At 46.4% G+C, this 144179-nt stretch overlaps 1 protein-coding gene across 7 annotated transcripts; it reads left to right on the top strand.

Moving 5' to 3' along the window:
- The first annotated feature begins 85252 nt into the window (after positions 1 to 85252).
- Positions 85253 to 130652, top strand: LOC144607005 (AN1-type zinc finger protein 5-like). 7 transcript variants are annotated; one of them, XR_013549044.1, is made up of 7 exons: positions 85253 to 85347; positions 121119 to 121401; positions 122381 to 122501; positions 123066 to 123166; positions 123872 to 123985; positions 129928 to 130403; positions 130539 to 130643. XR_013549044.1 is itself a non-coding variant. In XM_078423535.1 (6 exons), the coding sequence occupies exons 2-6, from the start codon at positions 121155 to 121157 to the stop codon at positions 130074 to 130076; spliced, it is 633 nt and encodes a 210-aa protein (XP_078279661.1). In that variant the 5' UTR covers positions 85253 to 85347; positions 121119 to 121154; the 3' UTR covers positions 130077 to 130652. The 7 variants fall into 7 exon arrangements, 5 of the variants coding, with proteins under 5 accessions (XP_078279661.1, XP_078279660.1, XP_078279659.1 ...); XR_013549043.1 differs by having other exon boundaries at positions 129928 to 130445; positions 130539 to 130636; XM_078423535.1 differs by having other exon boundaries at positions 121119 to 121305; positions 122384 to 122501; positions 129928 to 130652.
- The last annotated feature ends 13527 nt before the right edge of the window (positions 130653 to 144179 follow it).

Here is a 144179-nt window from a genome sequence, read left to right as displayed (position 1 = left end):
AGAATGAGTTGCATTAATAGAGTAGAGAGACACAAGGAGCTGGAGTAACTCAGTGGGTCAGGCAGCATCTCTGGAGGAAAAGTATAGGTGACGTTTTGTGTTGGGACTCTTCCTCAGGTCAGTGGCTTGGATGTAAATGGGAAGGGATTGGACAAGGGGGAATAGGATAGAATCGAAGTATGGGGAGATGGGTTCTGTAGAAGGCAGGTTGAAACAATCAGTGTGTCAGGACAGGCATAAATCACTGGAACAACTCAACGGATCAGACAGAATCTCTGGAGAAAAGGAACAGGTGACGTTTCGGGTTGGGACCCGTCACCAGGCTAATTTCTGAATGAATCTGAAGAAGGGTTCCAACCCGAGATGTCACCTGATTCTCCAGAGATGCTGCCGGACTCGTTGAGTTGCTCAAGCGCTTTGTGTCTATCTTGTATAAACCAGCAGCTGCAGTTCCTTCCGACTACAGGTGTGGGCAAGTTGGGCCGAAGGGCCTGTTTCCACACTGTATCACTCTATGACTCTGTGACATAATTTGGTCTGCCAGGGCAATTTATTGTGTCGATTTGTGGGAGGAGGTAGAAATGGGCCGTGCGGGGCCAAGGAACAATGAGGTCGGAGGCTGTGGAGGAGAGATTGCCTGAGGTGATGAAATCAGAGATTGTCTGGGAGATATTGGCCTGGTGCTCATCTGTGGGGATCATTGCCAAGGGGTAGGTATGAGAACATTCTGAAGAGGCGTCCCGACCCAAAACGTCACCTATCCTTATCCTCCAGAGGTGCTGCCTGACCCATGGTGTTACTCCAGCACTTTGTGTCTATCTTTTGTATAAACCAGCATCTGCAGTTAGAGTCATAGAATCATAAAGCATGAAAACAGGCCCTTCGGCCCTACTGGCCCACACCAACCAACATGTCCCATCCACAATAATCCCATCAGCCTGCATATGGCCCATATTCATCTCAACCTAACCTATCCATGTACCTGCCTAAATGTTTCTTAAATGTTGCAATAGTACCTGCCTCAACCAGGCAGCTCGTTCCATTAACATACCACCCTTTGTGTATAAAACATACCCCTCGAGTTCCTATTAAATCTTCCCCCCCTCAATTTAAACCCATGTCCTCTGGTCCTTGATTCCCCTTCTCTGTGCTTTTACCTGACCTATTCCTCTCATGATTTTGTACATCTCTGTAAGATCATGTACACTTCTACAAGATCAAAAGAAGGGTCTTGACCTGAAACGCCACCTATTCCTTTTAGAAACTTAGAAATTTAGAAAATAGGTGCAGGAGGCCATTTGGCCCTTCGACCCAGCACTGCCATTCATTGTGATCGTAGCTGATCATCCACAATCAGTAACCTGTGCCTGCCTCCTCCCCATATCCCTTGATTCCACTAGCCCCTAGAGCTCCATCTAACTCTCTTTTAAATTCATCCAGTGAATTGGCCTCCACTGCCTTCTGTAGCAGAGAATTCCACAAATTTAAAACTCTCTGGGTGAAAATGTTTCTTCTCTCCTCAGTTTCTCCAGTGATTCTGCCTGACCCGTTGAGTTACTCCAGCATTTCATGAGCCACTTCTATGAGATCAGAGGTTCTTTGTTTCTGCATTAATACAGTGCCTTCCATATCCCTTTCGAGTTGCCCTGGGCTCGATCCCACCTGCGAGGTACTTTTCAAGCTTAGTCCTTGCTGCTACCTGGGAAACACAGCACACAATTTTGACTTCAACTTTGGTGTTAAGATTAATATTGGACGAGGCACGGCGGGCTAATTGATCGGCATGACCAAGTGCAGACTGCGATCATTTCGCCAAACACCTTCGCTCTGTCCGCCTTGGCCTACACAATCTCCCGTTTGCCAAACACTTTAATTCTCCTTCCCATTCCCACACTGACTTTTCTGCCCTTGGCCTCCTCCACTGTCAGAGTGAGGCCACACACAAATTGGAGGAACGGCACCTCATACTTCACTTGGGCAACTTGCAACCCAGTGGCATGAATATTAATTTGTCTACCTTCAAGTAACCCTTGACCCCCTCTCTCTCCGTCCCTCCCTTCCCTAGTCGGCGTACCAGTTTCACTATCGTCCCGCTGCATTTCATTGTTGGTATCCCCTGTTATCACCTTCTCCACAGCCAACAATGGACCATTGTGGGCTCCATCTTTCCTTGATCTTCGTTACTGCCTTTGATTTGTCCGTCTGCATACCTTTCATTCATTTGTTCTATGTATCTTGTCAAACCTCTCCTTTCCCTCTTCCCTGAATCTTAGCCTGAAGAACGGTCACAAACCAAAACCTCACCTATTCCTTTTCTCCAGAGGTGCTGAATTACTTCAGCTTTCCGTGTCGATCACAAGGGTTAATTCCCTGGCTCCTCTTCAAAATGATGCCATGAGGTCTCGATTCCCATCTGAGAGAATCCTTGGGCCTTTGATTAAACGCACCATGGACTCGGTAGCCCACTGTCAGAACCACGATCTTCAGCTTTTGTTCCAAATTGTCGACAGTGGGGTTTGAACCTGTGAACTTCAGACTCAGGGTGAACATTTAACCACAAGCACAAGCAAGGTGCAAATGCACTTGGGAGTGCTGCTGCAGGATTCCCAAAATAGTTGATTTGCAAGTCGAATCAGTAGTAAGGAAGGCAAACACAATGCGAGCATTTATTTCGAGAGGACTAGAATACAAAAACAGGGATGTAATCCTGAGGCTTTATAAGGCACTGGTCAGACGGCGTTTGGAGTACTGAGAGCAATATTAATGTTCATAAGTGATAGGAGCAGAATTAGGGCATTCGGCCCATCAAGTCTACTTTGCCACTCAATCAGGGCTGATCTATCTCTCCTTCCTAACTCAGTACTCCTGTTTTCTCTCCATAACCCCTGACACCCGTACTAATCAAGAATCTATCTATCTCTGCTGTAAAAATATCCATTGACTTGGCCTCCACAGCCTTCTGTGGCAATGAATTCCACAGATTCACCACCCTCTGACTAATGAAATCCTGAGGGAGGATATGCTGGCGTTGGAGAGGGTCCAGAGGAGGTTTACGAGAATTATCCCAGGAATTATTACCTTAACAGATGATGTACACTGGGCCTGTACTTGCTGGAGTTTAGAAGGATGAGGGGGGACCTCATTGAAACTTACCGAACTGTGAAAGACCTGGATAGAGTGGATGTGGAGAGGATGTTTCCACTAGTTGGAGAGTCCAGGATCAGAGGCCATAGCCTCAGAATAAAAGGACGTACCTACGGAAGGAGATGAGGAGGAATTTCTTTAGTCAGAGGCTGGTGAATCTGTGGAATTCATTGCCACAGAAGGATGTGGAGACCTAGTCAGTGGATATTTTTAAGGCAGGGATTGATAGATTCTTGATTTCAGGAGTTATGGGGAGAAGGTAGAGAGGGAAAGGAATATCAGCCATGATTGAATGGCGGAGTTACCATAATGGGCCAAATGGCCTACTTCTGCTCCTGTAACTTGTGAGCGTATGAATTTATGAACCGCAGTGAGATTTGTTTTGTTTAAACTTCTGTTTGCCATGAGATTGCGGCTTTCAAGTAAATGCTCCTCACTATTTTTTAACATATCTCAGATAGTGGAGCAGAAACCAACACTCCAGATAACACAATCTATCACAGAACAAGCATTCTGTCACCTGCAAAAGTCACTTGGGTGCCTTGATCGCTCTCATGGAGCTGGTAACAAAGCTGTGTGAAGTGTGCTGATTCTTTGGCCTAGATTTCTGATCAATGTTATTCTAACAGTGGCAGCAGCCCATTTATTTTAACATCGTGGGAGTACCAATCATCACCAGGTTCCCTCTCCAGTAAAGCACTCTTCTAGCGTGAACACCCACCACCGTTTGATTTACCATGTACCTGTCCAAAAGTTTCTTAAACAGTGCTGCACCCTAACCCCAGAGGATTCTGGTATTGGTTTAACATTGACATGGTGGTGCAGGGGAAGAGTTGCCACCTCACAGCGCCAGATACCCAGGTCCGCCCTGACTACGGGTACTGTCTGTACAGAGTTTGTACGTTCTCTCCGCAACCCACGTGGGTTTTCTCCAGGTGCTCCGGTTTCCTCTCACACTCCAAAGACGTACAGGTTTGTAGGTTAATTGGCTTTCGGTAAAAAAATGTATTGTCCCTGGTGTTTGTAGGGTAGCGTTAGTTTGCTAGGATCGCTGGCCAACATGGACTCGGTTTCCTCACTGTACCTTTAAACTAAATTACTGAGATAGAGTGAAAAGCTTTGTTTCGCATGTTATCCAGGGAAACCATACGATACATGAATATATCAGGTGATGCAGAAGAGACAATAAATAGAGTGGAAAACATAATGTTACAGCAACAGAGAAATTGCAGAGGAAAGAAGATGACTGGGGTGCAATGAGGTAGATTGGAAGAAGCTGTTCTTGAATCTGATGGTAATTGCTTGCAAGCTTTTGTCTCTTCTGGCCAACGGAAGGAGAATGACAAAGGTGTGAGTGGATCTTGATTATGTGGAATGGTCTCGTTGGGCTGAATGGCCTGCTCTTATATTGTGAAAGAATGTGACAAAAAACATGTGAAATAAGAAAAAATAATTATCCTCCCCATGGGTATGAGTGAAGAGAAATTCCTCTTTGTTTTAAGGAAAAAAACCAATCTTTTTGTTGACCTGCAGGCTCCAGCTCTCCCACATCCATCTTGTGACAAGGAGGAGCCATCTCATGCTACGAGAGTGCTTGGCTTAATTGCTGAGCGCATCTAAGGAGTGGTTCCCTTTGACAACCAAGGCAAAGGGCCTCACACCAATGTAATTCAGGGCACCATTTGTGTTAAAGGCTTCTGTCAAGCCTATGTGAGACCATTGAGGTTTATCACAGTAGTGCTTCCATCTCATCGTGTCAGAGACCCGGGTTTGATCCTGACCTCCGCTGCTGTCTGTGTGGAGTTTGCACGTTTCCCCCTGTGACCGTGTGGGTTTCCTCTGGGTGCTTCTGTTTCCTCCCACATCCTCAAAAACACGCGGGTCTCTAGGTTAATTGGCCTCTGTAATTGGCCCCAAAAGTGCAGGGAGTGGATGAGAAAGTGGGATAACATAGAACTACTGTGAACAGGTAATCGATGGTCAGCATGGATTCAGTGGGCCGAAGGGCCTGTTCCATGCTGTAACTTTCAATCAATAAACATATGTCGATAGAAAGTGGGTCGTGATAAAGAGGCCATTATTGTATTCATTGAGTTACAGGTACAGACATTGGTCCCTACTCACCCCGGCCACTCCCTCTTCTCCCATCAGGCAAGAGGTACAGAAGTGAGAAAACGTACACCTCCAGATTCAGGGACAGTTTCCTCCCATCTGTTATCTGGCAACTAAACCATCCTATCAACAACTGGAGAACAGTCCTGAGCTACGACTTACCTCATTGGAGACCCTTGGACTATGTTTAATCAGACTATACTGGACTGTATCTTACACTGAAGGTTATTCCCTTTATCATGTATCAGTACACCGTGGATTGCTCGATTGTAGTGAAGCGTCAAGATTGTTTTATTGTTCTATGTCCCAGACAGCGGTAGAGTTGCTGCCTTACAGCAAATGCAGCGCCGGAGACCCGGGTTCGATCCTGACTACGGGCGCCGTCTGTACGGAGTTTGTACGTTCTCCCCGTGACCTGCGTGGGTTTCCTCCGAGATCTTCGGTTTCCTCCCACACTCCAAAAACGTACTGGTTTGTAGGTTAATTGGCTGGGTAAATGTAAACATTGTCCCTAGTGGGTATAGGATAGTGCTAATGTGCGGGGATCGCTGGGTGGCACGGACCCGGTGGGCCAAAAGGGCCTGTTTCCGCGCTGTATCTCTAAACTAAACATACACTTAAAAACACACAAACAATAATAACACAAAAAGCAAAACCAATGCTCCAAGTCCAAGTCCATGTTGTTCAGAGCTTATTTGGAGGTTGTGGTGTTTAATAGCCTGATGGTTGTAGGGAAGAAGCTGTTCCTGAACCTGGACGTTACAGTTCTCAGGCTCCTGCATCTTCTTCCCGATGGCAGGGGTGAGACGAGTGTGTGGCCAGGGTGGTGCGTGTCTCTGATGATGCCGGCTGCCATTTTGAGGCAGCGACTGCTGGAAATCCCTTCGATGCTCTAAATCCTTGAACGATACATGCAATCACGTACAGTCTTTCTGCTGACTGGTTAGCATGCAACAAAAGCTTTTCACTGTACCTTGGCACACGTGATAATAAACTAAACTAAACTAAACCTGTATCTATACACCAATTACGGAGAACTTGGACTTTTTGAACGCTCCTCACATTATTTCAATGCTTGGAAATCCACTGATGTCTTCCGTAGAAAGACAGCTCGTGTGCTCTGTGAACCATCTCTGCAGGTCCTTATGCTCAATCACCTCATCAGCCACTGTATTATGATGGAAGCTTTTTATGGAGCTTTTATACAATGTTTAATTGTAAGGGGCAAGCACTTGATCAGAGGGTAAAGTCTGGCGTGCAGACACAGAATGCTGGAGTAACTCAGAGGGTCAGGCAGCATCTCTGGAAAAAGGAATAGGTGATGTTTTTGGTCGAGCCGAGGGAGAGGCAAGACTGAGGGCACTTAGCAGTTCAAGTACAAGCAGTTCAGTCTGAAGAAGGGTCTCGATCTGAAACGTCACACATTCTCTCCTGAGATGCGGCCTGACCCGCTGAGTTACTCCAGCATTTTGTGTAAAAAAAAAGTTCAAGTACATTAGTGAAACCAAATAGCTCCCCATTCGATGACTTTATAATTTTTAGTTCAGCGAGACAGCACGGAAACAGGCCCTTTGGCCCACAGAATCCACACCGACCAGCGATCCCCGCACATTAACTCTATCCAACACACACACTAGGGACAATTTATATTTATACCAAGCCAATCAATCTACATACCTGTACGTCTTTGGAGTGTGGGAGGAAACCGGAGATCTCGGAGAAAATCCACGTGGTGACGGGGAGAACGTACAAACTCCGCACAGACAGCACCCGTAGTTGGGATCGAACCCACGTCTCTGGCGCTGAAAGAGCTGTTAGCCATCAACTCTACTGCTGCGCCACCGTGAAGAATACCGATTAAGCATTTAACTACTCAAATATTTTCCCCGCTCAATTATCTGATGTGAGGAACAGCCCTGACAAAGACGAGAACAAATAAGTTTACGAGAGTTTATTCACAAAATGCTGGAGTAACTCAGCAGGTCAGGCAGCATCTCGGGAGAGAAGGAATGGGTGATGTTTCGGGTCGAGACCCTTCTTCAGACTGCTAAGTTTACGAGAGGGCGCCTTGTGCAATGGAGGTAACATTTCAGATGGGCGATCTTATAGAAGTGTACAAAATCATGAGGACTAGATCGGATAGTGGCACAGAGTCTCCTGCCCAGAGTAGGGGAATTGAGAAGCAGAGGACATACGTTTGTGAGGGGGGGGGGGGAAAGATTTAATAGGAGCCTAAGAGGTAACTTTTTCACACAGAGTGGTGGGTGTGTGGAACGAGCTGCCGGAGGAGGTAGTTGAAGCAGGGACTATCGCAACGCTTACGAAATATTTAGACAGGTACATGGATAGGACAGTCTCAGAGGGATATGAGCCAAATGCATATAGGTGGAACTAGTGTAGGTGGGACAAGTTTGCCATTGTGGACAAGTTGGGTCGAAGGGCCTGGTTCCACACTGTTTGACTCTATGACTCTATTTACGAAGTTGCCCCTGTACCTCAAGTAGACAAGATAGTATTTACTGACACCAAAAGCAAACATAACCTTATGCCTTGCGAACCCAAGTGCTGGAGGGACTCAGGGTTTTGAGTAGCATCTCCAGATGGAATGGACAGACGACGTGTCAGGTTGGGAATCCTCCATTGGTCCAGGGATGGATACTGACCTATATCATTGTCTGCCCATTCCCTCGACAGATGCTGCTTAACCTGCTCAGTTCCTCCAGTACTTTGTGTTTTGCTCAAGTTCCCAGCATCTGCAGTCTCTCATGGCTCCATAAACGTATCCCTTCACCGTGTGATAAATAATATTGCTGGGGCATAGCGTTAGAGTTGCTGCCTTACAGCGCCAGAGACCCGGGTTTGATCCTGACTACATGTGCTGTATCTCTATACATTCTCCCTGTGACCCTGTGGGTTTCCTCCCACACTCCAAAGATATGCAGATCTGTAGGTTAATTGTCTTATGGAAATTGTCCCTCGTGTATAGGATAGGATTAGTGTCTGGGGTGATCACTGGTCAGCATGGATGCGGCTGGCTGAAGGGCCTGCTTGTGTGCTGTATCTCTACACTAAGAAGCCTCTGGCAGCACCTTGGTCATGTTGCTGGGCACACGATGTACGACAACAGGAACACTACGAGATGCTGACTCACTGCCATGTATCCAGGAAACTCATGTGATGTGCTCATTCTCCACCATTCCACTGTTTACTTTCGTTTAGAGATACTGTGTCAAAACAGGCCCTTTGGCAAACCAAGTACGTGCCGACCAGCGAACTCCGCATATTAACACTATCCTACACACGCTAGGGACAATTTACAATTTTACCAAGCCAATTAACATACAAAGCTGCACGTCTTTGGAATGTGGGAAAAATCCAGAGCTCCCGGGTAAAACCCACACTGGTCACGGGGAGAACATACAAACTCAGTACAGACAGAACCCATAGTCAGGATCGAACCTGGGCCTCTGGTGCTGTAAGGCAGCAACTCTACCGCTGTGCCACCGTGTCACCCAATGTTGCTATCCTGAGACATTGCGTGATATTCCCATACGTTTGTACTGTAACTGCGGTGCTTATCTAAGATGTATCTAAGTGCTCATATATAATCATACATGTACTGAACTGTATACATAAATGAATTTCGCTGTATCTAGAATCATAGAGTCTTACAGCGTGGAAGCAGGCCTTTCGGCCTAACTTGCCCACACCGACCAACATGTCCCATCTACACTAGTCCCACCTGCCTGCGTTTGGCCCATATCCCTCTAAACCTGTCCTATCAGTCTAAATATTTCTTATATGTTGCGATAGTGCCAGCCTCAACTACCTCCTGAGGCAGCTCACTCCATACACTCACCACCCTTTGTGTGAAAAAGTTACCACTCAGGTTCCCATTAAATCTATTCCCCTTCACCTTAAACCTATGCCCTCTGATTTTTGATTTCCCTACTCTGGGCAAGAGACTGTGTGCATCTACCCAATCTATTCCTCTCATGATTGTGTACACCTCTACAAGATCACCCCTCGTCCTAGCCTGCTCATCCTCTCCCTATAGTTCAGGCCCTCGAATCCTAGCAACTTCCTCGTGAATCTTCTCTGTGCCCTTTCCAGCTTGACAATACCTTCCCTATAACGTGGTGCCCAAAACTGAACACAATACTCGAAATGCAGCCTCACTAACGTCTTATGCAACTGTACCATGGCCTCCCAACTTCTATACTCAATGTGTAGGAAGGAAATGCAGATGCTGATTTACCACAAAGATAGACACAAAATACTGGATTAACTCAGCAGGCCAGGCAGCATCTCTGCAGAGAAGGAATGGGTGATATTTCGGGTCGAGACCCTTCTTCAGGCTGAGTGCCAGGGGAGAGGGCGACTAGAGACATGGAAGAGTAAGGTGTTCATTGTTAGTTGAGGGGAAGGTGACAAGGAGGCATACAATCAGTAACATTAATCAGGAGGACAGTGAAACTAGTCGGAGACCTAGGGTGGGGGAGGGGCGGAGAGAGAGAGAGAAAGCAAGGATTACTTGAAGTTAAGAGAAATCAAGATTCATACCTCTGGGTTTCAAGCTCACTGCTCTGACTGATGAAGGCCAATGTTGCAAAGGCCTTTTTGACCACCCTACCTACCTGTGATGCCCCTTTCAACAAACTATGCACCTGAACTCCTACAACACTCCCCATCTGCTCTACAACACTCCCCATAGCCCGAGCATAACAAGTGACAATAAGGTACCGTTGAACTAGATATGAAGGGAATGATGTGATGTGGGTTTAGTGTGGGCAAGTGTTGCTAAGATTGAGGATGGGACAGAACCTCGCTGAATGGCAGAACAGGTACAAGGAGCAAGTAACCTCCAGCCATGTCTGATTTTCACATTCACACGTTCATCAGGGAACAGGCAAATTATTCCCCTGAGCATTTTCTTTTTGGATAATTAATCGGAATAGTGACAAACAAGAGTGCAAAAACTAGTCCATCCAGGACACGCTATGAGCACGGGAAGACATCTAAATCCATCCGCAAACATTTTCTGCAAAGAGATTTTGGATTTCTGGCTGAAAATGCTTTGAACATGTTTCTTTTCTGTTAACTGTTGAGGTTCTAGGGTTTACATTAAAATATTAACAAAACAAGGTCCAATTTTTTTTTTTGTGCCATGATGCCTTTAGTTTGAATATCTTGAGTGCATCATTTTACATCTTTTTGGGAGTGAAACATGGAATAGTACAGCACAGGAACAGACCCTTTGGCCCACAATGTCTGTGCTGAACATGATGCCAAGATCATCTCTGATCTGCATCCACATAATCCATATTCCCCCATTGCCTGAATGTCCATGTGCCCATCCAAAAGCCTCTTGTGCCACTAATGTATCTGCCTCAACCACCAACCCTGGCAGCATGGTCCAGGTACTCGCCACCCTCTCTGTAAAAGCGTTGCCCTGCACATCTCCGAGAAAGCATCTGTCGACGTTGGTGAGAATTATTGGGGACATGCCGAACCTCCGAAGCCTTCTAAGGAAGTAGAGGCGATGGTGTGCTTTCTTGGCCATTGCTTCGCCATGGCTGGTGTAGGACAAGTTGCTGGTGATATTTTCTCTTTAGGAACTTGAAGCTTTCAACCAACTCTACTTTGGCGGCGTCAATGTACGTTGTACCTTACCGTACCGGACCGGACCGCATGTGTACCGCTTCACTTCCTGAAGTCAGTCACCATCACATCAAGTCAAATCAACTCACGTTCACTATTATCTGCACAGCACGGTGAGACACAGGTACAATGAAAATCTTGCTTACAGCAGGATCACAGAGACATAGACTCCGACAACACACAATAACAGAAATTATACACAAGTTGTGCTTAAATCAGATCATTTATACAAGGCGTAACATCAATTTAAATAGGAATGCTCTTTTCCATCCTGCTTATATCAAAGACTCAAAGGACTAGCTTTAAGGTGAGAGGGGCAACGTTTAAAGGAGATGTGTGGGGCACGTTTTATATAAGGGGTGGTGGAGGCAGATACCATGATGGCATTAAAGAGGCTTTCAGATAGGTGGATGGCTATCCTACCTACAACCAAGCTGTCCTGAGCTACTATCTACCTGATTAGAGACCCTTGGACTATCTTTGATCAGACTTTACTGGACTTTACCTTGCACTAAACATTATTCACATTATTCATTTTATCACGTAACTGTACACTGTGGATAGCTTGATTGTAATCATGTATTGTCTTTCTGCTGTTTGGTTAGCACGCAACAATGGTTTTTCACTGCACCTCGGTGCATGTGACAATAAACTAAATTCAAACTCAAACTCTGGTGAAAATGGATAGGTGATGTTTTGTATCAGGATTCTTCTTCACACTAAAGGGTCACCTATCCATTTTCTCCAGGGATGCTGTCTGGCCTGCTGAGTTACTCCATGCAGGAGTGGAGGGATATGGATCACATGTAGGCACATACGTGTTGGTCTTAGCATAGTCAGTGTGGCCCAAAGTTCCCGTGCAGTACTGCTGTATGTTCTATAGTCCATGTTATACCTGTTTGGGGAGAAGGAACTGCAGATGCTGGTTTAAAACAAAGATAGACACAAAAAGCTGGAGTAACTCAGCGGGACAGGCAGCATCTCTGGAAAGAAGGAATGGGTGATGTTTCAGGTCTAAAGAAGAGTCTCGACCCGAAACATCACCCATTCCTTCTCTCCAGGGATGCTGCCTGTCCCACTGAGTTATACCTGTCTGCATATGTGGCATAAATTGATCAAAATGACATTATTCTGAATGCTGAACAAGGGTATTTTCTGAGCACAACGTGGCGGCGCCTAACGGCAGCGGCTGACTAGCAGTCTGTCCGTCTTTTTTTTGTTGAGTGTCGGTGTTGGGATGATTTTTATATATATTTTTTTTGGTTGTGTATGTGTGGGAGGGGGTGGTGGTGTGTGGGGGGTGGGTGTGGGTGGGTGGGTGTGGGGAACTTTTCTCTTCCTCACGGCGCGGGGTGCGGCTCGGCTGCGGGGCCTAACATCCCCCGGTGCGGCTCGGCCGCTGGACTTTACATCCCGGTGCGGCTCGGCCGCTGGACTTTACATCCCGGTGCGGCTTGGCCGCTGGACTTTACATCCCGGTGCGGCTCGGCCGCTGGACTTTACATCCCGGTGCGGCTTGGCCGCTGGACTTTACATCCCGGTGCGGCTTGGCCGCTGGACTTACATCGCCCGGTGCAGCTCGGCTGCGGGGCTTAACACCGCCCGGTGCAACTCGGCTGCGGAACTTTACATCGCCCGGTGCAGCTCGGCTGCGGGGCTTAACACCGCCCGGTGCAGCTCGGCTGCGGGGCTTAACACCGCCCGGTGCAACTCGGCTGCGGGACTTAACACCGCCCGGTGCGGCTCGGCTGCGGGACTTTTCACCGCTGGTGCGGCTCGGCTGCGGGACTTAACACCGCCCGGTGCGGCTCGGCTGCGGGACTTTTCACCGCTGGTGCGGCTCGGCTGCGGGACTTAGCTGCGCAAGGCTTGGTCGCGGGCCTTTCATCGCCCGGTTCGGCCGCGAGACGTTTCAGCGCCCGGTGCGGGGACTGTGCGGGTCGGTCGGGGACGAGCTGTCTGTCCGTGGGCGTGGGGAAGAGAGGGGAAGTTTTGTTGCCTCCATCACAGTGAGGGGGTGTTTGGAGTCACTGTGATGGACGTTTGTGTTGGGGCTATGTGTCTTGTGTTCTTTTTTTTTTTCTATGACTGCTATGTAGTTTCGTTCGGTACTTCGGTACCGAACGACAAATAAAGCTCTGTTATACTGTTATATGCAGTGCATTCAGCAAGTATTCAGACCCCTTCACATTTTGTTACGTTACAACCTTATTTTAAAATGGATTAAATTCTTTTTTTTATCATCAATCTACAATCAATACCCCATAATAAAAAAGCAAAAACAGGTATTTAGAAAGTAATTTTTTTTTTAAACGGAAATATCACATTTACATAAGTATTCAGACCCTTTACTCAGTAGTTTGTTGAGGCACCTTTGGCAGCGATTACAGCCTCAAGTCTTCTTGGGTATGACGCTACAAGCTTGGCACACCTGTATTTGGGTAATTTCTCCCATTCTTCTCTGCAGATCCTCTCAAGCTCTGTCAGGTTGGATGGGGAGCATCGATGCACAGCTATTTTCAGGTCCCTCCAGAGATGTTCGATTGGGTTCAAGTCCAGGCTCTGGCTGGGCCACTCAAGGACATTCACAAACTTCTCACAAAGCCACTCCTGCATTGTCTTGGCTGTGTGCTTGGGGTCATTGTCCTGTTGGAAGGTGAACCTCCGCCCCAGTCTGAGGTCCAGAACTCTCTGGAGCAGGTTTTCATCAAGGATCTCTCTGTACTTTGCTCCATTCATCTTTCCCTCGATCCTGACTGGTCTCCCAGTTCCTGCCGCTGAAAAACATCCCCACAGCATGATGCTGCCACCACCATGCTTCACCGTAGGTATGGTATTGGCCAGGTGATGAGCGGTGCCGCTTGGCATTCAGGCCAAAGAGTTCAATCTTGGTTTCATCAGACCAGAGAATCTTGTTTCTCATGGCCTGAGAATCCTTTAGGTGCCTTTTGGCAAACTCCAAGCGGGCTGTCATGTGCCTTTTATTCAGGAGTGGCTTCCGTCTGGCCACTCTACCATAAAGGCCTGACTGGTGGAATGCTGCAGATATAGTTGTCCTTCTGGAAGGTTCTCCCATCTTCACAGAGGAACTCTGGAGCTCTGTCAGAGTGACCATCGGGTTCTTGGTCACCTCCCTGACCAAGGCCCTTCTCCCCCGATTGCTCAGTTTGGCCGGGCGGCCAGCTCTATGAAGAGTCCTGGTGGTTCCAAAGTTCTTCATTTAAGAATGACGGAGGCCACTGTGCTCTTCGGGACCTGCAAAGCTGCAGAAATTGTTTTATACCCTTCCCCAGATCTGTGTCTCGACACAATCCTGCCTCAGAGGTCTACGGACAATTCCTTCATGGCTTGGTTTTTGCTCCGTCATGCACTGTCAACTGTGGGACCTTATATAGATAGGTGTGGGCCTTTCCAAATCATGTCCAATCAATTTAATTTACCACTGGTGGACCAATCAAGTTGTAGAAACATCTCAAGGATAATCAATGGAAACAGGGTGAACCTAAGCTCAATTTTGAGTGTCAGAGCAAAGGGTCTGAATACTTATGTAAATGTGATATTTCAGTTATTTCTTTTTAATTACTTTACAAAAAATTCTAAACACCTGTTTTTGCTTTTTTATAATGGGGTATTGTGTGTAGATTGATGATTAAAAAAAAAGAATTTAATCAATTTTTAAATAAGGCTCTAACGTAAAAAAATGTGGAAAAAGTGAAGGGGTGTAAATACTTTCTGAATGCACTGTACTGGAGAAAACTTGGCAGAGTAAAGGAGATGTGCTGAAGGGCCTGTTCTTGTGATGTACTGTTCTATGTTCTATGTTTAACCCAACTTTGATCACAGCACCAACCTTAATCCCACCCAGCAGATGAAAAGGAACAGCTTTTCCTTTTGGCGAATGTTAGATCTCTTTAGGTGAGTCCTTTATGAGGATGTTGTCAGAATTATCATCTCAAAGCAGTTTGCTTAAAATTGCAGAGCAATTCTTGCCTGCCAGTTCCCTGTTTATTGTAAAGGAATGTACTCAGCTGCTCAGTAACCTCTTTACAGGATGTTGCCAGGACTAGAGGGTCTGAGATATAGGTAGAGGTTGAGTAGGCTGGGACTCTATTCCTTGGAGCACAGGAGGATGAGGGGTGATCTTATAGACGTGTATAAAATCATGAGAGGAATAGATTGGGTAGATGCACAGAGTCTCTTCCCCAGAGTAGGGGAATAGAGGACCAGAGGACAAGGGTTTAAGGTGAAGGTGAAAAGATTTTATAGGAATCTGAGGGGTAACCTTTTCACACCAAGGGTGCCAGAGGAGGTAGATGAGGCAGGGACTATCCCAACGTTTAAGAAATAGTTAGACAACTACATGGATAGGACAAGTTTGGAGGGATAGGGACCAAGCACCGGCAGGTAGGACTAATGTAGCTGGGACATGTTGGCCGGTACGGGCAAGTTGGGTGGAAGGGCCTGTTTCCATGCTGTATCACTCTATGACTCTAAGACTCAGCAAGCTCTGCCTTTAGAAGTGGATTTAATGCTGAATTACATGCCTGTTTTTAACACCCCGTCAGCAGTTGGTTTTGTCTAGTTTCGTTCAGGTTAGTTTAGAGATACAGTGCGGAAATAGGCCCTTCGGCCCACCGAGTCCATGACGACCAGCGATTTTCATTCACTATCTAGGGGCAATATATATATTTTTACCAAAGCCAAGTTAAACTACAAACCTGTGCGTCTTTGGAGTTTGGGAGGAAACTGGAGCACCTGGAGAAAACCCACGCAAGTCATGGGGAGAACGTACATATTTGTGTGCAGTTTTGGTCTCCAAATCTGAGGAAGGACATTCTTGCTATTGAGGGAGTGCAGCGTTGGTTCATCAGGTTAATTCCCAGGATGGCGGGACCGACATATGATGAAAGAATGGGTCGACTGGGCTTGTATCCACTGGAATTTAGAAGGATGAGAAGGAATCTTACAAAAACATATAAAATTCTGAAGAGATTGGACAGGCTAGATGAAGGAAAAATGTTCCCGATGTTGGGGGGTCCAGAACCAGGGAATTTACAAATAAGGAATAGGCCATTTAGGACTGAGATGAGGAAAAACCTTTTCACCCAGAGAGTTGTGAATTTGTGAAATTCTCTGCCACAGAAGGCCAATTGACTGGATGTATTCAAGAGAGAGTTAGATGTAGCTCTTAAGGCTAACGGAATCAATGGATATGGGGAGAAAGCAGGAACGGGGTACTGATTTTGGATGATTAGACATGATCATATTGAATGGCGGTGCTGGCTCGAAGGGCTGAATGGCCTACTCCTGCACCTATTTTTCTGTTTCTTTGTTTCTATACCAGTATACTCCAGCATCTGCAGTTCCTGTTTACACATAGATATCTTGTGAGCCTGTTTGAAGCTGCCTTGCTATTCTAACAAGTCATGCCTTCCATTGTTTATTTTAAAAGTGATTGTAACAGCTGTTGACAGCTCCTGTAAAGGTGCCACTGTCTGACAGTTCTCAGCATCGCACAGCACAGCATCATTAGTGACATGTATTATTCTCAGAAGGATATCACAGCTCTTTGCAACATAATCTGCAGAAGGATTACACCAATGTGGCCAAGCAAAGGGAATGTAGCTCTCTGCTTTCAACTGTTCTCTGGGATTAATCTCTGCTGAGATTTTCAACATTAAATGCATGCAAAGCAAAGCCGCCAGCAGACACTGCAAACATTAATCCACAAAACTGCCGTCAGCCAGAGACTGGGCACTGGGCCTCCAATTGTATTTATTAGTCATCGTCATAGAGCCATAGAGTGTGGAAACAGACCCTTTGGCCCAACGTGCCAACACCAGCCAACATGCTCCACCTACACTAGTCCCACCTGCCAGCGTTAGGCCCGTATCCCTCTAGACCTGTCCTCTCTGTGTCTTAAATGTTGTGATGCTCCCTGCCTCAACTACTTCCACCTACCTCCAGCTCATTCCATACACCCACCCACCTTTATGTGAAAAAGTTACCCCTCAGGTTCCTATTAAATCTTTCCTCCCTCACTTTAAACCTATATCCTCTGGTATCAATTCCCGTACTCTGGGCAAGAGACTGTGCATCTAATATCTCAATCCCATTTCGAACATTTTCACCCTCAATGGTTCAATGGTGCTTTACAATACAATACAATACAATATATCTTTATTGTCATTGTACAAGGGTACAACGAGATTGGGAATGCGCCTCCCATACGATGCAATAAACTAATGAGCTTGTTTATTTGTCACGTATGCAACTGCACAGTGAAATTCCTTTTGCATATAATACACACTAGACCAAGTGGACCCGTTGGGCCCAAACCTCTCCTGCATTGGTGCAGCACCCTCTCCTCTCCCGAGCTACTATCTACCACATGGGACTATCTTTAATCAGACTCTACTGGGCTTTATCTTCCACTAAACATTATTCCCTTTATCGTATATCTGTGCACTGCGGAAGGTTTGATTTTAATCATGTATTGTCTTTCTGCTGACGGGTTAGGCCGCAACAAAAGCTTCTCACTGTACCGCGGTACACGTGACAATAAAATAAACTATTTAACAACAGCTGGAGGGTAATATTGTTTGAACTTGGGCGGATCAATGGTTTTACATTTACTTTATCCCTCTCTAAGCAAAACCTCTTCAAAGAATCAATGAACTGCAATTTCTGCATCCTCTATATTGTTCCCTTATATTTTGTAAAGATACAGCATGGAAACAGGCCCTTCGGCCCACCACGATTACCATCGCTCACCCGTTCACACCGGTTCTATGTTATCTCATGTTCACATCCACTTCCTACACACTCAGGGCAATTTACAGACCACAATTAACCTACAAACCCACAGGTTGTTGGGATGTGGGAGGAAACTAGAGGACATTGAAGAAACCCACATGATCACATGGAGAATGTGCAATCTCCACACAGACAGCACCCGAGGTTAGGATCAAACCTGGGTCTGTGTGTTAAGATGCTACCTTCTGCCCAAAAAAAGGTTAATGGGATATTATAGGGTCATGCAGCATGGAAACAGGCCATTCGGCCCAACTTGCCCATGCTGACCAAGATACCCCATCTACATTAGCCCCACCTTTGGCCCATAGCCCCCTAAAACTTTCCAATCCATGTACCTGTCCAAATGTCCCGGTTGCACAGACCTATCCACGCCCTGGGATCATCTGCCTTACCAGTGAAGCCTCTCATATTAAAAACATGCAATCCAATCCAACAGTTTTTCCTCACTCCTGCCTAATCTGTCCACTGAAGTTTCTTCCATCACCTTCCATACCGACTTCTAGCCTCTCGCCTGCCTCAGTCAGTCTTGTGTTGGGTGTCACTCCCATCCCCCCGCCAATCCAGTTCCAACCCACCCCGTGTAGCATGAGCAAACCTGCCAGGCAGGATATACGTTCCCCTCCAGCTGGGTTGCTGGGACTCTTGGTCAGGTCACCACTGACCCAGAGGATACCCCAATGGACCAAAAATCAGAATCGCTGCTCCTGCACCAACTCCTCAGCCACGCATTTACCTGTCCTATCTTCGTGTTCCTACCGTCACTAGTATGTGGCATTGGGAATAATCCGGAGATCACTACCATGAAGGTCCTGCTTTTTAACCTTTTGCCTAACTCCCCATAATCATTTTTCAGGACCTCGTGGCTTTTTCTATCTATGTCATTTGTGCCGAAGTGTACAACGACTTCTGGCTGCTCCCCCCACCCCCCCCCCCCCCCCCCCCCCCAACATGTCCCCCCAACCTTTATACCCAATACACTGACTGATGAAGCCTAATGTGCCAAAAGCCTTCTTGACTCATGAGGAACTACCCTTTCTATACTTCTCATGATCTTATACACCTCTACAAGATCACCGTTTAATTTTTCTATTCTTTCTATTTCTATATTTCTCATGATGGACACAAAATGCTGGAGTAACTCAGTGGGACAGGCAGCATCTCTGGAGAGAAGGAATGGTCGACGTTTCGGGACCCTTCTTCTCGACCCGAAATGTCACCATTCCTTCGCTCCAGAGATGCTGCCTGTCCCGCTGAGTTACTCCAGCATTCTGTGTCTATCTTCGATTTAAACCAGCATCTGCAGTTCCTTCCTGCTCTATATTTCTCATGTTTTCTATTGACATAGAAAGATGTCATTTGGCCTGTTAAATCTCAGGGCATATTCATCAACCCCCATTCCCCATTTATTTTCACTGTAACCTATGCTCTCATGCCTGGCCATCTGTTCCCCTACCAATTCTACTACAACCCACCTATAAACAGGGAACAATTGATTAGTAACGAACCCCACAACATTTCGTTGGCTGTGGGAGACATTTGGGGCACCCGGAATAATCCATGCGTTCACAGGGTAAAAGTGCAACTTGTGTGCATACTGTACCAGAGATGAGAAGCACACCTTGGACACTGGAGCTCCATAACAGCGGCACTACCCGCTGCTCCATCGCGCCACCATGCAATGCACAATGAGGCAAGGTTTGCTTGAATTCGTGAAGAGGTCAGTGGTCAGGTCAATTGTGCCAAGATGCTGTTTAGTTTAGTTTAGTTTAGTTTAGTTTAGTTTAGTTTAGTTTAGTTTAGTTTAGTTTAGTTCCGAGATACAGCACAGAAACAGGCCCTTCGGCCCACCGAGTCCACACTGACCAGCGATCCCCGCACATTAACGCCATCCTACCTTAGGGATGATTTTTACGTTTATACCAAGCCAATTAACCTACAGACCAGTGCTTCTTTGGAGACCAAAGTATTTGGTGGAAACCAAAGTACTTGGAGAAGACCCACGCAAGTCATGGGGAGAACGTACAAACTCCGTACAGACAAGCCACCTTATCCAGGATCGAACCTGTCGCTGTAAGCACTGTAAGGCAGCAACTCTGCCACTGTGCCGCCCCTTTAAGGTGTCGGTTTATTATTGTCACGTATACAGTGAAAAGCTTTGGCCTGACTTGCTCAGATACTCCAGCACTTTGCGTCCATCTTCGGTATAAACCAGCATCTGCAGTTCCTTTCAACAGTGAAAAGCTTTATTTTGCATGTTGTTCGATCAAATCAGTTACATACAGGTATTGCATTTTGTAAAGTCTAACATGGGCAGGAGCTACACACTGAATGGTGGGGCTCTGGGGAGTGTTGTAGAGCAGAGGGATCTAAGAGTGCAGGCACATAGTTCCCTGAAGGTGGTATCACAGGTAGATGGAGTGGTCAAAAAGGCTTTTGGTACTGAGTCATGTCATGTTCCAGTTATGTAAGTCGTTGGTGAGACCACATTTAGAGTATTGTGTTCATTTCTGGGCACCATGTTATTGGAAAGATATTGTTAAGTTGGAGAGAGTGCAGACTCGATGAATCTACGACTCAAGTACAAGTACAAAAGGCTGGATGAGCTCCTGCAGAAAACTCAGGTAGGTCACGGGGAGAACGTGCAAACTCCGTACAGACAGCACCTGGAGTCAGGATCAAACCGGGCTCTCTGGCACTGTAAGGCAGCACCTCTACCACTGTACCACCGTGCCACCCTTTGTTCTTTCCTGAATTCCGTACTTGAAGTTCAAACCTCCTTTTGACTCATTCACGATGATAAATTGTAACTTCCTCAGCTCATCACTGTCTCCCCAACTCCCTGGCCTCTACCTTTGTAGACGCTGTGCTCTGGAGCTTCACACTGTCTGCAGCTTCATCCAATAATAATAAGTCATACACATCTGATTTTTTCAATGTCATTACAAAGCACTAGAGAGAGAAAAAAGTCCAAAAAAAGTACACTTTGTTTCAGCTGAAAGTTGCCTTTTGCTTTCACAAGTTTGCTCGACCTTCTGCAAACAGTTCCCAGCATTCACCCACTTCCAGCTCATCCCCACCACCAGCGCTCAATGCTTCTTTTGCAACTTCCATGGGTTCCTTAGACCTCGGAGCAGAATTAGGCCATTCGGCCCATCGAGTCTGCTCCGCCATTCAATCATGGCCAATCTGTTCTAGCCTCTTGAGTAGAAAAGGAGCTGCAGATGCTGGTTTAAACCGAAGATAGACACAAAATGCTGGAGTAACTCAGTGGGACAGGCAGCATCTCTGGAGAGTGCCTGTTCTACCCTCTTCCCCTCACCCCATTCTCCTGCCTTCTCCTCGTAACCTTTGACACCCTTAACTCTGTTTACAGAAAGGGCGGCATAGTGGTGCAGCAGTAGAGTTGCTGTCTTACAGCGCCAGTATCACTCATTCATTCATTCATTCATTTATTCATTCATTTATTCAGAGACCCAGGTTCAATCCTAACTGCGGTTGCTGTAAGCATGAAGCACTGACTGTGGCTGTGTGGGTTTTCTCCAGGTTCAGTGTCACATTGTCCCTTGTGTGGAGGATACTCTTAGTGTATGGGGTGAAGGTTGGTTGAGAACTGGATAATTCAACAGGTCAGGCAGCATCTCTAGGGAACATGGATCGGTGATGTTTTGGGTCAAGACAGTCCCGTCTTTGAGATGAGGAAAAACTTTTTCAGTCAGAGAGTTGTGAATCTGTGGAATTCTCTGCCTCAGAAGGCAGTGGAGGCCAAGTCTCTGAATGCATTCAAGAGAGAGGTGGATAGAGCTCTTAAGGATAGCGGAGTCAGGGGGTATGGAGAGAAAGCAGGAACGGGGTACTGATTGAGAATGATCAGCCATGATCACATTGAATGGTAGTGCTGGCTCGAAGGGCCGAATGGCCTCCTCCTGCACCTATTGTCTATTGTCCCGAAACATCACCATCACCATGTTCTCCAGAAATGCTGCCTGACCCACATAGGTCAGGTGCTCCAGCACTTTGTGTCCTTCGTGATAGTTGTTTTTATTGAACTGGATAAAGATTTTCAGAACCAACTATTTTCATTTCAACTTTTAAATTTGGTATGAAGCACGGGATTAAAGTGGCACAATTGGTAGAGCAGTTGCCTCACAGCACCAGAGACCCCGGTTCAATCCTGACCACGGGTGCTGTCTGTGTGGCGTTTGCACGATCTCCCTGTAACCACGTGGCTTTCCTCCGGGTGCTCCGGTTTTCTGCCACATCCGAATGTGCGTATGTGCGTATTTATAGGTTATTTGGCCCTCTGTAAACTGCCCCGTAGTGTGTAGGGAGTGGAGGAGAAAGTGAGATAACATAGAGCTAGTGGTAATGGGTGATCGATGGTCGGCGTGGGCTTGATGTGTCAAAGGGCCTGATTCAAGGCTGTGTCCATTAAAGAAAATATCAAAAGTCACTGTGAAAGCTGACGGTCATTTTCATTGAAGGATAATAAGCTTTGTTTAAGGCAGGAAGCAGAAGATGTAACTTATACAAGGGAATGTTTCAGTGACTTCATTAAATAGAGTCACAGAGTGAAACGGTGTGGAAACAGGCCCTTCGGCCCAACTTGCCCACACCGGCCAACATGTCCCAGCTACACGAGTCCCACCTGCCTGCGCTGGGTCCATATCCTATCCATAATAAAATTAGATTTGGTAGAATTTACTTTTTAAAAACATTACTTTGTGGCGGTACCCGGGGATTAGACCACTCCCTGGATCACCCCCCACGGCACGGGTTGGACAGGGCTGGGGGACGGACTGGTGCTAAGGGGTTTGCCTGAAGGGGCTAGTTAGAGACTCGTGCGTTAGACTCAAGAGAGAGTGGATGTTCTGTTGCTGGATTAAATTACGGTTAATACTTACCTGACGTCTTGCCTTATTCTGACCGTGTCCACACCCACTACAACTTATCCATAAGTTCTAGGATCAGAATAAGGCCATTCGGCCCTTCGTCTACTCTGCCACTCAATCATGGCTGATCTATGTTTCCCTCTCAACCCCATTCTCCTGCCTTCTCCCCATAACCCCTGACACCCGCACTAATCAAGAATCTGTCAATCTCCACCTTAAAAATATCCATTGACTTGGCCTCCACAGCCATCCGTGTCAATGAGTTCCACAGAGTCACCACCCTCTAACTAAAGAAATACGTGCTCATCTCCTTTTTAAAGGTACGTCCTTTTATTCTGAGGTTACGGCCTCTGGACGTAGACTATTCCTCTAGTAGAAACATCCTCTCCACGTCCAATCTATGCAGGCCTTTCATTATTCGGTAAATTTCAATGAGGTCCCTCCTCATCCTTCTAAACTCCAGCGAGTACAGGCCCAGTGCCGTCAAGCCCTCATTTTGTGGATTATTCTCACTCCTGTTCAGACTGACCCCCTCCTCTGGCCCCTCCCCAATGCCAGCACATCCTTCCTCAGATACGGGGCCCAGCACTGCTCACAATACTCCAAAAACAGTCTGGCCAGTGCTTTATAAAGCCTCAGCGTTTAAGAGCCCTGTAGAGCATGCAAACAGGCCCTTCGGCCCACCGAGTCCATGCTGACAAGAACCACACGTTCACACTAGCTGTATGTAACCCCACTAGTCCTCCCTCAACCACTCCCTACACGTGAGAGGCAATTTACAGAGGACAATTAACACTACAAACCCCCACGTCTTTTGGGTGTGGAAGGAAACCGGAGCTCCCAGAGAAAACGCACATGGTCACAGGGAGAACATGCAAACTCCACACAGACAGCACCCGAGGTCTGGATCGAGCCTGAGTCTCTGGCGCTGTGAGGCAGCAGCTGTACCAGATGCGTAACTCTGCTCCACTAATCAGGTAATCAGAAAAGAAAACTCACCCTATGGTGAATAAAATAAAAATAAGTTCCAAGTGAACGTTGCCATTTACCATAAAATTAAGTTTGACAGTTACATTGCTTATAAAATGGCCGTTGGGAAATTCAGTTGTTGGAAAATACCTACCTTGGATATAAAGTACACTTAGCTTTCACCTGATAGATCCTAGATCAATAACGAAGCAAAAACATCCAGTCAAGTTTAGACTGTAGGAATAGTCTGAAGAAGGGTCTCGACCCGAAACGTCACCCATTCCTTCTCTCCAGAGATGCTGCCTGACCCGCTGAGTTACTCCAGCATTTTGTGTCTACCTTGCATTCTCTTGCTGTTCTGCTTGCACAACAGGTCAGGCAGCATTGCATTGTCAGCAGGGGTAGACTCTGATGATCGGGTCATAGTTGGTTTTAGTTTTAGTTTAGAGATGCATCATGGAAACAGGTTATTTAGTCCACCGAGTCCACACCGACCATCGATCACCCGTTTACAGCAGTTTGACGTTATCCCACATTCCCATCCACTCCCTACACACTAGGGGCAGTTTTCCAGAGACTAATTAACCTACAAACCCGCACACATCTTTCGGATGTGGGAGGAAACCGGAGCACCCGGAGAAAACCCATGCGTTCACATGGAGAACGTGCAAACTCCGTGCAGACAGCGCCTGACGTCAGGATTGAACCAGGATCTCCAGCGCTGTGAGGCAGCAGCTCTACCCGCTGCACCACTGTGCTGTCCGTTCTGTCACTGTATCACTTCGACCTGAAAGGTTAACACTGCAACGCTCCAATGAGCTGTTGATGATACTTTCTGCATATTTGCACCATTTATTTCAGATTTCCAACATCTGCCGACCTTTATCCCATTAACAATGTTTTAGGATTTCAGCTGCTCCCATCAAAGTTTAGTAAAATACAAAGAAGAGAGAAATACAGCACCAACGGTTATTTTGAGAGGCCTCGAATACAAAAGAACAGGGCTCTTGAATGCTGAGCTACTGCCTTACCGGCCCAGAGACCGGGTTCCATCCTGACCGCGGGTGCTGTCTGTACGGAGTTTGTACGTTCTCCCTGTGACCTGCCTGGGTTTTCTCTGAGATCTTCAGTTTCCTCCCACCCTCCAAAGATGTATAGGTTATTTGGCTTGGTATAAACGTAAATTGTCCCTAGTGTGTGTAGGATAGTGTTAGTGTGCGGGGATCGCTGGTGCTGTATCTCTAAACTAAAGTGAAAGTGAACTGATATCGAGACCCACTTGGCTCTGTGTTCTAGGTGTCTGCCATGCTGTTCTGGCAAGAGTTAGTGCCTTCAGCTGGGGGGGGGGGGGGGGGGGGAGGGGGGTGGAACTCCAGTAACATTAAAGATAAAAGGAATCTGAAAATCACAAGAAGTCGGGTTGTCAGAAAGCCTTTGAAAGCATCTAACATCATCAAAATTCCAGCTGAGTGTGCCATACTTGCTACTTTTTGCATCTCTGTCTTCTTCAATACTTTGTGATGACTTTCAGGCAGGGCATCTTTGCAGTTCATTATTATGGATATGAGAGGTATATATGATGTGAAGCTTCAGGGCACGATATCTACCAAAATAGAGACAGGGGACTTTGGGATGTAGCAGTGAACTACAGAAGTTATCATTTATCATTGTGAGTAAGTCAAAAGGAAAAGCTTGCTTCTTTGAACCCTTGTAAATACCAATGGACTAACAGAAAGCGACCTCCCATTGCGGGCGAGGGTCTGGCAGGGGGGTTTCATTGGAACGCCTTGCAGGGTCAAATCATTGCACGAGACAGCAAAGGGAAAATCTGAAAACGCGGGCAGTTGATTCATCCCTGTTCAAACCAGAATTGTTGCACATTTTGTGCAGCTTCAAAGAAATGTTATTCCATCTCCGCCGTCAATATAAATGACAGGGTTATGCACAATTAATGAACTCGGGAGTCTGGTGACAGTTTTTATACGGGCTGTATCAGATCATCTCACTGGCAACGCGTTGATTTGTAGACACAAGGAACTGCAGGTGCTGGTTTACACAAGAAGACGCTAGAGTGCTGGGGCAGCTCAGCGGGTCGGGCGGCAGCTCAGGAGAACGTGCACAGGCAATGTTTCGGGTCGGGATTCTTCTTCAGACTGATTGTAGGTGGGGGGGTGGGGAGAGAAAGCAAGCTGGAGAAGAGGAGGTCACGATGGCCTGTGTTCACCTATTGCCTGCCAGACTTTGGCCTGCCCCTCCTCTCTTCCAGCTTTCTTCCCCCCGCTCCCCACAATCAATCTGAAGAAGGGTCTTGAGCCGACATGTTGCCTTTCCACGTTCTCCAGAGCTGCTGTCTGACCTGCCTAGTTACTCCAGCACTCTGTACCTTCTCCAGATGGTTGGTATTGTTATTGTCATAGAGCCCTGATGTCATACAGCGTGGAAACAGGCCCTTCGGCCCAACTTGTCCACACTGGCCAACATGCCCCATCTACACTCGCCCCACCTGCCTGCATTTGGCCCATACCCCCTAAACCTATCCTATCCATGTACTTGTCCAAACGTTTTTTAAACGTTGCAATAAAAACTACCTCCTCCGGCAGCTCGTTCCACCTTTTGTGTCAAAAGGTTGTCCCTCAGGTTCCTATTAAATCTTTTCCCCCTCACCTCACCTCACCTGAACTCCCACCTACTTTAGTTGAGTTTACAGATACAGCATGGAAACTCGTTCAACTGAGTCCACGTCAACCAGCGATCCCCGCACACTAATATTATCCTACACACTAGGGACCATTTACAATTTTACCGAAGCCAATTAACCTCTCAACCTGTATGTCTTTGGAATGTGTGAGGAAACCGGAGCACCCGGAGAAAACCCATGCAGGTCACGGGAAGAACATACAAACTCCGTACAGACAAGCCCCTGTAGTCAGGATGGAACCTGGGTCTCTGGTGCTGTAAGGCAGCAACTCTACCGCTGCGCCATCATGACGCCCATTTCGGGTCAATCTGCGGTATAAACCAGCATCTGCAGTTCCCTCCGACACACTCTCTACCTTGTTGTAGTTTCCACCTGAGACACCAGGCAGCTCTCAGCAATCTTCCCCCATGTCCGCAGTTTGCACAAATTAAGTGACAAACTCCCCTCAAAAATCTCACTTTGGCCAGAAGCCCGTGACTGAGTTTTCTCCTGTCAGCCAAACCCAGGAGCTACAACAGAAAAGAAATATCACCAACTGAGACATCTGTCTGCATTTATCAGTTCATTATTGAAATGCTTACGTGGGTAATGGGTAGATTTTACTGTAATTGGCCATAACACTAAAGAATAAGGGGTAGGCCATTTAGAACGGAGATGAGGAAAAACTTTTTCACTCAAAGAGTTGTGAATCTGTGGAATTCTCTGCCTCAGAAGGCAGTGGAGGCCGATTCTCTGGATGCTTTCAAGAGAGAGCTAGATAGAGCTCTTAATGATAGTGGAGTCAGGGGGTATGGGGAGAGGGCAGGAACGGGGTACTGATTGTGAATGATCAGCCATGATCACATTGAATGGCGATGCTGGCTCGAAGGGCCGAATGGCCTACTCCTGCACCTATTGTCTATTGTCTATTCATGTCTATTGTCTAAATAGCAATGACATAAACTACCATAAAGATAGGACTTCAGCTTCTTATCTCGATGATTGCTGGTAAGGGTTATAACTGCCCTGTGTCTATCAAAGCACAGTATCCGTAGCAGTCTGAGTTTTGGGTCAATTGGTTAAATGTTGCTGGGTCGAGATTTTATTTATTTGGAGGCAAATTAAAACCGTATTTTCGATGTGACGAGCAGAGGCGAAGAGATGTGTCGAAGAAAACCGGGCAAATGTTTTTGCTAAGCGTTTCAGTTTTGAAAGTGCGGTGGGCAAAGAAGAACCAGTGTGATGGTGTGTGTGAGCGATGTCAGGTAGCAGGTGGAATAGATCCGTGGCAGCACTTCTGGAGAGTGAGGAATGGAGTGTTTGGGGTGATGAATGATCCCAATGTAATATAATAATGACATAATAGTCCCTGCCTGGTAGGAATCGGCAAAGTGAATGCGAGACTGTTGATAATAGACATTGTCTCTCTATCTGTCATGAAATCAGGGTAATGGTATTCAGGGTGACATTTGTCATATCTGAGTTCCTCTGACTGAAACCACGATAGATCTTCTGCCAAGTTACACTTTCTGCTTAAACTCAACAAATCCATTGCTTCCTTTTCATTCTTTCTTTTCTTTTTTTTCTCTGCATTTGATGTTGCTAATTCAGAAAGTTGAGCTCAGTTTAATTTAGTTTAGTTTAGAGATACAGTGTGGAGAGCAGGCCTTTCGGCCCATCGAGTCCGTGCTGGGCAGCGATCACTCCGTACACCAGCACTATCCTATACACACACTAGGGACAGTTTTTACCAAAGCCAATTAACATACAATCCTGCACGTCTTTGGAGTGTGGGAGGAAACCGGAGCGCCCGGAGAAAAACCACGCAGGTCACGGGGAGAACGTACAAACTCCGTACAGACAGTATCCAAGGTCAGGATCGAACCCAGGTCTCTGGCGTTGTAAGGCAGCAACTCTACTGCTGCGCCACCGTGCCGCCCCGTGTGAAGTGTGAAGCAGGGAAATAATAAACCTCGCTAATATGATCCTTTTCCAACTCGTTGAGTGTGGCAGTACGATGCATGTCTCTGTGACTTTTGCGTTTCATCTACCATACCCCCTGCAGGCCCCAGAAACAGCCATTATTGCGAGCTGTTACAACTCCCTGTCACATGCAATAAACTCAAGCTGAGTAACAAGCTGTTAGCATCCCCCGCTTCCACCACCAGCATTGTCAGCTGGATGTGAAGACCAAATCCATTCCCTGCTTTTATCTGTTGAGGGCTTTTAAGCCACCTTAGAAACACAAAACCACACCGCGAGCTCTCAGTCTCTTCAAGCAAGCTGCAAAACATGACATTAGTTTCATAGTTTAGTTTCATTTAGAGATACAGTGGGCAAACAGGCCCTTCGGCCCACCTAGTCCATGTTGACTGGCGATCACCCCACACACTAACACTATCCGACACACACTGGGGCCCATTTATAATTTTACTGAAGCCAATTAGCCGACAAACCTGTGCGTCTTTGGATTGTGGGAGGAAACCGGGGCACCTGTTGAAACCGCATGCAGGTCACAGAGAGAACGTACAAACTCCGTGCAGACAACACCCGCAGTCAGAATTGAACCCGGATGTCTGGCGCTACGAGGCCGCAACTCTACCGCTGCGTCACCCATGTCGAATTACAGAATCCAATCGTCATTCCACAATATAATTGGAATTGCATTGTCTGTGCTATCAAAGATCAGCCACTGTTCAATTACCCCTGTAGTGTGTGTAAGGAGTGGATGAGAAAGTGAATGAATGAATAATTGAATGAATGAATGAATGAATGAATGAATGAATGAATGAATGAATGAATGAATGAATGAATGGATGAATGAATGAATGAATGGATGAATGAATGGATGAATGAATGAATGAATGAAGGTCACAGTGATATACTTTGTTTTGTGTACCCAAGGTATGCAAAGAGTCATCACATAAAGGGCGCTGACAAAGTTACAAGCATTCCATTTTAACCTATAACAAGTGTGAATGGTGATCGTTGGTCAGTGTGGACCCAGTGGGCTGAATGGCCTGTTTTCATACTGTATCTCTAAACTAAACTAAACTAAACTAAACATCGATGCAAAATGCTGGAGTAATTCAGCAGCCCAGGCTCTGGAGAAAGGGAATAGATAACGTTTCGGATCAGGTCCCTTCTTCAGACTCATTGCAGAGTGAGGGAACTAGAAGCAAGAAAAGAGCAACTATTTGAAATATGTGTTGCCTCTCAGAGCTATTATAAATAAGACAACGATAAACAGGCGGCACAGTGGCGCAGCGGTAGAGTTGCTGCCTTACAGCGAATGCAGCGCCGGAGACTCAGGTTCGATCCCGACTACGGGCGCCATCTGTACAGAGTTTGTACGTTCTCCCCGTGACCTGCGTGGGTTTTCTCCGAGATCTTTGGTTTCCTCCCACACTCCAAAAGACGTACAGGTATGTAGGTTAATTGACTGGGTAAATGTAAAAATTGTCCCTAGTGTGTGTAGGATAGTGTTAATGTACGGGGATCGCTGGGCGGCGTGGACTCGGTGGGCCGAAGGGCCTGTTTCCGCGCTGTATCTCTAAATCTAAATCTAAAATCTAAAATCTAAATATCATTGATCTGTTTAGTTTAGTTTGGAGATGCTGCAGAAGATGGTCCACCGAGACCAGCAATCATCCCGTACATTAACACTATTCTACACACACTGGGGACAATTGACATTTATACCCAGCCAATTATCCTATAAACCTGTACGTCTTTGGAGTGTGGGAGGAAGCCGAAAATCTCGGAGAAAACCCACGCAGGGCACGGGGAGAACGTACAAACTCCGTACAGACAGCGCCCGTAGTCGGGATCGAACCCAGGACTCCGGCGCTGTATTCACTGTAAGGCAGCAACTCTACCGCTGCGCCACCGTGCCGCCTGATTACGTGGGAGGAAAAAGATCATCTCAGAGAAAACTCACGAAGTCACGGAAAGAACGTACAGACTTCACATAGACAGCACCCGTAGTCGGGATCGAACCCAGGTCTCTGGTGCTGTAAGGCAGCAACTCTACTGCTGTGCCACCGTGCTTAACTGCATTAAGTAAGCACTCACATCACCACCTATTCTGCACGGTTGTGGAAAGCTCTGGGCAGCATTCTTCCAAACTGTGATTCTTCCAAATGCGATTTTCACAACATCTTGCAATTTTTTATGCTACTTCCTCCTAAATCCAAATAATTGACTTCAATTGTAAATAAGACCAGTCCCAACTCAAATCCTTGTGAAAAATCACATTTTATCATATCATATCATCATCATATATATACAGCGCGGAAACAGGCCTTTTCGGCCCACCGAGTCCGCGCCGCCCAGCGATCACCCTGTACACTAGCACTATCCTACACAGTAGGGACAATTTACCGAAGCCAATTAACCTACAGACGTGTACTTTGTTTGAGTGTGGGAGGAAACCAGAGCACCCAGAGAAACCCACGTGGTCACAGGGAGAAGGTACAAACTCTGTACACCCATGGTCAGGATCGAACCTGGGTTTCTGGTGCTGGAAGGCAGCGGCTGTCGGCCTGCGCCACCGTGCTGCCCTTTATTCATCATTCATTTTTATCTCCGTGACTGCATGTGCACCGTGGAGTTGTGTTGGCGTCTTATCGAAGGCAAGATCTACAGTTGTAAAGGGACCCGACCCGAAACGTCACCTATCCTTTTCCTCCAGAGAAAGTCCCAGCCTGCCCCACCTCACCCTGTAGCTCAGTCCCTCGAGTCTTGGCAATATCATCGTAAGTCTCTGCATTTTTTTAGTTTAGTTTAGTTCAGAGATACAGTGCAGAAACAGGCCCTTCAGCCCACTGAGTCCGTGCCAACCAGTGATCCCCGTACACTAGCACTATTCAACACACACTAGGCACAATTTACTATTTTTACCAAAACCAATTAACCTACAAAACCTGTACGTCTTTGGAATGTGGGAGGAAACCAGAGCACTCGGTGAAAACTCACTCGGTCACGGTGAGAACGTGCAAACTCCGCACAGACAGCACGCATGGTCGGGATGGAACCTGGGTCTCTGGCGCTGTAAGGCAGCAACTCTACCGCTGTGCCACTGCGCCACACTCTTGAGCATTGCAGCCAATGTTTGTCCTCTCACAAAGAGTCAATAAATAAAGTATGATTTGTAGATTTTGATTTTTTATGGGCAGCAGAAAAGCAAAAGCAGCTGATTTCTCTTTCACTTTTTGCTCTTCACCATCATACTGCAAAACCCATCCCTATTCTGAGCAACTGCCTGCTGCTGACCCTAATATGTCACAAGCACATTCCGGTTTTGGAAACTTCATTTCCTACGGATTTCACAGGAAATCCCATTTCCAACGTGGCCTAGAACAACAGCGAGTAAAATAACAGCACGAGGCCTTCTGCTGGTAGATCATACCTCACTCAGCCCAATATAGCTGGCGGTGGTCAAAGATGATTCTTTCTTCTGAAGAAGAGTCCCGACCTGAATCGTCACCTACCCATTAAAGGAAAAGACACAAAGTGCTGGAGTAAATCAGGGGATCAGGCAGCATCTCTGGAGGACATGGATAGGTGTGGTTTCGACCCGAAATGTATTCAGTTACTCCACTGAGTTACTCCAGCACTTTGTGTCATTTTTTTAAAAACCAGCATCTGCAATTCCTTGTTTCTATATCACATATCAATGTTCTCCAGAAATGCTGCCTGACCTGCTGAGTTACTCCAACACTTTGCGTCCTTTATTGTAAGCCAGCATCTGCAGTTCCTTGCTCCTATGTCACCTATCCAAGTTCTCCTGAGATGATGCCTGATCCGTTGAGTTACGACAGCACTTTGTGTCCTTGTTTGTACACCGGCATCTGCAGTTCCTGTCTCTATGTCACTTATCCATGCTCTCCAGAGCTGATGCCTGATCCGTTGAGTTAATCCAGCACTTTATGTCCTTTTTTGTACACCAGCATCTGCAGCTCCTTGTTTCTACATCACCCATCCATGTTCTCCAGAGCTGCCGTCTGATCCGCTGAGTTACTCCAGCACTTTGTGTACTTTTTTTGTAACCAGCATCTGCACTTCCTTGTGCCTCTATGATTCCTCCTTCTCTGCCTGGTTTGATATTCCATTATGAATCCCTGAACCTCACGCATTGTAGCACGCTGATTAGTTTTGTTTAGTTTAGTTTAGAGATACAGCGCGGAAACATGCCCTTCGGCCCACCGAGTCCGCACCAACTAGCGATCCCCGCACATTAACACAAGCCTACACACACTAGGGACAATTTACACTTATACCAAGTATACAAACCCAAGCCAATTAACCTGTAAACCTGTACGTCTTTGGAGTGTGGGAGGAAACTGAAGATCATGGAGAAAACCCACGCAGTCACTGGGAGAATGTACAAACTCTGTACAGACAGCACCCGTAGTCGAGATCGAACCCAGGGTCTCTGGCATCGTAAGCGCTGTAAGGCAGCAACCACTGCTGAGCCACCTGAGCGCAGGGCTAATCCAACATCTCTATGATAATGATAACCCATGAGCTGTCTACGGGGCAACATGTCTGTTGTGGAGTAAGTGGTTCCATTTCTTGCTTCGAGAGCAGAAGCTCTTTCCTGTTTTGAGTGACGCGTTCTGACTACGGCACCTGCCAATGATTAATTGTCAGCCATAAAATGTGTCCTTGGTAATTTCCCACGATAGTACGTCCAAGTTCATAAATTCACTTTGTAAGGAATCAAAGCTGTCAATCTATTAACTAACAGCAATCAATTCCAGTGAATGAAAATCGAAAGTGGCAGATGTTGGCAATCTGGAATAAAATCACCAACTTCTGCAAATGCTTAGTGGCTCTCTGTGGAAAGAAAAACCAAAGAAACAATTGAAATGTTGGTTCGGTTTCTCCCTCCACGGATGTTGCCTGACCATTGAGTGTTTCCAACTTTGTCAGTATTTGTTCCTGTGCTAATATGCAACTGAACCATCTTATTGCAACTGAGCTGTACGATCACCAACTAGAGAGCAGCAACCATCTACCTCGTTGGAGACCCTCAGACTATCTTTCATCGGACTGGAGGCCTGTGACTAGTGGTGTACCCATTGCTGTTTGTGGTTTGCAAGAATGATTTGGATGAGAGTTTACAAGGCATGATTAGTAAGTTAACAGATGACACTAAAGTGGTTGGTATCATAAGCTGGAAAGGTTACAGAGAAGATTTACGAGTATGTTGCCAGGACTAGAGGGTCTGAGCCAGAGGGAGAGGTTGAGCAGGCTGCGACTCTATTCCTTGGAGCGCAGGAGGATGAGGGGTGATCTTAGAGAGTTGCATAAGATCATGAGAGGAATAGATCGGGTAGATGCACGGAGTTTCTTGCCCAGAGTTGGTGAATTGAGGACCAGAGGACATAGGTTTAAGGTGAAGGGGAAAAGATTTAATAGGAGTCTGAAGGGTAACTTTTTCACACACAGGGTGGTGAATGTATGGAACAAGCTGCCAGAGGAGGTAGTTGAGGCAGAGACTATCCCAACATTTAAGAAACAGTTAGACAGGCACATGGATAGGACAGGTTTGGAGGGATATGGACCAAATGCGGGCAGGTGGGACTAGTGTAGCTAGGACATGTTGGCCGGTGTGGGCAAGTTGGGCCGAAGGGCCTGTTTCCACACTGTGTCACTCTATGACTATAAGAATGGCTAATGAAGTTCAATGAAGATAAGTGTGAGGTGGGGCAGGGCATTCACAGTGAATGGCAGGGCCTTGTGGAATGTTGTGCAGCAGTGGGTTCTCGGGAGTACAAGTACACAGTATAAAATACTGTAAATTTTTGAATTCTCCCTGGTGTGTAGGATAGTGCCAGTATACGGGGAGATTGCTGGTTGGCACAGACTCGGTGGGCTGAGGAGCCTTGGAGTCCAAAGTCGAGAGTGTAAAGAATGGAAATGCAATGGCCGCAATGAAACAGAATGAGAGGTTTGTTTAAGACTGATAACAGCGGGGAAGAAACTAATTTTGAAACTGGTGGTACACGCTTTCAAGCTTATGTATCTTCTGCACGGGGTGTGAGTTGCCCTTGATTATGGTGGCTGCTTTCTTGAGTATATTTTCTAGTTTAGTTTAGTTTAGAGATACAGCGTGGAAACAGGCACTTTTGGCCCACTGGGTCCGCGCCGACCTGTGATCCCTGCACATTAACACTATCACATACCCACTAGGGACAATTTTTTACATTTACCAAGCCAATTAACCTACATACCTGTACGTCTTTGGAGTGTGGGAGGGAAACGGAAAATCTCGGGAAAAACCCCCCGCAGGTCACGGGGAGAATGTACAAACTCTATACAGACAGCACCCATAGTCGGGATCGAATCCGGGTCTCTGGCGCTGCATTCGCTGTAAGGCAGCAATTTACAGAAGCCAATTAACCTACAAACCTGCACGTCTTTGGAATGTGGCAGGAAACCAGAGCACCCGGAGAAAACCCACGCAGTCACAGAAAGAAGGTGCAAACTCCATATAGTCTGCACCCGCAGTCAGGATCTAACCTGGGTCTCTGACGCAGTGAGGCAACAACTCTACGCTATGCCACCGTGCCACACTGCCTTGGTCATCTCATCAATGAGGTTGGACTATCTCCGACATCTCCCTCCCGTTTCTGGACCTCACCATCTCCATCACAGGAGACAGACTAGTGACGGACATTTACTATAAACCCACTGACTCGCACAGCTATCTGGACTACACTTCTTCCCACCCGGTCCCCTGCAAAAAGTCTATCCCCTACTCCCAATTCCTCTGTCTACTCCGCATCTGCGCCCGGGATGAGGTGCTTCACACTAGGGCTTCCGAGATGTCCTCATTCTTCAGAAAACGGGGCTTCCCCTCTTCCATTATAGATGAGGCTCTCACTAGGGTCTCTTCTACATCCTGCAGCTCCGCTCTTGCTCCCCCTCCCCCCACTCGCAACAAGGACAGAATCCCCCTCGTTCTCACCTTCCACCCCACCAGCCAGCAGATCCAACAAATCATCCGCCAACATTTCCGTCACCTACAACGGGACCCCACCACTGGCCATATCTTCCCATCCCCTCCCCTCTCTGCGTTCCGCAGAGACCGTTCCCTCCGTAACTCCCTGGTCCACTCGTCCATTCCTACCCAAACCACCCCAACCCCGGGCACTTTCCCCTGCAACCGCACGAGATGCAAAACCTGTCCATTTACCTCCCCCCTCAACTCCATCCAAGGACCCAAACAGTCTTTCCAGGTGAGACAGAGGTTCACCTGCACCTCCTCCAACCTCATCTATTGTATCTGCTGCACCAGATGTCAACTTATTTACATCGGCGAAACCAAGCGCAGGCTCGGCGATCGCTTCGCTCAACACCTGCGCTCGGTCCGCGTTGGCCAAACTGGTCTCCCGGTGGCCGAGCACTTCAACTCCCCCTCACATTCCCAGTCTGACCTTTCTGTAATGGGCCTCCTCCAGTGCCATAGTGAGGCCCACCGGAAATTAGAGGAACAGCACCTCATATTTCGCCTGGGCAGTTTGCAGCCCAGTGGTATGAACATCGACTTCTCCAACTTTAGATAGTTCCTCTGTCCCTCCCTTTCCCTCCTCCTTCCCAGATCTCCCTCTATCTTCCTGTCTCCACCTATATCCTTCCTTTGTCCCGCCCCTCTGACATCAGTCTGAAGAAGGGTCTCGGCCCGAAACGTCACCCATTCCTTCTCTCCTGAGATGCTGCCTGACCTGCTGAGTTACTCTAGCATTTGGTGAATAAATACTGAGGAAATTGAAGCTCTCCACCATCTCCATTTCAGCAAACTGGGGTGTGGACCCCACCACACTGGGGTGTGGACCCCACCACACTGGGGTGTAGACCCCACCACACTGGGGTGTGGACCCCACCACACTGGGGTGTGGACCCCACCACACTGGGGTGTGGACCCCACCACACTGGGGTGTGGACCCCACCACACTGGGGTGTGGACCCCACCACACTGGGGTGTGGACCCCACCACACTGGGGTGTAGACCCCACCACACTGGGGTGTGGACCCCACCACACTGGGGTGTAGAGCCCACCACACTGGGGTGTAGACCCCACCACACTGGGGTGTAGAGCCCACCACACTGGGGTGTGGACCCCACCACACTGGGGTGTAGACCCCACCACACTGGGGTGTGGACCCCACCACACTGGGGTGTGGACCCCACCACACTGGGGTGTGGACCCCACCACACTTCCCAAAGTCTTCACCAGCTCCTTCATTTTGTTGACATCGAGGGTCATTACTTCTTGTCCGATGCATAAATGTTGTTGAATCTGAGGCAGACCCAATGACTTAGCAAAGAATGATTTATTTTCATTGTTATTCAAACCCAGTTTTGCATACAGCTGCTTTATATTAATGCTGAAGATCGACACAAAATGCTGGAGTAACTCAGCGGGTCAGGCAGCATCTCTGGAGAGAAGGAATCGGTGACATTTCGGGTCGAGACCCTACTTCAGACCCGAAACATCACCCATTCCTTCTCTCCAGAGAAGCCACCTGTCCCGCTGAGTTACTCCAGCATTTTGTGTCGATCTTTGGTTTAAACCAGCATCTGCAGGTCCTTCCTGCACATTATATTTATGCTGCCCTGATTTATACCGAGCTGATTAGACCTAAAGCAAAACCAGGATTTTGAGTCCGAGCCGATCTCTACTCACGTTGTCACCTTTGACCACAATATGAGAACTATCGGTCATTCCTGTGCAGAGGTGTATAAGTTCATGAGCGGAATAGTCAGGGCAAACACAGAGTCTTTTGTGTAGGAAGTAGCTGCAGATGCTGGTTTACACAGAACAAAGACAGAAAATACTGGAGTGACCCAGAGGATCAGGCAGCATCTCTAGAGAAAAGGAATGGGAGACTTTTCAGGTCGAATCCTCTTCTCAGACTGAGGGTCAGGGGAGAGGGAAACTAGAGGTCTGAAAAGGTTCAGAATAAATCAGAGCCAGCACCGACCACCAAGGACAGGTGGAGCCCACAATGATCCATTGTTGGCTGTGGAAGAGGTGATAATGATGGGATATACGGATGCGACCAGTGAAACCAGCAGGACAACTAGGGTGGGGGGTGGGGGGGACAACTAGGGTGGGGGGGACAACTAGGGTGGGGGGAGGGTGGGGGGGGACAACTAGGGTTTTCGGGGGGGGACAAATAGGGTGGGGGGGACAACTAGGGTGGGGGAGGGTGTGGGGGACAACTAGGGTGGGGGGGGCAACTAGGGTGGGGGGAGGGTGGGGGGACAACTAGGGTGGGGGGGACAACTAGGGTGGAGGGGACAACTAGGATGGGGGGCTGGGGGGACAACTAGGGTGGGGGGACAACTAGGATGGGGGGCTGGGGGGAGAACTAGGGTGGGGGGGACAACTAGGGTGAGGGGGACAACTAGGGTGGGGGGGACAACTAGGGTGGGGGGGACAACTAGGGTGGGGGGGGACAACTAGGATGGGGGGGACAACTAGGGTGGGGGGGACAACTAGGATGGGGGGGCTGGGGGGACAACTAGGGTGGGGGGACAACTAGGATGGGGGGCAGGGGGGACAACTAGGGTGGGGGGGACAACTAGGGTGGGGGGCTGGGGGGACAACTAGGGTGGGGGGACAACTAGGATGGGGGGCTGGGGGGACAACTAGGGTGGGGGGGACAACTAGGATGGGGAGGACAACTATGGTGGGGGGGACAACTAGGGTGGGGGGGTGGGGGGGATGGACGGGGAGAGAGGGAATGCAGGAGCTACTTGAAATTAGAGAAATCACTTATTCATACCTCTGGGTTTTGTAAGCTGCCCAGTGAAATATGAGGCGCTGTTCCTTCAACCTCTATTCTCACGCGCAGAATGGCGCAGCGGTAGATTTGCTGCCTCACAGCGCCAAAGGCCAAGGGTTCGATCCTGACTACAGGTGCTGTCTGCACGGAGTTTGTACGTTCTCCCTGTGACTGCGTGGGTTTTCCCATTCCAAAGACGTACAGGTTTGTAGGTTAATCGTGTTCGGTAAAAATTGCAAATTGTCCCTAGTGTGTGCAGGATAGTACTGGTGTGCGGGGATCGCTGGTCGGCGCGGACTCGGTGGGCAGAAGGGTCTTGTTCCCCTGCTGTATCTCTAAACTAAACTAAACTAAACTAAACTAAACTAAACTCTCCTGTGATTGCTTAGGGGAAAACACTTTCAGGATACGGGACACATTTCATCAGCTGCACATTTTGCAAGCAGCTCTATCTAACCGGTAGATGAGGTGCTGATGAATGAGTAAAGGTGAATGACGCCCTTGTGATATTCTTGTTACTGGGATTTTCCCCAATTTCCTGATCGTTTTTTTTCGAGGTCAGCTTGTGCCGTGAGCACCCCCCACACCCCCCCCCCCGCCCCCCCCCCGCCCCCCCCCCCCCCCCCGTCCAGCGCTTCGAGAGAGGGTGAACCATTTTCAGGCATTTCTGCTGCAAGCTGCTCTCACGGCTGTTTGGGAAGAGGTAGCTGAACTGGTGTATGCAGATTCTCCAACAGACAGTCATCCTCCCAGGAGAGAAGGGAATGTGGCACTCCGACAAAGTTTGCCAAGATTAATGAGCCTTGTAGTTATTCCCTAGCAATATTATTCAATGCCATTCCCGTAACACTCACCCGATTATTCTCTCTACAGCTGCAAACTTCTATGTGGCATGGAGAGGGTAGACAGTCAAGACCTTTTCCTCAGGATGGAAATATTATATAATAGAGGACAGAGTTTTAAGGAGAAGGGGGTAAAGGTTAAAGGCGATGTGCAGGGCAAATCTTTACACAGAGGGTTCAATTCAATGGTTGAGTGGTTTTTAGTTCAGTTTAGTTTACACCGATGAGCCAAAACATTCTGACCACCTGCCTAATATGCTGCTGGTCCTCCATGGCATGGACTCTACAAGACCCCTGAAGGTGTCCTGTGGTATTTGGCACCAAAACATTAGCAGCATATCCTTCGACCCACCGAGTCCGTGCCGACCAGCGATCCCCATACACTCACACTATAACACACACTAGGGCCAATTTACATTTCTTACTGAAGCCAAATTAACCTACAAACCTGTACGTCTTTGGAATATGGGAGGAAACTGGAGCACCTGGAGAAACCCCACACAGTCACAGGAAGAATGTACCAACTCAGCACAGACAGCACCCGTAGACAGGATCGGACCCAGGTCTCTGACGCTATAAGGCAGCAACTCTACCGCTGCGCCACTGTGGGTCTCTTATTATCACATGTACATACGTACAGTGAAATTCTTTTTTTTATATAAACAGTTACTATAACAATACTATACATTATTCACAATCATATTAAGCACAGTAAAGTATTGCCACACCTAAGCACAATCTCTGATAGTACAAGGAGCATAGAAATAGTCCACTGAGACCGCGAGCAAGAGTCGCCAGGTTTTGGTGCCATTTTCAGAGTCCAGTCCAGTCCACGCACTTGATCTCCTGGATGTAGAGGGTTTGTAGCCATGTCAACAACCAGACTCCTGAAGGGAATGGGAGTCCGAGGACTGGCCTTCCGGCAAGCCGTCAGGTCCCTGTCAGAGGCTGCCGAGCGAAGCAGCAACTGGCTGTGGCTGAAGAGGAAAGACTCCAACTGGGCTGCAAAATGACCAGCAACAGTGGTAAAAACGGAGGGGAGCGCACCTGGGACGCCAGGTATCGCTGTTGAGCCCTCTGGAGGTGTCGTGGGCCTATCAACGAAACACCAAGGAAGGAGGGTGCCCACCTGATGACCCCAGTGAAGTCTTTACCCCTACCCCCACTCAAGAGATTAAGAAGGTGCCGATTACAGTAAGGATTGTAATACCAAGTCCTATAAACACAACAGGACTGTCAGAATCCCATGTTTTTTCAGAAGACGGTGAGTGGGATTATCAGAGACTTTCCATTGCCACCTTCCAAGTTAATTTCTTGAGACTTTAGACCAGAGATACAGCATGGAAACAGGCCCTTTGGCCCACTGACCAGCGCCGACCAGCACCGACCAGCACCGACCAGCGCCGACCAGCACCGACCAGCGCCGACCAACGCCGACCAGCGGCGACCATCGCCGACCAGCGCCGACCAGCGGCGACCAGCGCCGACCAGCGCCGACCAGCGCCGACCAGCGCCGACCAGCACCGACCAGCGCCGACCAGCACCGACCAGCGCCGACCAACGCCGACCAGCGGCGACCAGCGCCGACCAGCGGCGACCAGCGCCGACCAGCGCCGACCAGCGCCGACCAGCGCCGACCAGCGGCGACCAGCACCGACCAGCACCGACCAGCACCGACCAGCGCCGACCAGCGCCGACCAGCGCCGACCAGCGCCGACCAGCGCCGACCAGCGCCGACCAACGCCGACCAACGCCGACCAGCGCCGACCAGCACCGACCAACGCCGACCAACGCCGACTAACGCCGACCAGCACCGACCAGCGCCGACCAGCGCCGACCAGCGCCGACCAGCGCCGACCAGCGCCGACCAGCGCCGACCAACGCCGACCAGCGCCGACCAGCACCGACCAACGCCGACCAACGCCGACCAACGCCGACCAGCACCGACCAGCGCCGACCAGCGCCGACCAACGCCGACCAACGCCGACCAGCACCGACCAGCACCGACCAGCGGCGACCAGCGCCGACCAACGCCGACCAGCGCCGACCAGCGCCGACCAGCGCCGACCAACGCCGACCAACGCCGACCAGCGCCGACCAGCGCCGACCAGCACCGACCAGCGCCGACCAGCGCCGACCAACGCCGACCAACGCCGACCAGCGCCGACCAGCGCCGACCAACACCGACCAGCGCCGACCAGCGGCGACCAGCGCCGACCAACGCCGACCAGCGGCGACCAACGCCGACCAACGCCGACCAGCGGCGACCAGCGCCGACCAGCGCCGACCAACGCCGACCAGCGCCGACCAGCGCCGACCAGCGCCGACCAGCGCCGACCAGCGCCGACCAGCGCCGACCAGCGCCGACCAGCGCCGACCAACGCCGACCAGCGCCGACCAGCGCCGACCAGCGGCGACCAGCGCCGACCAGCACCGACCAGCGCCGACCAGCGGCGACCAGCACCGACCAGCGCCGACCAGCACCGACCAGCGCCGACCAGCACCGACCAGCGCCGACCAGCGCCGACCAGCGCCGACCAACGCCGACCAGCGCCGACCAGCGCCGACCAGCGGCGACCAGCACCGACCAGCGCCGACCAGCACCGACCAGCGCCGACCAGCACCGACCAGCGGCGACCAGCGCCGACCAACGCCGACCAGCGCCGACCAGCACCGACCAGCGCCGACCAGCACCGACCAGCGGCGACCAGCGCCGACCAGCGCCGACCAACGCCGACCAGCGGCGACCAGCGCCGACCAGCGCCGACCAGCGCCGACCAGCGGCGACCAGCGCCGACCAACGCCGACCAGCGCCGACCAGCGCCGACCAGCGCCGACCAGCGCCGACCAGCGCCGACCAGCGCCGACCAACGCCGACCAGCGCCGACCAGCGCCGACCAGCGGCGACCAGCGCCGACCAGCACCGACCAGCGCCGACCAGCGGCGACCAGCACCGACCAGCGCCGACCAGCACCGACCAGCGCCGACCAGCACCGACCAGCGCCGACCAGCGCCGACCAGCGCCGACCAACGCCGACCAGCGCCGACCAGCGCCGACCAGCGGCGACCAGCACCGACCAGCGCCGACCAGCACCGACCAGCGCCGACCAGCACCGACCAGCGGCGACCAGCGCCGACCAACGCCGACCAGCGCCGACCAGCACCGACCAGCGCCGACCAGCACCGACCAGCGGCGACCAGCGCCGACCAGCGCCGACCAACGCCGACCAGCGGCGACCAGCGCCGACCAGCGCCGACCAGCGCCGACCAGCGGCGACCAGCGCCGACCAACGCCGACCAGCGCCGACCAGCGCCGACCAGCACCGACCAGCGGCGACCAGCACTACCATAAACACTAGAGACAATTTATAATTTTACCAAAGCCAATTAACCTACAAACCTACACGTCTTCCTCTGGGAGGAAACCCAAATGCCCAGAGAAAACCCACGCGGTCACAGCGAGAATGTGCAAGACTGTACAGACTGCACTGGTAGTGAGGATGGAACCCGGGTCTCTGGCGCTGAAAGGCAGCAACTCTACCGCTGCGCCACAATGCCACCTTCTAAAAAACATGATGGGTATACTTACTAAACACTCACCAATTGATCCACCACTTTAAGGTACACAATTAAAAGGTCAAATACATGGATAGGAAAGATTTAGAGGGATGTGGACCAAACGCAGGCAAATGGGACTAGCATAGATGAGGTACCTTGGTCGGCATGGGTGGGTTGGGCTGAAGGGCCTGTTTCCGTGCTGTATGACTGTGACCCTATGACACATGGTTTTCACAGTTCCTGGGTATAAGGCTAGAAACATAGAAACATAGAAAATAGGTGCAGGAGGAGGACATTTGCTCCTTCGAGTCAGCACCGCCATTCATTGTGATCATGGCTAATCATCCACAATCAGTAACCTGTGCCTGCCTTCTCCCCATACCCCTTGATTCCACTAACCACTAGAGCTCTATCAAACTCTCTTTTAAATTCATCCAGTGAATTGGCCTCCACTGCCCTCTGTGGCAAAGAATTCCACAAATTCACAACTCTCTGGGTGAAAAAGTTTTTTCTCACCTCAGTTTTAAATGGCCTCCCCTTTATTCTTAGGCTGTGGCCCCTGGCTCTGGACTCCCCCAACATTGGGAACATTTTTCTTGCATCTAGCTTGTCCAGTCCTTTCATAATTGTACATGTTTCTATAAGATCCCCTCTCGTCCTTCTAAATTCCAGTGAATACAAGCCCAGAAGCTCCATCATCTTTGCCAGTGGCTTCAGGTCAGAGTTAATTGCCAACCCATTCAACCCAGGAACACTCTCTCACACTGCAGGTGTGCAAACCTGTAGTGATTCCAGCATCTTCATTGGTAAGGCACACACAACATTCGGATTCAGTGGATAGACACTAAAAAGCTGGAGTAACAGAAGGTCAGACGGCATCTATGGAGAAAAGGAATAGGTGATGTTTCGGGTTGAGACCCTTCTTCAGACTGAGAGTCAGGGGAAAGGGAACCAGGAGATATAGATGGTGATATAGAGAGATATAGAACAAGTGAATGAAAGATGTGCAAAAATGTAACGATGATAAAGGAAACAGGACATTGTTAGCTGTGGTTGAGGTGAAAATGAGTTACAGACAATGAAACTCACCAATGAAACTCACACAGTGAAACTTGTACAAGTACAGGGTGGGGGTGGGATGGAGAGAGAGGAAAAGCAAGGGTTATTTGAAGTTAGAGAAATCAATAGTCATATACCGCTGGGTTGTAAGCTGCCCAAGCAAAATATGAGGTGCTGTTCCTCCAATTTGCGTGGGGCTTCACTCTGACAGTGAAGGAGGCCCAGGACAGAAAGATCAATGTGGGAATGGGGATGGGAAGGGGAGTTAAAGTGTTTGGCAACCGGGAGATCAGGTGACTCTGATCCCCTGACTCTCAGTCCGAAGAAGGGTCTCGAACCAAAACGTCACCTAATCCTTTTTTCTAGAGATGCGGTCTGACCCGCTGGGTTATTCCAGTTTTTTGTGTCTATCTTCGGTTTGGTCCAGCATCTGCAGATCCTTCCTATGCATTCGGCGTCAGTGCAGTGTTTATAAGAAGTATAGGGTGTCAGGTCCAGTGAGCTGGTCCTGAGGAAGGGGGCAGGCATGTGGAAAACTGTTTGTTGGGGTCGAGGGGTTTGGTGTGGAAGGGGAGTCCACTTAAAAAGTCTCCTCTAAGAACTGTTTGTCAAACTGTTCAACATCCCCTACACACAAAGACCATAAGACATAGGAGTAGAAATAGGCCATTCAGCCCATCACATTTATTCCACCATTCGATCCTGGCTGGTCTATTCTTCACTCTCACTCCCATTCTCTTGTCTTCTCCCTGGAATCTTTGACATCCTTTACTCATCAAGAATCTGTCAATCTCTGCTTTTAAAAAATACCCAATGACTTGGCCTGCAGATTCACCACACTCTGACTCACAAAATTTCTCTTCCTCTCCATTTTAAAGGTACAAGCTTTTATTCTGAGGCTACGCCTTCTGGTCCTGGAAATACCCTTTCCACATCCACTCCATACAAGCATTGTAATATTTGGTAGGTTTCAATCAGTTTCCCCCCACATCCTTGTGATGATCTTTGACACACTCACTAATCATGAACTTATCAATCTCCACTTTAAAAATACCCAATGCCTTGGCCTCTGCAGCGACTGCGACAATGAATTCCACAGATTCACTACCATCTGGCTAAAGAAGTTGTCCCTCCCCTCCCGAACAATGGAGATGCCAACAAACGCAGCCATGTGTACTAGATCACCTGTTAAAGGTCTTACTGTGAACTGAATCCAGAAAGAATTGGAGAAAAGCTATTAATACGCACTCATTAATTACCTCACCGATCCTTCCTTCATCCTCGTGTCTCCTCCATATTTCATGATCTCAACTGATTTAGGTCAAGGTATTAATTAAAATACGAAATTAAGTAACGATTTAAAGATATGGGCAATTGGTAGAGCTGATGCCTCACAATGCCAGAGACCTGGGTTCGACCCTGATCTCAGGTACTGTCTGCATGGCATTGTATTATGGCGAGTCCGAAACTTGCTAGTTGTAGACGAAGTTTATTGCAGCCGCAATACACGAATACAGAGTCAAAACAACAAGTTACAGGACAACCAATATAAACTTACTGTCTTCCTTGAAGACTTCGCCGAACTGCCTAAATCGGGCGCCAAACGCGCACCTGACATCGCTGGCCAATCAGCGATGTCGTTTCCTGGACCAATCCCCATGGTCGCGTTCCCACGTGACCTCGCTGGCCAATCCGAGGGTTCGACGACCTGGACCATTCTCTATGGTCGCTACATGACCCCCCCCAGAACCCGAGGTGCGGAACCTAGCAGGGAGCCGGATTTCGCGACCATAACGAGTACGGAGAGGGACAGCCTGAACCACAGGAGCCGGAGGTTCCGGACTTGGTGGAACAGCCGGAACGGGAGGTTCTGGAGGAACTACCGGAACGGGGGGTCCTGGAGGAACTACCGGAACGGGGGGTCCTGGAGGAACTGCCGAAACGGGGGGTCCTAGGGGAACTGCCGAAACTGGGGGTCCCGGAGGAACTGTCGGAATGGGGGTTTGTGGACTGGGCGGAACTAACGGAGGTCGGCCTCTTCTAGGGGTTTGACCGACCAGGACTGGTTGATCCGGGTCCAAATGGGCAGGTTTGAGCCGGGACACCGAGACGAGTTCACTCTTGCCGCCCATGTCTAAGGTGAAAGTAGCCGTTCCCTTACGTAAAACCCGAAACGGCCCTTGATAGACCCTCTGCAACGGGGCGCGATGGGCATCTTTACGCAAAAAAACAAACTCACAGTCCTTCAGGGAAGACGGTTCATGTACCATGGGACACCCATGACGTGAAGTCGGCACTGGAGCCAGGGAGCCCACCCGTTCCCGGAGAGCTGCTAACGCTGATGGGACTGTAGGGAGCAGGGCTGAAGTGTCCGGAAACAGATCTCCAGGTACTCGAAGGGTCGAGCCATATACCAGCTCTGCGGACGACGCACCGAGATCTGGCTTAGGAGCTGTCCGGATGCCCAACAGAACCCAAGGGAGTTGGTCTACCCAGTCTGGGCCTTCAAGCCTTGCACAGAGGGACGCCTTAAGTTGGCGGTGGAACCTTTCTACGAGTCCATTTGCCTGGGGGTGATATGCAGTTGTGGGTTGTAATTTGGACCCGTACAGTTCCGCCAGCGTGGCCCAGAGGGACGAAGTGAACTGTGGTCCTCTGTCAGTTGTAATAACTGCCGGGACCCCGAAACGAGCTACCCAATGAAGGGCCAAAGTCCTAGCACAAGACGCTGACGAGATATCAAACAATGGGAAAGCCTCTGGCCACCGGGTGAACCGATCCACCACCGTGAGGAGGTGGGTGTAGCCCCGGGAGGAAGGCAAAGGCCCGACCAAATCCACGTGGATGTGGAAAAAACGAAAAGCCGGGACTTCGAAATCCTGTACGGGGGGCTGGACGTGGCGCTGGACCTTAGCGGTCTGACAGGGCACGCAGGAACGTGCCCACCCCGCTACCTGTTTCCGCAGGCCATGCCAGACAAACCTCGCTGCCACCAAGGCAGAGGTGGAGCGGATGGACGGGTGCGCCAGCCCATGAATGGCATCGAAAACCCGGCGCTGAAGGGAGGGCGGTACTACCGGCCTGGGGCGAGGAAGAGAAACATCGCACCAGACTTTCGTGCCCTCCGACCCACAAGCTACCTGGGCCAACTTCAATCCCGAAGTGGTGGACTGGTACGTCGAAACGGTATCCGCCAGGAGCTGTGCCTCCGCGAGCTCCTGGGGATCCACTTCGCAGTCCACCGCCGAAATAGGGGGAAAAGCAGGTCTAGACAGGGCGTCAGCAACGGCATTCAGCTTACCCGCGATATGACGGACATCTGTGGTAAATTCTGAGATAGCAGTCAGGTGCCGCTGCTGGCGGGCCGACCATGGGTCAGACAATTTCAAAAAAGCAAATGTTAATGGCTTGTGGTCCGTAAATGCCACAAATGGGCGGCCCTCGAGGAAATACCTGAAATGACGGACAGCTAAATGGAGAGCTAGAAGCTCTCGGTCAAATGCGCTATATTTCAGCTCGGCCGAATTTAGTTGCCGGCTGAAAAACGCTAAAGGCTGCCAACGGCCACCAACCTGTTGCTCCAGAACCCCGCCCACCGCCACGTCAGAGGCGTCAACCGTCAGGGCCGTGGGGGCGGAGGGGCTCGGATGGACCAACATGGTGGCGTCTGCCAAGGCTGCCTTAGCTGCCGTAAAAGCCGACTCTGCGGTCGGGGACCACAACAACTCTACCGGATTACCTGCAAGGCATTGGAAAAGTGGGCGCAGGATTCGCGCCGCTGCCGGAACGAATCTATGGTAGAAATTAACCATGCCTACGAACTCCTGCAGCCCTTTTACTGTGGTGGGCCTGGGGAAAGCCCGGATAGCCTCCACCTTCTCTGGCAAAGGGACAGCGCCGGCAGGGGTAATTCTGTGTCCTAGAAAATCGAGAGCAGGCAGGCCGAATTGACATTTGGAGGGTTGAATAATGAGCCCGTGGTCTTGGAGCCGCTGGAACACGGTCCGCAAATGGGCCTGGTGTTCTTGCACTGAGGGGCTGGCTACCAGGATGTCGTCTAAATAAATAAACACAAAGGGTAAACCCCTGCCCACGCGGTCCATCAGTCGCTGGAAAGCCTGTGCCGCGTTCTTTAAACCGAAAGGCATACGCAACCATTCAAACAACCCGAACGGAGTAATAGTTGCAGTTTTTTGTATGTCCTCCTGTCGCACCGGAATCTGATGGTATCCTCGCACCAAATCGATTTTGGAAAACACCACCGCTCCTTCCAGTCCAGATGAAAAGTCCTGTAGGTGCGGTATGGGGTAGCGATCAGCCGTGGTGACAGCATTGAGACGCCGATAATCGCCACATGGCCTCCACCCCCCAGATGCCTTGGAGACCATGTGTAACGGCGAGGCCCACGGGCTGTCAGACTGACGAACATTTCCATTTCCTCCATTTTCCTGAACTCCACCCGTGCCACCACCAGTTTGTCTGGCGGTAGTCTCCTGGCCCGAGCGAAAACGGGAGGGCCTTCGGTGCGGATGTGATGGACCACACCGTGCTTAGCTGAAGGTGCGTCAAAACGTTGGACGAGCAGCTCTGGGAACTCTGCCAGAATCGCAGCATACGAGTCGGGGGCCGCGACGACGGCCTGGACAGTAGGGCTGGGCGAGGAGGCGATTGCCGGAGCGACGTGCTCGTCTTCAGCAGCGGGTCGGAGGTCGTTACCGCGGACATCAGGAACCAGTGAAAAAGCCCAGAGAAAATCTGCGCCCAGGATCGCTTGTTTGACGTCGGCTATGATGAATGGCCATTCGTACGTGCGGAGGCCTAACGCAAGGGACATCTTCCGTGTGCCGAAAGTGCGAATTGGGCTGCCATTAACCGCGATGAGGGTGGGACCTGTCTTACCCGATCTGGTTTCGAGGTCGGTCGGCGGCACTATGCTGACGATGGCTCCGGTGTCTACCAAAAATTCTGTGTCCGTGAATCGATCATGGACATAGAGGCGCCGGTTCTGGCCAATCGTAACTGCCCCTATGTACGATCGGCCGAGGCATTTCCCGCGAAGGTACAAGGCAAACGACAGTTGCGGGATTCGTTACCCCATCGTAGGTGATAATAGCACCAGCCGCGCTTGTGCGGATCTTTTTGGCGGGCTTTCGGAGAATTGGCGGGAGACGTGGCGCCATCTTGCCGTCGCTGTGGCGTGGTCACCGATGTCGAGACTTTGTTGATGGAATCACTTGCCTTGTTTTTTCCCGCTATGAGCGCGTCCGCTTTCGCTGCATATGCTTCAGGGTCCTTAAAAGAACAATCCGTAAGCAGCAGTCGGACATCCTCGGGAAGTTTCTCGCGGAATGCCTGTTCAAACATCGGGCAATCCGTATGCTCACCGGCTAGCACCATCATTTCGGCCATGCGGACGGAAGGCAGTTGGTCTCCAAGCTCCGGTAGGTGCAGAAGTTTTGCCGCACCACCATGCTTATTTAACCCGAAGGTTCGCAGTAATGCCTTCTTCATGGTTTCATATTTGTCTTCCGCAGGTGAATTTATGATAAACCGCATCATGCGCTTGGTTGTGTCCGGCGATAGAGCGCTGACGAGGTAGAAGTACTTCGTGGAATCGTCCGACACCTTCTTTATGTGGAATTGAGCCTCGGCGTGGATAAACCAAGCTTGCGGTGCGTACGTCCAAAATAACGGAAGATGAACGCCTGCCGCGCTTGACTCCGGTGTGCCCTGCTCGGTCATCGTCAACGAGGCGTCGGGTTCCTGCTCAGTTGGTGATCGTCCAGATCACGTTCGGGGTCACTAATATGGCGAGTCCGAAACTTGCTAGTTGTAGACGAAGTTTATTGCAGCCGCAATACACGAATACAGAATCAAAACAACAAGTTACAGGACAACCAATATAAACTTACTGTCTTCCTTGAAGACTTCGCCGAACTGCCTAAATCGGGCGCCAAACGCGCACCTGACATCGCTGGCCAATCAGCGATGTCGTTTCCTGGACCAATCCCCATGGTCGCGTTCCCACGTGACCTCGCTGGCCAATCCGAGGGTTCGACGACCTGGACCATTCTCTATGGTCGCTACAGTATCTTGTTTATAAGTCAAACTTTCTAGGAGCAGAATTAGGCCATTTGGCCCATCAAATCTACTCTGCCATTCCATCGAGGCAGATCTATCTTTCCCTCTCAATCTTATCCTCTTCCCACAGTGTGGGATTCCTCCGGTTCTATCCTGGCCTCGGGTGCTGTCCATGTGGAGCTTGCACGTTCTCTCTGAGACTGCGTGGGTTTCCTCCAGGTGCTCCGGCTTCCTCCCACATCCCAAAGACGCCCTCTGTAAATGCCCCTGATGCGCAGGGAGTGGATGCGAAAGTGGGATAACATAGAACCAGCGTCAATGGGTGGTGGATAGATGGTGTGGACTCAATGGGCCGAAGGGCCTGTGTCCATGCAGCACCTCTCAATTAAAGGTACAACTCACACGACCAATACTACGCAAGGCAAAGGAAATAAAAGGTGTGTAGGAAAGGAAATAAAATGTGTGTCAGCTAATCGAATGGTAAGCACCTCTTGTTATTGTACTCCCTCTGAGGTCCAGCCTAATAGATCAAGAAAAGCAAACTCTGAAAACTAAAATGACATTTACAGATTTCCATCTGTAGCCAACATTGCTTATGTTCTTCCTCAATGAGTAACGCTGTGCTGGGAGGGAAGTGATAAATATCCTTGGGAGGATGGTTTTAAGGCAAAAAGACACTTCGGGTTCACGAAAGAGCAGCACAAGCTGCCAGAATATTGTAACAAATGAAAAAATTATCATAATAGCTTCAGGTAAAGACCTAGAAAGAAGCTATTAAACTAAAAATAGACTGTGAAGAGTTAGATGAATGAATGAATCATCTTAAGTATTCCAGAGTTCTCTGTTTTAATCTATACTTTAATTCCAATTAGAAAAGCTTAACAGATTATTTCCCCTTCATTTCCAGGATGTGAACATGATTGGTATTGTCCTCATTCAATGTCTGGAGCAGGGCCTTCGGCCCAACATACCCACACCGAACAACATGTCCCATCTTTACTCGTCCCACCTGCCTGCGTTTGGCCCACATCCCTCTGAACCTGTCCTACCCATTTACCTGTCTAAATGTTTCTAAAACGTTGCGATAGTTTACAAGTTACAGCAGTAGAATTTAGGCCATTCGGCCCATCGAGTCCACTCTGCCATAGTCCCAGTCTCAACTGCCTCCTCCAGCAGCTCGTTCTATACACCCACCACCCTTTGCATGAAAAGGTTACTCCTCCGTTTTCTGTTAAATCTTTCCCCCCCTCAAACTTAAACCTTTGTCCTATCCATGTTCTCCAGAGATGCTGCCTGACCTGCTGAGTTACTCCAGCACTTTGTGCCATTCCGTGTCTATGCCTACTTGTAAAGATGCTGAGGGCAGCGGTCCACATTATTATTGAGTAGAGAGCTGCAGAATAGTCGGTCAATACTCATGAGGAACATGAGTTCCTGCGGGTGGTGGCATCCGCTGCCTTTATCTTTCTGGTGGGAGAGCTTTTAGGCTCAGGAAGTGTCACCAGAGAAATCTTGTGAAAAGCACACGCCCCAATCATAGAGAGGGAGTGGTCAGTTACTGTCAGTCAGTGGGTAGAGCACTAACGGTGGTAACTCCTTTGTCTAAGTCACTAAACACTCACCATTTCATCAACCACTTTAACAGACATCCCGGACTATCTTTAATTGGACTCTACTGGACTTGATCTTGTATTAAACATTATTCCCTTTATCCTGTATCTGTCCACTGTGTAATCATGTACAGGTCCATCACTGATTTTCCAGTAACTGGTGGTCCGGCACCTCCTTTAATCCGGACAACGTTACGAGAGCACACCTCAAATCCCCCCCCCCCCCTCAACTCCCTGGAGGACCCCCCGGAAATGTGGCGTCTAGACCGGGTGAGGCTGCCGATCTCAACCTCATCGGGACTTCCACGCCAATCAGCGGGTCGAATTTGCCCCCTGTGGCCAGGGCTGTGGAACTCCGGCCCAGTCTGAGCTGGCAGATCCGTTCCCATAGTCAACATCCAAGGCCGTCTTTGTGGGCCGGTGGCTTGGCTCCCCCACGTCCATGATCTCGTCCCGCAAGACTGATAATACGGCAAGCCTCTGGAACCTTGGGTGCCAGAAATCAGTGGTGAACCTGTGCAGGCCTGTTTCCTGTATCATTGTCACGTTTTTGCATATCTTTCATTCATTGTTCTTTATCTCTCCACATCACCGTCTATATCTCACATTTTCCTTATCCCTAACCAGTCTGAAGAAGGGTCTCCACCCGAAACGTCACCCACTCCTTCTCTCCAGAGATGCTGCCTGTCCCGCTGAGTTACTCCAGCACTTTGAGTCTATCTTAAGTCTTTCCGCTGGTTGGACAGCAAACCACAATAAAGCTGTTCACAGTACCACGTTACATGTGATAATATACTAAACTAAACTAAACTAAGCATTTAAAGGACACTTGGACAATTACATGGACAGGAAAGGTTTAGAGGGATGTGGGCCAAACGCAGGCAGGTGGACTATCTTGCTTGGCATGGAGAATTGGGCTGAAGGGCCTGTTTCCATGCTGTATGACTCTATACCTATACTGTGCTGGTCAAAGGATAAAGTGCTATTCCTCAAATATAGTCTGAAGAAGGGTCTCGACCCAAAACGTCACCCATTCCTTCTCTCCCGAGATGCTGCCTGACCTGCTGAGTTACTCCAGCATTTTGTGAATAATTCCTCAAATATATATTGTTTCCATTGTGGGATTGATTGCAAGACACTGAGGACAGAAAGGACAAAGTGGGATAAATGTCAACATGTTCTCCAGGTGAGGAAAGACAGAGAAACAAGGAACAGCAGATGCTGGTTTACACAAACGGACACAAAAAGCTAGAGTAACTCAATGGGTCAGGCAGCATCTCTGGAGCATGAATAGGTAATGTTTTAGGTCGGGACCCTTCTTCAGACTGATTGTGGGGACGGTGGGGACGGGGGGATAAAAGCTGACTCTCTTCCCATCTCTACAATCAGTACAGACCCCCTCCTGAAATGCCACCTACCCGTGTTCTCCAGAGATGTTGCCTGACCCGCTGTGTTCCTCAGCGACTTTTGAACTATCTTTAACGGACTTCATCAGACTTTATCTTGCACTAGATGTTTTGCCTCTTATCCTATATCTATACGCTGTGGACTGCTTGAATGTAATTACGTATAGACTTTATGTGGATGGCACGCAACAACAAAGCTTTTCACTGTACCTCGGTACACGTGCAATAATAAGCTAAACTAAACTAAAATAAACTAAACTACGGTGGACACAAAATGCTGGAGTAACTCAGCGGGTCAGGCAGCATCTCAGGAGAGAAGGAATGGATGACGTTTCAGATGGAGACCCTTCTTCAGACTGAAGAAGGGTCTCGATCCGAAACATTACCCATTCCTTCTCTCCTGAGATGCTGCCTGACCTGCTGAGTTACTCCAGCATTTTGTGTCCACCTTCGATTTAAACCAGAATCTGCAGGGTTTTTTTCCTAAACTAAACTAAACTAAATTTAAAAAAACATAACTTATCCACGCTGGGAAACCATCTTATTTTTCAGAGAGCCAGAGGAAACAGTGAGAGCAGAAAATATGACGTGGTCCAGAATTTTTTTGATTGAATTGCTGGGAGAATAATTGATGTCAAACCAATTACTATTGCCCCACAAATTATGAGTTTAAGATATTGGTGTTGGTTGATAATTATCAACATTTATAATTTCACAAAATACGTACAGTCATTTACCTACCAGTTTAGACACATTCCAGAGGACCTATAGATCAGAATGGTACATTTTTCTTCCATCACCTTCAAGTTTAACACATGCAGATCCTGCAATTTTTTCAATGCTATTTATTACAGAACCCCTAAGATTAAAACTTTCATGACAATATCAGTTTTGAGTCTTTTACCGAGAATAGGGGAATCAAGAACCAGAGGACATGGGTTTAAGGTGAGAGGGGCAAGAATTAATAGGGCGGCACGGTAGCGCAGCGGTAGAGTTGCTGCCTTACAGCGAATGCAGCGCCGGAGACTCAGGTTCGATCCTGACTACGGGCGCCGTCTGTACGGAGTTTGTACGTTCTCCCCATGACCTGCGTGGGTTTTCTCCGAGATCTTCGGTTTCCTCCCACACTCCAAAGACGTACAGGTTTGTAGGTTAATTGACTGGGTAAATGTAAAAAAAAAATGTCCCTAGTGTGTATAGGGTAGTGTTAACGTGCGGGGATCGCTGGGCGGCGCGGACCCGGTGGGCCGAAGGGCCTGTTTCCGCGCTGTATCTCTAAATCTAAAATCTAAAAAAAAACTCAAGGGCAACTTGTTCACTCAGATGTTGATGGGTGTACAGAATGAGTGGCCAGAGGAGGTAGTACATTTAAAAGACACTAAGACAGGTACATGATAGACAAGGTTTAGAAGGCTATGGGCCAAATGCGGGCAGGTGGTATACGGGGCACCTTAATTCAGTTTGGAGATACAGCGCGGAAACAGACCCTTCAGCACACCACATCCGTGCCGACCAGCGATCCCCATACTCTAACACTATACTACACACCAGGGGCAATTAAAAAAATGTACTGAAGAAAATTATCCTACAAACCTCTTTGAAGAGTGGGAGGAAACCGGAGCACCCAGAGTAAACCCACATGGCCACGGGGAGAACGTACAAACTCCATACAGACAGCACCCATAGTCAGGATTGAACCTGGGTCTCTGGCGCTGTGAGGCAGCAACTCTACCGCTGCGCCACCATGACTTGGTTGGCAAGGATGAGTTGGGCTAAAGGGCCTGCATCTGTGCTTTTTGACTTTATGGCTCTATGACTCTATCTATGACTCTGTGACTCTATGACTATGTCTCTAAGGCTCTGTGACACTATGACCCTATGGCTCTATGACTCTGTGACTGTGACTCTATGACTCTGTGACTCTATGACTCTAAGTCCTACTTTATGTTTCTACTGCAGCAAACGGATTAGTTTTAGCCATTTCTGCAAGCTCCAAACTGCTGAAAAGGAGGGAAGTCTTCTTACAGGCGGTACAAAGATCAAGTCAACAGCATCTCCAGGTGGTTAGACTGAGAACAGCACTGCCGGGTAATGTGAAGTATGTTGATGTTAGGGAATGTAAGAAAATAACTGCAGATGCTGGTACAAATCGAAGGTATTTATTTCACAAAATGCTGGAGTAACTCAGCAGGTCAGGCAGCATCTCAGGAGAGAAGGAATGGGCGATGTTTCTGGTCGAGACCCTTCTTCAGACTGATGTCAGGGGGGCGGGACAAAGGAAGGATATAGGTGGAGACAGGAAGATAGAGGGAGATCTGGGAAGGAGGAGGGGAAGAGAGGGACAGAGGAACTATCTAAAGTTGGAGCAGTCAATGTTCATACCGCTGGGCTGCAAGCTGCCCAAGCAAAATATGAGGTGTTGTTCCTCCAATTTCCGGTGGGCATCACTATGGCACTGGAGGAGGCCCATGACAGAAAGGTCAGACTGGGAGTGGGAGGGGGAGTTGAAGTGCTCAGCCACCGGGAGATCAGGTTGGTTAAGGCGGACTGAGCGAAGGTGTTGAGCGAAGCAATCGCCAAGCCTGCGTTTGGTTTCGCCGATGTAAAGAAGTTGACATCTAGAGCAGCGGATGCAATAGATGAGGTTGGAGGAGGTGCAGGTGAACCTTTGTCTCACCTGGAAAGACTGTTTGGGTCCTTGGACAGGTGTTGCATCTCCTGCGGTTGCAGGGGAAAGTGCCCGGGGATGGGGTGGTTTGGGTAGGAAGGGACGAGTGGACCAGGGAGTTACGGAGGGAACGATCTCTGCGGAACGCAGAGAGGGGAGGGGATGGGAAGATGTGGCCAGTGGTGGGGTCCCGTTGTAGGTGACGGAAATGTTGGAGGATGATTTGTTGGATCCGCTGGCTGGTGGGGTGGAAGGTGAGAACGAGGGGGATTCTGTCCTTGTTACGAGTGGGGGGAGGGGGAGCAAGGAGGGAGCTGCGGGATGTAGAAGAGGCCCTAGTGAGAGCCTCATCTATAATGGGAGATGTTAGGGAAGATTGGATGCAAAATGAATCCACTTAAAGCAGGGCTTAAAATGTTATTCAGGGGCAGCACAGAGGCGCAGCGGGTAAGTTGCTGCTTTACAGCGCCAGAGACCCGGGTACTGCCTGCATGAAGTTTGTACATTCTACCTGTGACTGCCTGGGTTTTCTCCGGGTGTCCCGGTTTCCTCCCACACTCCAAAGATGTACAGGTTTGTAGGTTAATTGACTTCTGTAAAATTATAAATTGTCCCCAGTGTGCAGGATAGTGCTAGTGTAAGGGATGATCGCTGGTCGGCACGGACTCAGTGGGACGAAGGGCCTGTATCTCTGAAGTCTAAAGTCTAAAAGTAGTTCTGCTATAATGCAATGGTTGTGTTCCAATCAAATCTCGTGTTATAAAAAATTGCAATAAAAAATAATCCAACAATGTCTCTGGGGAATAGGGGTTTGGGGTGAGAAAGTTTCAGACTCACAATAAGAAAGTTATTTTTCCTGCAGGATTTTCATAAGTAAAGATGAGGGGCATAGATAGGGTAGACAGACAGAACCTTTTTCCCAGGGTGGAGATGTCCAACATTAGAGGGCATGGCTATAAAGCAAAGATACTAGAGGAACAAGATGAACCACTCCGTTGAAATCGCCTATACTGAAGTGTAGTACGCAAAGGAGCCATTTTAGTAGGTAAAACCCGCCGATCGCTATGTCTCTCGCAGTGTAATCAATATTGTGGGGAACAGTATATGTGATTATACCATTAAAATGCAGAATATATCTCATCTATCAATTCACAGATTGTTGTTATTTTTCTTTTTAAATGTTTCTGCAAGTTTCTGTCTACTAAAATGGCGCCTTGACATATTACGGTTTTTGTGTCGAGTGGTCTATCTTGTTCCTCTCGTGTCTTTGCTATAAAGTGAGAGGGGGGGGAATGTTTAATGGAATATGCAGGGCAAGAGAGTGATGCGGGCCTGGAATGTGTTGCCAGGGGTGGTGGTGGTGGAGGCAGATATATGGCACTGGGAATATTTTTTTCACTCTTACTGTAGGCTTTTAGATCGGCAACTTCGATTGGAACTGTAGGGATAGAGGGATGTGGATCATGTACAGGCAGATGAGATCATTTTATCTTGGCAACATGTTCGGCACAAACATTGCGGGCCGAAGGGCCCGTTCTTGTTGCTGTACTGGGTTCTATATGGGTATATTCCATATTCTATGTTCGATGTTCTAAAGGTTTTATCAATAGCAATGTTTATTTTTTAACTGCAAACTAAAATTACTGAAGGCTGTATGTTGCATTGCCCAACAGTCAATGGAAATGATTGCTTATCAAATTAAATGGCCATTGGTAACTAAAGTCACAACCTTTTCCTTAAGCGAGAACTGATTAGGGAAAGTTACCTGGAATAAAGTTTTTTTTTTAACCTATACTGTTTAAACCCAAGACAGCTTTGTCTCTGCTTGTTAATTTCCAAACTAACTTTTAAATGGTTCTCTAATTTGCGACAGGAAATTGTGTTCTAACCAATTTGGCACCTGCAATGCAAATAGTTCCCTAATTCCCATGGTGGAAATGTCCAACACTAGAGGGCGCAGCTCCATGGTGAGAGGGGGGAGAGTTTAATGGAGATGTTAGGGGAAGTTCTTTACACACAGGTTTGTGGGAACCTGGAAGATATTGCCAGGGGTGGTGGTGGAGGCAGATACAATAGTCCCTTCACCAGTCAGAGTATTGAGTTCAGAAGTTGGGAGGTCATGCTGCAGTTATATAAGACGTCGGTGAGGACACATTTAGTATTTAGCTTTGGGCACAATGTTATAGGAAAGATGGTGTAAGACTGGAAAGGGTGCAGAGAAGATTTACGAGGATTTGCCAGAACTCGAGGGCCTGAGCTATAGGGAGAGGTTGAGCAGGCTAGGATTCCTTGGAATGCAGGTGGAGGATGGGTGATCCTACAGAGGTGGACAAAATCATGAAAGGAATAGATCGGGTAAACGCACAGAATCTCTTGCCCAGAGTAGAGGAATGGAGAGTCAGAGGCCATAGCTTCAAAGTGAGGGGGGAAAGAATTAATAGGAACATGCAGGGTAACATTTTTACACAAAGAGTGGTGGGTACTTGGATGGGATTGGTTTAGAGTGATATGGGCCAAACACTGGCTGGTGGGACTAAGGGACATGTTGGTCGGTGTGGACAGGTTGGGCCGATGGGACCTGTTTCCACGCTGTATGACTCTATGACTATGGTGTTCAAAGAGGCTTTTAGCTAGGCACATGGAAATGCAGGGAATGGAGGGACTTGGATCGTACACACAGATGTGATGTTTAACTTTTCATCGTTCGGTAGAAACATTGTGGGCCGAAGGGCCTATGCCTGTCCTTGTTCTATATTCTATGTGCTATTTTCTATGTTCCGTGTTTTATCACCACCATTACATGTGTTATGGAACGTACATTATGGCAGAACTATCTGTTTTTGTTTGGAATCTAGACAAATGTTCAGAGGTCTTATGGTGGACGCAAAATGCTGGAGTAACTCAGCGGGACAGGCAGCATCTCCGGTGAGAAGGAATGGGTGACGTTTTGGGTCGAGACCCTTCTTCAGACCCTTATTCAGGGGTCCTATGCTCAATTCTCAACGAGCATGTACCATACTGAGGAAGATGTGAGTGAACGGCCTTCTGCAGCAGTCTCTCGGGCTTCTTCCACTCATTCAGAGTTCAGAGGAGGCTGATGAGGCCAATGTGGGAGCTCCAGACTCAAAACAGATGGGGGCATAGAAACATAGAAACATAGAAAATAGGTGCAGGAGGAGGTCATTTGGCCCTTCGAGCCGGCACCGCCATTCATTGTGATCATGGCAGATCATCTACATGGCATCTGGTGTCTGGTGGGGTGGGTGGTGTGGGGTGGGATGCGGTGGGTGGGTGCTAAGAACTGGGAGTATACTCCATCTGCCTTTGTCACTGGGCTTCCATGTGCCCTGATAAAGACACTCCAGGTTCTCATTGCCATCCTGGATGCTCCTTCTCCATTTTAATAGTTCGGCACGGTGGCGCAGCGGTAGAGTTGCTGACTTACAGTGTCAGGGATCCGGGTTTGATCCTGACTACAGGTGCTATCTGTATCGAATTTGTACATTCTCCCCATGGCCTGCACGGGCTTTCTCTGGGATCTTTGGTTTCCTCCCACACCCCAAAGACGTACAGATTTGTAGGCTAATTGGCCTGGTAAAAATTGTAAATTGTAAATTGTCCTTAGTGTGTGTAGGATAGTGTTAGTGTGCAGGGAGTGCTGGTTGGCATGGACTCGGTGGGCCGAAAAGCAGTATCTCTCAACTAAACTAATAGGTCACAAGCCAGGGACTTCCATGAGGCAATAAGGATGATCCATTTGTTTTATAAAGAAGTTTTGAGAACATCCTTCAATTGATGTCATGGAATCATCCTCTGTCATGGAGTCATAGGGTCATATTGCATGGCCCTTCGGCTCTACTTGCCCACGCCAACCAAGATGCCCCATCTACACTACCTCCACCTGCCTGCGTTTGGCCCGTATCCTTTCCTATCCATGCACCTGTCCAAATGTCTCTTAAATGTTGTGATAGTCCCTGCCAGCTCGTTTCATACACCCACCACCCATTGTGAGGAAAAGTTGCCCCTCAGGTTGCTATTAAACATTTCCCCTCTCACATTAAACCTGTGTCGTCTGATCCTTGATTCACCTACTCTGGTCAAGAATAATTAAGTGATTAAGTCCTTATGTAACTTCGTGCTCTGACAGGTTGTGTGCCTATTTCCTGAGTGGAAGGCAAGCATCTGATTAATCTAGCCGCCCTTTGGAACCAGGTAATTGACATATAATTTCGGGAGGGTGATTGATCCTCCCTGACCCGAGGCTGGAGAACCAAATGTAAAAATACGTCACTGGGATGCCATTTAGGATGCTAATATCCAGTGTTGAAAGATGACTGGCTCTTCCTTGCTGCCTTGCAAGATGGTGCCATGGGAAAAGGTGTGTGTTCGTGCGTGGGACTGACAGCTAAAGAGTCGATGCACAGTTGAAACCAAGGGCAACTAATCACACTCTTCAATGTCATGTTTACGCCAGGGATCTCCAAACTATGGCCCGCGGGCCACATCCGGCCCGCCGCAAGCTCTTAGACAGTGGTGACTAGAGGCAGAAGCTGCCGGCAAAGGTTCACCGGAGAGCGGATCGCCGCCGGGACAAGGCGAGAGATCGCAGCGCCCCCTCGCAAACAACAAATCCAAGAAACGTCCCTACTCGCCGCCACCGCCGCTCACCCCGGAGAGAGAGGGGGGGGGGAGGAGAGAGGGGAGAGAGAAGGGGGGGAGAGAGAAGGGGGGAGAGAGAGGGGGGAGAGAGAGTCGGGGTAGAGGGAGCAGCGGGTGAGAGCGGGAGCGCGGGGAGGGGGAGGGTGTCAGAGGGTCTGGTGGAGGAGCGCCGCCACTTGTGGGGACCGCTCCCTCCCTCTCGCTCTCCCTCTCCTCTCTATCCCAGAGCCAGCGAGATCTGTGCCGCTCCTCCACTCTCTTCCCCGGCTCCGTCTCCCTCTAACGCAGCGAAATAAGAAAAAAACATGAGTGAAACTTCCCTCCTCGCTGCCGCCGCCACTCACCCCAGGGATGTGGGGCTTCTGAACAACAAATACACTTGTGTTTGTTCTTATTTCGCTGCGATAGAGGAAGACGGGGCCGGGGAAGAGAGTGGAGCAGTGCAGATCTCGCTGGTGCTGGGAGAGAGAGGAGGGGAGAGGGAGGGAGAGAGAGGGAGAGGGAGGGAGCAGTCCCCGCAAGTGGCGGCGCTCCTTCACCAGACCCTCTGACACCCTTCCCCTCCCCGCCCGCTCTCACCCGCTGCTCCCTCTACCCCGACTCTCTCCTCCCCACTCTCTCTCCCCTCCCCCCATCTCTACCTCTCTCTCTACCTCTACCTCTCTACCTCTACCTCTACCTCTACCTCTACCTCTACCTCTACCTCTCTCTCTCTCTCTCTCTCTCTACCTCTCTCTACCTCTCTCTACCTCTCTCTACCTCTCACTCTACCTCTCTCTCTCTCTCTCTCTCTCTCTCTACCTCTCTCTACCTCTCTCTCTACCTCTCTCTCTCTACCTCTCTCTACCTCTCTCTCTCTCTCTCTCTACCTCTCTCTACCTCTCTCTCTACCTCTCTCTCTCTACCTCTCTCTACCTCTCTACCTCTCTCTCTACCTCTCTCTCTACCTCTCTCTCTCTCTCTCTCTCTCTCTCTCTCTCTCTAAACAAAAACCTACTTTGATGGCTTCATTAGAGGTACTGTAAAGATAAAGATATGGATTCCAATATCAAAACTTTTTTCTTTAGTTTCAGAAGGATTGTATTGATAACAAAAATTACTGAAAGTAGAACATTTATATTTTGATCCTAAGACTAATAATTTGCAAGAACTTTGCAAGAGGAGGTTTAGGGAGGCAGAGGAAGTAGTTGAGGCAGATACTATAACAATATTTAAATGACATTTGGACATGGACATGAATAGGAAAGGTTTTGAGGGATATGAGCCAAACATGGACAGGTAGGACTGTCTTGATCAGCGTGGGCAAGTTGCCTGAAGGTCCTGTTTCTATGCTGTATGATTGTATAACACTATAACTTACTGTAAACAAACTTTCTGACAAACCGGTCCAACTAGTATCATTAGTAAAGTGCAGAATACTTGTTAAAAACAAAGTCCATGTAAAATGGTTCTCATAAGTTCATAGGTCATAAGAGCAGAATTTGGCCATTCGGCCCATCATCTACTCCGCCATTCAATCATGGCTGATCTATCTTTCCCTCTCAACCCCATTCTCCTGCCTTTTCCCCATAACCCTTGACTCCCGTACTAATCAAGTATTTGTCAATCTCCGCCTTAAGAAATACCCAATGACGGCCTCCACAGCCATCTGCGGCAGTGAATTCCACAGATTCACCACCCTCTCACTAAAGAAATTCCTCCTATTCTCTTTCCTAAAGGTACGTCCTTTTATTTTGAGGCTGTGGCCTCTGATCCTGGACTCTCCCACTAGTGGAAACATCCTCTCCACATCCGCTCTATCCAGGCCTTTCACTATTTGGTAAGTTTCGATGAGGTCCCCCCTTATCTTTCGAAACTCCAGCGAGTAGAGGCCCAGTGTCGTCAAATGCTCATCGTACGTTAACCCAGTCATTCTAGTTAACCTCCTGTACACCCTCTCCAATGCCAGCACATCCTTCCTCAGATACGGGGCCTAAAACTGCACACAAGACTCCAAATGCAGTCCGACCAGTGCCTTATAAAGCCTCAGCATTACATTCCTGGTTTGATATTCTAGTGTTCTCAAAATAAATGCTACTATTAATATGGGAAACGATAGCTATGACTGCTTATCATTGACCCTCTTATGTTTAAAGCTATGAGATCTTTGGAGATATGGAGCATAATCTACTCTACCCAGGCCTTTCGCTATTCAGTCAGTTTCAATGAGGCCCCCCCTCGTCCTTCTAAACTCCACCGAGTGCAGGCCCAGTATCGTCAAATACTCATCATAATTTAACTCAATCATTCTCGTAAACCTCCTCTGGACCCTCTCCAACGCCAGTACATCCTTCCTCAGATACGGGGCCTAAAGCTGCTCACAATACTCCATCCCCGGTTCTGTCGCAACAGAGTTAAAACATTTAATGTGGGGAAGTGTGAGATCATGCACACACGATGGGAAGAAGAATCAACAAACAGATTACAGACTAACTGGAGAGAGACCAAGTCAATTAGCCTACAAATCTCTACAACTTTGGAATGTGGGAGGAAACCGGAGCTCCCAGGGAAAACCCACGCGTGTCACGGGGACAGCGTACAAACTCCATACAGACTTATTTGTACTTTCAGCACCTGTAATCGGGTGGCATGGTGGCGCAGCGGTAGAGTTGCTGCCTTATAGTGAATGCAGCACCAGAGACCCGGGTTTGATCCCGACCACGCTTGCTGTCTGTACGGAGTTTGTATGTTCTCCCCGTGACCTGCGTGGGTTTTCTCCGAGATCTTCGGTTTCCTCCCACACTCTAAAGACGTACAGGTTTGTAGGTTAATTGGCTTGCTAAATGTAAAAATTGTCTCTAGTGTGTGCAGGATAGTGTTAACGTGCGGGGATCGCTGGTCGGTGCGGACCCGGTGGGCCGAAGGGGCCTGTTTCCGAGCTGTATCTCTAAACTAAACTATCTCTAAACTAGTCAGGATTGAACCCGGGTCTCTGGCTCTGTAAGGTAATACCGCTGTGCCACCGTTCCGCCCTAGATATCATGTCTCTCCCTTTAAAAAGGCAATAGGCAACACAGAATCTTATAATCATAACAGCTTTGAACAGTGGAATATATTTGAAACATGCTTTGCATAACCTGGCCTATGATTAATACCTGTTCATCCATAAAGTCAAACACTGAGATTTTTCCAATTAAGAATATTGTGAAACAAAGAAGTAAGCAAAAAAAGACACAAAGTGCTGGAGTAACTCAGCGGGTCAGTCAGCACCTCTGGAGAACATGAATAGGTGACATTTTGGGTCGGGACCCTTCTTCAGACTTAATGTATCCATAGCTTATCCATGTTCTCCAGAGTTGCTACCTGACCTGCTGAGTTATTCCAGCACTTGGTGTCTTTTCTTTTGTAAGCCAACATCTGCAGTTCTTTGTTTCTACAATTAAGACAAAATGTTAGAATGCCAGGCACAAGTCACAGGCAGCTGGGCAGTAGGGTGCTGTGGCAGTAGAGTTGCTGCCCTACAGCGCCAGAGACCCTGGTTTGATCCTGACTACAGCTGCTGTCTGTACATTCTCCCCGTGACCTGTGTGGGTTTTCTCCGGGAGCTCTGGTTTCTTCCCACACACCCGCACAGGTGTGTAGACTAATTGGCACGGTAAAATTGTAAATTGTCCCGAGTGTGTATAGGATAGTGTTATTGTACGTGAATCGCTGGTCGGTGCGGACTCGGTGGGCTGAAGGGCCTGTTTCCGCGCTGTATCTCTAAACTAAACTAAACTGAACAAGAGTCATCAGATACAGGCAATCACACAGACCCATCAATAATCTCTCAGGTGTACAAGCACGTTCTCTTTGTATATTGTTACAATTCGTTTTGAAATAATGACAGAAAGAGCCCTCTGCTGGTTAGTTTAGCGTCTAGTGTACTTTGCCTGGTGATCATATACATGGTTTATAATGACACCATGAGAGATGTTCCCTGAATTTATTGCACAAATCGTGATATTCTAGATTGTACTTAAAGAATAGATGGTCACATTAACTCTGTGCACTCAATTTGGCTCATGTATCTTTGGAGTAAGGTGAAGAGATCAAATTTCAAGAAAAACAGTAAGGAAGTACTTGGTGAAATGAAACTAGTTACAGGTATAACTAACTCTGAGGGAAGCTAGCATTCAGTGCAAATGTTAATACAGTAAGCCTTCTTATTTATGGACCTCTTTATAACAGATTTTGGCTGTAGCGGACAGATGTACCGAACTTGGCCGCCGGGCCAGGCTGCCGAACCCCCCCGCCCCCCCCCCCCCCCCCCCCCCCAGCTGCTTCCAGACCACTGCCGGGATTACTGTGTGAGACCTTGGAGCTTGAGTTGAATTTAGTTTATTGTCACGTGTACCGAAGTACAGCATTAAGCTTTTGCTATTCTTGCTATTGAGGGCGTGCAGTATTGGTTTACTAGGTTAATTCCCAGAATGGCAGGACTGTCGTATGTTGAAAGGCTGGAGCGACTAGGCTTGTATACACTGGAATTTAGAAGGATGAGAGGAGATCTTATTGAAACATATAAGATTATTAAGGGGTTGGACACGTTAGAGGCAGGAAACATGTTCCCAATGTTGGGGGAGTCCAGAACAAGGGGCCACAGTTTAAGAGTAAGGGGTAGGCCATTTAGAACTGAGATGAGGAAAAACTTTTTCAGTCAGAGGGTTGTGAATCTGTGGAATTCTCTGCCTCAGAAGGCAGTGGAGGCCAATTCTCTGAATGCATTCAAGAGAGAGCTGGATAGAGCTCTTAAGGATAGCGGAGGCAGGGGGTATGGGGAGAAGGCAGGAACGGGGTACTGATTGAGAATGATCAGCCATGATCACATTGAATGGCGGTGCTGGCTCGAAGGGCCGAATGGTCTCCTCCTGCACCTATTGTCTATTTGCTGTGTGCTAACCAGTCAGCGGAAAGACTATACATGATTACAATCAAGCCATCCACAGTGTACAGATAAGCGATAAAGGAAATTACGTGAATAACTTTTAGTTAAAGATAAAGTCAGTAAAGTTTGACCAAAGATAGTCCGAGGGTCTCCAATGAGGCAGATAGTAGTTCAGGACCGCTCTCTGGTTGTGGTAGGATGGTTCAGTTGCCTGAAAACAGCTGGGAAGAAAATGTCCCTGAATCTGGAGGTGTGCATTTTCACACTTCTGTACCTTTTGCCTGATGGGAGAGGGGAGAAGAAGGAGTGGCCTGGGTGCAACGCATCCTTGATTATACTGCTGGCCTTGCCAAGGCAGCAGGAGCTATAAATGGAAGGGAGGTTGGTTTGTGTGATGGTCTGGGTTACGTCAATTCTCTGCAATTATTTGCCGTCTTGGATGGAGCTGTTCCCAAACCATTCTGTGATGCATCCTGATAAAATGCCTTCTACGGTTTCTGGCCAGTGGACGGTGTGTTCAGTGGAGTTCCGCGGGGATTCTGCGCTGGGATCTCTTTTATTTGTATTAAATATAAATGATTTGGACGGGAAAGTAGAAACAAAGAACTGCAGATTCTGCTTTACAAAAAGAGACACGAAGTGCTGGAGAAACTCAGCAGGTCACGCATCATCTCTGGAGAACCAGTCTGAGGAAGGGTCCCAACCCAAAACATCGCCTATCCCTGCTTGCGACTGCGGATATCTAGACCAAACCATCCCACACATGGTGAATGACTGCTTACTGAGGCTTTTCCCTGGTGGCATCAAGGCCATCCACCCAGCAACTGATGCTGCCCTGGCCTGGATGTCTACCCTTGATCTACAGCTTTAGGCTGTGCACGCCGTATGCAAGAAGAAGAAGAAGGCTATCCATGTTCTCCAGAGATGCTGCCTGACCTGCAGAGTTACTCCAGCACTCTGTGAAACGTCACCTAGCCATGTTCTCCACAGATGCTGCCTGGCCTGCTGAGTTACTCCAGCACTGTGTGAAACGTCACCTATCCATGTTCTCCACAGATGCTGCTTGACCCGCTGAGTTACTCTGGCACTTTGCACCTTCTTTTGGACGTAAATATAGATGGGTCATAGAGAATGGAAACAGGCCCTTTGGCCCAGCTCATCCATGATCATCAAGGTGCCCCATCTAAGATAGTTCCATTTGCCTGCATTTATCCCAATTCCCTCTAAATCTTTCCTGTCAATGTACCTGTCCAAGTGTCTTTTAAATGGTTAGTAAATTTGAAGGCAACACCACCAAATTTGCAGGCACACCACAATCGGTGAAGTTGCGGTCAGTGAGGAAGGTTGTCAAAGTATACAGTGGGATATACATCAGCGACAGAAATGGGTGAAGTAATGGCAGATGGAATTTAATCTGAGCAAGTGTGAGGCCATAAGGTCATAAGTGAAAGGAATAGAATTAGGCCATTCGGCCCATCAAGTCTACTCTGCCATTCAATCATGGCTGATCTATCTCAACCTCCTAACCCCATTCTCCTGCCTTCTCCTGATAACCTCTGACACCAGTTCTAATCAAAAATCCATGTATCTCTGCCTTAAAAATATTCACTGACTTTGCCTCCACAGCCTTCTGTGGCAAAGAATTCCAAGGAAGTCAGACCAAGGCAGGACCTTCACAGTGAATGGCAGGGCCCTGAGGAGTGTTGTAGAGCAGAGGGAAATAGGAATGCAGGTACATAGTTCATTGAAACTGGCATCACAGGTAGATATTCTGCTCAAGAAGGCTTTTGATGCACGGCCCTTCATCAGTTAGGGTATTGAGTGTAGAAGTTGGGATGTTATGTTACAGTTGTACAAGACTTTGGAGAGTTGCTGCCAGAGACACGGGTTCGATCCCGACTACGGCGATCGTTTCACTGACACCTTCGCTCAGTCCATCTTAATCAACCTGATTTCCCGGTGGCTCAGCACTTCAACTCCCCCTCCCAATCTGACCTTTCTGTCATGGGCCTCCTCCATTGACAGAGTTAGGCCCAGCGAAAATTGGAGGAACAGCACCTCATATTTCGCTTGGGAAGTTTGCACCCCAGCGGTATGAACATTGACTTCTCTAACTTCAGATAGTCCCTGCTTTCCCTCTCTATCCCCTCTCCTTCCCCACTTCTCCCACCAGTCTTCCTGTCTCTGACTACATCCTATCTTTGTCCCTCCCTGACATCAGTCTGAAGAAGGATCTCGACCCAAAACGTCACCCATTCCTTCTCTCCAGAGATGCTACCTGACCCACTGATTTACTCCAGCATTTTGTGTCTACCTTCGATTTAAACCAGCATCTGCAGTTTTCTTTCCTAAACTAAAAATGAGATTACCACCAGGGGGCACCATACGATGGCTGCCTCGCTGACGGGCTGTCTCTTCTTTTTCCTTCTTTGTGTTTTTAGTTTATTGTAAAATGTTTGTTTTAGTTGATCTTTAGTTTTGTGTTATGTGGGGGGAGGTGGGGGGGGAAACTTTTTTAATCTCTTTCCTCGATGGAGACATGACTTTTTCTGTGCCGTTATCTCCGTCTGCACTGCGGCCTAACATCGTGGAGCTGGCGGCCTCTTGCTGGGGCCTTGGGAGCTCCAACCGCGGAGCCTGCAGACTTAACATCGTGAGCTGACGGTCCCTTTGCCAGGGATCGACCTCGGAGCTCCAACCGCGGAGCCTGCGGACTTTATCAACACAGAGCTCACGGTCCCTGGTTAGCGACCGACTTCGAGAGCTCCAAGCCGCAGGAGCTGCGACCGCCCCGATGGCGGGAGCTTCGGTCACCCTGACACGGGAGCTTCAATCGCCGGCTGCGGGAGCTTCAATCTCCCCAACTACAGATGGTTCGACTCCCCCGACCGCGGGAGAAAAGGAGGAAAGAAGATAAGACTTTATTGCCTTCCGTCACAGTGGGGAATGGGGAGGAGCTGCTGTTTATGTCCATTTTTTAATGTAGCTGCGCGTTTTGTTGCTTTTTTGGTATGACTATGGCAAACCAAATTCCTTGTATGTTGCAAAACGTACTTGGCTAATAAATTACGATTATGATTATGAGATTGTAAGCATTCACACTATTATTATTCATTGAATCTAATAATTGTTTTGAACGCAAAATATTTTAAAATGATAGATGAAGGTGCCGTGGTGCATCTGGTAGAGCTGTTGCCTCAGTGTCAGAGGCCCGAGATTAATCCTGATCTCGGGTGCTGTCTGTGTGGCGTTGCCGATTCTCCCTCTGTCAGCTACTCCGGTTTCCTCCCACATCCCAAGGACGTGCAGGTTTGTAGGTTAATTGGCCTCCGTAAATTGCCCCTAGTGTGTAAGGAGTGGATGAGAAAGCAGGATAATATAGAACTGCTACAAATGGGTGGTGGATAGTTGGCACAGACTCAGTGGGCCTGCTTCCATGCTGTATCTCTCAACTAAACTCCACAGTCAGACGCAAAGTGCTGGAATAACTCAGCGAGTCAAGCAGCATCTCTGGAGAAAAAAGATGGGTAATCTTTTATAGGCAACTCTTTCTCCAGAGATGCTCCCTGACCCGCTGAGTTACTCCAGCAATTTGTGTCACTCTTCGGTGTATTCCAGCATCTGCAGTTCCTTTCTCCACAGTGAGACCCTGGGTTTACACACGCCACATGAGGTTCTCCTGTCCACATATGCACCAAACGTGGACACACCACTCACTAGGGAATCACTGCTCACTGACTCACTGAACACCATCCCCACCAGCAATCATCCTGCCTCATTAGAGCCTGTGGCTTCTAGCCCATGTGACACAGCCCTGGGTTTACTAAACATAGAAACACAGATAGAAACATAGAAAATAGGTGCAGGAGGAGGCCATTTGGCCTTTCGAGCCAGCACCGCCATTCATTGTGATCATGGCTGATCATCCACAATCAGTAACCTGTGCCTGCCTTCTCCCCATATCCCTTGATTCCTCTAGCCCCTAGAGCTCTATCTAACTCTCTTTTAAATTCATCCAATGATTTGGCCTCCACTGCCTTCTGTGGCAGAGAATTCCACAAATTCACAACTCTCTGGGTGAAAACGTTTCTTTTCACCTGAGTTTTAAATGGCCTCCCCTTTGTTCTAAGACTGTGACCCCTGGTCTGGACTCCCCCAACATTGGGAACATTTTTCCTGCATCTAGCTTGTCGAGTCCTTTTATGATTTTATACGTCTCTATAAGATCCCCTCTCATGTTTCTAAACTCCAGTGAATACAAGCCTAGTCTTTCCAATCTTTCCTCATATGACAGTCCCTCCATCCCAGGGGTTAACCTCATGAACCTACGCAGCACTGCCTCAATAGCAAGGATGTTCTTCCTCAAATTAGGAGACCAAAGCTGCACACAATACTCCAGATGTGGTCTCACCAGGGCCCTGTACAACTGCAGAAGGACTTCTTTACTCCTGTACTCAAATCTTCTCGTTATGAAAGCCAACATGCCATTAGCTTTCTTCACTGCCTGCTGTACCTGCATGTTTACTGGTTTTCCCTCACATGCTCTGTTACCAGCCTGACACGTGAAGAATAGTCCTTAAGGCCCATCAGTGGTGGTACCAAACTTCAGTGCAACCTGTAATTGGAGCACCATGCATCAAAACACCAATGAATGTCTCGGTTCTAGCTTGTTGGAATACTGGAATAATACTGGAATAATGCTGTGTTTCGTTTATTTTAGTTTAGAGATGCAGCATGGAAACAGGCCCTTTGGCCCACCGGGACCCCGCCGACCAGCGATCACCCCGTACACCAACACTATCCTACGCCCTACCGGGCAATTTACAGAAGCCAATTAACCTACAAACCTTCACGTCTTTGCAATGTGGGAGGAAACCGGAGCACCCAGAGAAAATCCATGTGTTTACAGGGAGAACATGTAAACTCCGTACAGACAGCACCCATAGTCAGGATTGAACCTGGATCTCTAGTACTGTAAGGCAACAACCCTATCGCTGTGCCACTGTGCCGCCCTTTAAATTGGAGGGTTACATTTATAATCACCTGAATGAGTTGTGCTTGCGGTAATGTATTATGACAACAGGATAATTATGGGTAATATGTTTCCAAATACACAGGACAAGATGTTAGAAATCCAAAGTGCCAAATGTCAACTTGCTCCCGGTGGTGATGGGAGGCTTATGCTCCTCCGATGTTGAGAAAGGCTAGGCAGACACATCATTGGGGTTATCAAGTGTGCACCTACTTTCATCGACGTTTCGCTGATTGGACCCACGACGTCTCCAGTAGGCTCAGCAGTGCATTCTGGCGTTCCAGAACCACCCCCCTCTGCATCTGCCTAGCCGGCTTATTTGGGAGACCAGATGGGGTCTTTCCTCTTCAGCCAGAGCCACTGGCTACTCCGCTCTGCCACCTGTGATGTTTCCTTGATAGCCTGGCGTAGGGCTTGTCCGCTGATCCCCAGGTCCTTCATCAGTCTTACGGTAGATGTTGCCACAAATCCTCGACATCCAACTTCTACCGGGCAGATCTTTGCTCTCCAGCCCCGCTGTTCTGCCTCCGCTGGAAGCTCTGTGTAGCGCAGTTTCTTTCTTTCGAAGGCTTCCTGCACAGCATCCTCCCAAGGGACTGTGAGCTCCACAAAATACACCATGCGCTGAGAGTTGGACCAGAGGACAAGATCAGGCCTCAAGTTGGTGATGGCTATCTCTCATGGAACTGTAAGCCATTGGTCCACATCCACCAGCATCTGCCAATCCCAGGCTGCCTCCAGCTGTCCAAACCTTGTCCTTGGTGGAATTTTCCGTTGCTTTTGTTCCCCCTCCCGAACAAAGGCAATTGGCATAACTGGGTTGGTTGTTCTGGGCGGCAGGGCATTGTTGGTTGTTCTCCTGCTTTCCAGAGTCGCTGCCAGGCATGTGAGCACTTGATTATGTCTCCAGGTGTACCGTCCTTGGGAGAGGCTTACTTTACACCCAGTGAGGATGTGCTTAAGCGTGGCTGGTGTTGAACACAGGGGGCGTGATGGATCTTGGCCCAGCCATTGGTTGAGATGTTTTGGGCTAGGAAGGACATCATAGGTTGCCCGAATGAGGAAACTTATCCTGCTCGCCTCCATCTCCCACATGTCCTTCCAGCTGATCTTCCGCTTTTCCACACTCTCCCATCTCATCCACTGGCCCTGTTTAGCTTGCGACACAGCCTTGGCACACCTACTCGACTCCTCCTGTCGGCGGACTTCGGCCGTGACCAAATTCCGGCGCTCCAGTGAGGATGCCTTGTTCCAGCAATGTCGCTTTCCGCCAAGCCCCAAGCCACTTCTTCCATGTTGGACTTGCCCAATCATGTCGCCTTGGTGGAGAGCAGATTTTGCCTGCTGTGTCGCATTCTTAGCCGTCCATTTCTTTCCTGTTGCCAGGGTTGGGGCAGCAGCTCGGATGACAGTGTCCCTCGATTCTGCCAGGGTCATCTCTAGTCTGACTTTAGTGCACTTGAACTCCTCTGTGAGGCTAGAGAGAGGCAGCTGAAGTACCCCCTGATCATACAAGCCTACGTTGCTCAGGCATCGAGGAACACCTACCCACTTTCTCACAAAAGAGCTGATTGTTCTTTCCATCTTCTCGACTCTTGTGAGGGTGATGTCATACATGGTTAGTGGCCACATAAGGCGAGGTAGTAACCCAAACTGCAGGCACCAGATTTTCAGCTTTCCAGGCAACATGGATCGGTCAATGTTCGCTAGACCTTTGATGATTTCTTGCCAAAGCTCGTTTGCCCGATCAGTGTCCTTCAGTTTAGAGTCATACCATCTCCCCAGACTTTTATTTGGCTTCTCTGACACAGTTGGGATTGGTTCTTGATCAATGAAAAACGTTTGATCTGTCAGTTTGCCTTTGATTATAGAAATGCTTCTTGATTTGGATGGCTTAAATTTCATTCTAACCCCAGTGATGTTCTCTTGAAGCTTCCCTACAAGGCGTCTGGTGCAAGGTGCTGTTGTTGTTATGATTGTCATGTCATCCATGTAGGCCCTCATAGGTGGTAGACGGACTCCAGACTTCAGCCGCTCGCTTCCCACCACCCACTTCGAGACCCTTATGATGACCTCCATAGCCATTGTAAAAATCAATGGGGAGATGGTACATCCTGCCATTATGCCAATCTCCATGCAGTGCCATGTGGTGGTAAAGTCTGGCGTGGTGAAACAGAGCTCCAGATCTTGAAAATAAGCCTTGACAAGGCTTGCGATAGTCTCTGGTATCCTGAAGAAAGCAAAGGATGCCCAGAGGAAACTGTGAGGGACAGTTCCGAACGCATTGGCAAGGTCAAGGAAAATGACATGCAGATCTCTCTTCTGTTTTCTTGCAGTCTGGATTTGGTGCCAAATCATGCTGGTATGTTCGAGACATCCAGAGAACCCTGGGATGCCTGCTTTTTGGACTGTTGTATCCACAAGGTTATTTCTCTCTAAATAGCTGGTCATCCTCTGAGCAACGATGCTGAAGAAGATTTTACCCTCTATATTGAGGAGACTGATAGGGCGGAATTGGCTGATATCTGTGGATTCCTTCTCTTTCGGAATCAGGACTCCACCTGCCCTGCGCCATGCTTTGGGTATAATTCTCTTCTCCCAAGCCACTCTCATTAGCCTCCACAGGAAGCGAAGAACATCAGGAGCACTCTTGTAGAGTCGATACGGAACCCCATTTGGCCCTGCAGCTGAAGATGCTCTTACCCGTTTTACTGTCTGTTCCACCTCCTTCCACTTTGGAGGACTAATGTCCATCTGGTGCTCTGGTTGTTCAATTGGTGGAATGACTGATGGAATAGCTGTCTTCAGGTGTCTCTTGTCATCCGCATGTATTCTTTTCAGATACTCGTCCAGCTCCTGCATTGATGGTTTCAGGTTTCCTCCCTTTTCTTTGATGAAAAGTGATTTTACGAACTTATAGGGGTCCTTGAAGAAGCGTGATCTCGTTCGTTCTTTCTTTTTTCGTGATTTTCGTGATGCTCGTCTCAGGGTTGCTAAACGGCTTTTGATGTTTCCCTGGAGAATGTTGATGCCCTCCTTCTCACTATCAGAAGCCTTCCTCCACTGCTTCTTGAGCTGCCTTCTCTCCCGGATTAGGCATTCCATCTCCTTTTGCCGTCTGGACTTGCTTTCCAAAGCGGGTGCCCTTTCCTTTTCCTCCCTTACTCCATATCGCTCTGTTCCATAGCCATAGATAATGTCCCCCATCTTGTCAAGCTTTCTTTCGACTGTTCCCCTTACACCCTGTAGGATACTGGTCAGGTCTGCATTTATGGTCTTCCATTCTTTCTTCTCCGAGGCTCCAGGCCATTTCACGTGGGGTTTTCTTCCGCTGATCTTTTTCTCCATTGCTGGATGGGCTCCATATTTTCCTCTGCCTGCATAACTGTGCTTGAGTTTCCTTCATCAGGGGGGCTGATGTCCTGCGGACTTTGGTGAGACTCCAGTCGCTGGACTTCATTCGACTGACTTGATTGACTTCTCAGGAAGTACTTATCAATGCGAGGTCCCTGTTTTCCCTCCCTCAGCTTCTTTCCTTGATGTATTTTCAAGCCCTTTGAAGATGTTATTTTCATCCAGCCGCAGGAGCAGACCTGAAGCCTCTTCTCGGATGCTGATTGTGCGCATGGTTCTTGTTGAGTGCATGTATTGCTCATGGTCTTTTCCATTCCTAGATCTATGGCCTTATTATCCATCAATGAGTCTTCTTCCGCCCCCACTCTCGCAGACTCTAGGGGTATTCTTTCTTTAATTCTGTTCGTAGCCATAAGCGGGTGAATCCAAAATACTGAATAGTATTGGATCCTGCTGACATGGGGAGCTAGCCCATGCCTGCCCCAGGTGGGGTCTATTTCCTCCTGTCAGCTGTCTTTCCAGCAGTCACAAGGTCTTTCCCTTGTTGTCAGCCATTCTATTCACGGCGGTCACTGGATGATTCCAGGGTAAATGTTTCCAAATACACAGGACAAGATGTTAGAAATCCAAAGTGCCAAATGTCAACTTGCTCCCGGTGGTGATGGGAGGCTTATGCTCCTCCGATGTCGAGAAAGGCTAGGCAGACACGTCATTGGGGTTATCAAGTGGGCACCTACTTTCATCGACGTTTCGCTGATTGGACCCACGACGTCTCCAGTAGGCTCAGCAGTGCATTCTGGCGTCCCAGAACCACCCCCCTCTGCATCTGCCTAGCTGGCTTATTTGGGAGACCAGATGGGGTCTTTCCTCTTCAGCCAGAGCCACTGGCTACTACGCTCTGCCACCTGTGATGTTTCCTTGATAGCCTGGCGTAGGGCTTGTCCGCTGATCCCCAGGATGACTGAACATTTTAAATTGAGTGCCAAACAAAAATCTTACATTTTAACAAGTCCACCAATGCAGTTGGCACTTAACTGTTTCATAAGGTCATAAGTTGTAGGAGCAAAATTAGGTTATTCAGCCCATCAAGTCTACTCTGTCATTCAATCGTGGCTGATCTATCTTTCCCTCTCAACCCCATTCTCCTGCCTTCTCCCCATAACCCCTGACTCCCTTATGAATCAAGAATCTGCCAATCTGCACCTTAAAAATACCCCCAATGATTTGTCCTCCACAGCCTCACATCAGTGCATAATAAATGCTGGAATTGCCAGCAATGTACACATCCCATGGATCAATTGTAGTTAGTGTAGTTAACACTGATTCAGCATCAGACAACAGTTGTAACAAGTTTTTTTTTTAAACACGTTTTTCCCTGAGGGAATATTTGAACTGGCACTGTAGTCAATACTGGAATAAACAGTATTGAAATAGTCTTATTTTGATGGTAAGTGCAATATATTATTATCACATTTTAAATATTACTAGACCAAGTGGACCCGTTGGGCCCAAACCTCTCCTGCACTGGTGCAGCACCCTCTCCTCCCCCGCTCCCCTCCCCTCCCCCCACACCCCCTCCCCTCCCCTCCCTCCACCCCTCCCCCACACTCCATACCCCTCAACCCCCCTTATCCTCCCTACACCCCTCTCCCTCCCTCCCTAGGAGATAGATTTAAACTTTAAAATGTGAATAACTTTAAAAATATAACACCGATTTCAATGAAACTTATTCCATTAGCACCAAAGGGACAACGGTGAGTAAGGTGGGCCTAAAGTTGTTGCGCTATACGGCTGTAGTTCAGGAACAAACAAACAAATGAGAGTTTTAGTATATAGATAACATTTCCATAGCAATATATAATACTCTATTGCAGCCTATTTTTCTATTTCTGGGTGTACGAATTACTGGAGACTAACTTCTCCAATGATGGAAATAGGATGTGACTTTATTTGGGGCAACCTCAGCCAAAAATAAACACTAATGGACTCTTGAGAGAAAGCCTGCAGCGGCCTGGCTGGTTTTGTCAGTCTCACGGACTGGCTGCCAAATACTTGTAGACACTGGCATTACAGAGGTGGTCGGATCAATAACCTCCTCCTTCAAGAAGTCTCATCAAATCTCATAACCCATCGATTGCAACTCTAGTCTCACTCCCTGATCGGGGCACCTGACAATGTGTGAGTGTCACCTGTCACTCAATGCCAATGACCAGACTTCCCATTACGTTCATTCTGTTACTACCCTCCAAGATTACATTGAGATAGAACTGCTGACATTTGAGACCAAGTCAACTTCATGAAGGGCATTGAGAAGGGGAAAGATAGGCGAACAGGTTTTTTTACATGCTCCTTTGCTTATCCTTGGGTTATGAAAATAACTAAATATTGCAGTTGGTATTTGGATTACTACACACCCAGCAGTATGAATATTGATTTCTCTAATTTCAAATAACCCTTCCATTCCCTCTCTCTCCGTTCCTGCCACGCCCCAGCAATCCTATGAGCTTCACTGTTGTCCTGCTTAATGTTGCTGTTTGTATTTATCCATTGTCACCTTCCCCACAGCCAACAATGGACCATTGTGGTCTCTACCTTTCCTTGGTCGTTGTTGCTGGCTTTGATTTGGTCTTTTCTTATCTTTCATTCGTTTGTTCTTTGGACCTTTTCATATCTTTCGCTTTCCTCTTCCCTGATGCTCAGTCTGAAGAAGGGTCTTGACCCAAAACGTCACCTATTCTTTTTCTCCAGAGATGCTGCACAACCTGTTGATTTACTCCAGCATTTTGTGTTTATCTTCAGTCTACAAAACATGATGTGCATGATGAGATTAAGCTGGCACATATTTGCTGGGTTAGAGAGAATATCTGGATTCCAACGAATACTCTCTTGAACCTCTACAGGTGTATTGATAGAGTGTGTATTAACTGGTTGCATCACAGCCTGGTCGGGCAACTCGAACGCCCAGGAACGAAGAAGGCTGCAAAAAGTGGTGAATACTGCCCAATCCATCACGGGTACATATCTGCCCACCATCAAAGGGATCTACAGGAGTCGCTGCCTCAAAAAGGCAGCCAGCATTATCAGAGACCCACACCACCCTGGCCACACTCTCATTTCACTCCTACCATCGGGAAGTAGGTAGAGTCTGAAATTGTAATGCCCAGATTCAGAACTGGCTTCTTCGCTACAACCATCAGGTTATTAAACATTACAACTTCCTAATAAACTCTGAACTACATAGATTTGGGGGCATTCTTCATGTTTTTAAATATATATATGTGTGTGTGTGTGTGCATGTGTGTATAAAACTATTTTATTACTTATTATGGTGCTTACTGAGCACTATGTTCACATATCTGTTGTGCTGCTGTAAGTAAGAATTTAATTGTTCCGTTTCAGAACATATGACAGTAAAGCATGTGATTCTTGACAGGTAGATACAACAATGTTTTGGAAGAGATACAGGAGTGTCTTTTAATTATGCACAAGAATATGTAGGGAATTGAGTGTTGGGGGTGGGATATGGATCATGTGCAGGCAGATGGGATTTGTTTAGTTTGGCATCATGGTCAGCAAAGACATAGAGGGCTACATTCTATGTTCAATGAATGTTTTGTTTTACGGGAACGATGTCTTTTGGTGGTCCTGCTGAAGATCTGAAACTTGTCAGAAAATAAATTCAACCACAGATCCATAGAATCTGGATCAAATTCTGAGGAATTTGAATCTGAAGCATCTCTGAAGAAGTTTGAAGAAAGATCCTGACCCTAAAATGTCGCCTATCCATGTTCCCCAGAACTGTTGCTTGACCCGCTGAGTTACTCCACCTCTCAGCCAAGCTTTTTTTGTAAACCAGCCTGTGGGAGTCATTTAAAGGCCAGTGGATCAAAATTCAGGACCAACATTGTCCCTTGAGGAACAAACGCAAGGATGGGCAAGGTTCTGGAAACTTAGATGACGAGAGATCCTGTAAATTTCTCATTAAAAACAAGGAACCATATGTAAGGTTTAAGAAGCTGAAATTCTGACTTTTATACTCAATGCCCCGACTAATATAATTGGTGTTGCCACTTTCAGGGAGCTGTGGATTTGATCTCAAGATTCCTCTGTACATCAATTCTGTTGATGGTCATGCCATTAACTATATACTTTCCCCTTATATTCGACCTCCCAAAGTGGAACACCTCAGACTTACATAGAGTAGATAGCAGATTTTTGTTTTCACAGGGTAGAAATGTTTAATAATAAAAAGCATTGCAATTAGGGTTGGACAATTAAATGCGGGATCTGTGAGGTCCTCATGGAGAAATGGGAAAAAAATGACAGAAGGGGATTTATGAGGCATGTTTGTTACACAGAGAGCCAGGAACATGCAGTCAGGGGAGGTGATGGAAGGAAATATCCTGGGGAACCTCCACATCCTCCTTGTAATGGGGTGACCAGAACTACACACAATTCTCCAAATGGGGCCCAACCACAACATTTGAGGCATTGAGACAGGCATGTGGTCTGGCAAGACATTGAAGGATATAGACCATGTGCAGGCGGATGTGCATTTTAAACATTGGCATCATTGTTGGCACAGACATTGTGGACCGAACGGCCTGTTCCCATGAAAGCGTTCCCATGAAAGCACGCCTCTACTTAGGTTTAGGAAACGTGGCATGTCTCCAGCAACCCTCACTAACTTCTACAGATGTGTCGTAGAAAGCATCTTATCGGATGCATCATAGCCTGGTTTGGGAACAGCGCCACCCAAGACCGCAAGAAATTCCAGAGAGTTGTGGACGTAGCCCAGACCATCACATAAACCTGCCTCTCTTCCAGTGACTCCATCTACACTTTGTGGCAAGGTCGCCACCATAATCAAGGACCAGTCTCACACCAGTCACTTCTTCTTCTTCCCTATTCTATCAGGCAGGGGATACAGAAGTTTGAAAACACATACCTCTAGATTCAGGCACAGTTTCTTCCCAGGCAACTGAACGGTCCTCTCATCAGCTGGAGTGGGGTCCTGACCTCCCATCTACCTGATTGGAGACCTTTGAACTTTCTATAGTTGGACTTTATGTAATATACCTTTGGACTAAATGTTGTACCCTTTATCCCTGCACTGTGGACGGCCTGATTGTATTCATGTATAGACTTTTCTTTTCTGGATAGCACGCAAACAAAAGCTTTTCACTGTATCTTGATACACGTGACAAAAGTAGTTCATTTTGTTTATTATCAACATGTGTAACAGGGTAAAGCTTTTTTTGCTTTAATAAACTAAAATAAAGTAATAAACCACACCAGAGACCCGAGTTCTATCCTGACTACAGGTGCTGTCTGTGCGGAGTTTGTACTCAGTGACTGAGTGGGTTTTCTCCGGGTGTTTTCTCCGGGTGGTTTCCTCCCATATTCCAAAGATGAACAGGTTTGTAGGTTAATTTGCATGTTAATTGGCATTAGTAAAAAAAATTGTAAATTGTCCTTAGTGTGTAGGATAGCGCATACCAGCATGGACTCGGTGGGCCAAAGGGACTGTTTCCACACTGTATCTCTAAGGTAAAGTCATAGAGTCGTACAGCGTGGAAAAAGGCCCTTCGGTCCAACTCCACCAACCAACATGTCCCATCTACACTAGTCCTACTTGCCTGCATTTCGCCCATTTCCCTCTAAACCTATCTTATCCATGTACCTGTCTAAATGTTTTATTAAACGTTGCGATAGTCCCAGCCTCAACTACCTCCCCTGGCAGCTCGTTCCATACACTCACCATGTGAAGAAGTTATCCCTCAGGATCCTATTAAATCTTTCTCCTCTCACCTTAAACGGCACGGTGGCGCAGCGGTAGAGTTGCTGCCTTACAGCAAATGCAAGAGACTCAGGTTCGATCCTGACTAAGGGTGCTGTACTGTACGGAGTTTGTACGTTTTCCCCGTGACCTGCGTGGGTTTTCTCCGAGATCTTCGGTTTCCTCCCACACTCCAAAGACGTACAGGTTTGTAGGTTAATTGGCTGGGCAAATGTAAAAATTGTCCCTAGTGGGTGTAGGATAGCGTTAATGTGCGGGGATCTGGTGGGCCGAAGGGCCTGTTTCTGCGCTGTATCTCTAAATCTAAACAAAAAATCTAAACCAATGTCCTCTGGTTCTCAATTCCCCTACTCTGTGCAAGACACTCTGTGCTGTTTACCTGATCTATTTCACTCATATTTTGTACACCTCTTTCAGATGACCCCTTATCCCCCTCCTAAGAAATAGAGTTCTAGCCTGCTCAACATCTCCCGGCAGATCAGTCCCAAACACCCCTCCCTCCTCCCCCCCACCTCCTCCCCCCACACACACACACCATGTGCTGCCAACATCCTCATAAATCTTCTCTGCACCCTTTCCATCTTGCCACCCTTCCCATGACATGGTCCCCAGAACTGAACATAATCCTCTAAATGTGGCCTCACCAACATCTTATATAACTGAAACATGACCTCCCAACTACTCAATAGAAGATAGACACAAAATAACTTAACTGGTTAGACAGCATTTCTGGAGAAAAGGACTAGGTGACTTTTCAGGTCAAGATTCTTCATCAGACTGAGCATCAGTCAGTCTGATGAAGGGTCTCGATCTGAAACGTCATTGGGCGGCACGGTAGCGCAGCGGTAGAGTTGCTGCTTTACAGCGAATGCAGCGAATGCAACGCCGGAGACTCAGGTTCGATCCTGACTACGGGTGCTGCACTGTAAGGAGTTTGTACGTTCTCCCCGTGACCTGCGTGGGTTTTCTCCGAGATCTTCGGTTTCCTCCCACACTCCAAAGACGTACAGGTATGTAGGTTAATTGGCTGGGTAAATGTAAAAATTGTCCCTAGTGTAGGATAGTGTTAATGTACGGGGATCGCTGGGCGGCACGGACTTGGAGGGCCGAAAAGGCCTGTTTCCGGCTGTATATATATATGATATGATATGATATGATATGCTGCCTGACCCGCTGAGTTACTCCAGCATTTTGTACCTATCTTCAGTGTAAACCACCGTCTGCAGTTCCTTCCTACACATTCTATACTCACTACTCTGACTGATGGCAGGCTAATAAAACTAAAAGAGGCATATAAATTGGCCAGAGGAAGGAGCAAACCGGAGGACTGAGAGAAATTTAGAATTCAACAGAGTACAAAGGGGTTAATAAAGAGGGGGGAAATGGAGCATGAAAGAAAGCTTATGGGGAATATAAAAACTGACTGTAAAAGCTTCTATCGATATGTGAAGAGGTAAAGATTAGTGAAGACAAATGTAGGTCTCTTACAGTCAGAAAAAGGTAAATTTATAATGAAAAACAAGGAAATGGCTGACCAGTTAAACAAGTACTTTGGTTCTGTCTTCAGTAAGTAAGACACAAACAATCTCCCAGAAATACCAGGGGGCCAAAGATCTAGTGGGAGGGAGGAACTGAAGGGAATCCACATTAGTCAGGAAAGGGTGTTAGGTAAACTGTTGGGACTGCAGGCAGATAAATCCCCAGAGCCTGATGGTCTGCATCCCAGAGTACTCAAGGAGGTGGCCCTAGAAATCGTGGATGCATTGGTGATCATTTTCCAATGTTCTATAGACTCTGGATCAGTTCCTGTGGACTGGTGGATAGATAATGTAACCCCACTTTTTAGGAAAGGAAGGAGAGAGAAAACAGGGAATTATAGACCAGTTAGCCTGACCGGTAGTGGGGAAGATGCTTGAGTATTAAAGATGTAATAGCAGCGCATTTGGAAAGCAATGACAGGATCGGTCAAAGTCAGCATGGATTTATGAAGGGGAAATCATGCTTGACTAATCTTCTGGAATTTTTTTGAGGATGTAACAAGTAGAATGGATAAGGGAGAGCCAGTGGATGTGGTGTATCTGTACTTTCAAAAAGGCTTAGAGAAGGTCCCGCACAAGAGATTAATGTGCAAAATTAGAGCACATGGTATTGGGGGTAGGGTATTGACATGGGTAGAGAACTGGTTGGCAAACAGGAAGCAAGGAGTAGGAAATAGGGGTCCTTTTCAGAATAGCAGGCAGTGACTAGTGGGGTGCCGCAAGGCTTAGTGCTGGGACCCCAGTTATTTACAATATATATTGATGATTTAGACGAAGGAATTTCCAGGGCTTATATTCACTGGAATTTAGAAGGATGAGAGGGGATCTTATAGAAACATATAACATTCTTAAGGGATTGGACAGGTTAGATGCAGGAAAAATGTTTCCGATGTTAGGGGAGTCCAGAATCAGGGGTCATAGTTTAAGAATAAGGTGTAGGCCATTTAGGACTGAGATGAGGAAAAACCTTTTCACCCAGAGAGTTGTAAATCAGTGGAATTCTCTGCCACAGAAGGCAGTGGAGGCCAATTCACTGGATGTTTTCAAGAGATAGTTAGATATAGCTCTTAGGGATCAAGGGATATGGGGAGAAAGCAGGATCGGGTTACTGATTTTGGATGATCAACCATGATCATATTGAATGGTGGTGCTGGCTTGAAGGGCCAAATGGCCTACTCTTGCACCTATTTTCTATATTTCTAAAACTAAACTAAACTAGTCATGTGTTTTATTGTCATATGTCCAATATCTATATACTAAAACTCTCGTTTGTTTGTTCCTAAACTACAGCCAAAACAGTACACGATAGCGCAACAATATTAGGCCCACCTTACTCACTGTCGTCCCTTTTGTGCTAATGGAAGAAGTTTCATTGAAATCGGTGTTATATTTTTAAAGTTATTTACATTTTTAAGTTTAAATCTATCTCCTAGGGAGGGAGAGGGGTGGAGGGAGGGGGAGAGGATAAGGGGGGTTGAGTGCGGAGGGGGAGAGGGGGAGGGGAAGAGGGGGAGGAGAGAGGAGGGGGGAGTGGGAGATGGGGGGGGGGGGGGGAAGAGGGAGAGGGATGGAGAGGGGGGGGGGGGAGGGGGGAGGAGTTGCTGCACCAATGCAGGAGAGGTTTGGGCCCAACGGGTTCTCTTGGTCTAGTAGAACAATGAAATTCTTACTTGCAGCTGCACAACAGAGTATGTATACTTAGTACACAGTAAATAATGTAATAAACGAGAAAAAAAAGTTCAGTGTGTTCATGCTCACATATATACAGATATATATCCACACACTTAAAACAATAACAATGCAATAATAACAATAATAGTCCATGTAGTTCAGAGCTTATTTGAGGTTGCAGTGTTTAATAGCCAAATGGCTAATAATTCAACTAAATGTTTGGTTTGATAACTAGCATCTGCAGTTCCGTCTCACATATTACATACTCAATACTTTGACTGATGTAAGGTTAATAAACTAAGTTTAACTTTAAGAAGAAAAAATGTTAAATTTAAAACAATGTAAATAAAATGAAACTAAAATGAAATGTTTGGTTTGTTAACCAGCATCTGCAGTTCCTTTTTACATACTCTACACTCAATACTCTGACTGAAGTAAGGTTAATAAACTAAACTTAAATAAAATTTTAGATTAAGCCTGAAGAAGTCACCCATTCCTTCTCTCCAGAGATGCTGCATGACCAGCATTTTGGGTATATATTCGGTTGAAACCAGCATCTGCAGTTCCTTCCTAAACTAAATGTGTGTTTTGTTAAACATCATCTGCAGTTTCTTCTTATATTCTTTGGCAGATAATAAACTAAACTAAATGTAAATAATGAACTAAACTACATCCGCTGTGTTCCTCCAACATTTTGTGTCTATCTTTGGTTCAAACCAGTATTTGCAGTTCCTTCCAATACAACTGAACTAAATGTTTAAGAAGGAACAGCAGATGCTGGTTTAATCTGAAGGGACACAAAAAGCGGGAGTAACTCAGCGGGACAGGCAGCATCTGTGGAGAGAAGGAATGGATGGCATTGCGGGTCGAGACCCTTCTTCAGACTGGTTAGGAATAAGGGAAATGAGAGATATAGACGGTGATGTGGAGAGATAAAGAACACTGAATGAAAGATATGCAAAAAAGTAACGACGATCAAGGAAACAGGCCATTGTTTGTAGGGTGAAAATGAGAAGCTAGTGCGACTTGGGTGGGGGAGGGATAGAGAGGGAATGCCGGGGCTACCTGAAGTGAGAGAAATCAATATTCATACCACTGGGCTGTAAGCTTCCCAAGCGAAATATGAGATGTTTTTCCTCCAATTTACATTTAACCTCACTCTGACAATGGAAGAAACCGAGGACAAAGGTAGGAATGGGAAGGAGAATTAAAGTGTTCAGGAACTGGGAGATCAGGTAGGTTCAGGCGGGCTGAGCGAAGGTGTTCCGCGAAACGATCGCCCAGTCTGCGTTTGGTCTTGCCGATGTATAAGAGTCCACATCTTGAACAACGGATGTTTCAAGAGTCTATTCATAGACTATAGCTCCGCCTTCAACACGGTCATCCCCACCAAGCTCATCACCAAACTCCACCAGCTAGGCCTCAGCTCGTCATTATGTGACTGGATCCTGGACTTCCTGCTGGAACGACCGCAGGCAGTGAGAATGGGCCCGCACCTCTCCTCCACTATCACCCTGAGTACCGGCACACCACAGGGCTGTGTTCTGAGCCCCATGCTCTACTCCCTCTTCACACACGACTGTGTTCCTGCATTCGACACCAACACCATTGTCAAGTTTGCAGACGACACAACGGTGATCGGGCTTATCACCAACGGGGATGAAACAAACTATAGAGCGGAGGTGCAGAACCTGGCGGACTGGTGCTCGGATAACAACCTGTCCCTAAATACCAAGACCAAGGAGCTGATCATCAACTTCCGTAGGTCACATAACGGGGAATATGCCCCGATCTCTATCAACGGGGACAGTGTGGAGAGAGTGTCCAGCTTCAAGTTTCTGGGCACTCACATTTCGGAGGACCTAACATGGTCCAATAACACTGCTGCGCTGGTCAAGAAGGCACAACAAACTGTTCTACTTAAGAACACTGAAAAAGTCTGGTCTACCCCAACAGCTGCTGACGACCTTCTACCGCTGCACCATAGAGAGCATCCTAACGCATGGCATCCCTGTGTGGTACCTCAGCTGCACGGAGGCACAAAGGAAAGCTCTACAGCGGGTAGTCCATAGAGCTCAGAGGGCCATCGGAACACAGCTACCAGACTTGGAGGGCATCTACAACACACGACGCCTCAGAAAAGCCACCAGCATCCACAAAGACTCTTCACACCCCTGCAACAGTCTGTTCGAACTCCTTCCATCGGGCAGACGATACAAGGCCTTCTACGCCCGCACCTCCAGACTCAGGAACAGCTTCATCCCCAGGGCCATAGCTGCTATGAACCGGTCCTGCTGAGCCGGATGGCCACAACGCATAGATCAACTTGCACTTTACCCTGTCTAAAAAACTGTTACAATTGTTTCGTTTCGTTGGTTTGCTGTTAATTACTTAAATTATTGCATCGTATGGGAGGCGCATTCCCAATCTCGTTGTACCCCTGGGTACAATGACAATAAAGATATATTGTATTGTATTGTATTGGTGTGTAAACCGGCATACACAGTTCCTTCCTACACAACTAAACTAAATGTTTGGTGTGTAAACCAGCATCTGCAATGGTTGTTTCAACCAAAGATAATAGAGCGGAGCAAGATAGACCACTCCGTCGAAATCACCTACACTGAAGTGTAGTATGCAAAGGAGCCATTTTAGTAGGCAAAACCCGCCGTTCGCTGTCTCTCACAGTGTAATCAGCATTTTGGGGGAACGGTATGTGTGATGATACCATTAAAATGCAGAATATATCTCATCTATCAATTCACAGATTTTTGTTATTTTTCTTTTTATATGTTTCTGTAAGATTCTGCCTACTAAAATGGCGCCATGAGACGCTAGGGTTTTTGGGTCCAGTGGTCTATCTTGCTCTGCTATCTTTGGTGACGTAGGGAGGGTGACGTCACCGCCTCAGCTGGGCGGGTAATGTCACAGACGAGGGCGTCTGGTTGCGTGACGTCAGGCTGACGGACATCCTTTGTGGGGGGAGGGTGGGTGGGCGCGGAGAACGATCAGTGTCAGCGGCCGACAGACCGACCGACCGACCGACGGACGGAGACGCGGAGCAGCCGCGGCAGCGCCGGGCCTCGACTACAGGTGATGGCGGGCGGCCGCCCCTTCCTCTCTCCCTGTGTGCGCTGCCCGAGGCGTGAATGAAGGGGGAGGGAGGGAGACATTGTGGCCGGTTGATTGGGGGGGGGGGCGTCGCCATGGCTGCTGCCCACGTCACGGCAGAGGCGGCTCGGCACACCGGCTTCTGAGGCCCGCTGAGCACGGACGCCTCCTTCCTTCCTTCCCTCTCTCCCCGCACGGCGGCCCCGCGGCTGGCTGACGGTCACCCCCGGCTACGGGTTCCCAACGCCGCTGCTGTTTAACGGGATCAGCTCAGACCAGTTAGTACTGGCTGGCATGCGGAAGTCCCGCCCACAAACGCCTCGCTGATTGGTCCCCCGCGCCACACTTCCTCCCGCCGCGCCGCTGCTGATTGGCCGGCGGCGCCGCCACTCAAGGCCCTGTCGGTGCCGGGGGCTGAGCGACATTTTCTGGACATTCCGGTTAATGGTCTTTTTCCTTGTTCTTTGTTCCTATTAGGGTTTAAAGTTGTATTGTTTGCCGTGCATCTGTTTATTAACGAGGTCAATTCAACCTCTTTCTCCCCCCCCATTAATGTCAGCTCAAAGCGTCAAAGATAGAGATTGTTGGTGTACTGATGCATTTGCATTTGTTAAAACACGATGACTATTTTTGAACCATTGTGGCAATTGTTCAGTTATGAAAACACCAATTAATTAGCAATTGGGGGGGAAAAAAAGCTCTGATGTTTTGCAAAGTAGCTTGTAAAATTTCATTGTTGGGGTAGAAGATTTATGTCCTTGTAGTTTTTAATCTTTGCTACTTAGTGTAGTACTTTGCCGATGTGTTTTTGGCCATTACTAAAGAGATTGTACATGCTACAGTGACTTGTTCCATTGTATCACCTTTCTTGGCAGCAAATTGATGGGTTTACATTCCATGAGTTTAGTTACTGACACTAAAAACTACGTTTTCAGGGTTGGAGCAGCGTATGAAAAAAGTTTATGTAGAATTGCTTAACTTATGTAGCCACTGAGGTTTAACATACCACCCAGTCCTTTTCCTCTTTATTTCTTGGTACTCTTTCACAATTGTTTCTGCCCCCATCCCTTTGTAAATTAAAATATATAAGTTGTTATCTTACATAAATACATAGAAAATAGGTGTAGGAGTAGGCCTTTCGGCCCTTTGAGCCAGTACCGCCATTCAATGTGATCATGGCTGATCATCTGCAATCTGTACCCTGTTCCTGCCTTCTCTCATATCCCTTGATTCCGCTAGCCCTAAAGGTTCTATCTAACTATTTTGAATGCATCTAGTGAATCGACCTTCGGTGCCTTCTGAGGCAGAGAACTCCACAAATTCACAACTCTGGGTGAAAAAGTTTTTCCTCATCTCAGTTCTAAATGTCAAGTCAAGTCAAGTTTATTTGTCACATACACGATGTGTAGTGAAATGAAAGTGGCAATGCCTGCGGATTGTGCACAAAAAAGAATTACAGTTACAGCATATAAATAAAGTTAATAAGTTACTATAGTGTAGACAAAAATGTAGTCTCTGGAGTTATAAAAGTTGACAGTCCTGATGGCCTGTGGGAAGAAACTCCGTCTCATCCTCTCCGTTTTCACAGCGTGACAGCGGAGGCGTTTGCCTGATCGTAGCATCTGGAACAGTCCGTTACTGGGGTGGCAGGGGTCCCTCATGATCTTGCTTGCTCTGGATCTGCACCTCCTGATGTATAGGTCCTGCAGGGGGACGAGTGTAGTTCCCATGGTGCGTTCTGCCGAACGCACTACTCTCTGCAGGGCCATCCTGTCCTGGGCAGAGCTGTTCCCAAACCAGACTGTAATGTTGCCGGACAGGATGCTCTCTACAGCCCCAGAATAGAAGCAATGAAGGATCCTCAGAGACACTCTGAATTTCCTCAGTTGTCTAAGGTGGTAAAGGCGCTGCTTTGCCTTACCCACCAGTGCGGCAATGTGCGTTGCCCATGTCAGATCCTCTGTGATGCGGACTCCCAAGTATTTAAAACTGCTCACCCTATCCGCAGTAGACCCATTTATCTCCAGTGGCGTGTACGTCCTTGGATGTTTAGCCCTTCTGAAGTCCACAATCAGCTCCTTCGTTTTAGTGACATTCAAAAGGAGGCTATTGTCCTGACACCAGAGTGCCAGATCAGCCACCTCCTCCCGGTAGGCCTTCTCATCGTTGTTGGAGATCCGGCCCACCACCACAGTGTCATCAGCAAACTTGATGATGGAGTTTGAGCTGCACCTGGCCCCACAGTCGTGTGTACAGGCAGTACAGTAGGGGGCTAAGGACGCAACCCTGGGGGGATCTTATGTTCAGGGTGAGGGAGCTAGATGTGTGTTCCCCCATCCTGACCACTTGGGGCCTGGCGGTGAGAAAGTCCAGGACCCAGGCACACAGAGGGGTGCTAAGCCCCAGTTCCAGCAGCTTCTCAACCAGTCTGCTGGGGACTATTGTGTTGAATGCTGAACTAAAGTCAATGAACAGCATCCTCACATAGCCCCCCTGGCTGTCCAGATGAGAGAGAGCGGTGTGCAGAACCTGGGAGACCGTGGACCTGCATCATCCGTGGACCTGTTCGGACGGTATGCGAACTGGAGTGGGTCCATGTTGCGAGGAAGGAAGGCGCAGATGTGCTTCTTGACTAGCCTCTCGAAGCATTTCATGACAACCGAGGTGAGCGCCACCGGTCGGTAGTCATTTAAACACGCTGAAGAGGCATTCTTTGGCATGATGGATCTTTTGAAGCATGCAGGGACCACGGACTTGGCCAAGGAAGGTTGAATATTGTGGTGAGCACTGGAGCAAGCTGAGTAGCACAAGACTTTAGCACTCGCCCAGATATACCATCTGGGCCTCCAGCTTTCCTCATGTTCACATGCGTCAGAGCCCACCTCACCTCATGCTCGGACACCTAGAATGTGTGCACACCCCCGGCGGTGGATCCTCCTCCAGCCTCGCAAGCCAGCGCCCCCTCGGTGCTGTTTTTAGACGGCGAGCTGGTGGTGTTACCCGTCTCAAACCGTGCATAAAAAGAGTTCAGGTCGTCAGCTCAAGAGGAGCCGGCACTTCCGGTTGAGGGGGTGCTGGACCGGTAGCTAGTTATAGTCCGTAGCCCCTGCCAAAGGCGCCTGGTGTCCTGCTGCTCCATCTTGTCCCGGTATCTCCTTTTTGCGTCCTTCACCGCCCTTCGCAGTCGGTAGGACTCTCCCTTGTAGTCGTCCATGTTGCCGGATGCCAGGCCAGAGTTGTAAGCAGCGGTGCGAGCATTCAAGGCCACGCGAATAGACCTGTCCACCCAGGGTTTTTGGTTAGGGAAGATACCGACCCTTACCGTGGGGATGATGGTATCGGCTATTGTGGCAATGAAGTCCGTAACCGCTTCCGCAAACTCATTTACGTCTCTGGAACTTGCTTGGAACATATTCCAGTCGACATCGCCCAGTGCATCTTGCAGCATGGCCTCTGAATGGTCAGCCCACCGCTTTACGTCCCTTGTCACTGGCCTACCCCTTATTCTTAAACTGTGGCCTCTGGTTCTGGACTCAGGAACATCCCAACATCAGGAACATGTTTCCTGCATCTAGTGTGTCCCTTCGTAATTTTATATGGTTTTATAAGATCCCCTCTCGACCGTCTAAATTCCAGTGAATACAAGCCCAGTCGTTCCATTCTTTCATCCTATGACTCTCCCGCCATCCTGGGAATTAACCTGGTGAACCTACGTTGCACTCCCTCAATAGCAAGAATGTCCTTCCTCAAACTAAGAGACCAAAACTCCACACAATACTCCAGCTGCCCCATACAACTGCAGTAAGACTTCCTTGCCCTTGTACTCAAATTCTCTGCCATTTCCTTGTTCCCCATAATAGATTTACCTGTTTCTGTCTTCAAGGGACCCACATTTGTCTTAACTAATCTTTTCCTTTTCACATACCTAAAGAAGCTTTTACTATCCTCCTTTATATTCTTGGCTAGCTTACCTTCATACTTCGTCTTTTCTCCCCGTATTGCCTTTTTAGTTACCTTCTGTTGTTCTTTAAAGGTTTCCCACTCTTCTGGCATTCTGCTCATCTTTGCTATGTTATACGTCTTCTCTTTTAGTTTTATACTGTCCTTGACTTTTGTCAGCCACGGTTGCCTCTTACACCCCTTGGAATCTTTCCTTCTCTTTGGAATGAAATGATCCTGCATCTTCTGGATTATTCCCAGAAATTCCTGCCATTGCTGTTCCACTGTCATCCCTGCTAGGGTCCCTTTCCAGTTAACTTTGGCCAGCTCCTCCCTCATGCCTCCATAGTCCCCTTTGTTCAACTGCAATGCTGACACCTGATTTTACCTTCTCCCTCTCAAATTGCAGATTAAAACATCATATTATGGTCACTACCTCCTAATTACTTTACCTTGAGTTCCCTTATCAAATCCGGTTCATTACACAACACTAAATCCAGAATTGCCTTCTCTGGTTGGCTGCAGTCCAAGCTGCTCCAAGAATCCATCTTGGAGGCACTCCACAAACTTCCTTTCTTGGGGTCCAGTGCCAACCTGATTTTCCCAGTCTGCCTGCATATTGAAATCTCCCATAACCTTTGTTACATGCCAATTTTAACTCCTGATGCAACTTGCACCCTCCATCCAGGCTACTGTTTGAGGGCCTGTAGATAACACCCATTAGGGTCTTTTTGCCCTTCCAATTTCTCCGTTCTATCCACAATGACTACATCTTCTAATTCTATGTCACCCCTCGCAAATGACTGAATTTAATTCCTTTCCAACAATCTTAACTTTCAATCTTGACTTTTTGTTGTTAATTTGATTGAAGGTTTTTGTTTAAATGTGCTCCAGATAATTTGCTTCTCAACATATCAATTTTTTTCGTTTAATTGCTTCATAATAATTTGTAGGCTCACAGGATTACTTTGGATATTGGTTGCAGACCAAGGCCATGCAGCCCAATGGATCTATTCTTGCATTGATGCCCAACATTAGCAACAGGTCCCTTCCTCCCAATGAAAATGTTTCCTAGCCTTCATTGTTGTGCATCAGTTACATTCCAAACAATTGTAACATCTACCTGTAGTTTATTATTGTCACACCTCACGGTACAGTGAAAGGCTTTTGTTTGCTTGCTATCCATTCAAAGAAAACACTATACATGATAACAATTAAGCCATCCACGCAGATAAAGGGTATAACATTTAGTGCAAGAGTGGCGGAGTGGTAGAGTTACTGCCTACAGCGCCAGAGACCAGGTATTGATCCTGAGTATGCCTGCTGCCTGTCTGTAGTTTGTAGGTTCTCCCCGTGACCTGCGTGGGTTTTCTCTGGTTTCCTCCCACACCAAAGATGTACCGGTTTGTAGGTTAATTGGCTTGGTACAAATGTAAATTGTCCTTTGTGTGTCGGATAGTGTTAGTGTGCGGGGGTCGCAAGTCGGTGCAGATTGGGTGGGCCGAAGGGCCAATTTTTGTGCTGTAACTAAACTAAACCTTTTTAAAAAGCCTCATTAAAGATGATTCAAAGATCCCCAGTAAGGTGGATGGGAGGTCAGGACTGCACTCCTGATGTCTACTTGGTTTTTGTTAACAGCAAAAGGAACCTGTCGCATTGTTTCTGAATAACTTTTGTATATTAACTTTAAATTATTACTACACATTGTAATTATTACTTCTGCCACTGCTAACATTAGTATATATTCTCATTGTCAGACTGTTTCTGTGCTGAATGTGGGGATGGAAAAGAGAGCTCCTATCAAACAAAATCTTGGCAAATTATATTTGCGCTATTCCATGGGTGCAGTGTCGCAATAGCAGGCATTAAAATCTGAGGCGGAACTTAAAAACTACCTGCATGTAGGCTTGCCAATTGGATAACTAAATAGCAGTTATAAACAACAATACTCGAGATTTTTCTTTTTTTAAGGTACTTCAAAATGAATGGTCTTTGCAGCAATTGGCTAACAATGACCAGGCAGGATCTATTCAGTTTTTATTGCTGCCTCACTGAATGTAGTGTCCCTATGGGAGAGGTATCTGAGTTTTATGGTGGGAAACACCAAGTGACCATGTTACACTTTCTGATTATTGGCTTTTCAAAACCTGGATGCTTCTAAATTTTCCATGCTTTATGTACTTGAGGTTTTGAATCTTTCAACGGTTGATCTTTAGGTGGTGGGAATTTCCTTTCAAATTATTTCATTCTGACCCTAGTAATTTTTAGTTGAATATTCTGCATCTGGAAACTCTTTGACTTTCAAACTTTACTTGGTACAGTTTTTTCATTAGGTTTTGCTTTTGGCGATTGTTTTTTTTAATGCGTGCAAAGCTGAAGTTAATGGTAATGTAGGGAGTATTTTAACAAAAGGGGTAGATATAATGTGGATAGGTGGTCTGAGGGGACAGTTTCTGATGTATAATTTGGCTGTTAATGAATTCCCTCATTATCACTACACAAACTACACAAACTACTGGATTAGAATGATTCTTATTTGTAATAATCCTTAGCTGCTAGTGGGATACAATGTGACAATAATTCCATATGCAAAATTGTGCATGTTTGATGGCTTGATTGCAGAGGTATCCCTGAATGCTTGCGACATCAAATGGGGACCAGGCTTGTCACAATCATCATAAGTGATAGGAGCAGAATTAGGCCATTCGGCCCTTCATGTCCATTCCGCAATTCAATCATACTGATCTATCTCTCCCTTCTAACCCCATTCTCCTGCCCCATAACCCCTGACACCTGTACAAATCAAGAATCTATCTATCTCTGCCTTTAAAATATCCATTGACAGCCTCCACAGCCTTCTGTGGCAAAGAATTCCACAAATTTACCACCCTCTGACTAAAGAAATTCCTCCTCGTCTCTGGTCCTAGACTCTCCTGCTAGTGGAAGCATCCTCTCCGCATCCACTCTATCCATGTCTTTCACTATTCGGTAAGTTTCAATGAGATTCCCTTCATCTTTCTAAACTCCAATAAGTACAAGCCCAGTAGTGCTGTCAAAACGCTCATCATATGTTAAACCCACTCATTCCTGGGATCATTCTTGTAAACTTCCTCTGGACTCTCTCCAGAGCCAGCACGTCAGATATGGTACGAAAAATTGCTCACAATACTCCAAATGCTGCCTCAAAGTGCCTCAGCATTACAACCTTGTTTTTGTGTTCTAAACCTCTTGAAATAAATGTTAGTATTGCGTTTGCCTTCCTTACTACCGATTCAACTTACAAATCAACATTTTTTGGGAAAAGTTAATTTGGGTGGCAATGAACTTTAATGTTGAAGATTTATGGGTTTAAAATGAAGGTTTAGCAGTGTGGTAATGAACTTTCCATAATGTTGTGCCGAGAATGAAGGGGACGGGGTGGGGTAGCTGGCAGGAGGGCACTGAGAATGAAGGGGAGGGGCCGTGGATGGCTGCCGAGATCATAGTGGGGGGGGGCAGCAGAGTCCGTCTGGTGCCACGTACGGCGATTGGCCTGGTTCGCCACCCCAAGCAGAAGCTAAGTCTGTTCGATGCACTTTATGTAACTTTGTCGGTGCTAGGAACGTGCCGACTCATGTGTACTGTCTCGGTGAGGTCTGCTTTATGATTTTACTGGGTTGAATGCAACACAAAGCATTTCACTGTACCCAGGTATATGTGACAATAAAGTATCACTTTAAACTGCACCTCCTCCAACCTCATCTATTGCATCCGCTGCTCTAGATGTCAACTTATTTACATCGGCGAAACCAAGCGCAGGCTCGGCCATCGCTTCGCTGAACACCTACGCTCGGTCTGCATTGACCAAACTGATCTCCCGTTGGCCGAGCACTTCAACTCCCCCTCCCAGTCCCAGTCTGACCTTTCATAAAGTGCATCGAACAGACTTAGCTTCTGCTTGGGGTGGCGAACCAGGCCAATCGCCGTACGTGGCACCAGACGGACTCTGCTGCCCCCCCCCCCCCCCACTATGATCTTGGCAGCCATCCACGGCATAGTGAGGCCCACCGGAAATTGGAGGAACAGCACGTCATATTTTGCCTGGGCAGTTTGCAGCCCAGTGGTATGAACATCGACTTCTCCAACTTTAGATCGTTCCTCTGTCCCCCTCTTCCCCTCCTCCTTCCCAGATCTCCCTCTATCTTCCTGTCTCCACCTATATCCTTCCTTTGTCCCGCCCTCCTGACATCAGTCTGAAGAAGGGTCTCGACCCGAAACGTCACCCATTCCTTCTCTCCTGAGATGCTGCCTGACCTGCTGAGTTACTCCAGCATTTTGTGAATAAATACCTTTGATTTGTACCAGCATCTGCAGTTATTTTCTTATATTATATAAAGTATCACTGAATCATTGAAAGTGTTGGCGATGCTCACCAGGTCAGACGTCATCTGTGGAAAGAATGAGGGTTAAAATTTTCAGATTGAAGACCTCTTCTTGGAACTCAAAAATGAGAAACCAGCTTTAAATTGCAGATGTTAAGGTGAATAGATGAATTGGACAGGGAACATCTCTGAGGGTAAAACCAGTGTTGCCACTACAGTAGCCTATTGTATAGGTTGAGGTTTATTATTGTCACGTGCGCAAAGCCTGCCTCTATATCCCGCAGCTCCGCTCTTGCTCCCCCTCCCCCCATTTGTAACAAGGATAGAGTCCCCCTTGTCCTCACCTTCCACCCCATCAGCCAGCGTATACAACAAATTATCCTCCAACATTTCCGTCACCTCCAATGGGATCCCACTACTGGCCACATCTTCCCATCTCCTCCCCTTCCTGCTTACCGCAGAGACCGTTCCCTCTGATACACCCTGGTCCACTTGTCCCTTCCTACCCCAACCACCGCCTCCCCAGGTACTTTCCCCTGCGACTGCAGGAGATACAACACCTGTCCCTTTACCTCCCCCCTCGACTCCATCCAAGGACCCAAACAGTCTTTCCAGGGAGGCAGAGGTTCACCTGCACCTCCTCCAACCTTATCTATTGTATCCGCTGTTCCAGATGTCAACTTCTCTATATCGGCGAGACCAAACGCAGGCTCGGCGATCGATTCGCTCAACACCTTCGCCCAGTCCACCTTAACCAACCTGATCTCCCGGTGGCTCAGCACTTCAACTCCCCCTCCAACTCCCAGTGTGACCTTTCTGACATGGGCCTCCTCCAGTGTCATAGTGAGGCCCACCGCAAATTGGAGGAACAGCACCTCATATATCGCTTGGGCAGCTTGCAGCCCAGTGGTATGAACATTGACTTCTCTAACGTTAGATAGTTCCTCTGTCCCTCTCTTCCCCTCCCCCTTCCCAGTTCTCCCTCTGTCTTCCTGTCTCCATCTACATCCTTTCTCTGTCCCACCCCCCCCCGACATCAGTCTGAAGAAGAGTCTCAACCCGAAACGTCACCCATTCCTTCTCTCCTGAGATGCTGCCTGACCCGCTGAGTTACTCCAGCTTTTTGTGATACCTTCAATTTGTACCAGCATCTGAAGTTATTTTCCTAGATAATACAATCAAGCCGAACTCAAGTGTGCAGAATATAGTTCTCTGCATTGTAGGCAACAGTTCCATAGACAAAATGCATTGACCGCAATGGGGTAAAAGGTGCTGTACTTACAGGTGGAAAAGGGGTTTCAACCAAAGATGGACACAAAAAGCTGGAGTAACTCAGCAGGACTCCATAAGAAATGAAATTCGTAAAGTGAAAACAGTTTGTAGTTATAGCGGAGACTGAGACACATGAGAGCAGGTTGAAATAACAAAGGCAACGAAAGCTGTGGGAGCGCGTATGTTTGACGTGCACAACTGATCCGCCCCGCATGAAGTCGCATTTTGCCCATTCCGGCCCAGGACCTAAAATGAGTTTGACACCACTGCTCTCGAGATTCAGTGTGGTAACAGGCCCATCATCAGCCCACTGGTTCCGTGCTAACCAGCAATCCCATTCATTAGCATCATCCTACACATTAGGGATAATTTACAATCTTTTAGTCAAAGTCAATTAACCTACAAACCTGTACGTATTTGGAGTGTGGGAGTAAACCGACGGGGAGAATGTACAAACCCTGTACAGACAGCACCCATAGTCAGGATTGAACCCTCGTCTCTGGCGATGGAAAACAGCACCTCTACCTCTACCGCGTGCTGTCTTTTGAGTTGAATTTGGTCAAGGTTGAGTTGAGCATCATTATATTAGTACCCAAGCCCACAGACAGGAATGCGTTGGAGAATTAAAGTGACAGGCAAATGCCAGCGCAGATTAGCTCCTGTGGACTGAAGTCAGCTCCATAATATAGCCTCCCAATCTGTCATTGGTTTCGAAACACAAGGACCAAATGCAGAATAATGGAATGGAAGAAGTGCAATTGAATCTCATAATTGCACAATAGTGTAAATGTTTAATGCCAAGCGTGTGGGGAAAACTGTATCTGGGCCTCACCACCTTGTACATCTTAGAGAAATACTGCTGCCATTGCACCTTCCTGAAAGAAGTGTAACAGATGAATTACAGCCTCCTTTTGCTGACGGTAGCATTGAACAAAAGAGGCTGTGTTGAATAGGCAAATTTGAGTGGGATTCCTTTGCCACAAATTAGCTGGAGATTTTGTAAACCCATGTGTGCACACCCAAACACCTCCCTCAGTTTCATAGAACTTTTCTTATGTGCCTTTTTATGTTTTGGATTAGTATCACTAGCTAACTGCGATTACGGCATTTGCTTAGGTATAATTTTCAAGCCGTTTGCGCAGATGTATACTGTATGGGAGAACCAAACTCTGCTTGATCCAAATGCCACAGTGGCGCAGCCCTAGAGGGGTCTTGCAGCGTCAGAGACCCAGGTGTGATCCTGACTACGAGTGCTGTCTGTACAGAGTTTGTACGTTCTCCCTATGACTAGGTTTTCTCCAGGTGCTCCAGTTTCCTCCCACACTCAAGTCGTACAGGTTTGCAGGTTCATTGGCTGCAGTAAAATTGTAAATTGTCCCTAGTGTGTGGGATAGTGTATAGGGTGATCGCTGGTCGGCTAAGACTTGGTGTGTCGAAGGTCCTGTTTCTGCGATGTATCTCTGAAGTCTAACGTAAAAGTCTAAAACCTACATGCAGTTGCTGTAAATTTCCACATGACAGCATTCCAGAGTTGTGGTGTTTCATGGTATTAAGCAGTGCTGTGAAATAAATGTAATATTGGGTCATTAGTATATTCCCAGCCCTCACCGTGCCTAACCAACAGATATGAGTAAATAACATTGGATCTATAGATGACAACACCTTAACTCAACAAATACTGCTGTTTCTAATTGCAACTTGATGTCTGTTTTAATGACTATTTGGTGTTTTAAAAAAAACTTTTCTCAGCCTTTTGTAGCATGTTTTATTCAAGAAATGATAGGGTTCACAGTGCAGCTATTTCCCAAGAATAATCTTTAACTGGCAAGAGTGTATATCAACAGATTTGAAAGAAATTGCAACAATGGGGATGAGAATGGTATAAATCCAAACCAGTTATTCTAATAGACCAGAATATTAGGTAAAAATAACACCACATTTAAAAAAATAATTTTGGCTTTTATCCCTGTTAGTTCTATGAACAAATGGATATTAGTTTTTATTTTATCTTGATGTCCTTGGAGGAACATTTGGCATTGACTATGTAGAACACCTTTATTAAAGGTGTTCTGCATAGTCAATGCCAAATGTTCCTCCTTTAAGGGCGGCACGGTAGAGTTGCTGCTTTACAGCGAATGCAGCGCCGGAGACTCAGGTTCGATCCTGACTACGGGTGCTGCACTGTAAGGAGTTTGTACGTTCTCCCCGTGACCTGCGTGGGTTTTCTCCGAGATCTTCGGTTTCTTCCCACACTCCAAAGACGTACAGGTATGTAGGTTAATTGGCTGGGTAAATGTAAAAATTGTCCCTAGTGGGTGTAGGATAGTGTTAATGTACGGGGATCACTGGGCGGCACGGACTTGGTGGGCCGAATGGCCTGTTTCCGGCTGTATATATATGATATAATAAAGGTGTTCTGAAACTTATATTTACATTTTATGAAAAATCAGCTAATTTTTCAGTTTGGGAGTTGGTATGTTAAAGTTATTTGGAGTGGTACATCCATGCCAACAGAATTTAAAGCTGTCAATAACTCATTTCTAGAACGTTTGAGAAAGGCATTTTTAACCAATGAAGTTAGATTCATTTCTCCATTCTTGTTTCATCCTTTAATGTTTTTGTTTTCCTATCAGTCATTAGAATTTGGATAAATATTGTGGCTATTGTGTATAGACCATTGTCTATTTGTCTTTGTTTTTATATACTGAACTATTCATGGCTTTTACAGAGTAATAAGTTTGCATATCTGTTGTGCTGCTATGCAAGTAAGAAATTCATTGTTCCGTTTTGAGACATATGACAATAAAACACTCTTGATTTGACTCTTGAAAATGACCCTTGTAAATAATGATTTTACTCCCTCTTTGTTTCATTCAATGCTGACTCCTAACTTTGATAACTTTGTTGTTTCCTATCTGTGCATTAGTAGAAATGTGACAGTTCATGGACTCGAGTCTGGTTCTGGACTCGGCCAATGCTCCCACAAAGGAACAGTCAGTTCTTTAGACAATTATTTTCTTTGCCAGAGATTCATCCAGCAGCCACAATACTAACTGGGGATCAATATAATTTTAAATATAAACTGTCTATCCAGTTAGGTCTGGAGTAAAAGACTGAGAAGCGGGGACAGAAACAAACACGTTTTATTTTGCAATGAACCCTTGAACATGCATTATGTCATCCTTAGTCATGGTGCATTAGACTGAGCATGATCCAGTCATTCCACTTGTCCCCTTTCAGTGTGAATGCTGCTACACCTCTGACCATATGTGTGCAGATCCAAAAACTAATGTCATCCAAAGTATTATGCAAATTTGCACTAAATTATTTCCAATAAAGCTAGAACATAAATTGTTCTCGTGACTTATCTTTGATCGGACTTTACTGGCTTTATCTTGCACTAAATGCTATTCCCTTATGTATCTGTACACTGTGAATAGCTCAATGTATTGACTTTCCGCTGACTGGGTAGCTCGTAACAAAAGCTTTGCACTGTACCTCTGTACACGTGACAAGGCGGAGGGACAGGTCTTAACATTGAGCACACGGGAAGTACAATGCGCTCTGCGAAGGGTCAACCCACGCAAGGCTGCAGGCCCGGATGGAGTTCAATGAAGAGTACTTAGGGACTGTGCTGAACAGTTGGCTGAGGTATTCACCAGGATCTTTAACCTGTCACTATCTCTGGATACGGTACCCAAGTGCCTGAAATTGGCTACCATAGTGCCGGTGCCGAAAAAAGCAAAGATCTCCAACCTGAACGACTACCGTCCGGTTGCCCTAACGCCGATAGTCATGACGTGCTTTGAAAGGCTGGTCCTCTCACACATCAAATCCAGCATCCCTGACTCACTGGACTCGCATCAATTTGCATACAGGGCAAATAGATCCACAGAGGACGCCATCTCTCTGGCTCTTCACACTGTCCTGACTCACCTGGAGAGACAGGACACGTACGTGAGGATGCTATTCATTGACTATAGCTCTGCCTTCAACACGGTCATCCCGACCAAGCTCATCACCAAACTCCACCTGCTGGACCTCAGCTTGTCGTTATGCGACTGGATCCTGGACTTCTTGATGGAGCGACCGCAGGCAGTGAGAATGGGCCTGCACCTGCCCTCCACTATCACCCTGAGTACCGGCACACCACAGGGCTGTGTTTTGAGCCTCATGCTCTACTCCCTAATCACACACGACTGTGTTCCTGCATTCGACATCAACACCATTGTCAAGTTTGCAGACGACACAACGATGATCGGGCTGATCACCAACGGTGATGAAACAAACTATGGAGCGGAGGTGCAGAACCTGGTGGACTGGTGCTCAGATAACAACCTGTCCCTAAACACCTCCAAGACCAAGGAGCTGATCATCAACTTCCGTAGGTCACATAACGGGGAATACGCTCCGATCTTTATCAATGGGGACAGTGTGGAGAGAGTGTCCAGCTTCAAGTTTCTGGGCACTCACATTTCGGAGGACCTAACATGGTCCACTAACACTGCTGCGTTGGTCAAGAAGGCACAGCAACGACTGTTCTACCTGAGAACGCTGAAAAGGTCTGGTCTGCCCCAACAGCTGCTGACGACCTTCTACCGCTGCACCATAGAGAGCATCCCTGTGTGGTATCTCAGCTGCACGGAGGCAGAGAGGAGAGCTTTTCAGCGGGTAGTCCATAGAGCTCAGAGGACCATCGGAACACAGCTACCAGCCTTGGAGGGCATCTACAACATACGATGCCTCAGAAAAGCCACCAGCATTCACAAAGACTCCTCACACCCCTGCAATAGTCTGTTCGAACTTCTACCATCAGGCAGACGCTACAAGGCCTTCTACGCCCGCACCTCCAGACTCGGGAACATCTTCATCCCCAGGGCCATAGCTGCTATGAACCGGTCCTGCTGAGCCGGATGGTCACATCGCACAGTGAACCGGCACAGACCTACTTGCACTTTATTCTGTTTTAAAACTGTTTCTAATTTTGTTTCATTGGGTTATCTAAATTTATACTGATTAGCTAATTAATTTATTGCATCGTTTGGAAGGCGCATTCCCAATCTCGTTGTACCCCTGTACAATGACAATATTGTATTGTATTGTGTTGTATAAACTAACCTGAAAATTACTTTAGTGCTGGACTGCAAGACTTTCTGAACTATTGATTATTATTCTTCGTAAGATGCTAACACACTATCAGTTTGTTTTTAGATCAAGCATTGTAATTTTCTGGCGACTCACTGAAGTTACAGGAAGCATGGGGGGAAAAGGACTCTGATGGGTTTCAAGAAAGCATGGAGGAGAAACCAAGTCCTCTAGTGAGCCAGATGCCAAACCATTAGTATTTCTGAATGGTTTCATAATTTTTGGAATTTTATTTTTGTTTTCACCAAGTTTATAGAGTCATAGAGTTGTGCAGCGTGGAAACAGGCCCTTCATCACAACATGCCCACGCTGACCAATATGCCCCATCTACACTGGTCCAACCTGCCTGCATTTGCCCTATATCTCTCTAAACCTATCCTATCCATGTACCTGCACAAATGCTTTTTAATTGTTATGATAATACCTGCCTCAATTACTTCTCCAGCAGCACATCCCATCTACCTACCACCCTTTGTGTAAAAATAAAAGTTGCCTCTTATGTGTCTATTACATCTCCCCCCCCCTCCCCCGACCTTAAAATTATGTCCTCTTGTTCTTGATTTCCCTACTCTGAGTAAAAGACTGTGGGCATTTGCCCTATTTATTCCTCTCATGATCTTATACACTGATCTTGTATATTGTTTCGTTTGAATTGTTTATTTTAATACATCACTGATTAAACTCACAAAATAACTTTTTGATCATCATGTAAAATGCTTTTAATAAGACTGGATAGATTTTCTTTCTTGGAAAAAGATAGTAAGATTATTTGTAAACCTGACTTGTGATTTCTCTTCTTCAGCCTGTATGACGTGCAGTTTAATGGGAACCAAACTATGAATGCTAGCAGAATTTAAACTTATCTTTGTAATAACCCTAAACAATGGGCTGAGTTGAGCTTGATTTATCTGCTTGTGTGTGTTTAATTTAACCTGGGATTCCTGATCCTGGATGTGTAGGAAGGAACTGCAGATGCTGGATTAAACCAAAGGCACAAAAAGCTGGAGTAACTCAGCAGGGAAGGCAGCATCTCTGGAGAGAAGGTGACGCCTTGGGTAGAGACCTTCTTCAGACTTCTACGGGAAGAAGGGTCTCAACCTGAAATGTCACCATTCCCTCTCTCCAGAGATGCTGCCTGTCCCACTGAGTTACTCCTGCATTTTGTGTCTATTCCTGATCCTGGACCTTGGCTGTTCAGCATACACACATGTGTTACTGATCTTGGAACCTTCATTGTGTATGAAAGGGTGGAGCTTTGGCTAAGAAGTGTGCTTCTATCCTTTCCAATGTTTTTTTTTTATAGATTAAAATATTAGAATAAGAAAATAATGTGTTACAATAAGTAGAGAAAAAAATGAAGGTTTCATTTCCAAATTCCAATTGAGAAATCAAGGATCAAATGTGTTTAATTGCTCTATGCATCAGCGAAGGAACAATGAAATTCTTGCTGCAGGTTAGCAGGCCCATTTACCCAATAACACAAGTAATAAATGTATAATAATAGTACAATAAATAATCAATCATACTAGGTAACCAAACCTAAATACGTACAGCAACCAAAACAACATCTATGGTAAATCTGAGGTACGGCTGTGGTTAGTGTGGTGATCGTTCGGGAAGAACGTATTCTTGAACCTGGAGGTCATGGTTTTTGGGCGGCTGTACCTTTTTCCTGAGAGGTAGTAGCGAGATGAGAGCGTGACAAGGATGGTGTTGGTCAAGAGTGTTTTATTGCCATGTGTCCCAAGATAGAACAATGAAATTCTTACTTGCTGCAGCACAACAGAATATGTAAACATAGTACACTGCAAACAATATGATAAACGAGAGAGAAAAACTAAGTTCAGTGTGTATATATACACATACCCACAAGTCCCCACACACACACACACACACACACACACACACACGCACACATACACACACACACACACACACACACACACACACACATATACACATACATATACATACACATTTCGGATCGAGATCCTTCTTCAGACTCTTCTATTTATACACACATATATATATATATGTACACACATTCTCAAAAAACAACCAATAGTAGTATAATAATAATAGTCTATTGAAGTTCAGAGCTTATTTGAGGTTGTGGTGTTTAATAACCTGATGGCTGTAGGGAAGAAGCTGTTCCTGGACCTTACAGTTTTCAGGCTCCTGTACCTTCTTCCCGATGGCAGGGGTGAAATGAGTGTGTGGCCAGGATGGTGTGGGTCTCTGATGATGCCTTTTTGAGGCAGCGACTCTGAAAAATCCCTTCGATGGCGGGGAGTTCAGAGCCGATGATGGACTGGACAGTGTTCACAACTTTTTGCAGTCTTTTCCGCTCATGGGCTTTCAAGTTGCCAAACCAGGCCATGATGTTCTGTACGGTACATCTGTAAAGGTTCAAGAGAATTGACATACCGAATCTCCAGAAATCTTTTCAGGAAGTAGCGGCGTTGATGTCAAGTCAAGTCAATTTTATTTGTATAGCACATTTAAAAACAACCCACGTTGACCAAAAGTACTGTACATCAGTTCAGGTACTAAGAACGAACATACAATGGCACACAAACATAACAGCACATACATAAACAATTCACAGCACCCCCTCAGAGGGCCTCAAACGCTAGGGAGTAGAAATAGGTTTTGAGCCTGGACTTAAAGGAGTCAATGGAGGGGGCAGTTCTGATGGGGAGAGGGATGCTGTTCCACAGTCTAGGAGCTGCAACCGCAAAAGCGCGGTCACCCCTGAGCTTAAGCCTAGACTTAAGGATAGTGAGTAGCCCCAAGTCGGCCGACCTGAGGGACCTGGAGATAGAGTGGTGGTTAGAAGATTTTTGATATGGGGGGGGGGGGGGGCAAGCCCATTTAGGGCTTTGTATGTGAATAGGAGGAGCTTGAAGTTGATTATGTACTGTACTGGGAGCCAGTGGAGAGAGGCCAGAATCGGGGTGATGTGGTCCCTTTTACAGGTGCCCGTCAGGAGTCTCGCTGCGGCGTTTTGGACCAATTGCAGGCGGGACAGGGATGATTGGCTGATCCCAGTGTATAGGGAGTTGCAGTAGTCTAGGCGGGAGGAAATGAATGCATGGATGATTTTTTCAATGTCGTCAAATTGGAGGAATGGTTTGCTTTTAGCTATGGTACGAAGCTGGAAGAAGCTGGCTTTTACCACAGCGTTGACTTGCTTGTCAAACATTAATGCAGAGTTAAATATCACGCCAAGGTTTTTGACATGCGGTTTGACTAGGGAGGATAGGCTTCCGATGTGCTTTATTTATAATTGCATCAGTGTGCTGGTTCCAGGATAGATCTTCAGAAATATGCACGCCCAGGAATTTGAAGTTTTTGACACTCTCCACCATCCCGTTGATATAAACAGGATTATGGGTCCTCCTCTTTCCTTTTCCAAGGTCCATAATCAATTCATTGGTTTTACAGATATTGAGAGGCAGGTTGTTGTGCTGTCGATCTCACTTCTGTACTCTGACTCATCACCATCTGTAATCCATCCAATAATGGTGGTGTCGTCGGCGAACTTGAAGATGAGTTCTCACTGTGTCCGGCTACACCGTCATGAGTATAGAGTGAGTAGAGCAGGGGGCTGAGCACGCAGCCTTGAGGTGCTCCTGTACTGATTGTTAATGAAGAAGTAGTCTTACTGCCAATTCGAACAGTGTGGTCTGTGGATGAGGTCGAGGATCCAATTGCAGAGGGATGTGCAGAGACCCAGTTCCGTGAGCTTGGGAACCAGCTTGGAGGGGATGATCATATTGAACCCAAGCTGTAGTCTATAAACAACAGCCTGACGCAAGTGTTTTTATTGTCTAAGTGGTCCAGTGCGGAGCGGAGAGCCAGTGAGATTGCATCCTCCGTTGACCTGTTGTGACACCACCGGCTGGTGCCAGCAATGGCTGCCTCGCCAACAGTCTGTCCTTTCCTTCTTTGTGTTTTAATTGTATGTGTTAAATGAATGTTTTTAGTGTTCTTTAACTTGTTTCTTGTGGGAGGGGGTTGGGGGAAACTTTTTCTAATCTCTTACCTCGACGGAGATGCTATTTTTTTCCGTACCGTATCTCCGTCTGCACTGGAGCCTAACATCGAGGAATTTGCGTCCTTTGCTGGAGACTGATTTTGAGAGCGCCACTGCGGTCACCTGTGGACTTACCATCGTGGAGCTTGCGATCCCTTTGCCAGGGGTCGACCTCGGAGCTCCAACCGTGGGTGCTTGCGGACTTAACATCACGGAGCCCGCGGTCAGAAACCGACTTTGGGAACTCCAGGCCGCGGGGGTTTCGGCCGGCCCGGCGCAGGGGTTTCGGCCGGCCCGGCGCGAGGGGTTTCGGCTGCCGGCTGCAGGAGCTTCGATCGCCCCGATGGATTATTCGACTGCCCCGACCGTGGGAGAATGAAGAGGAGGAAGATTGGCCTTTTTTGCCTTCCATTACAGTGAGGAATGTAGGGAATCTGCTGTGGTGGATGTTTCTGTTAACTTTTATGTAGTTGTGTGTCTCGTGGCCTTTTTTTTCGTATGGCTGTATGGTAATTCGCACATCACTGGTAATTCCCACTTTAATTGGTACATGTGACAATAAAAGACCTTCGAAACATGTCCCAGCTACACTAGCCCCACCTGCCTGCGCTTGGTCCATATCCCTCCAAACGTATCTTATCCATGTACCTGTCTAACTTCGAAACCTTTGACGGTAGGCAAACTGTAATGAGTCGAGGTTCTTGTTAAGGTAGGAGCAGATATGCACCATAATCAACCTCTCAAAGCACTTCATCACCACGGACGTTCTTGCCACTGGTCGATAGTCATTGAGGCTCGTCACCTTACTCTTCTTGGGCACTGGTATTATTGATGCCCTCTTAAAGCAGGTGGGAACTTCAGATCTCAATAATGAGAGGTTGAAGATGTCCACATAAACTCCAGCCAGTTGGTCTGCACAGGTTTTAAGAACTCGACCGGATATGCCATCAGGTCTAGGCACTTTCTGAGGGTTCACCCCCCCTGAAGGATCTTCTGACGTAGGCCTCTGTGACTGTAATACCATCAGGACGTATGGGGGTCGGGAAGTGTTCTCCCTATCAGAACGCATTGAGCTCGCCAGGGAGTGATGCTTCGCTGTAGCTTGAGTTGCCTCCTGATTTTGCCTTGTTGGAGGTGATGGCATTCAAGCCCTGCCACAGTTGCCGAACATCCGCCCCATCCTCCAGCTTTGAGCGGAAGTCCCTTTTGGCCTTTTTGATGGCCTTGTCAAGGTCTTCAGAATAATACAGATCTCCTGGTTCATCCAAGGCTTCTGGTTAGGAAACACTAGGTTGGTTTATTTGTAGGAACACAGTCCTCCACACATTTCCTTATGAAGTCTGTAACGACTGTGGCGTATTCATTCAGGTCCGTTGCCGAGTCCTTGAACATTGCCCAGTCTACTGACTCCAAGCAGTCCTCTGCCTCCCCAGACCAGCTGTGTGCAGTCCTCACCTGTGGAGGTGCGCTCTTCAGTTGCTGCCTGCATGCAGGAAGAGCCAGCACCGCTGAATGGTCGGATTTTCTGAAGGGAGGGTGAGGGACAGAGCGATAGGCATCCTTGATGGTCGTATAGCAGTGGTCAAGGGTATTTAATCCACTGGTGCTGCAGGTGATGTGTTGATGGTAATTTGGGAGTGTTTTTTTTCAGGTTGGCTTTGTTGAAGTCCCCAGCTATGGTGGTAAAGGCTTTGGGGTACACTGACTGATGCTTGTTGACCACGGAGTGCAGCTCCAATGCTAGACGGACGTCTGCCTGGGGTGGGATGTAAACAGTGGTCAGGATGATGGAGGTGAATTCCCTCGGGAGGTAGAAGGGGCGGCACTTCACCGCCAGATGTTCCAGGTGCGGAGAGTAGGAGTTAGACAGAACTGCCACATCCGAGCACCACGAAGAGTTGACCATGAGGCACCTCTCCCTTTCCCAGGTGCCTGCGTCCGTCCATACGATGGATGGAGAAACCTTCAGGCTGGACGGCCGAGTCTGGGGAGCTGGGAGTGAGCCATGTCTTTGTGGAACAGAACACACAGCATTCATTCCCTCAGCTCCCTTTGATAAAGCAGCCTTGACCGTAAGTTCTCCACTTTATTTTCCAGTGATTGTTCATTGGCTAGTAGGGTGGCAGGGAGCAGGCGGGGGTTGTAGTCATGCCCGCCGGTCACATTTCCGGACACCACGGTGCCTCCCCGGTGTTTCCATGAACAGTACTTGCTGTTGCTGCGATCCTCCGCCAGGTCAGGGATTCCCCTGTGATCGGGAATTCCCTTACAGGCAGCTCGGTTGCTGCCGGTAGATCGCATTTAAATGCATTAGCAACTTGTCAGTTACAGCGCTGGTTTCTGTTGTTTCTTTTATACAGATAAGCTGAGAACGATTATATTTGCTGATTTTCTGCTGGCAACATGTCGCCACAGACAGGCGCCATCTTGGAACATCACTTGATCATTGATATGTTGCCTTTTTGAGGCAGACTCTCCTGATCCTTTGATAGTGGGGAGGTCAATACCTGTGATGCATCGGATAACGTTTCCGACTTTCTGCAGCTTCCTTTGTTCTTCTGCATTCGAGTTACTGAATCAAGCCATGATGCAAGGAACGGCACGGTAGCGCAGCGGTAGAGTTGCTGCTTTACAGCGAATGCAGCGCCGGAGACTCAGGTTCGATCCTGACTACGGGTGCTGCACTGTAAGGAGTTTGTACGTTCTCCCCGTGACCTGCGTGGGTTTTCTCCGAGATCTTCGGTTTCCTCCCACACTCCAAAGACGTACAGGTATGTAGGTTAATTGGCTGGGTAAATGTAAAAATTGTCCCTAGTGGGTGTAGGTTAGTGTTAATGTACGGGGATCGCTGGGCGGCACGGACTTGGAGGGCCGAAAAGGCCTGTTTCCGGCTGTATATATATGATATGATATCTTCCTGAAGTTAAGCCAGGAACTTTCCCTTCCTGAAGTTAACAATCAGCTCCTTGGATCTGCTAACATTGAGAACAAGAATTATGTTCTAGCACCATTCAATCAGTATATCAAACTCCATCCTGTACTTTGTCTCCTTGTTACCTGCTATTTATCCAACAAATGTTATTGTTGGCAAATTTAAAGGAGGTATTGGATTTGAGTCTAGCTACACAGACATCAGTGTAGAGCGGGAGACTTGTACACAGCCTTGAGGTGCTCCTGTGTTGATTGTCATTGAGGAGGAAGTGCTGCCAATTTGTTCAGATTGAGATCTGCCGATGAGAAGATGATGATTAAATTGCATGGACATGCTGAGACCCAGTTCTCTGAGTTTAATAATGAGTTTACCTGGGCTGATGGTGCTGAACGCTGCACTGTAGTCGATGAACGACAGCCTGGTGTACGTGTTCCTATTGTCCCTGTGGACTAATGGAGAGTCAGCAAGATCGCATCCCCAGTTGATCTGTTGTGGCTGGATGCAAATTATAGTGGGTCCAGCACATAATGGCTGGAGTTGATATATTTCATAACCAACTGATCAAAGCACTTCATCACCACTCCTATAAGTAGCACCGGTTGATGGTCATTGAGGTATGTCATGCTCTTCTTGGATACCAGCATTATGGATGTCCTTTTAAAGCAGGTGAGGATTGAAAGAGTTAATGGCTATTAACTTTGCATGAAGGGATGCTTGGCCATTGTCTGCAAACCTGTTTGTATGCTTGTGGAGCTTCTAAATTGTTGAAAGTGAAGGAATGTTAATTGCTCATAAGGATGCATCTGGTAGCTGAAATTTACAATCCCTGGAAATCACAGAAATAATAAAATGGTAGAATGAGTGAACAGAATGAGCCTGAACTTTGGGTCCTGAATAGCTGATGTTTGCAAAATTGCACCAGGCACGATATGACCATGTGATTCCTAAAGCTTGTTCGACGGGAAAATCGATGGACAATGCTCTCGCTAAGATTAGGATGTGGTTAACTGTTGATTACTTGTGGGAATGTGTAAACAAGATCTTCTGTGGTATGATAAGGATCCTTACCTTCGACTAATGACTTATTGTGTGGAATATTTTATGACTGAAGGGTGTTAAGTATATTGTGTTCGATACAGTTTGTGATTGATTTGAAGGAAACGTGTTAAACATTCTTGCTGCAAATTCTGTATAAAAATGCTGCGAAAATGCTGTATCTTTTGAGTGGAAGCAAGGGGAGTGCTGAGTATGGTCATACACTCTTAGCACTGATCCCCCCACTCCCGTCTGACGATAACTAAAGCTTTGCTTGGTTTACCTTTAACTGTTTGTGTTGTCTGTTTTAAGAACAGAACTTTAACAAGGATCCTGGAATGAGAGGCTGAAGATGACTGCAAAAACTCCAACCAGTTTTTCCTTGGGGGTTTTAAGAAAACTTCCAGGTACACCGTCAGGGCTAAACACTTTCCAACGCTTCACCCTAGTGAAGGATCTTCTGACTTTGGCCTTTGTGACCGAGTTTACTATGTTATCAGGGGCTGTTAGAGCCCCCAAGTAGGTCCATCAGTGTTCTCCTTTTCAAAGCGAGCATTACTTTGGTATTACTACCTATAAGGAGGAAATGATATAGTTGCTCAAGGGACAGTGAACCATCACTCCCGTAACACGTTCCACAGCTACCGAATGTCTGTCTGATCCTCCAGTTTACATCCAAAGAGTGTCCTTGCTTGATGGCCTTCTCAAGATCATAACTGGACTTCCTATATAAGCCTACGTTGCCAGATTTGAATGCTCGAGATCTGGTCCTCGGTAGATTGCTGACCTCCTGCTTCATCCAAGGTTTCCAATTAGGGAACACTTGGATGGCCTTTGTTATAATGGACCATGGGGAGTGTCTGTGCTACAGGCAGGGCAGCACAGTGGCGCAGTGGTAGAGTTGCTGCCTTGTGGTGCCTGAGACCCGGGTTCAGTCCTGACTACGGGTCCTGTCTGTACAGAGTTTTTACATTCTACCCTTGACCACATGGACTCGGTGCGTCGACGGGCCTGTTTCCGCGCTGTATCTCTGAACTGTACTGAGCTAAACCCCTGCAGCTGACTCAGAGCGCCACCAACTGCACGGAAGGTCAGTCACTGACATAGTTCTTGTCCCCCGTCTGCAGCCGCCGCCATCTTTAATCAGTGGCTTGGTTTGCTCTGGTAAACTGACTGTGATTTTGTTATCGCCACACGTGAATAAGTTTACACAATGAGATGTAGGAGTTTCAATCATTTTAACAGTTCAGATTTACCGTTCTGGCAGTCCTTGCATTGTAACTTGCTTTGTGCATGATTGCGTGTATCGGCTTGTAAACTTTCTATAACTAAATTCCATCTTTAGCCACCTTAAAGAAAATAGAAGTTGAATAGAACCTAAAAAAATTAGTTTAATTTGTGCATCAGACTTCTACTGGAAATGGCCCATTCAACTGCAGTTTAGAGATACTGGCTGGAAACGGGCCCTTCAGCCCACTGAGTGCTTGCCGGCCATCGATCACACATTCACACCACTTTCGCATCCACTCCTCCCACTAGTGGCAATTTGCACAGGCCAATTAACCTACAATCCCGCATGTGTTTGGGATGTGGGAGGAAACTGGAGCACCCAGAGGAAACATAGGAAGCAGGGCTCAGGGTGAGGATGAGTGGCAGCTCTGGCATTGGGAGAGGTACAGGCTACGCTTTTGTTCCTACTCTTCGACAAAAACAAGAACACTTGCACATCATGTCACACAGTTCCCAACAATCGGCCGTTTACACAGTCGGGGCGGTGAGGAGAGCCTTCAATCACAGCACACATTCAGCGCTGGATGGGTGGAGGGTGGACTACGAGTCCTAGAATGCTGTGGTATCATCCCAGCCCAGTCATTGACTCCCTGGTTGGCACTGAGCAATATGGGGGGGGGCACCAAGTGTGAAGTGTGAAACTATAGGATCAGCATCTGTCCTCTTGTTCAAAAAGATACGGCTAGACTGAGAGCAACCTGGTGGGGGGGAGGGAGACCAAGAATGAAGGGTGTCTCGGGGGGAGGGGCACCAAGAATGAAGGGTCTCGGGGGGGGCACCAAGAATGAAGGGTGTCTTGGGGGGGGGGGGGGTCGAGAAGGTTGGGGAAGATCAGACTGTTCAATTAACTTTTTTGTAACTTTGTCCGTGCCAGAAATGTGGCGACTCTTTGTGCTGCCTAGGTGAAGATTGCTGTATGATTTTACCGGATTGTATGCAAAAACAAAGAATTTCACTGTACCTAGTTAGGTACGTGTGACAATAAAGTATCATTGAATCATTAAGAAGGTGCAAACTCCACACAGGCAGCAGCCGAGGTAAGGATCAAAGCTGGGTCTCTGGTTGGATGAGATAACAGCTCTACCAGTCGCACCTCTGTGCCACCCTGTTCAGTAATTTGTTGCCATATTTGAAAGATTGTCTGATTCCCAATGTTTTTAGTGCTGTCGGCAGCTTTTGCTTCTAGATTGAGATTTGTGGATACTTGTTTCAATTCCCATTGTGGGATTTGAGCTCATCTAATTGCAGCATTGTGAGTGCGTGTTGGATTTCTGTGTTTTGATGTGGGAATCGTTTACGGGTTCTGTGAACAGGATACAGGAGAACAGGTGTGTTCTGACTGATTTATCACCTAACCAGCATTGACATGTTACTGTCTTGTGATAAGTACAAATATTTGGGGGGGGGGGGGGGGGGGGTTGTGGGAAGGTACTACAGATGCCGGTTTACACCGGAACTAGACACAAAAAGCTGGAGTAACTCAGTGGGTCAGGCAGTATCTCTGGAGAAAAGGAATAGATGACATTTCGGGTTAAGACCCTTCTTCAGATGGCCCTCATTTCGGGAGCCTCGGCTGTGTTTGAGAGCTTTCATTATGAATCCAAAAAACTCTTACCATTTCCCAAAGTTTATCGAACATTGGCAAATTCCTACACCTAAAATGTTTTTTTTTCTTTCATTCAAAGCTATTCTATCTGAAACCTAATCTTGAAAGGAGAAAAAATGTACCATAATACCTCACAATGAGTTGTGTGTGGGAGAGGCAAATCACCAGATATCAATTCTGTGAGAAATGCAGTTTTGTTTTCCAGCATCTTCGAGGTAGCCTTGAGCTCTATTTGATACCAAATCGTTGAATTGCTTGATAGAATGACAACAGGATCTTTAAAGGTGGATAGACACAAAAAGCTGGAGTAACCCAGTGGCAGCATCTCTCAAGAGAAGGAATGGGTGATGTTTTGGGTCGAGACCTTTCTTCAGACTGGTGAGGATCTTTAAAGGTGGAGTTGCTTAGCATAGTGTTTGTTTGGGTGAAGCATTCCTTAAAAGCTGCTGAATTGCAACTTCAAGTGCAACCTTTATGCATTGAATCAAGTTTAAACAAAGCCTGAGGATGAGCTGATTTTCAAGGTTAGTGCTTTCTGGCAGTACACTGATATCAGATATGCTATTTTCTGGAACCTTTTAGTTCTTGGAAAGGAGCTTTTGACAAAATCCCACTATGGTTGTCCTTCTAATCAAATCCAGGATCTCCTCAGGTTGAACTTTAGGTTAGAGATACAAAGTGGAAACAGGCCCTTCAGCCTACCGAGTCCTTGCGACCAGCTATTACCCCGTATACTAACACTATCCTACACACCAGGGACAATTTTACTGAAGCCAATTAACCTAGAAACCAGTGCATCTTTGCAGTGTGAGAGGAAACCCAATGGTCAAGGTTTCAAGGTCAGTTTATTGTCACATGTACCAATTAAGGTACAGTGAAATTTGGGGAGAACATACACACTCTGTACAGACAGAATGTGCAGTCAGGATCGACCCGGGTCTTTGGCGCAGTAGCAGTAGGGCAGCAACTCTACCATTGTGCCACCCTATACTTCAATTGCTGCAGTCCAAGTTGCTTTGGTATACATGATTGATCCAATTATGTGTCAAGGTTTGCAAAATATTAAATCCCAAGCCTTGGGTTAGTTAGGGCAGGACAATTTCTGCCAATAATTTGCTAACATATGGGGCTTTACCAATAATTCATTTTGTGATGGTGGGGCCATAGTCAGGCTCTGTATTTGTATGGACCTGGCTGGATTTCTAGATGGGATTAGACAAGTATATATTAAATGGTTGGGTAGTTTGGATTGACGGTGCTTCTTAATATTTAATAAGGGAACTCAAGGTAAAGGAACTGCTTGGAGGTAATGACCATAATATGATTAGTTTTAATCTGCAATTTGAGAGGGAGATGGTTAAATGAGAAGTGTCAGTGTTGCAGTTGAACAAAGGGGACTATGAAGGCATGAGAGAAGAGCTGGCCAAGGTTGACTGGAAAAGGATCCTAGCAGGAATGATGGTGTAACAGCAATGGCAGGAATTTCTGGGCATAATCTAGAAGATGCAGGATCATTTCATTCCAAAGGGGAAGAAAGATTCTAAACATAGAAACATAGAAAATAGGTGCAGGAGTAGGCCATTCGGCCCTTCGAGCCTGCACTGCCATTCAATATGATCATGGCTGATCATCCAGCTCAGTAGCCTGTACCTGCCTTCTCTCCATACCCCCTGATCCCTTTAGCAAAAAGGGCCACATCTAACTCCCTGTTAAATATAGCCAATGAACTGGCCTCAACTACCTTCTGTGGCAGAGAATTCCACAGACTCACCACTCTCTGTGTGAAGAAATGTTTTCTCATCTCGGTCCTAAAAGACTTCCCCCTTATCCTTAAGCTGTGACCCCTGGTTCTGGACTCCCAACATCGGGAACAATCTTCCCGCATCTAGCCTCTCCAACCCCTTAAGAATTTTATATGTTTCTATAAGATCCCCCCTCAGTCTTCTAAATTCCAGCGAGTACAAGCCCAGTCTATCCAGTCTTTCCTCATATGTAAGTCCCGCCATCCCAGGGATTAATCTGGTGAACCTTCTCTGTACTCCCTCTAAGGCAAGAGCGTCTTTCCTCAGGTTAGGAGACCAAAACTGCACACAATACTCCAGGTGCGGTCTCACCAAGGCCCTGTACAACTGCAGCAGAACCTCCCTGCTCCTAAACTCAAATCCTCTTGCTATGAATGCCAACATACCATTCGCTTTCTTCACTGCCTGCTGCACCTGCATGCTTGCTTTCAAAAGCTTGCTTTAGCATGCTTACTAAAGGTAGTAAGAGGCAACCGTGGCTGCCAAGGGAAGGTAGAGATGGAATAAAACTAAAAGAAAAGATGTATAACCTAGCAAAGAGTAGCAGGAAGCAAAGAGGATTGGAGAACTTTCAAAGGCCAACAGAAGGTAACTAAAAGGGCAATAAGGGGTAAAAAGATGAAGTACGAGGGGAATCTGGCCAAGAATCTTCTTTAGGTATGTTAAGAGAAAAAGATTAGCAAAGACAAATGTGGGTGCCTTGAAGGAAGAAACAGGTGAAATTATTATGGGTAACAAGGCAGAAGAGTCCAACAGGTACTTCGGATCTGTCTTCATTAAGGAAGGCACAATCAATCTCCCAGATGTACTAGAGGACAGAGGATCTAGAGAAACAGATGAACTGAAAGAAATTTGCATTAGGTGAGAAATAGTATTGGGTAGACTGAAGGCTGATAAATCCCCAGGGCCTGATGGTCTGCATCCCAGGGTACTCAAGGAGGTGGCTCTAGAAATCGTGGACGCATTGGTGATCATTTTCCAATGTTCAATAGATTCAGGATCAGTTCCTGTAGATTGGAGGGTAGCTAACGTTATCCCACTTTTCAAGAAAGGAGCGAGAGAGAAAAAGGGGAATTATAGACCAGTTAGCCTGACATCGGTGGTGGGGAAGATGCTGGAGTCAATTATTAAAGAGGTAATAACGGCACATTTGGATAGCAGTAAAAGGATTGGTCCAAGTCAGCATGCATTTATGAAGGGGAAATCCTGCTTGACTCATCTTCTGGCAGACAGGAAGCAAAGAGTAGGAATAAACAGGTCCTTTTCAGAATGGCAGGCAGTGGCGAATGGAGTGCCGCAAGGCTCGGTGCTGGGACCGCAATTATTTACAATATACATTAATTATTTGGATGATGGAATTAGAAGTAACACTCGCAGGAACGGGGTACTGATTGAGAATGATCAGCCATGATCACATTGAATGGCGGTGCTGGCTCGAAGGGCTGAATGGCCTCCTCCTGCACCAGTTACACAAGGCCTCCACTGCCTTCTGAGGCAAAGAATTCCACAGATTCACAAGTCTCTGACTGAAAAAGTTTTTCCTCATCTCAGTTCTAAATGGCCTACGGTAGCCCTTATTCTTAAACTGTGGCCCCTTGTTCTGGACTCCCCCAACATTGGGAACATGTTTCCTGCCTCTAACGTGTCCAACCTCTTAATAATCTTATACGTTTCGATAAGATCTCCTCCTCTCATCCTTCTAAATTCTAAATTCCAGTGTATACAAGCCTAGTCGCTCCAGTCTTTCAACATATGATAGTCCCGCCATTCCGGGAATTAACCTAGTAAACCTACGCTGCACGCCCTCAATAGCAAGAATATCCTTCCTCAAATTTGGAGACCAAAACTGCACACAGTACTCCAGGTGCGGTCTCACTAGGGCCCTGTACAACTACAGAAGGACATCTTTGCTCCTATACTCAACTCCTCTTGTTATGAAGGCCAACATTCCATTGGCTTTCTTCACTGCCTGCTGTACCTGCATGCTTCCTTTCAGTATAAGAAAATAACTAGATGCTGGTACAAATCGATTTATTCACAAAATGCTGGAGTAACTCAGCAGGTCAGGCAGCATCTCGGGAGAGAAGGAATGGGTGACGTTTCGGGTCGAGTCTTTCCAGGTGAGACAAAGGTTCACCTGCACCTCCTCCAACCTCATCTATTGCATCCGCTGCTCTAGATGTCAACTTATTTACATCGGCGAAACCAAGCGCAGGCTCGGCGATCGCTTCACTGAACACCTGCGCTCGGTCCGCATTAACAAAACTGATCTCTTCAACTCCCCCTCCCATTCCCAGTCTGACCTTTCTGTCATGGGCCTCCTCCAGTGCCATAGTGAGGCCCACCGGAAATTGGAGGAACAGCACCTCATATTTCGCCTGGGCAGTTTGCAGCCCAGTGGTATGAACGTCAACTTCTCCAACTTTAGATAGTCCCTCTGTCCCTCCCTTCCCCTCCCCCTTCCCAGATCTCCCTCTATCTTCCTGTCTCCACCTATATCCTTCCTTTTATCCTGCCCCCCTGACATCAGTCTGAAGAAGGGTCTCGACCCGAAACGTCACCCATTCCTTCTCTCCCGAGATGCTGCCTGACCTGCTGAGTGCTTCCTTTCAGTGACTGGTGCACTAGGACACCCAGATCTCGTTGTACGTCCCCTGTTCCTAACTTGACACCATTCAGATAATACTCTGCCTTCCTATTCTTATCACCAAAGTGGATAACCTCACACTTATCCACATTAAACTGCATCTGCCATGCATCCGCCCAACCTGTCCAAGTCACCCTGCAACCTCATAGCATCTTCCTCACAGTTCACACTACCACCCAGCTTTGTATCATCTGCAAATTTGCTAATGTCCTTACCAAGATTCAAGATAGCTTTATTGCCATCCAAATTGGACGAAATTCAGTCACCCACAGTCCAACAACAAAAGCATCAAAATAGGCATTAAAATTACACAACCCCCAAAACACACAAAAGAAACATCCATCAAGAAAACATCCATCACAGTGAGTCTCCTCCAGTCCTGTCCTCACTGTGATGGAAGGCCACAATGTCTTTTCCCTTCTCCTGCTGTCCTCTCCCGCGGTCAGGTTGTTGTGGTTGCAGGCCTCGCCGGACGGTCCGCAGCGGGCCGAGCCTAAGGCGAGTCGCAGCCGCTCCCGCAGCCTCCGAAGACGGCCGGCTCCGCCGATGATAAGTCCGATCCGGGGCGGGCGAACACGCTGCTGCTGCCGTTGTTGCTGCACGTCGGGCGGTCGTGGCTCCCGACATTGAAGCCCCCGCCCAGCAGAGAAATATCCCGCGGCCTATCTTAGGCCGCGCCGGATGGCGAAATGTCCGCGACCCAAGCCCCGCGATCCGGGGCGGGCGAACACGCTGCCGCTGCCGGAGCTCCTGATGTCGGCATCCACGCGGCCCGAGCCTAAGGCGAGTCGCAGCTGCTCCCGCAGCCTCCGAAGACGGCCGGCTCCGGTGATGGTAAGTCCGGTCCGCGGGCTCTGCGAACCGGAGCCCTGGAGGCCGCCAGCTCCAGGAGTTGGGCCGATGGTAGGCCGCAGCAGGAACGGAGACACGGCCCAGAAAACAAAGGTCGGGTCACCGTTCAGAAGGGACACCTATTTACAACTTTACAGTTCCCCCCTCCCCCCCCACATACACACATAGTACACAAACACAAAAACACGACATCACAACTACAATTAAGACAAAAAAACAACAAAAACCCAAAGACAAATGGACCGCAGGTAAGCCGCAGCTGCTATGGCAGCGCCGCCATTTTGGATAGTGGCGGCTATCCTTCGCTGGTGAGACCACATCTGAAGTATTGTGTGCAGTTTTGGTCTCCTAATTTCAAGAAGGACGTCCTTGCTATTGAAGCAGTACAGCGTAGGTTCATGAGGTTAATCCCTGGGATGGCGGGACTGTCATATGAGGAAAGATTGGAAAGACTGGGCTTGTATTCACTGGAGTTTAGAAGGATGAGAGGAGATCTTATCGAGACGTATAAAATCATAAAGATGCTAGATGCAGGAAAAATGTTCCCAATGTTGGGGGAATCCAGAACCAAGGGCAACAGTCTAAGAATAAAGGGGAGGCCATTTAAAACTGAGGTGAGAAGAAACTTTTTCACTCAGAGAGTTGTGAATTTGTGGAATTCTCTGCCACAGAAGACAGTGGAGGCCAATTCACTGGATGAATTTAAAAGAGAGATAGAGCTCTAGGGGTTAGTGAAATAAGGGATATGGGGAGAAGGCAGGCACAGGTTACTGATTGTGGAGGATTAGCCATGCTCACAATGAATGGCGGTGCTGGCTCCAAGGGCCAAATGGCCTCCTCCTGCATCTATTTTCTATGTTTGTATGTTAATATTGCACTGTCAGAGATGCCTTGCCAGTTGATGATAGTCCCCATGAATCTATGCATTCTTTTAAGCCTGGGTATATTTTTGTTATCCTGGTTGTGAGGTTGTGTGGGAGAAAACATTGATCAGACTTGTTCACTGTAACCTGCACAGGGAATGAACTGTTGGCAACATCTAAACCTTGTTTCCAAGTCCCCCCTCACGTGCAGTATCTTTCCACTGTTGTTTCCTTCATTTCAGATGTTCCAGATTTGATTGAAATCAATCGGTGAGCAATGTTGCCGAATACTTTATATTATGATCGTTTAAAAATTATCGCCCCCAGAAAATTACTATTATTCTTAACATCAAAGGAAGCAGTTTGAATAAACAGCATGTGAGATTATTTTGCTTAGCTACCTGTTTCAATATGAATGAATTACTTGGTTGTCTTGGAGTTTGCACTTGGGATAACCTCATGAGCTTCAGTATATGAAGTGTGATTTTGTTGTAATGGGTAGGAAAGAACTGCAGAGGCTGGTTTAAATCGAAGGTAGACACAAAATGCTGGAGTAACTCAGTGGGACAGGCAGCATCTCTGGAGAGAAGGAATGGGTGTCGTTTCAGATCGAGACCCTTCTTCAGACTGTAATGGACACAGCAGTAACAAGGGTTCCGACCCAAAATGACTTGTATACACTGGAATTTAGACGGATGAGAGGGGATCTTATCGAAACATATAAGATTATTAAGGGGTTAGACACGTTAGAGGCAGGAAACATGTTCCCAATGTTGGGGGAGTTCAGAACCAGGGGCCACAGTTTAAGAATAAGGGGTAGGCCATTTAGAACGGAGATGAGGAAAAACTTTTTCAGTCAGAGAGTTGTAAATCTGTGGAATTCTCTGCCTCAGAAGGCAGTGGAGGCCAATTCTCTGAATGCATTCAAGAGAGAGCTAGATATAGCTCTTAAGGATAGCGGAGTCAGGGGGTATGGGGAGAAGGCAGGAACGGGGTACTGAATTGAGAATGATCAACCATGATCACATTGAATGGTGGCGCTGGCTTGAAGGGCCGAATGGCCTCCTCCTGCACCTATTGTCTATTGACACCGATCCATGTTCTCAGCAGAGACCTGATTCGATCCTGAATAAGGTGCTGTCTGTGCTGAGTTAGTACGTTCTCTCTGTGACTGTGTGGGTTTTCTCCGGGATCTCTGGTTTCCTCTGACATTCCAAAGATGTACAGGTTTGTAGGTTAATTGGATTTGTAAATTGTCCTCAGTGTGTAGGATAGTGCCAGTGTGTGGGGTTATTTATTGCTGGTTGGTGCGGACTCGATGAGCCAAAGGTCCTGTTTCCACGCATTTCTCTAAAGTCATATCCTCAGCACTCCACCTGAGCCTGGCACACCTGGAGGAGAAGAACACATATGTGCGAATGCTGTTCTTGGACTTCAGTTCCGCATTCAACACGATCATTCCTCAGCACTTGGTAAGCAAATTGGGTCCATTGGGCCTTAGCACCCCCTTGTGTAATGGCTACTGGACTTCCTCACTGACAGACCCCAGTCTGTGCAGGTTGGAAACAACATCTCCAACATCATCTCTCTGATGTTCCCCTCAAGGCTGTGTCCTGAGTCCACTGCTGTTTACCCTGATGACCCACGACTGTTGTGCCAGGTTCAGTACAAACCACATCATGAAGTAAGCGGATGACACAACAGTGGTGGGCCTTATCCGGGACGACAATGAACTGGCTTACAGGGAGGAGGTGAAACAACTGGTGGACTGGTGCAACACGAGCAATCTGGTCCTGAATGTCGACAAAACAAAGGAGATCATCGTTGACTTCAGGAGAAACCGGCACAGTCACACACCACTCCACATCAGTGACACTGCGGTGGAGGTAGTCAGTAGCACTAAGCTCCTGGGGGTGCAGATCACAGACAGTCTGACCTGGTCCCTAAACACTGCATCTCTAGTCAAGAGAGCCCAACAGCGGTTGCACTTTCTGCGCCGGATGAGAAGAGCACACCTCCCCCATCCCATCCTCACCACTTTCTACAGGGGCACCGTAGAGAGCATACTGACCAACTGCATCTCTGTCTGGTCTGGGGACTGCAAAGCCTCAGACTGGAAGTCCGTGCATAGAGTGGTGAGGATGGCTGAGAAAATCATCGGGACTTCACTTCCTTCCATCCAGGACATTGCCCACAAACGCTGCTTGACCAAGGCCAACAACATTATTAAAGACCCCACCCATCTCCATTGTGGACTGTTCATCCTGCTGCCCTCTGGTCAAAGGTACTGCAGCACACGGAGCAGAACAGCCAGGTTCTGCAATAGCTTCTTCCCCCCAAGCCATCAGACTCTTGAATTCACAATGATCCGCCGCCATTATTTTATGTGCAAGTTACTTTTTTTAAATCAATTTTTATTATTTGGTGTTTCATTGTGAGCCAGATGCAACAGAATTTTGTTCAAATATGCACTCGTCTGGTGTATAGTTTTGAATGACAATAAAGTTATATTCATCAGTCTGAAGTAAAGTCTAGATTTTGAATGGATTGATTAAAATGTGAGGGAAAGATTCCTTGGGGACCCTTTATCTCATTGAGATGGTTGGTTTTCTCACAGCTGAATATAAATGGATGATGCCAGTAGACCTATAGTGTGCTAATCATTTTGTGTAACATCAGACCTATAGTGTGCTAATCATTTTGTGCATGTTGTCTAGGTATATCCAGGTATGTCACTGCTTGATTAAATACCTGTAAAGGTGGTTGCAAATGCATGATAGTTTGGCTTTCATTTTTTCGTCATTCTTAAAGTCACTAACTTCTAGAGATGTTTTTAAACAGAGAAAAATAATTTCACAGCACTGCTCCTGTTACAGAAATTCTTGTCTCTCTTAAAACAAAAACTCTTCGTGTAGTTCCCTTGGTTTTTTGAGGAAGTTTTTGGAGATAATATTTCAAAGTGAAACTTTATTTATTCTCCCCTTCATTCTTTCTATGCTCGTCTGCATTGAATTTGACTTTGATTGGATTTTGAGTGATACCTTCGTGTGTTGTGAAATTCATTATTGACAGAGTTGGAGTAGTGTTCACAAACTTAAGTCTGAGACTAAAACAAATGTGGATACAAGTGTGTTGATATGTGGAGGGAACTGTTGGCAGTAGATGATTTTTTTCATGCTAATTGGTAGTTATTGCATGTTACTACTTTAACCAAATTCTGATAATTTAAGCAAGGAAAACGAAATCTGTAATGTTTTTAAACATCGTGACTGTGGGTGCTGTCTGTGTGGAGTTTGTACATTCTCACCTGACCTGAGTGGGTTTGCTCCTGTTTCATCTCACACTCCACAAAGATGTGCAGGTTTTGTAGGCTAATTGGCTTGGTAAAATTGTGAATTGTCCCTTGTGTGTGTAGGATAGTGTTAGTGTGCGGGGCTGGGCAGCGCGGACTCGGTGTGCCAAAGGGCCTGTTTTTGCACCGTATCTCAAAATTAAACTTGTGGTATACTCTGGTAATCCTAAAATCTCTGTACTAATTACACTTGAAGAAGGTGAGAGATTTTGAATGTGCTTTTTGATATTGGTTAAATATTCTCCATCACAATAGTAATGATATTAATTTGTAATAATAAGAATAAAGGGGATGCCATTTAAAACTGAGGTGAGAAGAAACTTTTTCACCCAGAGATTTGTGAATTTGTGGAATTCTCTGCCACAGAGGGCAGTGGAGGCCAATTCACTGGATGAATTTAAAAGAGAGTTAGATAGAGCTCTAGGGGCTAGCGGAATCATGGGATATGGGGAGAAGACAGGCACGAGTTACTGATTGTGGATGATCAGCCATGATCACAATGAATGGCAGTGCTGACTCGAAGGGCCAAATGGCCTCCTGCACCTATTTTCTATGTTTCTATGTAATATCTTGTGTGATGTTTAATTCAACGTTTATTTTCTCTCCCTCTCTTTTCAGATTGCACCCCCGGTGTGTGTGTGTGTGTAAGACACGATGGCCCAGGAAACGAATCAGACGCAGGTCCCCATGCTGTGTGCCACAGGCTGTGGTTTCTATGGTAATCGAAGAACTGTTGGAATGTGCTCAGTTTGCTACAAAGAATATCTGCAGAGGCAGCAGAACGGTGGCAGGATAAGTCCACCAGGTAAGTCGGGAAGCTTCGGTGTGGAACACGTGAAAAACTTTTACAAATGGATTGGGGAAGCCATCTACTTTTCTGGTTTCCTGTTGTACAATTCTGGTAAGCCAAGAAAAAAAATCTATTGATCCATAACTTGCTGTCAAAATAACAATGAGCCAAATTGTGCATGGGTAAAATGGGGAAATCCGCAATGTTCTGCAGGAACATTTGTAGAAGTGTCCTGTCCCATCACTGAAATATTTGCGGCATGAAGTTGCTGGGGTTTTTATTTTTTTTTAAATCCAGGTTTTTCCACATTTTTTTGTTGTTGAAATATGCACAATGTATTTGCAACAAAACCACTTCTCTTTACAAAGTCTTTTTTTAAAACACAAAATGTTCTGCTCCAAACCCCCCCCCAACTAGTCAACAAAGGATGTACTTTAATAATGTTCACACAAAATGCTGGAGTAACTCTGCGGGTCAGGCAGCATCTCGGGAGAGAGGAATGGGTGACGTTTCGGGTCGAGATCCTTCTTCAGACTGATGTCAGGGGAGTGCGCGGAAAAAAGATAGGATGTAGTCGGAAACGGGAAGAATGGTGGGAGAACTGGGAAGGGGAGGGGATAGAGAGGGGAAGCAGGGACTACATGAAGTGGGAGAAGTTAACGTTCATACTGCTGAGGTGTAAACTGCCCAAGTGAAATATGAGGTGCTGTTCCTCCAATTTGCCCTGGGCCTCACTCTTGACAATGGAGGAGATTTCTGCTTGGGGTAATTTATAATTAAAAATAATTGTCAGGCAAGTCAACCAGTTTACAGTTCTAACTATTCATTGTTGTATTCCTTCAGTAAATGGAGTACCATTCTGTGAGGAAGGATGATGTACAAGGAATGATTCTTATCCCTGGAGTGCCTTATAAAAGCTCAAATCTCTGCTTAAAACCTGCAAGGAAGGGATAAAATTAACTCTAAATTTATTCAAATCATAAATTGACAATGCTTAACCATAATTTAAAAAAAGGCTGAGGTGAAGGTGTTTGCTTCTCTTGTGTAATTGAGTTTGATGAATTTGCGTTGATGTTTCTTTGCTCAACAGCAGCTACTGGGGCAAGTAGTAACAGCAGCTCGAGTACCGAGTCAATCCCGGTTCAGTGTACAGAAGGAAACCCTGACATGTCTCCAGATATCTCCGTGAATGCCACCTCTGCCAAAACTAGGTATGCACAGCAGTCGTAAGATTTATAGGAAACTTAGCAGAATCTGCACGGAGGGAAATATAACATTGCAAAGGATCCCTGTTAAATATTACGGCCCTGTGCTTCATAAAGGCTCCTGTGACCTTGAGCCATGCTGGGTTTTGATTTCCTGTATGTAAATATAAATATCCCACACCCAAGGGTAAAATAAAAGCATCCATCGCAATACCGCTTTTCTCAACATTGCAGAATATGTGTGTACCGCTTTGGAACAACATCATTTAAGTGGTGGGTTAGTTGGAATTTATTGGTTTAAACTTTGCATCAGCCACATGCTACACCAGTCTTGACCAGTAGTCTCTTCAGCTACAATTGCCTTCAAAAACAATCTGCTTTAAAATCTGGCAAGAAAAATACCAGACCGTGACTTAGATTTGGGGTTGCTGACATTAATACAGCACTCACTAGATGAGGGTCGTACTTGTTTCAGAGAGCTTTAATTGTTTCTCTTGACCTATGAAGGATATGATATCTGTAAGCCTGCCAGCCTGCCAGCATTTGAAATCATCTCTTGCCTCTTTCCAGCACTCCTGTAACACAGCAGATGACAGCGATGAGCATCTCCCAGGATGAATCAAGCCCTGAGAGTGAGGGATCTCTAAAAGTGGAAGTTATTACAGCATCAGGTTGGTTTTCATATGAAAGCAGAGTCGGGGGTTTGTCCGTAAAAGTCATGCTGCAGATCTGCTAAGTATTAAAACACATTTTTTTGAATTTGCTAATATACTTGCAGAATTCAGTTGTGTACTGAAATTGGTGTACTAAATAAATGTATACGATACAGCTCCTCAAATCTATTTTTCTGTGTGATTAAATTGTGGCCGTTATCTAGTCCACATTTGCGTACCTGGACAGGCCTTGATAACCTTGCCTCACAAAATTCGCGTCAACCTTAGTTTTGTAATTTTCATTTGACCTAACTTGGTTTAATGTTCTACATTTCATTTGCTTTTATCTCTACCTTTCAATTCTTTGATCATCTGTTAAACATTAACATCTCAATTACATTACTAAAATGTTATATTTAAGAGTATGGAAACTTTGTCGATTTGGGACAAGTAGTAATACATTCCAGCCAGGCCACAATCATTCTAACAGCAGTTTAAAAAAAGAAATAGCCACTGAAGGAAGTGTATGTTACGTTCATCCATAAATGCACTGTCACGTCATGGATTTGGCCCATGCGTGCAGTGATTTTGTTTTATAGTACTGCCAATTACTTGCTTAACTTGTTTATAAACTTATAACCTATTAGTTGGCAGTACCTGTCTTCCCCCTTCTGTTTGCATTTGCCATAGCTGCCAATTTAAATCTCTTTGACATATTCGTAGCTGCTGTGAATTTAGAAACTGCAGAAAGTTCCACAGACGGAGAGAAAGCTCCAGAAAAAACAAAACCCAAGAAGAACAGATGCTTCACGTGCAGGAAGAAGGTTGGATTGACTGGTAAGGATAAAGCAGTGTCGACACTATTTTAAGTAGGCTTGTTACACTGAATATGGATACAGCAATACCTCTTCAACTCGAGGCAGACACACTGAATCAGTGATCTTTCTCCAAGGTTTATTTATATGATGATTTATCCTCTAGAGTGGACAACATTAAATGATTAGGATGAAACTGCAGATGCTGGTTTACACTGAAAATAGACACAAAATGCTGGAGTAACTCAGCGGGTTAGGCAGCACCTCTGGAGAAAAGGAATAGGTGACATTTCTGGTTGAGACCCTTCTTCAGGCCCATTTCAGGTTGAGACCCTTCTTCAGAAGGAAGGTCCGAAGAAGGGCGTTGACCCAAAACCTCACCTATTTCTTTTCTCCAGAGATGCTGCCTGACCCACTGACTTACTCCAGCATTTTGTATTTATCTTCAACCTTAAATTATTGATTTGCAAAAAGCAGCACACAGACATTACAAATGGGTTGTGTTCCTAGAAAAACTTTTCTCTTTCTGTAATGAGAACCACTTTTCTCCACAGGATATTTTAAATTTAGTATGAAGCCATTTTAATGGCAATGACAAAGCAATCCACTGCTGTTATTTAACAGCCATGGCCAAAGTTAGACTTGGGAGATGGACAAAGGCCCTGCAAAAAGAAACAACTAATTGTGAATTTTGACTTTTTGGCACTAAATACTCAGGGCAGTAAAATTTGGATAGGACATCAGTGCCTCAATTGGGTGTGAATTCACCACAGTGTTCCTCCATTGCAGTGCCCTCTCCAGTCCAACAACATGCAAATAGTTTCGTTTATTGTCACGTGTACCGAGGCACAGTGAAATGTTTTTGTTGCGTGTTAACCTGTCAGCGGAAAGACTATATATGATTAAAATCGAGCGATCCATAGTGTACAGATACATGATAAAGGAAATAACGTTTAGTGCAGATAAAGTCTGGTGAAGTCCGATTAAAGGTGGTGCAAAGGTCTCCAGTGTAGATGGCTCAGGACCGCTCTCTAGTTGTTGGAAGGATGGTTCCTGTAGAGCAGGCATCTCGGAGCAAACACTCTTCATTCTCAAGACCTGCAAGCTTCCCAGATTTGGAAAGCACTTAGGAAGTGGGGATATCGGGGAAAGAGGATTTGAGGATCAGAATTCATGGGAGAAAGATGGTTGCGTTTCGTTTGGAGATACAGCATGGAAGCAGGCCCTTTGTCTCCCCAAGTCCATGCCGATCGTCATCACCAGTTCACATTAGTTCTGTGTTATCCCACAGAGGCCAATTAACCAACAAACCTGCACATTTTGGGGATGTGGGAGGAACCCCACGGAGTCACAGGGAGAATGTGCGAGCTCTACACAGACGGTCCGGATTTAACCTGGCAGCTGGCACCAAGAGGCAGCAGCCCTGCCAACTGTGCCTCTTTGCTGCCCAAAATGTAGAATAGTTTTGTAGGGGATTGTGAGTGGTGAAGGGGGGGGGGGGGGGTGGGGTGGCCGTGGAAGTGAAGTAATGGCAGAGGGACTACTTTGTTTCAGTTTAGTTTATTGTCACGTCTACCGAGGTACAGTGAAAAGCTTTTATTGCGTGCTATCCAGTTGCTTTGAGGAGCTGCGTAAGAGCTAGCCACGGCTACTGGGCTCGACGCAAAACAACGTGCCAGATGCACAGTGTGGCATCACCGCATATCACCGGCAATTTGTCCTGATCAGCCACATTGAAGCTATGGCCAAGAAAACACACCAACACCTACTTTGTTATGAGGCCTAGGGAGTTTAGGCATGTCCACAACTATTCTCACCAACTACTACAGATGTGCCCTAGGAAGCATTTTAGCGAGATGCATCACAGCATGGTTTGGGAACTGCTCCATTCAAGATCACAAGACATTGTAGAGTTGTGGAAGCAGCCCAGGCCATCATGTAAACCAAGCTCCCTTCCATTGACTCCTACATGTCACGTTGCCTCGGTAGGCCACCAGCAGAATCAAGGACCAGTCTTCTTCCCCCCTCCCATCGGGCAAGAGGTACAGAAGTCCCTCCATATTCAGGGACAGTTTCATCCCCGCTGTAATCAGACAGCTGAATTGTTCTCTCATCAGCTAGAGTGGAGTCGTGATCACCCATCTATCTCATTGGATACCTTTGAACAACTTTAATCGGATTTTATCAGACTTATCTTGTACTAAATGTTGTACCCTTTATCATTTATTTGTACAATGGACAGCTTGATTGTAATCACGTGTAGTCTTTGACTGGATAACATACAAACAAAAGCTGCCCCTTTGTACACGAGACAATAATTAAAGCTAAACTGAGACAACTGACACAGAGACTGGATAAATACCAGGGACAATTTAACATTTTTCCTCCGCACTTTGTGGTGATTATTGTTCTCCCCATAGAGTTTCAGAAGAGTGAATTTTATTCCTCAAATCTTATCATTTTTGGTTGTGATTTGTGAATTCTGTAAGTGTAAATTTCTGTGCCACTATCCAGGGTGCAAATGGTGTTAAATTCATTCTAGTTTTAACATTTGAAATCTTTTAAAAAATTGGCCCGGATTAGTGCTTGGTTCAATGATGACAGATACAAAATGCTGGCGTAACTCAGCGGGTCAGGCAGCATCTCTGGAGAAAAGGAATAGGTGACGTTTCGGATTGAGAGGTGGGGCCTGCAAATTGGAAGTGTAAAATCGGTGTGATAAGAGAGGTGAATACCAATTTAAAGATGTTGTATTTGAATGTGTGTAGTATAAGAAACAAAGTGTAGTATAAGAAACAAAATCTCTAGCTTGTAGCACAGTTAGAGATTGGTAGGTATGATGTTGTGGGAATTACAGAGATGTGCCTGCAAGAGGATCGGAGCTGGAAGCTATTATACCTCATATCGGAATGACAGGAAGGTGGGCAGAGGGGGTAGGGTAGCTCCGTTGGTTAGGAATGAAATTCAGTCCTTAGTGAGGGGTGACATGGGATCAGAAGATGTGGAGTAATTGTGGATAGAGCTGAGATATTATATGGGTAAAAATACCCTAATGGGTTATTTACAGGCCCCCAAACAGTAGCCAATATATAGGGTACAAGTTATATCAGGAGATAAAAAAGGCAATGCCACGGTGGTCATGGGAGATTTTAATATGCAGGTAGACTGGGAAAATCAGGTTGGTACTGGACCCCAAGAAAGGGAATTTGTAGAGTGTCTCCGAGATGGATTCTTAGAACAACTTGTAGTGGAGCCTACCAGCAAAAAGGCAATTTTGGATTTAGTGTCATGTAATGAACCGGCTTTGTTAAGGGTACGCAAGGTAAAGGAATCATTAGGAGATAGTGACCACATCATACGTTTTAATGTGCAATTTGAGAGTGAGAAGGTGAAATTGGATGTGTCAGTATTGCAGCTGAGCAAAGGGAACATTGGAGGCATGAGAGAGGAGCTGGCCAAAGTTGACTGGAAAGGGACCCTAGCAGGGATGACGGTGGAATAGCAATGGCATGAATTTCTGGGAATAATCCGGAAGATGCAGGATCTTTTCATTCCAAAGAGGAAGAAAGATTCTAGAGACGACTGGCTGACAAGGGAAGTCAAGGACAGTATAAAACTAAAAGTGAAGGCGTATAACATAGCAAAGATTAGTGGGAAGCTAGAGGATTGGGAAGCTTTTAAAGAACAACAGTAGGTAACTAAGAATATACGGGAAGAAAAGATGAAATACGAAGGTAAGCTAGACAATAATATAAAAGAGGATAGCAAGAGTTTCTTCAGTTATATAAAGAGTAAGAAAGAGGCAAGAGTGTACGTTGGACTGCTGGAGAATGATGCTGGAGAAGTGATAATGTGGAATAAAAAAATGGCAGAGGAGTTGAATAACTTTTTTGCATCAGTCTTCACAGTGGAAGACACCAGCAACATGCCTGAAATTCAAGAGAGTCAGGGGGTGGAAGTTAGTGGAGTGGTGCTTGAGAAGCTGAAAGGGCTGACGGTTGAAGTCACCTGATGGACTGCACCCTAAGGTTCTGAAAGAGGTGGCTTTAGAGATTGTGGAGGTATGGATAGTGATATTTTAGGAATCACTAGAGTCAGGAGTGGTCCTAGAAAATTGCCAATTTTACCCCACTGCACAAAAAGAGAGCAAGGCAGCATAGTGGGAACTATAGGCCGGTTAGTCTGACTTAGGTGGTTGGTAAGATTTGGAGTCCATCATAAAGGATGAGGTTACTGAGTACTTCTATGATAAAATAGGCTGAAGTCAGCATGGCTTTGAGAAGGGGAGGTCTTGTTTGACAAATTTGCTGGAATTCTTTGAAGAAGTAAATAGCAGGACCGACAAAAAGTAGATGTTGTTTTACTTAGATTTTCAGAAAGCCTTTGAGGTGCCACACGTTAGGCTATACTTAGGAAGATGAGAGCCCACAGTTTCACAGGGCAGATACTAGCATGGATAGCAGGTTGGCTGAATAGCAGAAGGCAGAGTGGTAATAAAGGGGGCTTGTTCTGGTTGGCTGCTAGTGACTAGTGGAGTTCCGGAAGGGTCGGTGTTGGGGCCTCTACTTTTCACGTTGTATATTAATGATTTGGACGAGGGGATTGATCCAGGAATGAATAGGTTAAGCTATGATGAGCGTTTGTCGGCACTGGGCCTGTACTCGCTAGAGTTTAGATGAATGAGGGGGGACATCATTGAAACATGCAGAATAGTGAAAAGCTTGAATAGAGTGGATGTGGAGAGGATGTTTCCACTAGATGGAAAGTCTAGGATTAGAGGTCATAGCCTCAGACTTAAAGGACATTTTAGGAAGGAGATGAGGAGAAATGTATTTAGTCAGAAGGTGGTAAATCTGTGGAATTATTTATCGACAGAGTTGTCACTGTGGGTGACTTTAATATCACCAATATTGACAAATAAAAGGTACAAAATGCTTATGCGGAGCAGAATTTGGGAGTTGTATCCAAAAGAGTTTCCTAAAACACTGGATAATCCAATTCAAGGAGGAAACCATGCTGGACCTTGTGTTGGGATACGAGCCTGTCTAGGTGTTGCTTCAGTAGAAGAGTAATTTGGGGATGATGATCACTCCATAAGTTCCATTAGGAGGGCAAGGTAAGGGCACTTTGGACGTGCAAAGAGGTAGTACATTTTATCATAAAGAAACAGGACGTATATGTAAGGTTTAAGAAGATAAAATCAGACAGGGCATTTGAAGAATATAAAGCAAGCAAGAAAGAGCTCAAGTGGACAATTAGAAGGGTCAAAAGGGGTCGTGAAATGGGTTTGGTGAGTCAGATTTTTTTTTACATCACAACATTAAAAACAAGAAGGGAATTAGGGAGAAGGTAGGAGCACTCTGAGGAGGGAGAGGTACTAAACAAGTACTTTGCATCTGTATTCACTAAGGACAGTGAGACCAGTGTGGAAAATATGTTGTGATATGCAAAGTTCCCAAAATGCGCTCCCACTGAAACGCCAATCACCTAAGCAGACTCGTTTCCCAATGCAACGTCCAGTCATGTCTCCCATTTTAATGATTCAATGATATTTTATCGTCGCATGTACAGTGAAATGCTTTCCTTTCGCATCCAATACACAAGGTATGCAAAGAGTCGCCATGTATCTGAAGCAGACAAACTCACAAAAGTAATCGTTAGAGACCCGATGGTCCCTCTTTGTTCCCTGCGGCCCAACCATCAACCATCTCGTCTTCAGCCTGACCACCTCTCCCCCTCATACAGTTCGCCAGCGAGCGAACCCTCTCCTCTCTGGTCCTTCAGCCTTCATCCTCCAGGGGAGTGCCTCCCGCAGCTGACCTTGAAGGTGCGAGGTTGCCCCCCCCCCACCAATCCTTTATTGAGTACAAGAGGTTTAGACAGGTTAGGTCAAAGTCCCAGTCAAACTTGAGAATTATGTTTTTTAAATCTCTCTAATGCTGCGTTCTTTGTTTTGTCTAACAGGATTTGATTGCAGATGTGGAAACCTTTTCTGTGGGCTTCACCGCTACTCAGACAAACACAGCTGTCCTTATGATTACAAGGCTGAAGCGGCAGAGAAGATCAGGAAAGAGAATCCAATTGTGGTGGCTGAGAAAATTCAGAAATTATGAACTGCAATATTGTAGCAAGACTTTCATGTGGAAAAATCCAACATGGTATCTTGAAGAGCCCAGCTTAATACAAAACCTGTTTGTGTGCAAACGGATAGGCATGAGATTGGCAGATGGTTTAGTCAATGGCTTCCTGCTGATGGAAATTTGCCCTGTGGTACAATGAAGAAACTATATTATCAAGTATGGAAAGTTAAAGCAGCCAAGGAACAAGGTGAACTGTACCACACATGCAGTCCCTTTTTCAGCAGCGGGCTTTTGACTGTGCCTTCTGTCTTATTAATCTACTGAGATCAAGTCTGCAGGGAACCAGGCCACTGTACCCATGTATGTGCCTGTCGGTACTTGTGCCCCTTTGCAGAACCCTGAGTAATGACCTCATTTGGCTTACTTCTTTAATGAGCTATGAACTTATTCTTTGTGTGTTGGATCTAGGTGATTATATACCTTTTTTCCCCTCAGGTAATTACCGATGTAGAGCAGGGATCTGGCGTTGTCTAGTACTCTTCAGACTGAAAGATGGACTTAGAAGTTGCCATGGTACACAAGAGAAGAGAAGATACTGAAATCAATCTAATAAACTGATTAAAATTAATTTTCAGAGTTAAATGAAAAAGACAACAGTCATACACTATCCTGTGTATCATGGCTGCTTTCTGAGCTAAAAAGGTTAATTCATGCAGGTAAGTATAGATATTATGACGCAATTTCTAAAGTATTTTTTTATGGGTCTTTAGGACAAACAGGAGGTTAGCCAAAAGAGTCTTTACCCAGACAAATTAGAGGGACAGTATCTCATTTCAGTACGTTTGCTGTGTCGGATTTACAGTGATGGATTATACCAAAAGATCACAATCTATTTTTAATGTCCACCATATATATGGAAATCGCCACAGCATGGCTTTAAAAGGAAACAAAAATAATCTACGTCTGGCAAATGACTTGGGTTTTCTTTGCAGTATTATTGCCTTTATTGAATTTTTGAATGAAAAATATTGGGTTTGTGGCATCCAGATTAGTTTTGAACCAAAATAGTGATTGTGTCTGAAATGGATGTGAGACTGGTCTGGGCGTGGTCCGGTTCACTGCACACTTCAAGCTGAGCTACATGCAAATAAATTGCAGTGTTGCAGTCTTTGACCATTTTTTTTCTTTCCTTTTTAATAGCTAATTTCAGCTTTGATGGTTACTCACTTTGTAACAATGTACAGTTTAAACTTGTAAATTGGAAAGGGATGTGGGTGGAAGATATTGATGACTGAATGCTTTGGGTGCTAGTTGTGTGCTTTTTTTCCTTCCATATAATTTTCTTCCTGTAATGAAAGTATGATATAAAATGATAATATATTGTAGTTTGCTTGAATTGTGTGTTTCCGGTCATGTTAGTTTAGTTTTGGATTTCTGAAGTTTCAACCAGACGCTGTGCACATGCTCCAACTGTAGCCTTTCACTGTATATGACACCTAACCAAGCGACCGATCTCTCGGCATTGTATCTGCTGTTAAACGTTTTTCTTTCTTGGCCCACACACAAATTATGGGGGAAATAAATTGAAATGCTGACCCAATCAGCACAATGTTTTGATGACCATATCTAATGAAAAGCCTGTTGAGAATACGAGGGGGTCAAGTTTATGGTGTGCACTTAAAAAGAAAAGTACCTTCTCCTGAAGAGACCATAATCAATGCAATCCAACATATTAGGAACAAATACATGGAAAATGGGGGAGAGAAACAATGAGCAGAGAAGCATTGTTATGTACACAGATCATTCATTCTATGTGCAAATTAGGACTTGATGATTTGGTAGAATGTACTTCCATTTTAAGCTTTGCACGCTGTGTTTTCTAACAATTTCTGGGAGTAATTTTCCCTCAAGTTTTTGTGCTTTGGTCAATTCTCTCCTTCGCAAATCCTGAGACTAATGTGAATTTTAATGGAATCAAATGCATAATTTCTATTTTGTTGGCCTTTGTGCTGGATTTTCATTGCATATCAGAGGAATGCAAATCCAAATGTTATATTCGAATAGACACCAGCAATCTTAGTAGGTGAAACACTTAATTTTGAAAACATACCGCTCCTATGCAATTGAAATATGTACTCCAATCAAAATGACATTTTAAACTGCCAAAATGCAACAAATTAAAAAGTTGGTTAATGTTAAATGTGCATTACATCTGATCAATATTGCCCCTTCACCCCGACATGCCCCAACCGTTACCAACAGAATTTCTAGTGTTGTGGATTTTTTTCCCATCTTTTTTTTTTTAAAAGGAAAACACCACTGTTGTCGTCAGCTAAGAGTTATTTTGCAGTTTTACTTGTGTTGAAAATTAAGTACAAGTTATATTGTACCTCAACTTGTGGGAAATTTGCATATCCAGCAAGTTTGTAAAAGAATTATGAAGATGGAATATCTCAATGTTCATTTTGGTGTGGCAGCAGAATATCACACCAGTCCTACTCTACAGAGAATTGAAGTTTGCAGATCAGCCACCATGTTTAACTATTATCCAAACCTTATTCTTTCAAATCAATGAATTTGCTTTGATGAATGAAGTGACTTGGTTTTCTTTGGAAGCAGTCTTTAATTTTGCTGCTTTTAAACTTGTATAAACAGGTTTCCGTTGTACTGTGTAATGTCATAAATTATCTCCGTAAAATGTGTTGTTTCATTATGCACTAACTGTGGATGGAAGTAATTGAATGCACTTGTCAGGTTATTGATAAATTTTGATTTCAAAATTACTTTTTTTACTTAAAATATTTTTAATTGGACCTGCCATTTAACATCTTTAGACTGTTAAAGTGTTGCTAGTCCACAAACCCATATTAAACCCAGACAAAGTGAATTTTGGGTCTTCAAAGTAATTGTGTAGTTAACAATACTCAACACTCTGAGTAAGGTGCCATTCAAGAATAAAACTTCCATTTACAGTCTACCGTTAATGCTGTTTTTGCTTGAAGAATTACCCAGTAATTAAACATTTCAATAATACAGTGCAAGATTTTATTTAACAGGATTTCAGTTTGACTCCACAAATTTTGAAATGCCCTTCCCGTACATAGCACTTTACCACATCCTAAAAACAACTCAAAGTGCTTGGTTATTTTGAGCCAATTGTCCTCCACTGACCAGTTGGATCTACAATTATGTCTTTCCTTGCAAAGGCTGGCAGATGGTTATGTGGAATTCTGACACGGGAAGAGCTTCCTAGTTGTCATTGGAAAGTGCTGCGGAGAATTTTAACATCCACCAGAACTGGAGACTGCCCGATGGGATCTCCATGTCGTCACTTTAAAGAATAGCAATTCCAGTACCATAGCCTGAGATACGAGACTGCAGATGCTGGAGGCCAGAGCAACTGACAAGTCGCTGGAGGAACTCGGCAGGTCGTGCAGCATCTGTGGAGACAAATGGACTATCAATGTTTCGGGTTGAGACTCTTCATCTGGGCAGAATGAATTTTGTACTGTATCTCGACAGATGAAGGATCCCAACCCAAAACATTGACTGCCCCTTTCTTCCACAGATGCTGCCTTACTTGCTGAGTTTCCCAGGAGTTTGTTTTGCTCCAGTATTGCATTGTTCCATGGAATGTGTTCAAGGTCTGGAGTGAGTGACTGAACACATTGAACGCTTAGAATTGTTCTTGTTTCACAAATGTTGGCCATCTTTAGTAATGTCCTTGCTTGGGTGGAATAGGATTCCTAAGTTTGTTGCACATTAAGACTAAAACTGAGATACAGTCAGAGCTCTGCAAACTAGGTAACATGAATTGGCAAAACTGTTCAATGAAAGTACACTTTAGCTTTTAAAAGATAAATAAACACTAGCAATATTGGTATGTCCAGTTTCAAGTTAAGTTTTATGCACTTCAAATGTTATGTGTACTAGCATTTGTTATGCTTTTGATGTCCATTTATCTTGTGGCATTTCTTTGCAAACTTTTTCACAAAGATCTGCCCTGTTTTTGCAGCATGTTTTTTGTGGTTGATCGGATAAATACAGATACAGTATGTTATTAGCTTTTTTTAAAGAGACGTGACAAATTCATTTATACCTGTCCTTTCACAGTTAATGATGGTGTTCATAATTTAACATCACATGCATTAGAAAGTATGTTGTGCCTTCAAAGTGGATGCTACTGTGCTGTGTCCATCCATCAAGCCTCCAGCTTGCTCCCTCCCCTTGGCCATTCACTGTGTGGAGGCAGGGAATAGTTTTTGGTGACTTGACACAATTTTACCTGCCTCTTGAAAATGTAATGGGAATAGCCTGTGCTGCAAGTACATTGGAAATGTCTCCTATATCCTCACGGATAATAATAATACACCGACAAAGGGAGCTTGTTTTTTGTGGTTATTAAATTTCCCAGGCGAGCAATTATATCCCAGAGAAATTTTGATCTCAATGGAAACTTTTTTTGTAAGTGCAACAACTTTTATCTTCATTTTGCTTAATGCTGATTTGGATTTGCATTTGGATGATGTAGCATGCGCCTATGTATTTAGGACCACTGGACAATATTGCATTGCTGAAATTCTTTTGGAGTTGTATGAAAATGGCAACGTATGCAATGGTATTTGAAAGGAAAGTCCAATTGATCATTTTAATATCTAATGTGGCACAAATATTTTTGACCGAAGAAAGGCTCCTAATTTTGACATTTGAACAAAATATTGTTGCCCGGTAAATCCCCCTCTGGCAGATTCTATTGGCATAGTGAGACGTTACCCTTTCAATACTGCTGATTCCTGCACTGTAACAAATACATTATCTAAACTGAAATATTTGATGATCTGATTGTCGATTTTAATATTGACAGTTTGAAAGGTGCCGTTTTCCCAAGTGTGTCGTTTCCAACAGGCATGGTTCACTTTGTGTGTTGATACCACATGGTTGAACTTCTCTTTTCTTAAAAAGGAACATTGTTTTAGGTATCTTTTATTGTGGGGTCTAAGTTGGTTCGACTTGAGAATATAAATTTTACCATTTATTAATTACCACATGTTCTGCATAGCTACCAGGAAATTTTGGAAAATGTAAGAATTCATGAAACAATTTCATAGTTATTCTTGCTTTTTCTGTGATACTTCATTTTTGTCTGCTAACTTTGCCCAGTAGTGTGCAATCCTTAACTCCATGCACACCCTGAGATGTGACAGAATTACCCATTTTTAACCTTCCTACCAGCGTGGATCTTTCAACTGTTTAACATTTGTGCTTGAGAAGATCGAATCCAAAAGCATCTTCACTGTAAACTGACAAGCCTGGTTTCTGAGTGGAATTTATTTTTGGCTGCTGTATAGGAGGCAAGAATACATAGCTAAGGACAAATTAACATTCAAGAAAATTCTCTGTCCCTGTGGAACCTCAAAGACTGAACTTCATGGTGCCTTTTGAGATGGAGTTTTTAAAATACATTGGGCTTCTTAGTATTCTGAGTTGATTGCTAGTGAAGTTAGACTTGTAGGGTTTTGATTCATGTGTTACTTGGACAGCACTGAACTTGACTGTGGCTGCTTTTTACTATTGATCTTTCTCGTTTTCCTTCATCTCGATAATAAATCATGGCAGGATTTGTCTCTGAAATTGAAGTCTAGTTTGCTTCTTTAAGAAATTGCCTGACTCATAATCGCGCCATATCTTTTTGTTAAAACCCATGAGATTGTGGAAGGCAAACTGTTTCATGCACCTTCCTTGATAAGGTATAGAAAGTGAGGCTGAGATTTTTGTTTAAATAGAAAAACTGATGTGGGCTAATTCTGCCGCAGTTGAAATCCAAGCAATTGTTGGAAGAGGGTAGATGTATTTTGTGATGAATTGTATTCTTGAAGAGGGGCAAGTGCTGAAAACTGAAAAGCTTCCATAACCATCAATACAATAGAAATGAATCATTTAATTTTCATGGAAGTGTGGTATTGCCTCTGCCTAGCAATGGCACTATTTTTAACATTGTTTTCTAATTCAAAACTAAACAACGTAGATAGTTTAATGGTCATTTACTGAGTTATTTCGTAAGTGATCCTCTACTCCATATTATTTTCAATGTGTTTTAGTTTGCCCAGCAAAATGCAGGCTTCTGGTTTTACTTGGTGCATGCACTTCATTTACTTTGGTTATATTTTACAGTAAATTGACTGTTTATTGTACATTGTCACTAAAAACCCAAGAGTTTTGAATTTGTACAGAGCACACTATTATATTCAAGTTAATACTTGATTTAGCTTGTGTTTGGGAAATGTTGTAATGTGTAAATAAACTGTTGTACAGATACGAGTATTATGGTAAGCCGGTTTCTTGCCTAAAGCCTGTTTACGCTGTCTGGTTCACACTTGCGGACCAATCTGTTGAAACACTAAAATGGGTTGTGGCATCATGTGAATTTAAGGATCATACGTCCTATGCAATTATAATATTCTTCCCAAAATAACTAGTTTTTGCACTGGGGGCAACGGGATATTCCATTGTCCCCATTTTGTTCTAATTAGGTGGCTAAAACAAATGAACTTTAGATGATATAACTGAACCAAAGATTACTGTTGGTCAGGAGCCTTTGCTATTAGTGACGCGTGTACTGTTTACTGACTATAAATGGAAACGAATGGACTGACTAAATAGAAATGAGTACAACAAACATTAACTTACCCACCCACTTTTATGGGAGAGCTATTAATATGTTGAAAGTTTCATTGGTTATAAGTATAAACTGAGTTATTTGTGTATTGCGTTATAGTACTTGAATACCAAGTTTAGAACTATAATTGTTATTCAAAAGCAGGATTCAAAAGCAGACTAATTTGCCAGCATTTCTACTAGTAAGCATTCAGTTTCCAATAAGAGAAGGCTGATGGCAAATGTCAGAATAAATTCACATAAGGAGAAGCAATATTGTTCAAATTTAAGTGTAAACAAACTATTAGAGGTAACTTAAGAATAATTTTTCACCTTGATCCAATTCAAAATGTATATTTTTATCTGTACAAAACCCCGAGTTATCCCGCTGAAAAATTCTACCTGCAACATGGACACCACCCAATTTCTGTTAAACATCTGATTGTAATGGGCCTAACTTGCCCACACCTGTCCTATCCATGTACCTTTCTAAATGTTTCTTAAACATCGTGATAGTACCTGCCTCAACTACCTCCTCTGGCAGCTTGTTCCATACACCTACCACCCTTTGCGTGAAAATGTTACTCCTTGGATTCCTATTACATCTTTCCCCTTTCCCCACCCACCCCTATGGAGCATAGATTGCTAAAGTAGCTTCAAGGTATCGTTGGCTAAAAACCACATGGTTTTGGTTTCCTCGTGTTTTACTGATCTAAAAATTGTACAGTGCTATAAACACTCTAATTTGAAGTTCGAAGATGGGTCTTAACCCGAAAGGTCACCCATTCCTTCTCTCCAGAGATGATGCCTGTCCTGCTGAGTTACTCCAGCATTTTGTGTCTATCTTTGGTTTGAACCAGCATCTGCAGTTCCTTCCTACAGAAATAGTTCATTTGTGTCGTGGGATGGGGAAGGAGGGTGAGTGCTTGGTAAAGCTGCCATTGTTAGAAAGCTTCCTGAGCATTATCAAAATTAGCTGCCAGGCCATTTAATTGGATATGGGAAGGGTGAGAAAAAATCTTCAGGTTCAAAGGCAAGGTTGCTGTGGGAATTTCAAACTTTAGCCTAGAATGATTGACTACATAGCGGGCAACAGAATAATAAAGGAAATCTCCAATTGACCGGACCTGGGAAATGTCAGTGGCTATACAAAGGAGCAAGATTGTAAAAGCAAATGAAAATCATGTTCATGATTCAATTTGTTTTTGCTGGATTAGCCCATTGTTATTGACAAGGACAAGGCAGATGAGCAAACAGAATTGTGGTCTGAAGAGGGGAATGTCACCCGTCCTTTTCCTCTAGAGATGCGGCCTGACCCACTGAGTTACTCCAGCACTTTGTGTCTTTCTTCAGTATAACTCTACATCTGCAGTTCCTTACTACAGATTTTAATGCAAATATTTATATGGGCAACAAGACTTGTGGATGTGAGAGATAGGAATGATCCCAGGAGAGTGGTGAATTAACCCGGTCTATAGACAAGTACATGTGACGGGGAGCAGCCAAGGCCAGACCAGTCTGACAATGTTGGATCAAAGTTCATGATCTATAACCATCTAAGTTCTTGAAATGGCCTGTACGACCCGAATCATATCTCAGCAAAGGAACACCACCGACCACCTCTTGCACTGCCCTGGACTTGCTTCCAAATTGTATTTTGCACTCGTGTCATCATCATCATCATATATATACAGCCGGAAACAGGCCTTTTCGGCCCTCCAAGTCCGTGCCGCCCAGCGATCCCCGTACATTAACACTATCCTACACCCACTAGGGACAATTTTTACATTTACCCAGCCAATTAACCTACATACCTGTACGTCTTTGGAGTGTGGGAGGAAACCGAAGATCTCGGAGAAAACCCACGCAGGTCACGGGGAGAACGTACAAACTCCTTACAGTGCAGCACCCGTAGTCAGGATCGAACCTGAGTCTCCGGCGCTGCATTCGCTGTAAAGCAGCAACTCTACCGCTGCGCTACTGTGCTTTCCAGTCTCTTTATTTTCATGTCTTGCAGAATCTGTAGAATTTGTTTCTGTGTTTTGAATCTCTGTGCCTGTGATGCTGTTGCAAGCAAGATGTTCGTGGTGCAAGTCTGTTTTGGGACAGATGATTAACAAGGGAAATAGTTGAGTGTGAGAATGAACACTCTTTGTTGACAGTGGCTGTATCAGTTTGTTCAGATTTGGTGTGGCGAGAGCTCTAAATGAAGTCCTTGTACTCGAATGTTGCAGGAAGGATTTTTCTTGCATGTCCATGTTCATCATTGTACCTGTGCCTATGACAATAAACTCAAAGTGAAGAGATTACAATTGAAACTGAGCTGCAAATCAAAGAGAGACTGAGATGTGGTGCAGCTTCAGGTATATTCAGGACAGGAATAGAATTGACCGGAGTTTGTGGTGGATGCAAGTGCTGGTACCCAGTGGTATGAATATTGAATTCACTTAACTTCAAGTAACCCCAGCATTCCCTAACCCTCCATCCCTCCCCCACCCAAGTCACTCCAGCTTCTTGTTCTCACCTAACAAACAGCTAACAATGGCCTGTTTCCCTTATCATTGTTACTTTTTTGAGTATCTTTTATTCAATTTTTCTATATCTCTCCACATCACCGTCTATATCTCCTTTTTCCCTTTCCCCCGACTCTCAATCTGACCCGAAACGTCACCCATTTCTTCTCCAGAGATGCTGCCTGACCCACTGAGTTGCTCCAGCACTTTGTGTTGATTGTGGTGAATGCAGTCTTTGGTCCAGATCTGGCATATGATTGCAAATCTGTGGTCTAGACTGGGTGTGCACTTGCCCAACGTTGATCTCCATGAGAACCTTTTGGATGAAATTGGTTGACCCAACCATGAAGTCCTGCAACATACAAAAGAGTTCCAACAATCAATCAACTAGATCCCAGCCTTGTGACGTGAATAAGCTAATGAGAAAATGCTTTTCATCAGGTAGTATTTCATGGAAATTATACTTTTTACCTGTTAAGTGAAGGTTTAGATGGTAACAATAACTCTCATTGTAAGAGTTTTTAGGAAATATTTGCCCAGAGGTTTGTGGCAAGCACTGTGGTGCAGCGGTAGAGTTGCTGCCTTACAATGCCAGAGAGCCGTGTTCAATCCTGACCACGGCGGCTGCCTGTACAGAGTTTGTATGTTCTCTTTGTCACCTGCGTGGGTTTTCTCCGGGTGCTCCAGTTTACTCCCACACTCCAAAGACATACAGGTTTGTAGGTTAATTGGCTTCTGTAAATTGTAAATTGTCCCTAGTGTGTGTAGGATAGTGTAAGTGATTGGTGGTCAGTGTGGACTCCTGTTTCAACACTGTCCAAAGTAAAGTAACAATGTAAATTAGTTGAATTTAGAGATAGAGCAACTTCAGGAAACAGGCTCTCCAGCCCCCCGACTCAGCGCCAACCAGCGATCGATCCCCGCACATTAACTCATGTTTTAGTTCCTAGCTCAGATTAAGGTGATCACTGCTCACTGGAACCACTGTTTTTACACCTAATGCCTGGTGTTCTGCAAATGTAGATCTCCATTTCGTTAACTATAATTGTAAAGAAAGGAACTCTGCAAATTCCAGTTAGAAGAGCACAAACCACCTTGCAATAGGTCCTTTCAAACTGTATATCATTTTGGCCAGTCGTAAAAAAAACTCTTCCTACAACACTTGAGTGCCCAGATATCATTTGAAGCTTTCATGACACCAAATCTGAATGATCTAACACAGCCACTGCTGTCACAAAGTTAATCTGCACACTAGAATCAGTCCCTTGTTCTCATCTCTGTCCAAACCATACTTGCCCCACTCTAGCCTCCTGCCCTTGACCTCATAACTAGTATTCCATGACTCAATCCTTTACTCATTTTTCCTCAACTTTTAAGCTCTCCCTTAAACCCCATTCATTCAGTCACACTCCTGAGCTGATGTAATTCCAATTTTCTTCCAGGTAATGATGTGTAGTTCCCCACCTACGTAACTTTAAAGATGATAACAACTAGGTGCTATTAATAGAGGAGTAGCTTTCGCTAGAGAATGGTTGGAATGTTGAACATGTCACCAGGAATGAGTGGGTGTTGAGCTATGATGAGTGTTTGTTGGCACTGGGCCTGCACTCGCTGGAGTTCAGAAGATTGAGGGGGGACCTCATTGAAACATACAGAATAATGAAAGGCTTGGATAGAGTGGATGTGGAGAGGATGTTTCCACTACTGGGAGATTCTAGGACTAGAGGTCATGGCCTCAGAATTAAAGGACATTCTTTTAGGAAGGAGAAGAGACATTTCTTTAGTCAGAGGGCGATGAATCTGTGGAATTCTTTGTCACAGAAGGCTGTGGAGGCAGTCAATGGATATTTGTGTGGCAGAAATAGATAGATTTTTGATTGGTACAGGTGTCAGAGGTTATGGGGAGAAGGCAGGAGAATGTGGTTAGGAGGGAGAGATAAATCAGCTGTGATTGAATGGCAGAGTAGACTTGATGGGCCGAATGACCTAATTCTACTCTTATCACTTGTGACCAAAAAGATACTAGTTACTTTTTAAGGGCAAGTTGAATAAGTACAAAAGGGTGGAAGGACTAGTTTTGCAGGTAGAGTAAAATGAAATGGGGTGAAAAGATTTTTGTCGCATATAGGGAGGAGATTGAGAACCTCGTGATCAGGTGTCAAGACAACCTTTCTCTCAATGTCAACAAGACAAAGGTGATAGTGATCGGCTTCAGGAAACAAAGCAGTACATGTACAGTATACCTTGATGGTGCCAAAGTAGAGGTGGTTGAAAGCTTCAAGTTCCTAGGAATAAATACCACCAGCACCTTGTCCTGGACCACCCCAATCAAAGCAGTGGCCAAGAAAACACACCAACACCTTTTCCTTGGAAGGCTTTGGAAGTTTGGCATGCCTCCAGCAGCTTTCACCAGCTTCTACAGATGCACTGTGGAAAGCATTTTATCGAGATGCATCACAACATGGTTTGGAACAGCTCCATCCAAGACTGCAAGAAATTGCAGAGAATTGTGGAGGCAGCCCAGACCATCACACAAACCAGCCTCCATTACCTGCGTGCTTTGTAACTTTGTCAGTGCCACAGGTGGCTGCTATTTGTATACATTGGGTATGTAAGAAAATAATTTCACTGTGCCCAGTCACATGTGACAAAGTATTCCTTCCTATTCCATTGACTCCATTTACACTTCATGCTGCCTTGGCAAGGCCACCAGCATAATCCAGGACCAGTCACACCCTGGCCACTCCTCCCCTCCCATGAGGCAAGAGGTACAGAAGTTTAAAACGCACATCTTCAGTTTCAGGGACAGTTTCTTCCCAGCTGCTATCAGGCAACTGAACCATCCTATTAACAATTAGAGAGCGATCCTGAACTACTATCTACCTCATTGGAAAACCTCAGACTATCTTTAATTGGATTTTACTGGACTTTATCTTGCACTCAATGTTATTCTGAACACTGGATGGCTCGATTGTAACCATGTATAGTCTCTCAGTTGACTGGTTAGCACCGCGGTACAGGTGACAATAAACTAACTAAATGCAGGCTGACTAAAGCAATTTTCCCCTTCCAGTAAAGTTTTATCACTCAGTCAATGCAATTGCATTTGCATTTGCATTCTCATTTTGATCTTTTACCCTGAATGGTATAATCAATATCATGATGGCACATTGTAATTAGATCGTTAATTGCAGTTTTTTTGTTGCGAGGTAACATTTGATTCAGATGCAGGTTTTAACCTTTACCGAAGTTATTAGCTCAATGGGAAAGTGGGAGATCAGCTGTTTCTAGATCAAAGATTGACACAATGCTGGAGTAACTCAGCGGGCCAGGCAACATCTCTGGAGAGAAGGAATGGGTGACGTTTCGGGTTGAGACCCTTCAGATTAGAGTCAGGAGAAAATGTCAGGCCCTGTGCTGTCAAATGCTCATATTTTGTATGTTAATAGAACAAATTAACATGTAAATAGCTTTGTTCTGGATTTCTTAAAGGAAAAGCAATATGAAACATACATACACTTTTCCCGTGACTAGTCTGAAAAAGGGTCTCGACCAAAAACGTCGCCTATTTGTTTTCTCCAGAGATGCTGCCTGTCCTGCTGAGTTACTCCAGTATTTTGTGTACGTTTTAAACCAGCATCTGAAGTTCCTTCTGACACATATTTCTAGATCAATTTTGAATTGCTTTCTTGTGTTTGTGTTGAAAGGAAAGCTCCAGACTATATTGTTTTAAGGAAACACTTTATTCCAAAACCTTAAATCTGTTAACAACTGTTTAGCATCCAGAGATCCACTGGAGGTCCTGCAATTCTGTAAGGCAAGCACAATGCAGCTTCTACTCACACATCCTTTAATGAAGGTGAACAGCAACAGTTGCTGATAAAGTAATCACATGGTTTATTAAAAAAATTCATATTGCTTTTCCTTAAAATCCAGAACAAAGCTATTGCATGTTAAATTGTTCTATCAACATACAAAATAAATGACGAGCCTTTGACGGCACTGGGCCTGTACTCGCTGGAGTTTAGAAGGGTGGGAGGGGGACCTCATGGAAACGTACTGAACAGTGAAATGCCTGGATAAAGTAAATGTGGAGAGGATGATTCCACTAGTGGGAGAGTCTAGGACCAGAGGCCATAGCCTCCGAATAAAAGGACGTACCTTTAGAAAAGAGATGAGGAGGAATCTCTTTAGTCGGAAGGTGGTGAATCTGTGGAATTCATTGCCACAGATGGCTGTGGAGGCCAAGCTATTGGATATTTTTAAGGTGTAGATTAACAAGTTCTTGATTAGTAATGGTGTCAAGGGTTTTGGGGAGAAGGCAGGAAAATGCGGTTGAGAAGGAAAGATAGACCAGCCATGATCGAATGGCGGAGTAGACGTAATGGGCCAAATGGCCTAATTCTGCTCCTGTGCCTTTATAAACGTATGAAATGTAAAGTGACACAATTCTTTACAAACATGTAACATTGAATTTAGTTAAGGCTAATTACATTGCCACAGGAAAGTGACATAATGACGCTGAATAACTCATTGCACCGTCCGGCATGGATTTATTGGTATTTGATCTCCATGGTTTGGCCAAGGTTTAATTTAGTTTAGTGATAAAGAGCGGAAACGGGCCTTTCGGCCCACCGAGTCTGTGCCGGCCAGCGATCCATGCACACTAGCACTATCCCAAACACGAGGGACAATTTCTACAATTATATCAAGCCAATTAACCTACAAACCTGTACATCTGGAGTGTGGGAGGAAACCGAAGATCATGGAGAAAACCCACGCAGGTCACGGGGAGAACTGTACAGACAAGCACCCATAGTCAGGAACAAACCCGGCTATTTGATGCTGAAAGGCTGCAGCTCCACCGCTGCACCACTGTACAGATGTGGCAAGGTTGAGAATTCCAAATTACTGCACAATAAATTTAGCTTAAAATCTACTTGTCTTGAAATCCTGCCCATAAAATGTG

This window comes from Rhinoraja longicauda, chromosome 28 (genome assembly GCF_053455715.1).
Source record: "Rhinoraja longicauda isolate Sanriku21f chromosome 28, sRhiLon1.1, whole genome shotgun sequence".
In the NCBI taxonomy this organism is placed as follows: Eukaryota; Metazoa; Chordata; class Chondrichthyes; order Rajiformes; family Arhynchobatidae; genus Rhinoraja; species Rhinoraja longicauda.
This window is presented reverse-complemented; position numbering and strand designations above follow the sequence as displayed.

What these genes read in the sequence shown, in the direction of transcription:
- LOC144607005 (XM_078423531.1), top strand. Translation starts at nt 121,155, where the DNA reads ATGGCCCAGGAAACGAATCAGACGCAGGTCCCCATGCTGTGTGCCACA. An exon ending in TTTCCTGTTGTACAATTCTG is followed by an intron (nt 121,402 to 122,380) that starts GTAAGCCAAGAA and finishes TTTGCTCAACAG; the next exon opens with CAGCTACTGGGGCAAGTAGT. An exon ending in GCCACCTCTGCCAAAACTAG is followed by an intron (nt 122,502 to 123,065) that starts GTATGCACAGCA and finishes GCCTCTTTCCAG; the next exon opens with CACTCCTGTAACACAGCAGA.